Source organism: Photinus pyralis, unplaced genomic scaffold (genome assembly GCF_008802855.1).
Source record: "Photinus pyralis isolate 1611_PpyrPB1 unplaced genomic scaffold, Ppyr1.3 Ppyr1.4_LG5, whole genome shotgun sequence".
NCBI lineage: Eukaryota > Metazoa > Arthropoda > Insecta > Coleoptera > Lampyridae > Photinus > Photinus pyralis.
The window spans coordinates 21,197,394-21,326,485 of record NW_022170596.1 but is presented as its reverse complement, the minus strand read 5'-3'; the positions used below and the strand labels follow the sequence as shown (position 1 = coordinate 21,326,485).

Here is a 129,092-nt window from a genome sequence, read left to right as displayed (position 1 = left end):
CATTGCGTATTATATGGCTAAATCTATGCCCATATTGAATTTCATGCAATTCAGTTCATAACTAACGGAGATGTAAAAGCGATCGAACATTTCAAAACAAAGTTATCGTTCACACGGACAGATAGATGGACAGACAGACAAAGGAACAGACGGACAGACCAACCGGCAGGCGACAGATAGCAATGCAAAATTATAAACGATCTCTAGGATCGTTAATAAACGGCAAAAGTGTAAAATTATGGAACATGTAAAAAACGGTTTTTTGTTTTTTTTACAATAACTTTTTTTGTAAGCGGTACAGAAAAAATTCCTTCCTTGGTACAAGACTCGACACCATAACGAACCAAATAGCGAAAAAAGTAGAACAATAGCTCTTAAGATAAAGAACTAGTAGCGTCGCAAAACGAGCGGACGGACGGACGGACGGACAGCCGGACGGACGGTTAAAGTGGCCGCAATAGCGCATTTTTTTTTATTCTTGTGGAAATGCGCTAAAAACCAGTTACTATATTTGAGTCGAATTGGATTTTTGAAGACGTGTTTCATCGGAAGGGGGAACAGTTGGCACGAGAATGAGGTTAAAGATCCGCGATATTGTTGTCAACGGGCTAAAATGTGGCATTTAAAGATAGATACCAAAAATTAAAAATTAAACAAAAGGCGAGTACTTTAGCGGATCTTCCATGCATTGATCAGTATTTGCCAAAGGGCATAGGTATTTGAACTATGTTGCATCTATTGATCTATGGTTAAAATATCAAAGAAATATCTTCATAAATAAGAAAGTTGGCATTGCACAGCCTGCGATTTACCAAGCATCTGTCATTTATTCCTCTATAACTGTCAATTATTACGACATAAGACTAAACAAGTAAACAATTCGGATTTGCTTATATAGCAAACAATAAACCTCGAAAAGTCTAGGATGTATTTCATATGTCACAGAAAGAATGAGTGATTAAGTTCTAACTCCTTATCGCCGATTACTAATCCTTTATCGACCTGATGGCGCCTCAAGAATGTTCTAGAAGGATCGCTACAATATCGCGAAATAAACTGTTTTAATTAATAATCAAGACTTCAACAAATTTACTACAGTATCTAACAATTTATGTACCAGTTCTCAAGATTACAAACGTTATCAACGTTCAGTTCAGGTCTTAATTAAGATACCATAATCATGTACCCGTTCTACGGTTCTCAAAAGTAAGATTTCTCAAATTTGAATTTTTCACGTAATGGTTTTCCACATATTCTTCCTGGCCGGGTCTAATTAACAATAAATTTATAACAGTCTTAAAATGGATTAATTTATAACAGTAATTATTGGTCGCGAAAAATTGTTAAAAGTGAAGCAATGCCAGAATTCAATGTATCTACAGGGTGTCCCATTTTCGACTTGTTAGTACTATCAAAAAAAATTAACATATGCGTTATCTGCTCTTTTTTGGTCAAACTTAACAGGGTAGAATCAAAATTTGAAAATATTCGCTCGCTTAAGAGATACAGAAGAAAAAAATATTTTCTTAGTTAAAAGCGAGGTTAAAAGTGACAGAGAAATGTTTATTACAAATGTTTCATGAAAGTGAAAGTGATTGTTGAATAATCTGCGGTTTTCAAAATATACAGAGATCTAATCTAATTTTTGTACATGAAACACCCTGTATATTTCAATTTAAAAACTCAAAAATATAACACTGAAAAAATCAAAAACAATTATTAAAAAATTCAAAAATCTGAAATCTTTTTAAACCATTTGAATTTTGTTACGTCTTTTTGAATCACTTACCGTTTTATATTAAAATATACAGAGTGTTCCTTGTAAAACCAGATGCCAAATTCTTGACGAAACAGCTGCCTAGCTCAAACCAAATATTAAAAAAACTGTTTAACAATTTTACATCCTTTATGCCTAAAGCCGTTTTTCCGAAAACATATTTTTGTTTTTTAACTGGCAATTTCTTTCTTCGTTTTTTTTTTGTAATAAAACCTAGTATAAATTTTTTTAAGTTTGTAACATAGGAAAAGTAAGTCTTTCTATAATTTAACAAACATTTGTTTGAAAAAAAAGTTCGGTACCTTGCAGCGTTCCAAATTTTTTTTTTTAAATCAGGCCACTATGGGGATCTCGGAATCTGTAAGAGATAGGTAGGTAGTTTAAATTTGGCAAAGTTGCGTGTTTTGATTTCGTTTTGAAACTGAAAAAATGTCGACTACTTTCGGAGATATTCTAAAAAAAATGAAAAAAACATTTCAAAATAATGACACAATATTGTGGGCACATTTATTTTTTATTATGGAAGTCATTTTTAATTTTGTGTCATTTGATGAGCATTTTTTTTTATTTCAAAAATGTAAACATGTAACATGTAAAGTTTGCCAGGTAAAAAATCAGGAAAAATAAAATGACACAAAAAATTAAAATGCTTCTATAAGAAAAAACAAAGTTGATGATGGTTAACTGGAGACGAAACGTCTGACATGAAAAAGTAGCATCTTTTTCAGTTTCAAAACTTACCCTATAAAAGTGTTAAAAATGGACCACCCTGTACCAAGATTGGTTTCCATTGTATCTTTGCCGCTTTCGGAAAATCTAGACTAAAAATATCTGGAATGCGATTTGGAATAAATCCCAAAATATTAATTTTTTTTGTATTTTTTCATTGTATTTTTACTATTTTTGGAAAAATCTTGAAGAAGTTACATGAAGTTGGCCGTGAGTTTTCGGATTTTTCGAAAACGACAGGGGTACAAGGGAAACATTCAATTCGTTATAAATTAAATTGAACTTCCTTGGACCCGGATGCGATTTGAAATGGCTGGCTGAAATATTAAAAAAGATTTGCGATTTGTCAATATTTTTTCAAATTTGCTCTTTGTGATCTATTTCTAGTGTTTTAGTAAACCAGCATCTCCCCTTCGGATTTTTTGTCCGAAAAGGAAAGTGACCAAAAACTGTTTGATAACAGTGTAGGTTCAATTCAATTTTTAACAAAATATTTGCGTCAATTGGTTCAAAAAGACGCGACAGAACATATTTCGCTTTCAATTAACAAATAAATGAGTGTTCTCATATTTGAGGGAACTCTTAAAAATTCGCACTTCATCAACGTAACTTTTTTCCCTCGAGTCGCGCACCCCATAAATATTTATGAAAAAACGCTTAATATTTAAAGCGTCCCAGATTTAACCTGCCCGCCGGCAGCATCCTGTATCTAAATTCTAATACGGATAATTGTATAGTAGCAAAATGAGAAAAAAAAATGAAAACATCTAAAGAATGTCGTTACGGCTTAAAATAAGAGATCATCATCACAACTACGGCTATTTCTAATTTAGCGAGTGGAAAGTAGAAGTACTCGTCGTACTCCTAAATAAATTGGAAGAAACTGTGCATTATAAAGCAACGGTTTCGTATGTCTGGGCCGTTACCCTCGGCGCCCACATTTGCGTTGGAAGGGCGTTGTAACCCGTTCTCAGACGGTCACAACAGCAGCAGGGGCATTCACTGAATTTCATTTCGGGGGGGCTTTCCACCTTTACGGTTGCGATATACTCGATAAATTAGAATTGCGTTTGGCCACTTGGATAATTAGATCAAAGTGGACATCGAAAGAAAAGGCAATTTCCTGAAGTTCTCTGCAGATGCCGTCCACATCCCAGTATTAATTAGTGCTGCCAGTAACCTTATGTTCTCATCTCATCTTGATCTGGGAGTACCTAACTGATGAACAGGTTTTCGTTTTCTATTATGTCCATCCTTCCTTCTGTATTTATAACGTCAAGTTTCAGTTCGACGACCATATACGAACTGACACTTCACTCACAGCTGTGAAAAGTGGTTTATTATTTTCCCCTCGTTTAAACGTCACGAAACGTTTCAATTTTTGGTTCAATTTGAGATCGAACGTGAGCATGTTTTGGTTTAGGATTGACGGCCAGGTGTAGGAGAATTTCTGGCACTTCGTGGAATTGGAAATGTCGTTCGTTAGAGGGGATCTCACCGGTCACCTAAGCTAAATCTGCTAAACTCAAGGCTAAACTGTACAGAGATTCTTTGCAAAAAAACTTTGAATTTTTAAAATTTTTTGGACCAATATTGTATCTTTTGAATTTTTAAAATGAAATAAAAATGGAAAATTTGTCCGATACATTTTCAAAAGATGTATCCTGGGTCGTTATCGGGCCTAACCTCATTTTTCTTTAATGGAACACCTGCTATTCTAAAAAGATAGCATTTAAATTTCTTTTTCAAAAAATATCACAGTAGGCATGATATTAAAAATTCAAGTGCTTCAATAAATATTCAAAAATATTAAAATAGAATTAAAAAATTAAAAAAGGTTTATATGTTTAAAAAAATTTAAAAGACGTTTCAATTTTTTAAATCTTTTTGAACCAATTTTTTAGTGTTTTATTTTTGAAAATGAAAATAGAAAAGTTGTCCGACACGTTTTCAAAAGATGTATACTGTGTCGTTATCATGCCCAGGGGCGGACTGGCACGGGGGGGGGGTGGCAATTGCCACCTGGCCTGTACGTCATAATGGCCCGTTGGAAATTTATAAGTTATTAACACGTTTCTCTAATTGGGGTTGATGTTAGGTTGTTAAAAAATTAAAAAATTCTGTTTTACAATGAATTTATCATTTTTTGTCGTAGCATGAAAGTGATGAAATACAATGATAGGCGACGCGCCTCGTTTGGATTGTATATTTTGTTACTTTTAATTATCAGCTGCAATTTAAAAAAAAACCTGTATTGTAATTGATTTCCGAAAAAGGAGTACTTTAAAATGAAGCAAAAAATGTTTTTGTGGTGCACCGCAGAGCTACCCCCCGCCACCTTCATTACTACACTAATACTTTAATGGCCCGTAACCTATGCAATTCCACCTGGCCCGCCCCTGACTAGAAAACAATTTCGAAAGAAAATTCAAAGGGCTGTAACTTTTGAACTAGTAGCCCAATCTTGGAACTGTTTGAAATTATGGATTCTACAGGCAACATTCTATAAGAAAATTTTTTTTCCGGGTCGATCTGAGACAATTTTTATTTCGGGGTTCAAAAAAAGGCAGTGTATAACCTTCCTTTTTTACCAAAAATTGACTGCACCAAAATTTCTCGGGAAAACACTTTTTCTTATTAATTTTGGTGCGTAGAATCCAAAACAAATCGTACTTTTTCGATCGGATGTCTCAATCAAAAGTTTTAATTATCAGCTGCAATTTAAAAAAAAACTGTATTGTAATTGATTTCCGAAAAAGGAGTACTAAAATGAAGCTTTAATGGCCCGTAACCTATGCAATTCCACCTGGCCCGTAAGTACCCAGTCCGCCCCTGATCATGCCTAACCTCATTTTTCATTAATGGAACACCTTCTTTTTCTAAAAAGATAGCATATTAATTCCCTTTTCAAAAATATACCATAGTAGGATATTAAAAAAAATTCAAGTGATTCAAAAAATTCAAAAAAGATTAAAAATATTAAAATATAAAAAATAAAAAAAATAATTACAAAAAGTTTTTAAAATCTTTTTGAACCAATATTGAATCATGGCTCATTGTTAATTGGAATTTCTCAGGTCATCATAAAGGTCTCTTATCGACCTGATAATGGCGTGAACCTGCATGCCTTGCAGTGTTAATGCTCGTTTTAAATTAACATACGAAACAAAAACCTGCTAATAATGGCTTAACGGAGCTGAAATGCGAAAATATTAATTTGCCCTCGTCGCAACACCTCTGATCGGCACTTATTCTTAATGCGCTCTCATTTTGTTTTCGATAGCAAAGGCACGACGATGTAGTTAAATTGATTTTATTAGTGTTATAGCACTTAAATTAATTATTAATTCAATCGTGGGTTTACACCAAATGAAAATATGACCATATATTGAAATTTTGATCAGTCGTCGATATCATCCTTCAGACAAATACATCTTTGATTCATTGAAAAAATCCCGTTTGCTCCAATAATCCCCTTAATGATAAAATTTGAACAGGGAAACAATTAAAAATTTATAATTTACATATTTAACTCAGTTAGAAGACTTTCGATATTTAATATTGTACTGCAACATGGAGGTCAGTTTTTTATTGGTGAGGTTAAAACCCTTAAGAAATTGTGAAGAAGTTCTGAAGAATTGTGGAAGAAGAAGAACTTCAAACTTAAATAAATGTATATTTCGAAGGATTCCCCGGAGAGACAGTCAATATATCAGAATGGTCTATGAAGGAAGAGTAACGACAGACAGAGGAACAGACCAAATTTTCATAAATTACCTATTGCATTTAATAAAGCAAGGAAGTGCGTACTTCGATGTATCTATACCGTAATAGTTTTTGGCAGTGTCCACTTCCGTTTCGCGGCACGAATGCTAATTAGGCAAGTATGTACCTACGTAATTTAATTGAAATAGTGAATAGGTTACAGCAGCTGTTTTCGGAAAAGTACAAAAAGTTTTTACTTATTGCATTCTTTTTTTAAAAATCTTTTAGTAAATTCAATTCATTCTGGGGTAACCTATTAGACACAAATATTTAATAAATATGCGTCCTCCTCCTCGAAAATCGAGGAATAATTATAATTACTCATGGCTCAAACGATTCGATAACCTCTAATAACGCAATACACGCCACAATTCGATCACATTTTGTTTTTCCTTTAAATAAACAATCAATGTGTCCATTAAAGCCGCGGACTACCTACTCTACAATATTGATTAACTGCAAATAGCTGCCGTATGTGACTCACTCTAATTCCAAATATTCGCGTAGACTGTCGGAAATTTTCATTACAAGAAAAATGTGTCATTAGCAGCTGTAATACAATCAATTTGTCTGGGGAAACTTTATGAAATCGAAATACCAACACAATAAAACAATTTGGCACAAAACGATAAGGATGAGATTTTTAATTAAAAAGCAAATATGACTACCATATGATTATTCTTGTTAAATATAAATATTTAGTCATACCGTGATGCAATAAAGCTTGGAACTAAACACCGCAGATCACCAAAAAATTCATTAAGTACTTCTTCGGCATTGGGGACGTTTTCTCGACGAAATTGATGCCCGATTTCAAAAAACAAATGATCGGTCACTTTCAGATTAAGCAGTGCATAGCGAGCGATTTATAATCGGCGCCCGCTCTAGGGAAACTGGATGGGAGCTGAGAATGTTGGGAGAAATGGAGAGCAACTGGGGAAAAGATTAAGGGAACTTGAGAATAAATTGAGAGAAACTTAGGGGGAGAGATGAATGGGATACCCAAAATTCTAGATAAAACTATTGGTACCTTTCTATTTGAAGAAGAAACGAGGAACGAGGGAGATGTGAGAGAAAACGAAAAATGACCTTTGGACTGTTGCGCCGGTCTTTCCTAGCTCATACCTGGTAAAAAAATATCAAAAAACCTTTTGTGCAAATGTCAACTATAGATGGTTGCGCATCCACAGAAATTATTTTTGAATGTTCCATTTTTACGGTGTCAATAGACTTTTTTAAATGGAACACCCTGTATATTTTTAGTTGTTTCATTGTCATTTTTTAACCTCTGCATAGAAACCTATTCACTTTTTGTTTTTTTGGCAATATCAAATTTTTAATTTTTTCCGAATATTTGCCCATGAGCAACCATTTTGATAAATCGTAGGGACCTTGATTTTAAAGTTAAGAAATTTATTTAATCTGAATAAAAGGAAACACTTTGGTAATGAGAAAGTTGAAAAGTGTTCACATAACAATATTTCCAAATTTCAAAGTATCATAACTATTTTTTTTTCAAATGGAAATACCACCATTTTATTTCTCTATTCGATAGTCTTGTGTGCTCTTTAATTTTTTTAAGGGGTGTCCTGTGATTAAACCTCGTAGTTTTTAAGTTATTCAATATTTTTCACAAAAATAGTTACACATTAATTAATTACATGTTCATAAACAGAAGTAGGCCGTGAAAATAAAAAAACCAAAGAATGCCAGACAGTAAACAAGTGCCATATTTTTCTGATTTGCTGCAAGGGTAGGTACTCCTTATTTCGTAGTAAAATAAGATTATTTAAAAGAACTAGTTCATCTTTTTCGATATTGCCTTTTTAATTAATCTTATTTTACTACGATATAGGGAGTACACTTGCAGCACATAATTTATTTGTGACACTTGTTTACTTTCTCACATTCTTTTGTTTTTTATTATCACGGTCTACACAGATTTATAAACATGTAATTGATTAATGTGAGAAATAAAATAGTGGTAGTTATGACCTCGGTTATGACACTTTGAAATTTCGAAACTTTACTATTTTTTTGTGAACACTCTGTATCACTAAATCCAACTTTCTCATTGCCAAAGTGTTTCCTTTTATTCCCATTAACATTATTGATTAAAGGTTTTTTAAATTTTAAAATTAAGTGGGGCTTGCTTATGGGCAATTATACGGAACAAAATTAATTATTTGGTAACATTGACAAAAAGCTAAAAGTGAATAGGTTTCCAGACGTTAAAAAATGACATCGATACAACTAAAAATATACAGGGTGTTCCATTAAAAAAAAATCAGTAGTCTATTGACACCGTAGATGCGTAACCATCTATGGTTGACATTTGCATAAAAGGTTGTATGATATTTTTTACCAGGTATGAGCTAGGAAAGACCGACGCACTGTTGCGTGATCCTGTATAGAACACCCTGTATGTCTTACAACGACGCGACATTGGGATTGCGGTTGTCGATACGGTTCCTTTAATTAAATTAGAAAACTTGACTTAGCGATGACGCACCTACTTCGTTAAATTCCTTTGGAAGTGTCCAAAACATGCGGGCGGGCATTCCTAGTGAAAGTGGAATTAGCGATTGTCTAATTAAGGTCCATTAACCACACCATGTCGTGACTTAATGGTACCTATATGTGGCTTTTTCTAAATTAACGTTAAGCACAGGAAAGAAAGAGACGAGAAAATTAGAACCAAAATCTGCACTATACATAATGTATGTGAGATATCATTCAAAACACCGATTAAATATTAACTAACGCTACAATTTCCTGGACCAGTTTTAATTGATTAAGTTGTTTGTATATTAATGCTGAGCTGAGGGTCATATTGATTTGAATTATGACTGTTTCTAAAGCATGCAAGAGTTCACTGATCCAGGATCTTAGTTTATTCCAGAATTAGGAATACTAATAAAACATATGGGCACGCATAATATTCTGCCAGGTAGATACAGGCCGCTGTCAATATGATTTATTACTATTATGAGTATACAGGGTGAACATTTTGTCTGGAACACTGGATATATTTTCAAAACAAGATTTTTTCAAGAAACTTATAATATCCAAAACTACCAATCCTCGTTCCTTAAATTTGTGGCCAGTGGCGTACTTCTGCATGGTCAAAGGGGACATTTTTTTTAAAAAGGGAAATGTCAAAGGAATTAATTGTATCAAAAGTAATTAAAAATGCATAAGTAAATCTATAAGCTTAAAATGTACTTATAGTGGATGAACTGGACTATTCAATGGAAAGCACTATTTTTCGTGAGGTACTATTAAAGAATGAACTTTTGTAATACGACAACAAAAAAACATAATCAAACTAGTAAAATGATAAAATTAATCACATCTATTTTCGAAATTTTGAGTTTTTCCCTTAAATTTGATTATGTAATATAAGTCTTTTTATGCTGCTATATCGAAAAAATTGTGCTCCTTAATAATACATGTATTGAAAATAAGCAGATGCCATAAAAAAATGTCCCCCGTAACTACGCAGAAGTACGTCCCCCAATTTTTTTTTTACAATTTTCAATTCCATAAAAAACTTAAAAAAAATGGGTTCACCTTGTATAGTATACCTCTCATTTGACTCCATACAGTTTCGGGTTTGCGCATGCGCAGGCTTATTTTATTTATTTTTGTATGGCATTTGATACAATTGGAAGTGAATTTTGATTATTAATAAATCCCAGATTTTAAATTCATTTATTGTTTCAGGTAAGCGGATACTTCAGCTACATGGCATCAGAATGGCAAAAAAACTCGATGGTTTTTCTGAGTGAGGTTTGTGATTGTTTTTTTTTAGTTGGTATTAATTGTCTCAGGATGTAAATCTGAAAGCGTTTTGGGCATTCTGTAAAAGTATCAGGCCGAAGAACCGAGTCGTACAATGGGTTCGGATAAACACACAGTTAATTGATTGGCAATGAGAAATTTTTATTACGAAACCCCCCCCCCCTCTTTTTCAAAAATTGTACTTGGCAGCATTAAAGGCATGTGTATGCAAAATCTGAGAGCAGTTGGTTGTCGCATGTAAAGGCTATGCACGTTTTAGATTCAAAAATAGCCCCCCCCCCCCCCAATTTTGAAAGTAAAACGTACATATCTTTCATGCGACAACCAACTGGTCTCAGACTTTGCGTGCGTATGCCTTTAGTGGTGCCAAGTAAAATTTTTGAAAATGATAGGGGGGGGGGGGGGGGGGAGATCGACCATACGTTCTACCCTTCATGGTATTCTCATCAACAGTTTCACTGAAATGAATTGGTTCGTACAAACTAGAACTTTTCTGCGCTACTCCTTTTCGAGATCAGTAGATGCCCGGAGGGAAGAGGGAGGGGGTAGAAATTAATGTTATCTTCATGGTATTCCAATTAAAGGTGTCAACAAAAGAAACTATTTTCTACCCACTACCGCCCTACTTTCTTAAATAAATAAAATAAAAAATAAATAAAAAAAAGAAAGAAAACATCGATAAATATAGACGTTATCCATTTAGTAAGTTTGTTCGGTTTTAAAAAATGCGGAGTTGTTGGGCACAATTTATACTTGTTCGGATTTTATATACAGGGTGTTCATTTGAAAACTTCCCACCACCGATTTATCGAAAACCACTGATTAAAGGAAAAAACGCCGAGACACGTCAAGGGATTAGTCAAGGGGGACAACTTTTTAACCAAAAACTACTTCACCCCCTTTCACCCTCTGCCCCCCAGGGTAATTCCCTTAACAATTTTAAATGACAAGTGGTATCGAGTAATAGCTCGTTTGAAAGGTCTTTCGAAGTCCTTTATTTTGACGTTGAAACGTTGATGCGGTTATCTACAGTGTGTCCTTTTTATTATTGCTGGGGCTACGAAATAGTAAATATGAAGCATTAGTTTTGCAAGATTACACTATGGTAACTTCATTACGCATTTGCAAATATGTGGACATAAGGAAGAATTGGGGTAATGTCCTAATTTTGTTGCGGAAAACTAATGGCTGAAATACATCCAGTATTAGTAAGCAACTCGTATATGCAATTACGGAAATGATGCCGTTTTTAAGTTACAAGGGCACTATTAATTGGTAACAGACCGTTATATTCCTCCTACTGTTACCGCTAAGTTTTCTTTGAAAGTTCTTCGCAATGGCTATGTACCGTTCCTTGTTGAAGGCATCACCTTGCAAGTCATTTACGCGAAATTACTCGACGAAACCCAAAGTAATTAGATTAGATTAGAACAGTCTACATGCATGTTTAATAAATACCTCGATAAATACGTCGCCGTGTATGTAATTTTATCAGGCAATGGACTGAATCAGAGGGTTAATGTTTTAAATTCAAATGATCTTTGTGTTGTCGTTTTTTGACTTGGTAGCTTTCCTGCGATTGTAATCAATACTAGTAAAATAACCTTGTGAAGTAACCGTGCTGATAAGGACAGTTCCTTTGTTTTGGTTTTGGTATTAATAACAAGGAAATATCGTGGTCTTGCCCTTTTTTATCTTTAAACTAAGATAGAGAGCAAAATTTTTCCTTTGAGTGGCCAAACTGTTTTTAGTGTAAGATGCCGTAATTTGGAAATGGAAAACGGCACTTACGCGCCACGTGTCGTTATGCAACTTGCACGTTTATTAATCTCGCCGCGAAATAAAAGCCTGGAAAGGCACCCTTTCGCACGTTTGTGCGAAGTGGAAAATGTTGTTACGCACAAGGAGCCCTATTAGGAAATTGCCGAGAATGAGTTGGCCTATTTCGTGTAATAGTGACGGAAATCGGGCGCAAGGATTATTCCATTGCTACCTACATTCGAACTTCCCTTGAACTGTTTATTTAAATTTGAGGAACCAAACTTTTGTTGAATACATTTCATGAGCGGGAACGTTTGCAGTATCGACGTGTAGTTGTCGATCGATCGAACTGTCTTAGAGACACAAAGGGCCCATGAAGCAGTCATTAAAGTTGGCGGCAAGACACCATCGAACTTATCACCGGGGGGTGTGGAAGGACCCCCCAGTATATACAAAGATCATAGTCTTTTCGCGAATGGATTTTCCTGGCGGGTATTCCTGAGACTCCGGTGTTATATTCTTCCCCAAAACCTAATTTGCTCGCTAATTAAATTTGGTTTATTTACTGGAATGCAGTATGGAAATGTCCAAAATTACCCTCGAAATTACCCTTATAACTAAGGGTTTTGACAGACCACAAAAGCACGAATTAATAGTCTTTAATGTTTTTACCGGTTGCCGTTTTTTTAATTAACACCTTATATAAACAAATTAGGTGCACAACTTTGATTAATGAACTGGTTTTTTAACACAACTTCGCACTCCAAATATAACGCAATGTAACGTGTTGCACCTGGGACCCCAACGCTTTCGTGATTTAAAATGCACTCGGCAATAGGCTAAGAGGTATACCTAGGCTAACTTCTGAGTATCTACCTTGTAAGAAATTTCACGAGGAGCATTTTCAGATAAAAATATTTCATCTAGCCCTAAAGGTCGCGATATATTTGCAAAAAACCACAAAAAGCCACGAAAATTGATGATTTTATGAATTTCCTAGGCTAAGAGGTACATCTAGGCTAACTTCTGAGTATCTACCTTGTATGAAATTTCACGAGAAATATTTTCAGCTAAAAATATTTCATATAGACCTCATAGATCGCGAGATATCAGCCAAAAAGGGCCAAAACACGGTTTTTGGGGGGTGGTGGGGTGGCTGGAGCCTTTAGCACAGGGTCTGGGGGGTGGGATTTTTAATATGTTGTTTCTGACACCTAACTGAACATATTCCACTATTTTTTTCTTTTCCACCTCAAAATGTCCAGTTTGCCAATTTTACAGTCTCTATCGCCTAGACTATTATAATCGACAGCGTGTTTTAGTTTTGAAGAGCTTTCGTGCTGATACAATAGCGAATATAAAACAAACGCGTAAAATTTCAAACGCGCGAATTTAAGCTTGATGACCAAGGAATAACTTGCGAATTACATACTATTACGGTAAATACGAACAATAGTGGAAATTTTAAACGCAAGAAACTAAATCCTATGACCCCAAAAACTAAAAGAATGGACTTAATTGAACTTTCAAAGGTACCATTCATTATACAAGATCTAAGAGTTTGTATCGACTGTCTTTTTCGTTTTCTTGCACGATTGATGATGCTACAATCATTATCATTAGTTCACTATCAAAAATCATTAAGAAATAGTAATTTTGAATTACGTAGGCGAATGCATGTTGTGAAATGCGAAATTAAAGAACGGTGACCCTTCTGTTTTGATTATAGCGAACGAACATCGTCAGATTTCTCCATAAAATATAATGTTGTCACATCTAATGGATGTGATAAATTCCGGTAGCGGTCCGACCCACTTAATCTACGGCTTTTTAATCTAAATTGCTTGACAGTTAGACTTGTGTGGATATCGTTATGACATGTATAGTGCATTTTCGATTAGATTAGAAATTCTCGATGGTTACATTACGGGATTCGAATTAAATTGAAGTTTTGGGGAATCTTCTGCAAGTGTCAATATTGGCGCTCGCCCAATGCGATGCACTCGACCAGCTTTTGCGTGTGAAAAGTGTATGTGCATCATTCTAAAACACGTGTAGAATCTATTATTGGCAATGGTGCTATACGAGCACACGCTTCGAGCGAGCCGGGGACCTTTATATTACTATGTCCCCGTTTCAGCCCGGAAGTGGAAGAATCTGTTCTTGCATGATCTACATAAATTTGTGGGAAACGTTTTCGATGCTCTATATAAGTGTTTTGCAACGCGTTCGATTTTTCTTCATTGGCAATTTGTAAACCTTCAAAAGCTGGTATTTGGATAAACACTAGAAATGTTGTATTTAATTAGAATTCACTTTTTAATGAAAACGAGTTGTTTATATGACATGATAGGAAACGATTGGGATGCAGGTGTTGCCGTGTTGGTTGTGGTTCACGACACCAATTTACGGCTAATTAAAAAAATGCGTCGAAATCAGTAGGTATTTACCGATGCATTATTTAGGGTCCCTCACCTCTTAAAATTACGCTGGAGAGAACTTGTTTTCTAGACAAAAAGTATAATATCCCGACAGAGAAGGTTATTTTTCGCAAATATGCTCGAACAGGTGCTCCACAGATCATTTCCATACAATAAAAGGTAATAGGTACGAGGAAGATTCAAGCTGTAAGGTGCCATGTTTTCAAAGTAGGACCGTACCGTTTGTACCATAGGGAAAGCGTTGATTTTTCAAAACACTAATTAAGGTAACGTAATCTTTTTTGATTTATATAAAAAATAATGATCAGTTTTCTTTAAGAAATTGCATTAAATTTTTTTTGATTCTTAAAGGAGACGATTTTTCGTAAATGGGCCGAAAGGACTAAAATTGTATCGTGTTTAGTAAGAAGGAATTTAGATTAGTTTTCATATTTTTGCGATTTGAATGAGAATATTCCAATAATCAGTCCTAAAAGTTCTTTTAGTGCAAAGTCTCGCAAAGATTCAACAATATTTCTTGAAGATTTCTAGTCTTTAAAAGACTACAGGCTACAGGTATCTTCACCAAACATCAAGATTCATTAAAAGGGGTCTTTTTTGTACAAAGGATAGTTGGGAGATCGCTCTTGAGATTTTTAAATGCTATTAGTAGACCGTTAACACCTTCGAAAACGTAATAGGAGTTTCGAACATCCTTCAATTGTTAAATAAAATTCGTATATTAAACGCTCTTAAAAATTATTAAAAGCCTTAGGGATATTCAGGAGTATCAGGCTCGTACCTGCTGTTTAACCTTCATCTTGTAACGTAAATTTAATAAGGGAGATTTATAATTAATTAACGGTCTTAAAATGAATTGATTTATAACAATTAGAAGATTATTTATCACTCACACATGACAATTTATAACAGCGCGAACTACTTATTACTTCGGCGTTGAAATTGGAACTGTGTGAATCGCAATTCGATTTCCTTATATAGCAAATACCGGTCGATTTCGAATGTTCTCGAACAAACATGTCATATTTCCTGGAAAGATTGTGTCACATCAGCCTCCGTTCGACTAATCTGTCATGGCGCCTCGATGTCTATCGCGATTTTTGTGCAATATAGTGACTTTTTTATAGTCTTTCAAAGGCTAAACAGTCATCAACAAACCTCCAGATTCGTTAAGAGGAGTCCTTGGTCCTTGGAAGTTCAATTTAAGTATGATTTCTCACGTAAACAACCATTCCAAAGGTGACTCGACAGCAACTCATTTTTGATCGCATTGTAAAAACTCACCTAAACCAGTAGAACTTTCTTTGACACGTGTTAATTCATCTTCATGAAGTGATAAAATTAAAACATGGGTCAATTATACGAGGAGGAATTAATAGAATTTACTAGCAGCTTACGTAATTAGCAAACTTAATTACAATTACAAATAATTGACGGCGGAACGTATAGATTCACAAAGGCTAAATTTTAATTAATCATTTCGACAACGTTAAATGTAATTAAGTCGGTTTTTGGACCACGCCCCCAACGGCGGCATTTGCGCCCCCCTTAATTCGACCAGTTCGAGTTTTGTGACTTATAAACAAAAGTGATATTAAATTACGTATTCATTTCAATTATTCAATACAAATGAAAAGATATTAGCTTATTCGTAAGTTTACATTTCACCCCTTTTTTACTAACAAAGTTGCTCGTTTAAGTTGCACCTTTAAGGTCAACGACTACCTACTGAACGCTTTCTTTATCAGTTAAAGATCCATTCTCTTCATTTATTAGCGACGCGCCCTTGCTGTATCAGAGCGGTGCCGTTTATATCAGTGGCATTATTTTCATGAGCATGATAGCTCGTTGGAGAGAGAATTAAAAAATCTAACGAACGTCAGAAGTTAACATGTATTGTGTCAGAACATACTTTAGATTTGTAAATTAACCAATATTCTACTCCCGATAAAGATACAAACATTTCAACATTCAAACATTGCGATGATATTGGAAAATGATTAGGACAATAAAACGAAACGGATAATTTATGATTAATTCCGCAATGAAATCATTCACTCTGAAAAATTAGTCGGTCGCGGTCCACCTCCATGTTTGCTCGAAATGGACCATTTAGGAGTTAAAGGATTCCAATCTTGCATAATGCACAAATAAATCAAGAAACTTTGACACAAGACGTTAGTTAAGGCAGTGCGGAACTCTTATACTTTTCGTATAATTTATGTAAAAGCAAAAGGAGGACGACAATAACACCGGAGCTTAATTGAGGCGGGCTGTATCCCTAATCCCTCACAGTTTTTTTTTAAAAAGGGAAACTACGACACGAATCCCCCCTCGATCTGCACTGAATACTATTTGCGCGTATTGTGAATGCTAATTGCACATCCACGCACCTTCTTTACGAATGTAGCCATGACGCGCAAATTTACAATGTTATAATAACGTTAGGTAACCGCAGTTCTACTTTTTTATGCAAACTTTCCCCAACCTCCTTTTACTGAAAAATTTATGTTATCGATTAGCGGAGGCTTACAAAACCCTTGACATTCTGCCCATCAATGCAATGCGGCGGCATGGAATTATGTCAAGTTCATAAGGACGCAACTTTCGCCACCTTTACCTATCAATTACAGACGTAGGTAACGGATTACATCACGGCGCAGGACGCGTTACACGCAATCGTTGTAATTATAATCGGGCCACTTTAAAGCGTAGCTCGAGCTTAACCCGGCCTATTACGGAAACGCTATTTGGTTAATGTACCTTGAATAAATTTCGTTTCGTGTCTTTGGTTTTGTAAAAACTCAAACGGAGTAAATGGCAGTTGCAGAAATTCTAAAAGGCAAGCGGGTCGGCTACTGGTGAATGCTAAAACAAAATTTAAGCGCACAGCAATTTCGCTAAGCGGGAACAGCAAATGATCGGATTCGGTAGCGGTATCTACGGGAAAGCAAATGCAGGAAATCTAAACAATATCCGCCCTTATAATTAATGAAATGGAAAGTAACAAAAAGCTTACTGGAGCGGTAGAAATTTCTGTGCAAAAAAAAAGCAAAAGCTGTAGATACAGTGCGGTAAATTTAATGTAAAAGCAAAAATGAAACGGTATGAATGCTTTACTTTTTATAAAATTTGGTTATGCCATGGATGGGTCGACGCTTTTACCACCCGACACAGCGTATTCAGATAAGAACGTCCAAAAGTTACAACTTCCTTAATTAATTGTCATTTTAAACTTGGTAAGCAACAAAAACCGAAGAAAGCAGCTGAATTCTTTATTTAAATTCGATTTCTTCCGTTGCTTCGGATTCAATCCGCCTGATATTGATGCATTACGTATTTCGTTGCAGATGCACTGTTCGAATTTCGAAATAGAGGGAAGCCGTCTCGATGGGGGAGAAGTATTGGTTGCGATTGCGGCTCTGGTAACCGAAGGGCGGATTCCTGGCAAGTTGGCGGCGGCTAAAGGTGCCGGGTTTCACGAAGGACCGCACTGCGTACTCAAGAAGACATCTGATGAGCACGTGTGTAATTCCAGCGATCCCTTGGTAAGTGCGTGATTTATTAAGTTTCTCGCCCCCTTTTTAATATGTACTTATACTACTTTGATCCTAAACGAATGCGTCACCACTCGCTAGTTACACGACGCGCTTATTATAGTTTGAGTAATTTAAGATTTAATGGACGTTGACTTTTTAAGGAAGAGCACACGCACTTGATTGGATTACTTCACACATTTCAGAGTTGGTTATTTATGTAGCTGATTATTGAAATAATATTTGAATAAGTAGCGTAAATAACTTAGTACTTAGACGTACGAAAATCAATCTTACCGTGGCAAATTAACTTTATTTTATTATACTTAGAATACAATAGATAACTGTGACAAGAGTGGTAAAACCGTCGCACTCACGCGGGCTGTTAAAGCGTGATTTTCACACATACATTTACACACGATAGATTATTAACACCTAAACATTTAAAGGCCCCCTGGCATACATTCAAAATCCTCCGACATTCCATTCTGTAGATATTTGCACTGAAAGCTTTGACATCACCAATGGATATATTTCTTCCAGACGTCCCAATCGCTCTTTGTGAGTACCCACTTCCGTTCTGGAGATGTAAGGGAATATATCCGATCACGATAAGGAATCGAGGAGGGGGACTATGGTTGGTAGAAATTAACTCCTTTCGTTGAGTTTCGTTGAGTCCTTTCATTAGAGTACCATGAAGGGTCCCCCCCCCCCCCTTCTTTGATAAGGGGTCAGAAAGAAGGACGGTAGTTGGTAGAAAACGGTTCCGGAGTAGAACAAAAAATGCGCTAAAAATTGGTGTGCGGATAATTCGCTTCCTAACAATTCACTCCCAGCAAAATTCGCGCCTAGAATAATTCGCTCCCGTAGAATTCTTTAACAGATTGCCATTTCCAGAAAGCCTCCATTAACGGGCGGCTTTGCAAATGAGTCCACTAATTTCTACCTTATATTTCCAACTCCTACACAGAAATAAATCTTTGTAACGAAGCGCCCAACTTAAAACGCTTCTAGATACCGCGCGTGCAGCGTCGACTCCACAAATATACAGTGTGGCCATAACTTAGGGTATGAAACATCAAGGCTGTATATGTTCGCTTTTTGGTCACAGAACTTCATCCTTTTTGCATTCTTAGTATTAATTATTAATTTGCGCAGGCGCAAACTACGCAGTCACCTTTTTTATTAGAGAGGTGTATTTCTTATGGTTTCCGATTTCCCTATACTGTTCATTCTTATCTTGGATATACAGAGTGCGTTGAATATAACATGCACATTCTCCGTGGGATTTTGTATATTCATAGAACGTAGATTATTGTTGAAAATGTGCAGGAGATACACGTCTTGGATGTCTTATGAACATTCATACCGGCTTATAGCTCAGTGGCAGAGCGTTGGGCTATAAATCCGGAGGTCGGGTGTTCGAACCTGGTTTGAGGTGAATTTTTCATCTGTGGCAGAGATGGGAATTTCCTTAAATCAGTTTCGAGCATTCTGCCGGCTACTCCGAATTAGGTTTTCCTGCAGTTTTCCTAATTCGTAAGGTAAATACCGGAGTAGTATAGAACAACTTAAGACCTTCTGCAGGACAGAGTTGGACTGGGTCAAGCATACAGTGACCCGGTGACCCAGTTAGTTTACTGACCCGGTGACCCAGTTGACCCGGTGACCCAGTTTGACCCGGTGACCCAGCTTGACCCGGTGACCCAGCTTGACCCGGTGACCCAGCTTGACCCAGTTTGACCCGGTGACCCAGCTTGACCCGGTGACCCAGCTTGACCCAGTGACCCATCTTGACCCAGCTTTACTCAGTGACCCGTCTTGACCCGGTGGCCCAGTAATTAAATTATTGTTAGGTATCATCCAAAACAATTTCAAGTAACTTTTAATTAAAAAAAAACTTCCTCAATAATATTCGGCAACAAGCACGTAGCCCAATTTCATTCAAGAGAACTAATACCTAAAAAAATCAAATGCATTTGTTTATAGTTTGTAGTCAAGTAGTCAATAAAAGTATTTAGAGAAAAGATTTATTTCGATTAAGCTAACTAGTAGAAAAAATTAAATGTGAATGAACACCTGTAAGCAAACTGGTAAGCCCTGAAGCAAAGAAATAACATTATTCTAATACAATTCGGGACATGGAAAGTTTTTTACGGCCGTATTAAAGCAAACATCACAGAAATGGCAGTTGTCCAGCAATCGAATATTATTTTCAACAAACCAGCATTTCATTTATTTCATAATCTGTACACTTGAACCGAGGACACTGACTTAACTGCGTTATTCGATCAAACTAGGTGACTGGGTCGAATTGGGTCCCCGGGTGAAATTGGGTCACTGGGTCAAACTGGGTCAAGTTGGGTCACTGGGTCAAACTGGGTCACTGGGTCTAACTGAAAAGAGTATGACGTGATCGAGCGACCCAGTGACCCAGTTTAATTTAGTGACCCAGGTGACCCAGTGACCCAGTCCAACTCTGCTGCAGGAGCACCTCTAAAAAGTACTATGCGGGTCACTCTGTAATTGGGCGTAAGCCTGTTGAGGGCCTAGAACAAGAGAGACAATAAATAAATAAATAAATTCTTGTACATGCTTCATAAATTGGTATACTGAGAAGTGGATATACCATGAATGTTTCTATAATATGCAAATATGTTCAGAAGAATGCATATACATTCAAAATGGATGTTCCATAGAGGTTCCTCTAATGTACATTTCATCTGCACATAAACAAATTCTTTTTACTGAGTGAATTTTTCTGTTTCTTCAGCCTCTGTATCTTATGAAAATACGACAATGTTGCGTATGCTACAGGATTTACCTATTCGGCGATCATTACTTTTGTCAATGACTGTACTGTACTGGTATATTTTTCTATATGAAAGTTTTTTAACATTTTATTTCCCATAAGGCAGCATTCAGTTGTTTTTATTTCACAAAACAAATAAGCAACGAAAACAATTGAATTTTTTTATATGGCAGTATATCTTTTCATTAGGCCCATTTGATAAAGATTTTTTCTGTCTTTGTTGTCTTATTTAAGAAAATTTTTCAAAAAAAATTATTAGTTAGACATTCATTTCAAGCTTTCGCTTAGTTCACTGCCTTGCAGTTAATAATACAGATATTTTGAACACTTATCGCGATGGAAACCATATTGCTAATTTGATTTAGTCTCCAAGGTAATGACTAATGAGGTACTAACATGTTACATCATCGAAAAGAGAAAAAAAAACTATCGAATGAGCCTAATGAAAAGGTATACTGCCATTAAAAAAAATTCAATTGTTTTTCGTTACTCATCTGTTTTCTGAAATCAAAACAACTGAATGCTGCCTTATGACGGGTAATAAAATGTTAAACAACTTTCATATAGAAAAATTTTGTATACAATTGATATTTACCGATGTACCTATATACTATATTCTATACATAATGGGCACCCTGTATTTAAAGAAGGGATAAAATGCTTATGAAGTTATACAGGGTGTCCCAGGTAGAACGTACCATAGGGGAATGGCAATGTGTTTTTAGGATCCACGAGGCCTTTGAAATTAGCGTTCAACGTACTACTCCAATCAATCAATCTTTATTTGTCCGTATACCATAAATAGGTTTTGACACGTCAGTAAATATAGTAAATATTAAATTAGTACAATGCATATAAAAAGAATAATAAAAACAGTTTAAAATTTCAAATAAATAAAAGGTATACTGCATTCATTATAAGAAGGTAGTAGATGGCGCTGTGTTTGAAGATAAACACACACAGGAAAATTATAAAACGGCCCCAAATGATTGTAAAGTAGAAATATCCAGCACTGCAAACAGAAATAAATCTTGCTAATGACATTTCAACAGTTTAGTTGGCAACAGAAACTACCACCTTGCAAAATTCGCTACTCGTTTTATGTTTCAGTGTAATACTGACTCGTGTTTTAACCAATCACACTGAAAGTCAAAGTTTCCCTATGCTTTCTACCGCTACCTTCTTAAAATGAATACAGTATAGACAAACCATGTGGCTAAAACAGAATAATATAGATTATAAACAATTTAAAATTGTAGTTAAAAAGAGAGAGATAAAATATCAACAAGTAAAGGTAAAAATGACTAAAAAAATAAAATAAAAATAAATAATAAAAATACTACTACACAGGTACACAAAATTAAAGTAAACAAAACAATGAAATAAATAAATATTAAAATTATTTAATAGTTCTCCAAGGCGTATGTAAATATTCAGTTTCTTCTTTCTAGCATCAGGTAAGGGCAATAACGTACGTTGAACGCTAACTTCAAATACATATCTAAGGCCTCGTGGATGCTTCGCGAAAAAATACATTAATTCAGTTTACCTATGTGCGTTCAACCTGGGAGTTCTGGGACACACGGTATACATAAGATGCACATTTTGGATTTAAAAGGCACATCCCACATAGCAGACCTATATACATTGCATATACCATGTACATTCCACGTGGGATAATGTATATCCATAGAATGTGGAAAAGTATGTCGCAAATGTCCGATGTATGTGCATGGGATATAAGTTTTGGATGTCTTATGTATATGCATCAGACATGCTATGTGTATTGGTATACTGACAACTGGATATATCATGAATATTCCTGTAATATGCAAAAGATGTTCAATAGGATATTCTATGTATGTTGTATACATTCAGAATGGATGTTCTATAGAGATTCCTCTAACATTCGGGAAGTTTACTAGCATCCATACCGGAGCTGGGCAGTATTCGATTTTGTAAATACTTTTTAGTATTCAAATCCTTTAAAGTATTCAAATACTTTGTAATTAAATACTTTTATGGAAGCAGTATTTGTATTTGTAACTCAAATACTTTCACAAATATTTAGTCAATTTCGAAAGAAAATTCAAAGGGCTGTAACTTTTGAACTAGTAGCCCAATCTTGGAACTGTTTGAAATTATGGATTCTACAGGCCACATTCTATAAGAAAATTTTTTTTCCGGGTCATTCTGAGACAATTTTTTTTTCGGGCCTCAAAAAAGGCAGTGTACAACCTTCCTTTTTTACCAAAAATCGACTGCACCAAAATTTCTCGGGAAAACACTTTTTCTTATTAATTTTGGTGCGTAGAATCCAAAACAATTCGTACTTTTTCGATAAGACTTCTCAATCAAAAGTTATAGACTAGAAACCAATTTCGAAAGAAAATTCAAAGGGCTGTAACTTTTGAACTAGTAGCCCAATCTTGGAAGTGTTTGAAATTATTACTTTTACTCCCCTTAAATTTGTATATAACAATAGAAATATAAAAAAAGCTAACCCCATACAAAGTATAACTTGATTTTACTTTTTAAAGTAATTACTTTTCAAAGTATTCGAATACTTTTGAAAGTATTCGAATACATTCTAAAGTATTTGAATACTTTTCAATGTATCTGTATCTAGTATTTGCTTGTGCTGGACGTAAAAGTATTTAGTATTCAAATACCTTTGATTTGTGTAAAGTATTTACTATTTAGTATTCAAATACTTTTTGAAAAGTATTCTGCCCAGCTCTGGTCTATACCTTCATAAATAAATTCTTTTCACGGAGTGGAGCTTTTTGTTTATTAAGTCTCTTAGTGTACAATGGAAAATGTGCTTAAGAAATTATTATTGTTTTATTTAACACTGTAGTCTTGAGTCATTTTGATCGTGTTCTTGTTCAACACTATAATAGGGCGAGTTCATAACAAATAGGTTGCTAACATACCTGCCATTCTTGTCCTTATATTAATTCCCATCCAGTCTTTACATCTCACTAGCACATATTTGCAACTTTAGATCATGCACACACGAAATAAAAATCATTACTTTCACTGTCAAAATTAGACAAACAAACTCATTAATAACTCGCAGAATAACACTCCTGATTTTAGAAAAATGAGTTGTATTTGCAATAGCACCTTACTATCTTCATCGCCGTAATTCACAGAAAATGAGACGCTAACGTTTGTAACGTCGGTAATACAGAACACGCATGTATCAAATCCAAAACGCATATACATAACATATAATCCCATGTATATACATAGCACATCCAAATTGTATATTTATAGAATATCCATACTGAACATAACATACATATGCCTATCCTATAATGAATATACATAGTATATACATAAGATGGACAGGATATTCCCTGTACATTATGGATTTATGTATATACATAAGATATCGAATGCTATGTGGGATACATAGGATATCGAATGGTATATGAGAGGTGTTTCCAGATTATCTTGGGCGTGCTTCATGACCTTATTAAAGAGACACAAATTCCTTCTTTTTTGTCGCGATCTCGATCTCTGCATTGAAAAATTGGGTTTCAATAAACAAATGACTGAACAAGGAATTCAGCAAACGGCGAGGGCAAAACATCAAATCCCCCCCATAAAGCCATCATGAATTAAGGCTAGACCCATTGCTGATGGTGCATCCAATAAAGGCTACATTATTGATCCAACAGTACGGATGGAAACATTTATTTTCCAAATCGTGCGTCGCGATGTTATATTACAATACGATAAGTAGAACAAAATCATAAAAAAGAAACCGTGTAAATTTAACAAATTGTATTTGCGGCGGGGGGAGGGAGATTAATAATAAAGCTCGTCAAGCCCTTCAAAGGATAACGATTATGTAATGTAATTCAGGTAACTATTACATTAATGAAGGCACTTTCGTTAACCATAAACGCACCAAATCGTGATTTCCTATTTAATACACCCAATCAACACATAAAATCTAAGTACTAGTTGGTTATATAATACCTTTTGAAAATGAGAAATAGCACGTTGATTGGTTCATTTGGGAATTACCATCGATCCATCTTTTACATTGAAAGTGTGGGTAGATAGGCAATCTGATTTACCTCCCGTTCTATTTTGAATTATTATGGTTTTCGATAGAATAAAATGCCTTTATTTATGCTAAAATGCATTGTTCAAGTGAACCGTGTTTTCCAAAAACAATACAAAGGTTAAAATATTCAACTCGCTGCAGGTCGAGGAGAAAATACTATAATATGCAAAATATTACTTGTATAGGTAACCTTCAGTTTGGTTCTCATATGGCTTTCATCCAGAATTATTTTTATGTACACATTTGTACTTAGCGTGCCATTTGATTCGTGTACATAATTAATTTAATAAAAAAGAGTGCCAAATAGACTAGACTGCAGTGTTACAGTACAATGAATTTTTTTGAATTTACCTAATATGTCCCACATACCTACATTCATATTCCACTTAACTAACGCAAAATTAGAAAGTAAAAGCCGGGTGGTGGGTACCTACTATATTCATTAAACACGTTTTACTTAAGAGCTATAAATATAATGATAAGGAACGCAATTTTCATACTTGCTCAGTATTTTTGTCTGGTTATCTGGAGTGTTGTAACCTTCAATTAAAATTACTTCCAGTAGAAAAAAACAAAAACAAAATGCATATCCCAGGTTTTGAATTGGACTATTCCCGAAAATGGAAATCTACCAAGTCCTTGGGTCAAGAGAAAAAAGAATCTCGACTCTTGGACCATCACGCAAACATCTAATGTTACAAGCGAAGTGTGTAGAGTAGGTACACGTGCCAAAAAAGTAATTAATCACACATAAATCCACTTTATAAGCAATTTCATGGAACTTAAACCTAGTTAAAAATGTTGCGAAAGCCCTCGTAGGTACCTTTGTAAAGATAGTTGTGCAATAAAGTTATCGTTTACTGCGACATTGCACGGGCTGTAATTTGAAATAGATTAATCGCAAAAATGTGAAAATGTCGACATAAAATCGCTACCATTATTACATTGACATTGTAGGGTTAAATTGCTCAATTTACCTAGATTTTCCTATGCAAAAAGTGGGACAACGCAAATCAGTCTGTATAGTGTACAATTATTACAATCGCTATAAAACACGTGCAATTCACGCCTTCGTTTAAAAAAAAAACGAGTTAATTGCGGTAATACGAAACAAACCTTGAATACTTTCATTTACTGAACGGATGAAAGTATAAAGCTACTTTCTCGGTGAACATTTCACGCCGATGGTTCCCCTTCTCGAAGACAAAGTGTACAAATTGAAAATACAGGGTGATGTAACAAAACAATTGGGCCACTTATAAATTGTTGGCGTACTAGAAGTTCGCTGTTTCTACAAACCAAAACATTCCAAGTTGTTTTTTGAAACACCCTGTATAATGTGAGCAGAAGAACACTTTGCTGTATTTACATATTACATTTAAAGAACAACTTTCTACTTGCCCCAGTGCTGAAATTTCAAACCTTCAGACGGACGAATGCAATTCATTGAGGTACAAGCTGCTGTTACATGCGGAATATGTCTGTTTGGCCGTTAGAAGTCTATGTGTACCTCAGTTTTATGCTATTTTTACTATACAAATTTTTCCTTTTATGGTTTTGTTTTGAGGCGTTCGACTCGGAAGAATATACAGGGTGTTTTTTTGGGAGCTTTAGTTGTTTCTGGGAAGGTAAAATAGGTAAGTTTTTGAAAATTTGTACTTAGGAGTTACGCTGAAGGCCGAATCGATGTAAAATATTTTCAAAACGGCCGCACTTCCGGAAACACCGGAAGTAGATAGTAACTTCGTTATTTTAAATAGCAACCCCAATTTTTTATTGGGTTTTTGGATTCTACGTGAAATTTCAGTTCTTTGGATACCCATATGTCGATATCTGTCATTTATGGTTTTTAAGTTATTTGGACTTTAAGAAAAAAAATGGCGGATGCAGATGGTACCTTGATAATTGATTACTTGAAAACGGTTGTAGTCATGGCATCCTATTTTTATCAGTGCATATAGAATGAATACAGCTTTCTTTTAGTGTACTTAAAAAAAGTTAAGTTGCGTAAGACCGCCCCTATGGAGATCCAAATTTATGAAACTTCAAAGACTAAAAACTCAGTTTTTTTAAATGGAATCACCATTTTCTTAATATTGCGTTAGATAAAGGACCGAAATGGGCATATTTCGACAATACATGTTCCTATAGCTATCTTTAACAGTTTCTGACTTATTCCCATTTTATTGAATTGACACTATTTTTTTCGAATTTTCTTTTTAGTATAGTATATAACTTGATTGAGAAGTCTGATCGAAAAAGTACGAATTGATTTGGATTCTACGCACTCAAATTAATAAGAAAAAGTGTTTTCCCGAGAAATTTTGGTGTAGTCGATTTTTGGTAAAAAAGGAAGGTTATACACTGCCTTTTTTTGAGCCCCGGAAAAAATTGTCTCAGATCGACCCGGAAAAAAAATTTTCTTATAGAATGTGGCCTGTAGAATCCATAATTTCAAACAGTTCCAAGATTGGGCTACTAGTTCAAAAGTTACAGTCCTTTGAATTTTTTTTCGAAATTGGTTTCTAGTCTATAACTTTTGATTGAGAAGTCTGATCGAAAAAGTACGAATTGTTTTGGATTCTACGCACCAAAATTAATAAGAAAAAGTGTTTTCCCGAGAAATTTTGGTGCAGTCGATTTTTGGTAAAAAAGGAAGGTTATACACTGCCTTTTTTTTGCCCCGAAAAAAAATTGTCTCAGATCGACCCGGAAAAAAAATTTTCTTATAGAATGTGGCCTGTAGAATCCATAATTTCAAACAGTTCCAAGATTGGGCTACTAGTTCAAAAGTTACAGCCCTTTGAATTTTTTTCGAAATTGGTTTCTAGTCTATAACTTTTGATTGAGAAGTCTGATCGAAAAAGTACGAATTGTTTTGGATTCTACGCACCAAAATTAATAAGAAAAAGTGTTTTCCCGAGAAATTTTGGTGTAGTCGATTTTTGGTAAAAAAGGAAGGTTATACACTGCCTTTTTTTGAGGCCCCGAAAAAAAATTGTCTCAGATCGACCCGGAAAAAAATTTTCTTATAGAATGTGGCCTGTAGAATCCATAATTTCAAACAGTTCCAAGATTGGGCTACTAGCTCAAAAGTTACAGCCCTTTGAATTTTTTTTCGAAATTGGTTTCTAGTCTATAACTTTTGATTGAGAAGTCTGATCGAAAAAGTACGAATTGTTTTGGATTCTACGCCCCAAAATTAATAAGAAAATGTGTTTTCCCGAGAAATTTTGGTGCAGTCGATTTTTGGTAAAAAAGGAAGGTAATATACTGCCTTTTTTTGAGGCTCCAAGAAAAAATTGTCTCAGATCGACACGGCAAAAAATTTTCTTATAGAATGTGTCCTGTAGAATCCACAATTTCAAACAGTTCCAAGATTGGGCTACTAGTTCAAAAGTTACAGTCCAATAATCGACAAAATACGCGAGGTTTTGGATTCTACTGACCAAAATTAATGAGAAAAATGAATTAAGGCAATTGTATGTAAAGTTGGTGTATTTAATAAAATGTATATAGGGTGTTTATTCATTTTTCCTGGCATCCTCATCCATATTTCTTAGCCCAAGCTCATCACACCCACACCGGTACCGGCAATTTTTGAACTTTCAATCGAATTTAGAGGAGAAAATGGCAACCGTGAGGGGGAATGTGTTGATAGCACTGTTACTTAAGATGATCAAAGGATACCATCTCCTCAACCACTCGATAAGTAAAGTGTACCATGGATATAGCAACCCCCAGACTGTTAACTCGAGTTATCGAGAAACGACACGCCTAAGTTCTATCTAAACCTCGTCCGTTGATAAAGTGCCTCTTACGACATGCGATGTTATTCTTTCTGGTCGCGAGTAAATGTTGTACGAACCTAAACTCATTAATGTTTGCAATGATGATAAAAGTTGCTAGCGTATGTCCAGAGAGGCACATTAGCAGTTAAAGGTCGAAAAACAATACAGAGAGATATGTACCCCACCATTTTCATTTATCACAATTTTGTAATATCTAGACTTCCATTAACAAATCTATACTGTTATTATTTATTGGTCGTTAAAATAACAGTTGATGGTGATTTGGTTTTAAATTGTAAGTACCTGCATATGTGTGTCCGTTTATGTATAGTGTTTTTGGAATTATAATATTAGACCATTGCGAATCAGTAAGGTGAACTTCATAACTTTTTCCTTACATCAAAACAGTGTACCCATGTTTTACAATCACGAATTTAAAAATTGAGCAATTAACTACGTCTAAAGAAATAAAAAGGACGAGACGCGTCTGGGTTTTGCTCAGATTTGCAGTTTAGGAACAAGAAGTGGGTGGTGCATTTTTACAGGTGATTTTTTTGACTTGAGGTACCTAGCATTGTTCTTTTCCGACCCTACACGGGTAAATATGTAGGTGACAAAAGCACAAAACCATGATGTTAAGCGGTTGGCAACGGATCTACGAGTAGTTCCTGTTAACGTATTGGGTGCAAAATTCAAAAAGCTTGCACTTGTGCAACCTCTTTGAAGATTTGCAATGAATTTGCACTCTCCCTCCCACCTACGCTCACTACTAAGCAAAAGAGAACGATCATCACAATTATTTAATGCTCTTAAAGTAATGCATTTTTCAGATGGACCTGCTGCTGACTTTGTTAATTCTACTGGCGGCCCTATTTTTATACTTAGTATATTCTGTAAACGAAAAGTACAAGTATTGGGAGAGAAGGGGCGTTCCATTTATCAAACCAACGCTCTTCTTCGGTAGCTTATTATCCTTCATGTTTGACAAAGACAACTTGCGAAAGTTTTTAAGAAACGCTAGTCAAACCTTTCCAGGACCTTACTATGGATTCTACGTATTAACCCATCCGATCCTAGTGATAACAGATTTGGAGATTATAAAACGGGTTATGATCAAAGATTTTGCGGCATTTCCCAACAAACTTTTCATGTGGGACAAGCAATTGGATCCAGTTCTTGGTGACTCGCTGTTTGCCGTACGTGATGACGAATGGAGATCGCTCAGAGCCAAACTCAGTGGAATATTTTCCTCTGCGAAGCTGAAGGATATGGTCACAAGGATGCAGATGAGTGGAGAACACTTAAAAGATCACTTGGGGTTAGTAGCGAATCAGGACGTTGAAGCAATGGACGTTATCGCAAAATATTCGTCTAATATAATCGCGTCATCTGCCTTTGGTTTCAATATTGACTGTTTTAAGAAAGACCATCGTGATTTTAAGTACTACAATGAGCACATAATGTCGAAAGGTACGATAGGCGAGGTCAAAATCCTTTCGTATTTGTTTATGCACCCACTGGCTAAACTGTTCAAACTTAGTTTTCTTGATCCTATCGGCGTGGAGTACTTCCGCAATATCTTCATGAACATATTAAAAGATAAAGAAGCGAAAAGGAGCAACCGTAACGACATTCTTAGTCTTCTTCTAAATATGAAGGATAGTGGCGATACAATGGGTAAGTAATTTTACCATCCAGAATATGCTGATTGATTACCTACAGGTTACAACAGAATGGTATCTCAGAGTATAATGTTCTTTGCGGCTGCACACGAAACCACAACAGCCACGATTACCTTTACATTGCGCGAATTAGGGTTGAATAGTACCATACAGGACCGTGCAAGGCAAGAGATCGCTACGGTGTTACAGAGGCATAACGGTCAGGTCGACTACAATTCATTAATCGCCATGAAATACCTAGACATGACCATTAAAGGTACCTAAGCCAAATGATTATTGATTGCCTGTAATGCACCTTCTTCCAGAAACTTTAAGGAAGTACTCAATTGTTTCCTTTCTTCATAGAGAAGCGGCTGAAGATACCGTCATCCCAGAAACGGGACTAAAGATCGACCGTGGGACTGGTATTATTGTGTCCACCGACGGCGTCCACCATAACCCGCAGTTACACCCCAATCCCAGCATATACGATCCCGAAAGGTTTAATGATGAAAATAAACATAGTGTGGCTTCGCAAGCCTTTGTGCCCTTTGGAATTGGACCAAGGCAGTGTTTGGGTATTAAAATACTTTTTTTTTCACTCTGAGAATCATTAGTCGAGGGAGTATGCCGTTAGCTTGGATTGGGCTCGCTCGCTGTTGAGTGTGCGATCCGTGGTAGCGGAATACAATGCGCTTGGGCGACAAGCTGCACCATCCAGATTAAAAGACGCACGCTGTATACTAATGTTTGTCTTACTTTAGGTGAACGGTTCTCATTTTTTTCAATGAAGACAGCGTTGGTGCACATATTGAGAGATTTTGAAGTTGTAGTCGATTCCAAAGAGAACAAGGAGGTAGAGATTAATACGGCGTACATATCCAGACCAAAAGGTGGAATTCATTTAACTTTTAGGAAATTGGATCACTGCAGCTGTGATCCGCGATACTGAAATACATTAGCAATTAAAAATAAAAATTGTATAAGAATAGAATACTATCTATAATAGAATCTCGACACTATGGTACGTAGTCGACGTACTTCCCAAACTAGTAGGTACCTACATATTTTGGTGAGGTGAACCAGTCTTGGCTTCAATTCATAAAATATGTAAGGTAGGTTTCCACATAATTATATTAGTCTTATTGGAAAGAACTCTCTTCGTGTAATAAGATTTTATATTGATCGAGTCTTTTTAATAAATGTGACAAGCGGTAGAGAGCGCGGTTTGACATTAACATAAACTTTGCAGGCTTTCTTGAAAATTTCAAATGGAACGATATCATTATTATACGATATTAGAAATTTAAATTGCAATATACATCAAAGTTGGCTTTGAAACAAAAGAAACACAATGCCAAGCAAAAAACTACTCGGCAGAGACTTCGTCGAAAATGATGGCAGACATTTTGACCATTTACGTTTGTCATAATGATTTTTTTTTTATTATTTAATTTTGAATCGTCTGATTTAAAATCTGAATAATTTATTATTCTTATAAATTAAAAATCGGTAATTTTAATTATTGATATTATTTTAATTATCGCTTGTTACGTAGTCTTTTGTTTCAAACTTGGGTCCATATTGCAATTTAAATTTATCCTATCCTCCCCTCATATTTTATAAGTCCCAAAATGTTGCAAAATTCCTACTAGATCGCGATTCATGTATTTTTAATGATATCTGTTGGGAATATTTCACGAAAGAAGTCATTCGTCTAATTAACCATGGATCGTATGCCCTCTAGCGACAAACCTGGAAACTTGAAAGTAATTTCCAGCGATTTCTCTTGGTCCCTTTTATGAACAAAACCTTTTTTCCCAAGCTGTGCAATTAAAGGTTCCATACGAATGGTCTGTGACCCTTCTTTATTAATAGGACACCCTGTACATTTAAGTGTCTTCACTCTAATTATGTACCCAAAAATGTACTTTGGCGTATGGACAGAATAAATATATGTACACATTGATAATTTTATCGACACCCCAAAGAATGTAAAAGTTGGCATCGGGGTTGGCATCTAGAAAGCAGAAATGTGAAAAAAACTTCTAGAATTCGAAAATATTTTTTAAATACAAAAACTTTACATACAAAGGTCTTAATTTATACACACGGAATTACGTCACCTTCAGCCCTAAAACAATACACCCTTTGTTTTAAAAAGGCTATACTTAGAATCGAAGAATTGTATCTGAGCACGAAAACGTCGCCTTCAGTCGGAACTTCAATTCTGACCTCTCTTTTACCTTCTTCAAACCTGCTCTCTATTTTACCTCAAGTGGGTGTTTAGTTTAGAGATATTAATTCAGGCAAGAACCATAGTTACTTTTGAAGTATGAAAAACATGTACCTCTTTAATTTCTGCTATTGAAGAAAGTCGTTGAACCTCCACTCGTTGATGCTTTTCACAGCTCGCATATAATTCCATGAATATCTACAGTCTGGAATACTTTGGGTAGCGGTTCAGGATCCCGAGATATCTGCACTGTTTTACTCGCTTTCAGTTAGATATCTTCTGTATGGAAATCCTCTAATATTTCACGCTGACCGGTGCAAAATAAACGCGGGTTGGTTAATAAATATTTGTGTTTTGTAATTGCAAGCTGCGAATACGTGACCACCTCACGAGGCTGTCGGCCAATTAATGATTTCCCATGCACTTCATAAATGAATCACCATGGTTGCGACACGACTGAAATTAATCTTACATACAATTTCTACACGGTTAAGTCATAAAAGCCAATTCAGGTACAGTCTAAACGTAAACTTGTATATCTACTGAAACTAATAAACTTTCTGAACCAATCTTTCTCCCTCAAAATTTAAATCATATTTTATACCCATTCCCAAAGAAATTTCAGATTTTTAAATACAGACGATTCCAAGACGACCGAATTCTGAAACAGGTTGGCACATTTCCTTCATAATTCGCAAAAATTTTGCACCCATGTTTTTTGGTGATATTCTTCAAGGAAACCTCCATAACCACTAAGGTACAAACAATCATCTCGAAGATTTTTAAAATTTTCCTAAGAATGTCAAAAAATCTATGGAGAATATCCGTCCCAAATTATAAACAATTTCTGAATAATATTTAAAGAATTTTCTGTCAATCAATACAAATTCTATGATTGACAGATGTGGACGAATCTCTGCGAGATACCTTCCCTCCACCAAAGTTGGAAACAATCTGTCACAAATGACTAGTGTTTCTAAAAACTCTTACCTTTGAAGGGTTTCTGGAGAACCTAGGGAGATTCCTTATGGAATACCCGTAGAACGTAGAAACTGCAAATCCATAAAAATCACTCAAAAAGTTTTAAACTGCCCCAAAAAATATCTAAAAGTATTTCAGAAAACCTATACAATATACAAATATTTCTCCAAAGTGATAAGTTTATGAACTAAAACATCACCGGAGAATTAGGGGTAAGGATTTTGGAAGATACTTTAATATAGGACGGAATAGTAAGAAAGGAGGCATAAAAGCTTTAAACATTATAACCATATTTGCAAAACAATTGTAATAAAATTGCTTAAAGTGTATATAATTATTGAAAAACTTTTAGAGAGACTATTTTACTTCTTTTTGTCTATATTTTTTAGTGGACTAGATTCTAACAGTTGCTGCTTTAACATTTCAACTAGTCATTACGTTAAAAAATTTCTATTTCCGAACCCGAGTTCGATTCTGAGAACCTTTTGGTTTTTAGCCGAACATGAACTCCAGAAAACCAAGCTACCTAGCAGAACGTTTTGGGCTCTACAGGCAAAAATCCATAAAAAAGTTTTTTCTGATCGATTTCAAACAAGTCGTTTTTGGACTAAGTTACTATTTACGGAACATGGACAAGTTTAAGATTGACTTTACTTATTGTTTTTGGAAACAGTTTTTTTTTGTTCATAACTTTTGATGATAAAAATTCTGAATATGTTGGATTTAACCGGTCAAAATATAAAGAAATAAAGTGTTTCCGATCGATTTCGAAACAAGTCGCTTTTGGACCGGTATTATAGGAAACGTATTTCAAAGAATATCGACAAATTTTGGGTTGACCGGGAGGAAAACTTTTTTTATAGATCTTGGCCTGTAAAATCCAAAACTACCAGAACCGTCAAAAGGCTCTTTAGCTCTTTACTTTTTTCCTTTTCGCGTTTATTTTTGTCTCATGTCTTTTAATGTTTTTTGTGTAATCTTAACAATTGTGTACGTTTCGATAGCATTTATAGAAAAGTGTATTTCTAAAAATGACTCCAGAAGAATCATACCAAAATTTCTAAACCTCCTCTAAGAGCGATCTCCAAAACATCTGGAAATCTTTATAGAATCTCTGAAGAATTTGAAAAAGTATTTGGAAAGCTAATCTAAAAAATTGAAAAACATCTGGGCAAGCTCTGAACCCTGCTCTGAACATACCCTGAAGATGGTTGTAACGGATGATTATAAATTAAACGATGGTTCGCTGATTCTTCCCGCAGAAGGGTGCCCAGGGTGTATATTTGTGTCTCACAGAACTTGATTGAAGATTTTCTCACGTTTATGGATCTTATAGCAATTTCTTCGTTCTCTTTGTTGTAGGTAGTACTTTTAGAACTTACCTTCCTATACTTTTACTTTCAGCTAGTTCAGGTATAAATGGTATAAAATTAGGAAAGAATTTAGTTTATTCCGCTTTTAGTGATATCTCATTAATAGTCAAGAATTTCTAACGAAAATTTTGGAAAAACATTAGTTTAAAATTTGCACTCCAATATGTTTCGGAGGATTTATGTAAATTTCAAAATTGACTCTCTTGTTAGTCCTTGTAGAACAGCAATAATTCCAAAGAGATGATTAAAAATTGATATACATTTATTTAAAAGTAAACATTGAAATGAAGCATTTTATATAAACACACTAAAAAGAGAAAAACAACCTAATTTCTATTAATTCAAATACCCATATATCTAAATAACACCATCTTAAAAATGTAATGATTATGTCCATATAGACAAATTACAATAATTTAAATTTTATAGAAAAGTTTATGAGACGTACGAATATAAACGCGTTTAGATCAATCACTTTTAGTTCACATGCAATTATGCAAACCGTAAATTAAAAAAGATAATAGGTACCTTTATTAAACATGCACACGAGTGACGTTATCCTTGGCGCTGCTGCAGCTCGAGTTGCTACTGCCACTGGTGGTGTGGGACTTCGATGCGTACTCCTCTCACCTGCCCCAAATCCAGTTAATATAGTCCGTGATGGAAAATACTCGCAAGCTGGCGAAAACAATCGCAGGCTGGATAATAGAGAAATCGAGGGCTTTTGGCAAATAATGCTAGCCTATCTCCATTAATGCCAATGCTGAGCTGATGTACGTCTTCTCACGCAAATCTATTCATTCTTTGAAGTTCTCGCCACTACAGTTATTAAGTACACTCGCCTTTTTAATTTACCTAGCCCTTAACTATATGACCAACCGCTTTTAAATCACAAATTTGTGTCGCTAATTGTTGCGTATAAGTTGCAAACTTGATGCGCTCATCTTTGCGCGACCGCTGTGACGGAGCGAATGCGACTAGAAGTCTCAATTCCCGCTCAGTACATGGTTATTAAAAGTGCAGATTCATGCAACATGCAATGCAATATATCTATATCTTTTATTGTTATGCTGACACCACTTCACTCACAAACAGGCGATTCTAAAACCTGTTACATAATATTCGTCTATTCTATAAAATGTCTTTACATTGTACGGCTTATTAATTACACCCGAACGTCTATTAATAAAGCTGTTTTGCTAACAGCAACTCAGTGTTTGTTCAGCGTTCCTGCATAACTCTGTTCTATTCTCTGGAACCTTACAGGAATACCTTCCTTTGGATCCAACGCATGCGCAGCCCCAAAGTTTAGCTGACCTTTCGTAGCAGCATCCCTTTCAATTTTAAAGGCCCTAATGAGGTATATAAGGCAAACTTTTATGCTCATCAATGCGAATCGTCTTCCTAAAAATGCGGTTAATAAACGGAAAGTCTAAGCGGGCTACTGACCCAAACAAGCTCTAGGACCAGTACTGAATGGTAGATATACGAACGGGTCGATCGGGATTGAGGTGTCTCCATTGAATCTATCAGGATTGTATTTATAGGGATCATTAAAGAATTCCGGATTATAATGCAACCAATGGGTTGGTATGATAATGGACGTACCCCTTTCCAAAACGGCACCTGTTTCAGGAATGAAATAGTCCTCAACACATTTGCGTTGTATGAATGGAATTACTGGATACTTTCGTAGGCTTTCTACAAAATTGAGTTTAAGTACTGTAATTCTAATTTAGTATAGGTAAACTCACCGCACACGACCATATTCAGAAATTTCAAATTGTCGATTGTGTGTGATGTAACATCATCTTCTCCCACAACTGTCTCAATCTCCTCGCGTATACGATTTTGTATATCCTGATTAATGCACAGTTCGTATATCGTCAATGAAATGATGGCACTAATAGTCTCATGACCGACGCCGAGGAAAGCAATTGCTTGCGCCAACAATGCGTTGTTATCTACGGCAAGATCATTACATTGGGCCCGTTACCCAGCAAACTTTCTTTACCAAGAGAGCCACTTTGGTTTTTGATATCAATCAGTATATCCACAAGATCGTTTCTTCTAACCCCCGAAATCTCTCTATGCTTTATTGTATCAGAAAATACGTTTTGAAAGAAATCACATGCGGTCGGATCAAAAAACTGGTACTTAAATATTTTAACAAGTTGAGGGAGAAAAATATACGAAAATCCTTTGAACAGACCCACGTAAGCTTTCGGGAATATCTTATGAGCGTAGTCATTGCACATGCTCTGCTTTTCTTTAAAACAATTCGAGTTTACTCCAAACACGCATGAAAAGACCACCTCCGTGGAAAACCTGGTGGTTAAATCCTTCAAATTCAGCCGTTCGTTTAATTGACCATCGATGTACAAGCGTAACGATTTGGCACATCTCTCTGTGTAAACTTGCATTGCTTTTACCTTAGCTGGGCTGAAGATGCGAGATAATCTTGTTCTAACCGTCCTCCATTGCGCGTTTCCCAAGCTCAGCAGTGAGTTACTAAACGTGGGATCAATAGATTTGTCGTTTATGAAGATTTTGTCGGGAAACTTTTGGAAATCTCTAACGAGTATTCTTTTAATAATACCGGGGTCTTTGATTGCCAGGTATGGCTTGTGCAAAATGAAAAATCCGACGTACGGTCCTTCGCGTTCGTTGCATAGGTGGGCGACGTACTTTGCCGGCGAATATTTTCCCATGAATATTTCGACGATGTTTCCCACTATTAATTTGGGCACTATGAACGGTATATTTCTATTTTTCCAATATCTGTAGCGATGTCGGAAGTAAAAGTACACTGTGAGACATAATGTGAGAAGGAATGCGAAAGTAATCCACATTGCCAATTACTGAAAGAAAAAAAATTAGGAATCGTTTTGGGAATATAATGCCTTGTGAGTTTGCGGCGATCTTGCACCAGATTGACGGAATGTAGGTATCCATTAAATAATTGTCTTTGGAAACGCGGAAGCCAACACTGAACTGTGCAATTATTCCGCAAATAATTACTCTTTCCCTCACTACTTACCGTGAAATCAGAATACTAAGATGTCGGAGCGTCGAACAACCCTACAAAATCGCAACTAACTGATACCAAACTAGAAATTATTTATATGATGCTGCGTCATTTGATTATCTACTTGTGTGGTTAAGTAAAGAGCTATTTCAAGCACTCTAGCGGTTGGTGTCCAAAATATACAGCAAACACATTTCTTTAAGTTTTCAAAAAACTTACTTCCTAAAATGTTTTCTGTTACTTATTATATAAGTAAGACAATCGAACATAATTCGTGCCAATAAGTAAATTAAAATAGAATTACAAACACACCATGCATAACTTACAGTGTCGAGGTCAAAGGTATGACGATAACTTAATTTTTAAAGTGGTTATCAATAAGTCTCAACAGCAGCACATATAGATACTTTACTATCGTATTCGTATAAATATTCTAAGGATACAGTGTCTAGAATGATGATATTTTATGATTAGGCACAATTATGACGATTGGTAGAGTCAATCTTTTGTCTATACTTGTAAGTTGGAAATGAGAGTCAATTTAATGGTATTGTCAATGGAGGTCCCTAGACAATCTTTGTTTCTTGGTAACATAGACCACAGTTTTTATAAGACAGACTCTATACTTTCCAGCCAGGTCGCGAAGACAGGGAAAAGGGGAGAGTATAGCAATTTACACGGCGGTTATACTTACGTTATTTGGTCGCTTATCCAGACCACCGGCTGGTTACTGTCGTTAAATACATTACACAAAATTTACTCCCAGATTATGTAAGTCAAAATAGCGCTAACAGAAATTAATTCATTAAATGTTATTCAAAATTTGTGGTAAGTTAGAAAATGCATCATTCCTTAAAATGAAGGCTTTAAGTAATGAAATTAAACCTTCTTCCTCGTTTTTAGAGCCAAACTAACTTATGTTGAGATGCCTACTTCCACTCAAAGAATGCGAGAGTGTAGCGAAATTACGAAACCCCATTAAAAACGATAGAAGACATGATAGACAAGTTTATACAAATTCGAATTCCTCAAATCCAAGGTCTTCCTGTTGGAATTTTAAAATTACCAAATCACACCTTCCGAAGGTGCCGTCTCAATAAAACCGTATGAAAAAACCCTAAAAGACGCAAGATGACGCAAGGCAATTAAACCTAATAATAATGTAGTTTTAATTTTACCCCTAAGTAGAGGGTTTAAACACTACGACCACTGCAGTCCAATTAATAATTAGCTTCTAAGGTCAATAAAGTATTATACAAATACTACTGCAAATATTAACATAAATAAAATTCAAATCCAACCTCTGACATCTGGCTCGTTCTGCCTCGATTTTTCAAGATTATTTACTTATTCATATACCAATAGATGAAATTTAAATTTACTAGTGCCCTCTATCTGCACTATTATTAAAATGAATACATAACTTTACATGGAATTCTGAGTTACGACAAATACACGTTACAATATTATGGAGTCGCCAAGATCTATGGGGTTTTTAAGAGTGCCCAAAGTCTTGCGACGGGGTTTTACAGTTTTCCAAAGTTTCTATAGATTTTATAAACTTTAAAGGTATTCAAAAGCTGTCAAAAGCGTTTAGAGGCTAAGAGCATTCTATGCCCAAGAAACTTCCCTTGATCGCTCTTTACTCTTTAGGTTTGTTGGATTAAAAACCTTCAACTGTTTTCAATAAACGTGAAAAGTTTTGAATGGTGATCAAGGGGAGACTTTTTAATTCTTCAAGAGCATTATTGATCTTTCAAATTATCTGTCTGTGAGTACTGAATTGTCTTCACAGCGTTATTCGATAGTAAAAAAAAATGCGTTTTCTTTCTTTAAGGGTATTTTAATATACGAATCTTGAAGATCTAAGCTAAGTGCATTTAAAAACAGTAATATCCACGTGTGCGATTTTGAGAACCTGTAATACGTGTTAAGCCTTAAACCCTATACCTTTGAAAGTGGTTTAGAAAGTCTTGAAAAACCTTTAGGGTCTTCAAATACTGTAGGAGTTGATCCTTTTCCCTTAGGTGCATTTACCAATTTTTAATAGCACTTAAGACCATTAAGAAGCGTTTATGAGATCTTCAAGTCTTTAATGCGTTTTAGTAGTTTTCAGTGGTCGTTGAAAGTGTTACTTACTCTTTAGAGTATTTAAGAACTTGTAAGGAGCTTTAATCGTTTCGTGGGAAGTTGGGTCACGCCCGTGGCACGTTTGAGTTTTCAGATTTACGTGAAATCGAGAATTTTTGTTTGAAATATAAATCAATTGAATCGTGGTTAAGTTTAGTTCCAACGTCGACGCCGAATTGAAAAAGTGATATTCGCGCTCGTGTGTTATCCTCAAGCTTCCTTGATAAAATACCTACTTCTATACTGTCAAAAGCTTTTCTGATGTCAAATAACACAATAAAGCAATGTTTATTTGAATCAAGCGCATCGTATATGTGGCTGAAATGTTCTCAATAATTTCGTGGCTTCTTTTACTTTCCTAAGCGAGCACATTTTATGACGATGCCTTATTCTTTGCACCTTCAAATGTCGGAAAAATTCTCATATGGATTCAAGGTAATGAGTGCTCCTTTTACAACTCCACGGCTGTAAATCAAATGTAAAAGGTTTTTTGCACTTAAAGGGGTGTTGATCAGCCCCTTTTTGAATTAAGTTAACGAATGCCACGTTTTGTTGAAACTAGGATTGCTTGCAACACCTGGTGCCTTTTTAGAAGTACAACACACGAAACAAAAATAAAAGTTCTACTCAAACTTCTTAAAAAATGGAAGTACGAATTGTTAATTTTACATATAACAATAGAGAAAATGTACGATACCTCTTAACTAAATTTCCCTGAAATTGTTGATTTCCTTCCACAGAACTGGCAAGCTCCTACGAGGATAGATGACGTCTCTGGGTTTTCTTTTGGATATGAACAGCTGTTGGATTTCCGCAAGTATTTACTTTACATGCAGAATACTATACTGTCTATCGTCAAAGGCAACTTCTTGTTTCCACAAGGGTTAATAATGGCTTAACCCAACTTTCAACAACGAATCGTACAATCCATTCATTATTCGGCATCGGTTACTAACTTTTTGAATTTGGTTAAGATCTCAGAAATATATAAAGAAAATTCACACAAATTTTTATTGGTAGGTTAACACACAGATGCGTTGAGTACATCTGAAATTGTTATCACATCTAATAACAATTGCAGACAAACTTCTATTAGTATTAGATCAAGAAGTTTGTTGCAGAAGATTAATGAACGATTAATAAAAGGGCCAGAGGTAGGGAAGGGGGAGAGTGGCGTAGAATTAGATCAGACTGACATTGCACCTAATGAATTGTACTTCCTGCAATAACTTTATTAGAATAAAAGACAAACCTTGTATAAGTGTCATTTGGCAAAATTACGTAGGCTACTGCACAAATGCATTTGGACGGATTATGTACGAGAGACTTTCGTATACATTTAAGTTAAATATTAAATAACACTTTAGGCCAAATTGACGTAAATAAAGAGAGGAAAAAATAGAAAGGATGAATATTTTGAGTACAGCGAGGTACCTTAAAACTACCAAATACACAACAGCAGTAAAAAAGTTAGTATTCACATATTGACTACTTACGCTAAACTCTAAACTCCTAAAAAATATAGTTTCTTTGCGGAATGCATAATAAAAGTATCCAAAAGTAAATCGGACAGTCCATCAAACGACAGTCCTAAAAGTCCAAATAACGCAAACACTTCGACTGTCGCATGCATCTCATCAAACTCACTCGTAAATTTTCCGTTCGGCCTGGCCAATGTTATACCCCCGTGGGCACATTCCATTGAGGTTGCTGTAACGAAGCAATGGTTATTAGTGGAACGTTGCACTATCGAGAAACCTTCGTCATTGGTCCGTTTCTAAGGCCGTGACGCCGGAAAGGTGCATGGAATTTCTTCGCATCGGATCATTGTGATCTCTACGTAGAGACATGTACACGAAAAGGCTGTTTTTTAAGGCAGCTTGTACCTGTAAACATCTCAGTTATGAATAATTCCCATGATTTCCAATAGGCGCTTTTACTTTATTGGTAATGGGTAGTGAAGCGACTATGGAGGATGATTGTGATCGAGCAAATGAGTGTGAGGAGAAATTACCTCTCCGTTACAGAAGCAGTACAAGACTGATAAAAATAATCCTTGGAAAGTAGTAAGAAAGTAAGTGCTATAAGACCAGAGAGCAAATTTCCATGCGTTTTTAAATAATCGGTAGTCCACCAAAAATAATATGTTGGCTATACCCATCAGTGGTAGTAGAAATATGGCGGCACGTACAGCTTTCCTAGATAAAAAAATCGATTGTCAGTACTATTGGGGGGGGGGGGGGGACAGCGGATTCAGTTGAGCTCCAGATCCACTCTAAATACAAGAACAGCTGCCAATTTATGACAATAGAGGACAAATGAAAAATAAATAAGAGCTCAACTGACCATAAATCAATTTAGCTTACGGAACTTGGTGGTAACATCAATTACATGAGAATATTTACCTAACTTGCTGTATTTCGCTGGTATGACTTTCCCTCAGCTTAACAACGAGGACTCTTACAATGTTGAGAAGAAATAACAAGTTGACCTTTAAAAAAAAATTAAATGAGCTAAGACCAATATAATTTATCAACTCAGCATGCACTAACTGACTTTGTGAATTTCGAATCTATGCTACAATTAGCCTGACTGTTATCTTTCAAACCTGCATTTGTTGAAGAACAAATGTTAAAAGAGTAGGTAGTAGTGGTATCCGGTACTATTGTAACTACGTGCAGTCCTTGTAAGGTAAACTAATAAAACCGCAAAGTCGTGTTAGTTTGTAGTTTATAATTCTCTTTGGATCTTTTAAATTACATTAGAGTCTAATTTGTTAAACAATTGTCGTACATATTTGAAGACACCTTTGAAGTATTCAAGTTTGAATTTTCAGCAAGTTATATGCTAACGTGACAGGAATTCAGGGACAGCCAAGATAATTTTTAACGACAAATTTAATCTGTGCTTTGTTGGTGCGCAGAGTTGTCAGTTTGTGATAAATTTTCGTGTTTGCAGGAAGAATTTGTCAGGCCGCGGATGGTATCGAGCTTTATTTAATTTTTGCTGAAGACAAATATGAATGCGTAACTTTTATTTTGCACAACAACAAACCTCTTTCTTTGTTAGGTTTTTTTTAATCATTTAAATGTAAAAAAGAAATTGTTTGCTTTATCAATTGACATGTATTTTTACGCATTGTTGTGTAAACTGCAGGGGGCCTCGTTTCTCTAGGGTGAAATAATGCCGATGGCGAAGATGAGAGCGAGCCACCCTGTAGTTGAAAGTTTACGTGCTGTGAACGTAGACACAGAATTTAGGGATTTTATTTAATGGTCATTGTAATTGTTTATTTTGTAAATTGTGAACTTGTATAAGTAATTTAAGGGTTGTTATTGTATTTAAATGAGTGTATAAAATTCAAGGAACGCACAAATTTAAAACGACGGAAGAAAGAAGACTTACCGGACACAAGTGCGTATAAAAGTTGCTATCGGGTAAATTAATTACATTTTTTATTACAGGGTTCTGTAATGTATATCTTCTGTTTAATAATAAATTTGTGTAATCTCAGATTGTCTTTCAATCATGTGTCAATTTGAAGCCCAATTTAAGATTCAGGTTCAATTTCATTCGATTATTATGTCCGATTTTCCTTCTAAGTTTGTCGTACCCGAATAGAATTTCTAATCCGCTTCAAAATGTATATAGCGTTTCCGTTTGAATTTACAGAATTCTTTTGCGGCATTTTATTTTATGCTTAGTGTGTAAAGTGAACGACAGGATTTCTCTTTGTGTCGGAAAGTTAAGGCAATTGAGAATAATGGTAATTGTAAGCTAGCTAGGTATTTTGCAAACCTGACTAATCTTATACACTTACATACATGTCAACAAGGAATACTAATATTTTTTTTACATTTATTTTAATGGCACTTACCATTTTTAGTTTGTTATAGTGTAGCCTGTTAGGAAGTGCTGTTGGCTACTAATCTCATAAATAAAAATAAAATAAGTAAGCGAACAATAAGTAAGAATTTAGCAAACGTACAGACCGTGTTGGTTCGAATTATGTTAGAGTTTTAAGGGTGATAAAAACAATGCGTTCAAAAAGTTTAGGGGATTATTTGCCCGCCGGTGATGTCAAGGATAACTTTCTGTAGGCTCGAAACGCCGGACCAGAGGCGGGTTATCTATTTCGGGGGCGAGATTCTGGTAATAGTTCAATCTTTTGAAAAAGCGAATGATTGAAGAAATTGCGATAATGTTTGGGGATGACGGAAATGATTAGGAAATACTTATAAGAAATGGTTTCAGATGATTTTGATGATGTTTCAGACATATAAAACAAATAAATATGTCGAAAATGTTTTGAAAATACCGACTACTTTAGTAATCGAAATATTTAGGAAATTTGATGCTTCACAATTATTGTTTTGAAATCATCGAATGCTTTCAAAACGTTTCAAAAATGGGACAACAATTTCTGAAATATTAGAAATAAGGACTAAAAATAGATTTCTTAAAAACTGAATTAGTTTCCGTATATTGAATGAACTAAACAAACTATAAATGTCATAATAGTGAAGGTTTTGAGAAATCTGTTTGGCTAATTAAAATATAGTGTTATGTTTCGCGGATATAATTAAAGGATTGTTAATTTTTGCAATTAGTTTTGGGTTTGTGATTACACATTACAGTATTCAAATTCAGCTGATGAATGGAGTTTAAATCACTAAATGAACGTAGATTCCTTATTAAAAAAAGTGTAAAACAAATACAAAAACAAACATTAAGGAGGTTTTTTTGCTGTTTTCGTTCGTGAATTCAGGGCTATCCTACCAGTTTTAGATTTTGTAAATATTATGTAAATGTAGAAAATTGAATAACACTGGCGTTTGTAATTGATATTTAATATATTGTTAAACAAACATTAAGGAGATTTTTTTGCTGTTTTCGTTGGTGAATTCAGGGCTATCCCACCAGTTGTGGATTTTGTAAATATTATATAAATGTAAAAAATTGACTAACACTGGCGTTTGTAATTGATATTTAATACATTGTTAAATAAACAAGAAAAACGAATTAGAAACACATTTCACAGATTTTTTTTTAATATGAAATACAAGCTGGTGTAAGAGTGTAGTGTAAGAGCAGAGCTAAGAGAAGCTCTTACAGTAAATGCAGAGCTAGCCGTCGGAACAATTTTGAAAAGACAAAATCATTTCAGTTTCAATATAGGAGGGCCAAAAAAAATCGATCACAATTTTAGCTTCTATCTCTATCGGGTGGAGTGAGTTTCGGGCAATACGGTGGTAGGGAAAATTGTAACAGTTATGGAAGCATTGTCATAAGAGAAGGGGGTACAATACGAATAGGGAATTTAACCGCCGGGCGGCAAATGAAAGCTAATACCAGAAAAAACAATGAAGGTAATAGGGATTTTAGTAAAAAAAAAAACGTGACACAATTTTCCAGAATAATGAGAGTGCCAGTTTTTCTAGAGAGGAACGTGAACATAACAGATGTAATATAAATAATAATAAAAGCCGCACTATTTTGGACAATTATGTTTAATCGCACACCTAGCAATTTACTGAAATATGCAACAACAGTACAAGAAATAGGTACATGAAAAATAAACCAGGATTTTATTATTGTGGAACTACCTTTTAATGAGAATGTATGGTAGCGTTAGTTGATGTAGTGGTGGATATTTGGTTGATTTGGGGAAGTTTTGTGAAAAAAAAATCAAGAAGATATTGTTTATGGGTAATAAAGAGAAAAAAAATCTTGTAACTTTAATCCATTGAAGCGAAGAAAATAAACCAGTCGAGTGCCTGCGGCTTTTAAAGTGAAAAACGCCTTTCTGTAATTTAAATGAAATGACAGCAATTTGTAAAGCAGTGTAGTACGACTTAGGTATATGATGACAGATTTAAAGCGTACATGCCCCAACCCCCTCTCACCTCTCAACCCATTATAATTTTCTATGTAGTATAATCAGGTTGGTATAATCAGGTGGTCATTCAAATACTTAAAAAAAACGCCATTTCGAAAAAAAAATCAGTGCTTATATTTGTATAGGTACTTTAATCTTTGTATTTAAACATGTTTGCCAAATTTCATTGATATAACAAAGTTTAAACCGCCAATATTCATCTTGGATTTTAACCATGCAAAAAAAAACAATTTCCAAAAAAAATCAAGAAGCTGTAACTTTTGATCCAGGGGCGCAATCGGCAAACCGTTGAAAATTGTGGATTCTACAGGCTATAAGAAAATGTTTGTTCTCGGTCGATTTCTGACAAGTCGTTTTTTCGTTCTATAGCCTTTGCATTTTCACCGAAAATCGACTACAAAATTTCCTACATTTTTCATATATACCGTTTTTTTGGAAGACCAACCGTTCCATAGCTCCAACGCACCAAACAAAAGCATTCGCATATACAGTGCTATTCATAGAGATTTCGTATGTCTACATTTTGCATTGTAATTCTAGATTTTATTAAAAACGACAGTAAGTAGTATGTTTTTGGTTATGTTGAAGAGATAGATTAAATTCGGCCGCTATTTCACTTAAGTTTCTTATGGAATTCTCTTCCACAAAAATTACATTCAATTTCTTCACCTCCGTTAAAATTGAGGGTTGTTTACGGTGTCTTATGTGGATCGCATTTAAATAACCACTAATTTTAAAGTGATCACCACAGAAAATAAGTCTCTTACGCTCCTTAAACTATTACCTGCACTATACCAATTGACATAAACTTTTTCTTCAATCGCGAACGAAAATAAAAATACGGAAGGCAAAGCAATAATATTCCAATTAATTAATATGACAGCAAAATATTACTTTGTTTTAAGAAGTTATTTTGGTGGAATATAATTAGGTGCCCTTCAGAAGAATTTTCGTCCTTTAAAACTAGACATACATAGAAAATCCCTATGTCTACTTTTGAATGAATATCACTGTATATTAATCAAAATTTTGCGAAAATCGGCCATACCATACCACTTAACTGTTAAGTTAAAGCTTGGTTTTATTATATTAATTTAACTTATTTCATGATGTATAAAGTTAACTTCTTTTGATAACAAAAGAATTTGACAAACCCGATCAAGGTAACTGTACAATAGGACCCTGGCACTCTGATTAATAAAAATCATTCATTTTGATCAAATAAAATCAAAAAAAGTTAGCGCTTTAGGGTGCGACCGGATTTGCAAAATCATTTTTGGTTGCCTCGAAAAGTAGCTCCTACGTCAAAATCTGATTTCTCGTGAACTATTCTTCGGATTTCGATTTCGATGTACGTGTTCCCATTCGCCTACTATAGAGTTAAATTTCTTGTTATATTTCGGAAAGCTAATTTGACAGGACTAGTAAAGTAAAGGAGAATTTACCACTAGTCGATTTGTTAACTAAGAAAATTGTTGGAATTTAGAAAAAAAATTCCACAGTCCGTCGATTTGAAAGAATCATCGTGACCATTTTTGGATAGGGTTGTTTTAGACTTCCACCATCTATAAAAAAATTGAGAACGCTCTGGGAGTCACCCAGCTTGAAAGACAAAGATCGTTTTTCTAATTTGTTTATTTAATTAATCGATGAATAATGACTATGCAACCTACGGTGTTTGTATATTGTTTTGTTATCAAAATAAGTTACCAAATTCGGATTTTCATAAATATCTGATGAATTTTACTCAGTAATAACAAATTGTTAATTTTCGGGATTGATTTCTTTATATTTTTTCATAAAAAAACAATAACATTTGAAAATGAACATTTTTACATAAAATAAGTACCTACGCTTGGTTTCGCTGAGTGACGTGACAACATTCAGTTTAGACTACTTTTGTAGCTACCCGTAATTTGACAGGAGTAGTAAAGTAATGGAGAGTTTACCGCTAGTCGAGTTTCATTTGACTGCGCCTTAGTATGAATGTACAAGCTTACGCAAATATTCTGTTCAATACAGACCCCTCCTCCACCTAAAAAATATGGGGAACACATAACTGTTTTATTGGTTTATCCAAAATCGTCCTGAAACCTTCATTTTCATGCCTACTTACTGTTAGGAAATTTTAGTTTCCATGACAGAGGCAGAGCAGACTAGGTTTCCTGCCGCTTGTCACTTCACTGGCCGCACTTGTCACTGGACCGGCCGCCCCTGTGACATTGTTAAATTTCTATAATGACTCCCGTCATCACTGACAGATTGACTTTAATAAAAAGTTCTATCTAAAAATTGAAATTTTATATTAAAATGCGATTTCGGGTAAAAATTAATACAATACTCGTCAGAAATTTTATATTAAAATGCGATTTCGGGTAAAAATTAATACAATACTCGTCAGAAAAATGACATTATACTTGACTCGGAAATTCAATATTTCCTCACCAGTAATGTGTCATTTTCCAGACTTTTATGTAAATAACTATTTCTTGATTTTTTCAACTACTTTCCCTATATTATTAATTATTATTCATATAATACTGGGTCCGGGAATATGTTTTTCTTTGATGCGCTCTATCAGTAGAATGGTTAACCTTACAAAAAAAGTGATATAGGTATGAAAAATACAGAAAATTTTGTCTACTTTAATTATGTATAGAAAAAACGCTTCCTTTTTGAGGTATCGGTCAAAAACTAAGAAAAGTGCTAAAATTTGGACAAAAAGTACAAAATAAAACAAAGTTCCGGTTCAAAAATTTCTAATATGCCTACCCTATTTTTTCCTCAGTTAAAAATGTGTCAAAATTTGCTTCATAATTTATTATTTTTTGAGGAAATAATCATGCCGAATATACCGCGTAATTGAATTTTGTCGTCAAATTGTTTTGCTAAAAAGAAATATACTCATCCTAAATTGTGTTACGTGGAAAACTGACTACGTATTTCTAAACAAAACTGTTGATGAACACGTCAAAATTTAAAATCTACGCACTTGGGCTAATAATTTGTTATTCAAACATGTCGGTAAAAAACCGCATTCGCTTAAGTTTGGCTATAATATGAAAATAAACTCATTCACTTTATAGGCAACGTGCTTTCTAAAAAATCGTCAGTAACCTTTGTGCATAATTACTTCCAATAACGCGCCCCCTACACTCATAACCACAGATCAAATCAAATTAGTGGTACATTGGCAATCAAAGTAGCTTCATAAAATTTTACAGTTTCAAGCCACCTTGGCGAGGTTGGAAGGCAATCTCCAGAATACATTGGAAACTAATTTTTCTTCGTTTCAGAACTATTAGGTTCTTTACAACCAATTTAAAGCACCATTAGTTACGAAATTCGATTATTAGAGAAAACCTGCACTAGCTGTCTATATCGGGCAACATGTTTATTACATTTTTATTTATTTATACGGACGCTAGAGACCTACACATTTTAACGAACTATTTTGATAGCCATTTAAAACATCGTGTATGTACCTATTAGTATCAAACATTAAAGCACCCATTACTAGTTTTAATTACTTATTAGTATTACCTACCTACAGCAACAGTCATGTACATTTGGCAAGCGAATAGAGACATTTTTCGATATAAAATTTCCTCCAACCACGTTATTTCGGATGGAAGCTGAAACTCCGCTTTCTAAAGAAAAGTGACTTACAATTTAGACATAGCTTCATTAAAAATACTGTGCATAAAAGCGTAACTAACAATGTCATAAAACTTCGAGCTCTATTCTCATCATAACGACATGAAATTTTAATGTGTACAAATTGAGTAGAAATCCTGTGAGCAAATTGTATTCGTGAAAGTATTTCGAAAATGAAATTTTTTGGGTGGAAATGCTTTTTAAAAACAATGTGTTTACGCATGTAGGTAATAAATTTTCGAGCGCTATTCTCTTTACAAGAACATAACATTTTATGGAAAAATTGACGCTGTGATGCAAGCGTTTGATTCAAACATTTCGGAAATGAATTTGTGCAAACGCTTTCTCAAATCATGCAATTTCCGCATGTGAGCTTAGCTAAAGAAAAATGCCTTGCAATTTGCCATGACTTCACTTAGAATAAATCGAAATTCACCAATTCGTGTTGTGGGTAAGCATAATATCCCAAAAATTGCTGTTATGGATGATACAAACATTGGACCGTTATTGCCATGACAAAAACATGAAATTATATGTAAAAATCAATTAGAGATGCTGTGATCGGAGATCGAAGTTGAGGCATCTTGGAAATGATATTATTTTGGAGGGATTGGTTTCTCAAAGCTCGTGATTTGGAGATGAAAGCTTAGGTTTCTAAAGAAATTGCCCTTTAATGAAGATTATAAGTCCCGAATATAATCAAAATAAAATTCTGGTTGGGTAAGCACCTCAAATTCACAAAAGCTTTTCCCTGTGCGATTATTTTTTTATGTTTTTCAGAGTAATAAAGCTATCAGCATTTGATTACAAAAGTCGATTTCGGTTTTTTGTTGGTATAAGTACTAGCCCTCTTGGTCCCAGAGTAGGAACATTTTTTAGCGCATTTTTGAAAAAAATACGCTATTATATTCGTTATGGCTGGCTGGCCGGCTGTCCGTCTGAGATCTCAGCAACTACAATAGCTAGAGACTTCAATTTTCACTAAAAGCTTTCTGCTGTAGTATAGGCTCTAGTCTATTTTGAGTTAGATTAATTTTGAGATCGATAATTTAAGAAAATAATTTCGATATAGTTTTCGGAGGTGCTATAATTTTACCGTTAGATAACGCTACCAGTAGAAACAACTTAATTATTTACCTTTGTGATTTGTTTTACAAAATAAAGACGTATCTCAATTGTAATTAAAAATAACATTAATTATTAAACACATCAGCCAACTTTACTCGTGAAATCAATAATTTTAAACTTCAGAAATAAAATACTGCTCTGTAATACCAAAAATACGCTTTAATCATGCATATGCTGATTTACAACTAGTTTTCTATTTAATTATAACTTTAAATGATTCTGAAACCACAATTATAAACACGACAAATTCGAAATGTGCGTTCAACCCGTTTCATATTTTCTACTTGGTACCAAATAAGATAGCAATAAACGTTTAAGATTTGATCACTCGTTGATACAAAAAAGGCGTTCAAAGTTAATCGGCGGTCGTTAAGAGGCGATATATGGAATATGCGAGAGATATTCCTTCCCCTCCCGAGTGTATAAGGCGGAGGATGGTAAGCAGCGTTTGATGAAGAAGGCGTTCGAAGTTAAGCGTCGGTCGTTAATAAAGAGGCGATCTAAGGAAGATGCGAGAGATATTCTATCTATCCTTCCCCTCTCCAGTGTATAAAGCATTGAATACTAAGTAGCGATTGATACGAAAAAAGTGTTCGAAGTTAAGAGGCGGTGGTTAACAAAAAGGCGATCTATGGAGGATGCTAGAGATATTCCTTGGCCCCTCGAGTGTATAGGCGATCAATGCTAAGCAGCGGTTGATACTCAGAAGGCAGTTGAAGCTAATCGGCAGTCGATACGAGAGAGTTGGGGGGCTTATTAGCGTCACGTACCCCAAATTCCCAAATTTGTTCTATATTAACTATTTTACGTGAAATTATTAACTAGGCATTTTGAATTTCTGCTTGAGTGAAAACTTGCACTTACCCTTAGCTTCGTAAAGACATGGTAATTATTGTACCCTGGTAGAAACAATTTCAATCTACGAGGAAAATACAGCAAGCGCACTTCGCGTTAAACAAGGAACTGATTTGAACTGAACATAAATTGCATTTTTGCGGGAGGGTGACTAACGTAAATCGTTAGAGGTCAAGTTTTGTGCTAATACGCTTATGTAAATTGCCACATATACCTATTTACCGTTCAATAACTGAAGGTGAAATCAAACAGGGATTCTTTGGATTCAATTAGAATAATTTTTAGCAAAAGTACCGAATATACAGTGCGTCACGAAAGTAACGCAAAAAATTCATATCTTTTTGTCTGTTGTGTTTTTTGTTTGCTGAATTTTAATGAAATCGTTTGCAATCGCATTGTTTTGTTATGTCTATTGAAAATAAAGATCGTAACAGTCTTTGACAGGAAGATAGATCTGTCAAATATAACTCATAAATGTTCAATTATAACCAAATGGCATTTTCTATATACTAATCCACCTATTTTTGCATTTTTCTGAAAACACAACAGGAAAAAAGATACGAATCTTTTGCGTTACTTTTGAGACACACTGTATATCAAGTTTTTGTTAAACACCGCGAAAGGATTTCCTGTATCGAAAACTATACGAGCACAAAATGGCTTTGGCCGATATTCCATAGAATAGCACAAAATCATAATAACATTTTACTGCAGTTAGAAATTGAATATTTGGGTATCTACAACTTCAGGGGGGGATACAGACACAAACAACAGCAGAAAAGAGAAAAACGAAATAAAATTGGAGAACAACACCAGAGGGTGAAGATGCAGAGCGCACAAGGAAGGAGTAGTTACAACGATCTTTACCAAAATATTTATTGGAGAAAATAAAAAATATTAAAATAGTGGCCACATTTAGATGTGGAAATGAGGCGAAAGGAAAAGAGAAATTGAGACAAGAAGCAGAACGAAAATATAGAATATGTCGAGAGGAAGAAAAGAACATAGAATTGCAGAGAAGATAAAAGGACAGGGAGAAGCAGGAGGATGCCATTTTGGTGCCTAATAAGCTTTGATTGTGGATTGCTTGATAAAGAAGCTTTTCAGCTTAAAGATAAAGACAAGGAAAAGAAAGTATTCATTTTTCAATAAGAAAAAAACAAAAATATGTATATAAGTTTCAATAGTTTTAGCGTCACATCGGAGTGAAGGAAGTTAATTCGCGAAATGGTTAGCTTCCCTTTATCGTCGTGTATAATAGAAAACTTATAACACTACTGAAAATTGTGTAGGTATTTAATTTAGACGTCGAAGATAGCAAGCTTAGGTTATCCCGTCGTTTTCATTGAAACAATACTGTAGTCTGTTCTGAACTTCATTTTATTTCGTGCCCTGTGTTCCATTTTTAATAAGAATGACAGATGTCATTGGAATGCACAATGATTTGTCTCACTTTATATATATTAAAAAGACACTTGGCCTACTCATTCAAACCTATTAAAATGTCAATTTAACATCTGCTATAAAATAAATTAATTGAGTTTGTAAGCTTCGTTTTATCACCGCGACTTTTCAGTTTCTAATTTTTTTAAATTCTTAATTCACGTGCAAAGACGAAACTAATAGGATCTAACGTCTGGAATGTTCCGATTAGTTCAAAATAAGACTTGTATGAGATGCATTCAAGAAATGAAAAAAAGCCTTCAACTAAAGGAAGGTAGCATTCAATGTCAACCTTCAAAAAAGTTTATAAAATCCCATTAAAATCGTAATAAACATAAAATAAAAGCATACTTACTATAATAACGGTTAAACGTGGACCTTCCAGTATCCAGTAATATGGTAAGAAATAATACAAATACCAGCACCTGCAGCAAGAAAATACTTGCACTTTAGCCATTGTCAAAAAAATGGAAGGACAAACTTACCCCGTATTTTCCGTACATACGATCATTATTATAACCCATATAATAGTTAAAGCCAATGGAAGAGTCCATCCCAGCCAGAAGTACAGCTTCATGTACGAGTACTCTTGAAAAACTGTGACGGTTATAACATTGTGAAGATAGAGGCCTTCGATGAACATCCACATGAACATTGCGGTTTTGGCGTATTCCAATAACACATAAATTGACTCACATAGGTACGGCTGCAGTTAGAAATAAGCCTTAACTAATCTCGATAATTGAAATATAACGAAACCTACTGTATTTTCAATGACTTTATCTTCAAATGACTGATCGATGTATATCACAAGCCGTACAAAAATCTGTAATATCGTCGATAAAAATAAATTTTTGTGAATTTTTGTACGATTATTCCTTAAAACCCTAAAACCAAAGAGATTAACTCCAAAATTAGCGTACTTCTTTTACCTATAACGAAAAAATATAAATAACGAAAACGCGAGAGACAGTAGGGATACTCCCAGACCAACCATTTCTATGATTCTTGTATTGTAGCCTACCTAAAAATCGATTCTTTAAAATTATTACGAAAAAAAGCACAGATTCACCTTAGTGCATGTCTGAAAGTCTAACACTTTGCACATGTTGATTAAGTCTCTAAGTCGAGGTAAGTAGCAGTTGTCGTAGTACGTATAGCCTTTTCCTTGCAAATTGGTGATGTTGTTGTACTCCCACTGTGCATCCGCTTTACATATTCGGTACGCAAATTCTGGAAGGATAGAAACCATATTAGGAAGTAATGCATTTATATGGTTTGTAGTGTAATGTTTGAAATTTGAAAGGCGTAACAGGTAAGCATGCAAAAAGTGGAGTCTTAGATGAAACTAAATCGAATACATAAACCAAGAATCCACAATGTTTCGTTTGAGAGTTACACGTGTATATGCGTTTCTTCTGCAATTCCTTTCTCTGTAATATATATTTCGTTACCACGTGATCTATCCATTTTTATTGTCTCAGCATTTAGATTTCGCGACAAGGGCGACATTTCATTTGAAGTAATATACCGCGTGACTCGTATGGAGAATATTCTAGAGCAATATTCGCCTCCAGTCGAAAGTGCCATACTGACAGCGTTAAAAATAACAGAAATCGGTGTTTATATCAGATCACTGGTATCTTTACTGTTATGATGTTGGATCTGCATGCTTAGATTGAAGTCTGTTTGTCAAATATTCAAATGCGGAGGATCGTCTATTACACAGTCTATTAGTATTTGAATTACACAAGATGTGAGTATTTTAACTACAGCATTAGATACGTACATATATACTATTTTTTTAAGCTAAAGATCAGGAGAAGTTAAAGTAAAATTTCTGAAATGCCAAAACATAAGTTGGTGAGATTCAATTAAAATTAATTACGTTTGTATGAGGTAAACACGTATACCTGATCTAAGTCAATTTGCTTTATTTCTCGTATATCATCAAAGTTTGAATTAAATTATTCAATACATGCAAACTTTACACGTTTCCATTGATCAGTACGAAAGTTTTATCCATATTTACATGGTGCACAGTTTGAGCTAGGCTTTCATCATAAACCGTTTACGAAGACGGTGTTTGTTTTTACGGAATTTATTTATATGTACATTTAATCACATTAGTGATAAAAAATTATTAATATTTTTAATACTAGCTATTCGCACATCTACTTTCAAAAGTGATGTTTTTAAAAATTTGCGGTTAATTGTGGAAAACGAAATACTACGTCGAATTTTAACACTATAAAGTATACACAAATTCCTGGTCAAATTAATAACAAGTTAAAAAGTAATCGTAAACGATTTAAATAAAGCCCATTTCCATTTGCATTCATTTACCATTTGTAAGATGCAACTTCTGTTAAAATCGTAAAAATCCGGCCACAAATATGAAAAATAGCGTTGCACAATGCACATGTGCAATCCATTTTTGACGTGCTACTTCAATTTCAGTTTATAAGAAGAATTTCAATGCTTTTCTAAATAAGAAAGTTGGAACTGCGCATGCGCAAATCTAAATTTTGAAACTAACGTCAGATTTTCCTTTGTTCCAAGCGCCTATGCATCAAACTTCGTTTAAATTCTTCCATAAATAAAAAAAATTGGCACTGACATGCGCAAAAACAAAATTTGAAACTTGCGTTAGATTTTCCTCTATTCCAAGTGCCTATGTATCAAATTTCATTTAAATGCTTCCATAAATAAAAACCAAAACCAAATTCTGAAACTGGCGTTAGAGTTTTATTTATTCCAAGTGCCTATGTATCAAATTTCGTTTAAATTCTTTCATAAATAAAATAGTTGTATTGCGGATGGGCAAAACCAAATTTTGAAAGTGGCGTTTGATTTACCTTTATTCCAAGTGACTATGTATCAAATTTCATTTAAATACTTTTATAATTAAAAAAGTTTGCAATTCGGTTTATAAATGGTCCAGATGCGAAAAGGGCACTGTGAATTTTGAATCGATTCGACTCAACTTTTGGCATTGCGTATTATATGGCTAAAGGTATGACCATATTGAATTTCATGCAATTCAGTTCATAACTAACGGAGATGTAAAAGCGATCGGACATTTCTAAACAAAGTTATCGTCCACACGGACAGATAGATGGACAGACAGACAAAGGAACAGACGACAGACAGCAATACAAAATTATAAACGATCTCTAGGATCGTTAATAAACGACAACAGTGTAAAATTATGGAACATGTAAAAAACGGTTTTTTGGTTTTTTTACAATAACTTTTTTAGCAACAAACGCAGAAAAAATTCCTTCCTTGTGCAAGCCTCGACACCATAACGAACCAAATAGCGAACTAGTAGCGTCTCAACGAACGAGCGGACGGACGGACAGCCGGACAAAGTGGCCACAATAGCGCACTTTTTTTGTGGAAATGCGCTAAAAAGCATTGAAGAAAACTGAACGGTCCAAATAAACGGAGGCACAAAAGTATACCTAATCTGGTTCGAAAAACGGCATCCAAATCCGAAGGAATCTGAGGAATCAAAAGAATTGTAAAACTGCATTATCTGGAGCTTAAGAATGGAAGGAATCCAAAGAAATAAATAAATGTAGTCTTAAGAATCGAGGAATTATGAAACGTGTTAAAATGGAAGCCTAAAGAAACTATAAGATCTCAGATTTTGAAGAAATCCAAGAACCTGAAGAAAAAATTTGGAAAAAAAGAAAAATCGAAAGAAATTAATGATCTGACGAGTTTGAAGAACCAAATAATCCGAAGCAGGCTGGAAATATCTAAATGAGGGTAAAGAAAATATTAAACTTCTCCCATTATGTTGATTAATTAAGAAACAGTTGGGACGACTAACTCAAGTCCCCAGTTTCGGCTACTATCGACAATTCCAAAGAATTAACTAAATAAAATGTTTGATTAACACCTGACAGAATTGTTGGGCATGAAAAGAAAAATCTGACATTTAAACTCTATTTGGGTCGTACAATGGGTTCGATTAAACACGCAGTTGATTAACTGCTAAAATATTTTCTTTTGTTTCCTAGTGCCCAACTGCCTTAATTAAAGCATCTTCATTATTTCTTGTTTCTGCATTTTTACCGCAATAAAAGCAATTCGAAGTAAAATCGAATTCTTTTGCTTCCTGAGCAATTTGTTTTTGTTCACTAACTCTTCTTCCTGCCTGTTTCACAGCTGATGCGATTACGTTGGGACTGTTGATCGTTAATTTACAGGAATTATGAATAAAATCCTCATAAAGTTTTACATCTCAAATCATTTGCTGTGGCCGGTAAAACTAACGTTCTTATTGCAGATTTTGCAAGTTTATCAACAGTCCCAACGCAATTGCATCAGCTATAAAACAGGCAGGAAGAAGAGCCAGTGAACAAAAACAAATTGTTCAGGAATCACGAAGCAAAATCTTTATTAACATCCAAACCGTTGATTTATCATGTCAAAAACAGTGTATATCTTAAAACTGTTTTTCCAGTTTTTGGCGATTTTCTCGAATTTTTGCTATAGGAATTATATTTTTTTATTTTTGTTTATTAAAATATAAGTCTTCACGAAAATTTTGCTACCACGCGCACCTCTGTACGATGAAAAATAGATTTTTTATCCCCTTGAAAAAGCGGTGGTTTTTTCAGAAATCGTGAGAGACCTCGGAAACGGTTCAACTTTACGGGCCCAAAAAAGTAGTCTCCTTTTTTATCATAAAACAAGCTATGTGTACTCGAAATTTCAAACCCCTAAGACTTTTTTTCGCAAAAATAAGAATAAAAACGAAAAAAACAGTTTTTCCGGTTTTTCTAGGAAAATTGGAGGGTATGTGAAAATAGTGCAGATACAATAGTTGCTCATAACTTTTACATTGATCATTTTCGTCTAAAATTAATAGTTTTGCCACAAATTGCAAAATACCAGTTTTCACCCCTTTCAACCCCCGTGATTTCACCCGCGGAAAAATTCAGCTGTTTTAATTATTTTTCCCCAATTTCTAATCATTTCACCAGCGTAACTAATTTTGTTTTGTAAAAAAATATTATATAGCCTGGACCCTGGCCTGGACTATTCACCATTAAATGTACCTCAAAGTATCGTAATTGTCTTCCAATTTACCCTAGTCAGTTTGTAAAAAACATCAGTGCACAATGCCAACTTCAGGAGATCATCATTAGATGAATCTTGTACAAATCCCCAAACGATGTCATTTTACGTGTCTATGCGCAATTGACTATAGTACTCCACGTGTCCGAAATTTCCCTAGGGCATAAAAACTAAAATTGTGCGGAGTGACCTAAAACTTCCGCCCCCTACAACATCCATTTCCCAAAAATTTTGAAAGAGATGAGAAAAACAGTTGTTGAACAAATTAAAATTAGAATACACCTCAAAATAAAAATATCGAGATGTGAATTCCCACGTTTTTATTTTGGGAGATTCCAACATGTGTTTTTCCTTCCAGATTAACCTTTAAACACGCTTTAGGCCTTCTATTGATTGTAGTTTAAAATTGAGAAGGAGTAGGTACAGTAATTCCAAGTGTAGAAAAAAGAAAGTAGACGATCAAATGTTAAATTTACGAAATACCCACGATTCCATTTAAGGATATAATGGAAAAAATTCAATACACTTTGTAGGCTGTGTAATAAAGCACCGGACTCCATTATCTTCTGGGCTCATTCAATGCCCTGTCAAAGACGATTATCTAAAGCTGACTGAAAGCTGCCTTAATTATGCCGTAGTTAATTTCTGCAATTAAACTTCAAACGTGGCAAACTTTTATCTAAGGGGATCTATAATAAAAAGATACTCCCAGTTTGTGGTATTAAATTCCTTTTGTGAGCCAAAGCTCTCGAATACTGCCATGCAAGCAAACGTATTATTAAATCTTTTTTTCCGAACTAATATGCCTGCTATTAAGATATTTGCTTTCAAAGGCGATTCTGCAATGTTTCCACTAATTGTTTACGTTAGAGCCCCTCGCTTTTAATTAATGGGGACACGACAGGATTTATGCTATTAGCCCAAGTTGATTTTCTTGGTAAATCGTAAAAAGCACTTTCATCGTATAGCTTTTATGAGAATTATTTCCATACTTGGCGGAAGGAATCTCGATTTTTCCTTTCTAAAGCTTTGTTTGTTTGCAGCAAAAATCTATACCATGGGCTATATCTTTATTGCTCTGATATACACATTAAGGAAAATTAAAATAAAAATAATTTCATCGTGACAAGAGCTCGGATTGAAAAAGTGAAACGGCAGCAATAATTAAGGGAAATTCTACCAAAAATGATGCCGAACGTGAGATGGTGGAAGAAACAGCAGGCTGCTGATGAGTTTTCATTAGAAAATGGACATGCGGTACTATGGTTGCCTCCCTACCATTGCGTTTTCAATCCCATCGAAAATATATGGAGAATTTTTATGGCAGAGAAAATTGTTTAGATATGTGGTAAGCAATTATTGATGCAGTTACACCTGATATGTGGAAACTAAGAAAAGTCCTACTATAGCGGTCGAAATCCGCGCGGATCAAGAGCACGGTGAAGACCTTGAAGATCTTAAAAAACTCATAAAAATTCCCTTAAATCCCTTAAAGTTCTAATAGATTAATATAAAGATGTAGGCATACAAAATGAGCTGTCTTACCTGTCTTACTATACGCCCTCTGACAATCATGAAAGGTTAGAAAAATTTTATAAACATATTAAAGCATTAGAAAGCTCTATAGACGTTTTTAGTGACCTTTAGACTGTAGCCGACTTAAATGAGTACTTAAAGACCTTCTAAAATACCTACAGACCTTTTAAAACTCATAGGAGATCATTGAAGGGGCTGCTAATACTAAATTTGTATCAAACGTTCTAAAAGAGTCTTGAGGGAGCTTGTTGGAGTCGATTAAATGCTCTTAAAGATTACTAAATACTACTACAAGTAACTTAGAGGCTCGGACGTTAGAGGCATTTTTGAATGCTATTTTAGCCTTAATTAGTCTTAAAGGCCCTGACTAGCAAATGCTCAGAAAAATATTTTACAGGTGCCTACGGCTGAAATCTCACAGAAAACCCTTTGTACCTTGCAAAAATCCTTTGGAACTGTTTACGACTCTTAAAGAAAAATCTTGTGCTTCACAGATGCTCTTAAATACCAAGAAAGCCTCTAAGTAGCTAGTGTGGTGTAAAGTCTCATAAACGGCTCTTAATAATAAGGCTTTTAACTGCTGGCTTCAGGGCTTAAAAATACTCGAAAATGCTCCTCCCGATGGCTTGAAAGCTAGTGAGGTTTGTTAAAAACCCTTCAAAACTTAAACCTAAAGGTTTAAAAGGTTTTTGAAGACACTTGAATACCAATAAACATTCTTAAATGCTCTAGAAATCTTTAGGACACTTTAGAAAACTCACATGAGTTTTGAAACGACGCTATTCTCCACGTCATCCCCACTTACTAAACGGGAAAGGAAAGAACAATTACCGGAGCGGACCCCGCGTAAGGAGTCTTAAAGACTCCTCAGGATGCGGTTATTAAATACTGTCAAAGAAAGGGTTCTTTAAGGTACTAAAAGACCCCCAAAAGCTATTAGGAACTAGTGGGGAACAACTTCGGGATTCCCAAAAAAGAGAGTTAATCAATAAGCTAAAATAAAAATGTGTTAATTGTAAAATCATAATCGACAAATATCCGGAGAGATTCTTTATGGGAAATTGCTCAGTCTGTACATCTTTGGTTTAGTGGTTCAATTGAAACTGTTTTATATTTAAACGCACTCAACCTCCTTCGCATTTAAACTTTTAAAGTGAGGAATGAATTTCTAGGAATGTGTTTTATCAAATCGTATCAACATGCCCGTTGAAAACTTTTAAATGATGAAAATTATACATTGCCAGCTACAACTTCTTCCGTAACTTAGTTTACGATCTAAAACTTGTCACTACTTGTAAAGATATTTTCGGAGCGGAAATGATATACTACTTTTTCAAAAAAAAAAAAAACAGATCATCTCCAAAGTTATAGATACGGAAATTCTGTGCAATTGGTGTCTTTCGCATAATTGTAAACTTTTGTATACTAAACACGTCTAAAGACACATATCGAATTTCAATAGTGTATCGACAGTAGAAAAAGTATACTTACGTGTCGCATTGGTACCCTTCTTTTGTGGACAAAATTTCGTAACATTTGAACCAGCAGGTGTGGGGGGCCAACAAAGCTCATTGTCAAATATAGGACTACAGTACTCTGTAACAAATTAAGCAGTTTAAATCGTTTGCATGAGTCGTAGCATGGTTTCCAACTTCCTCAGGTAAATAGGATATTTTAACTGTGGGAGTCAGGATAATCCGACTCAGAGTTTTCGTGGGATATTTGCAAGGAACGCATGCAAATTTTCTTTAAATAGCGCGTTATGTAATTCATCTTAAGTAAAATATGCAAAAATGTGTTTACAGTGCAAATCTTTCCGCTCCAAATCACAAGCGATTCGCAATTTATGATTGAAATTAAATACTGACGGGAAAACATATTAAACGTATATTAAACTAATTTTTTAAATACATAATATTAAATTTGTTTCCATAGTGAATAAATAGCAATAGATATTGTTATGTAAACTACGCCATTCGAATATTTTTATTGATATCAGCATCTGAGTAATGATGGGTCTTCCTGTACAATTTCAATTTTTTTAGGTTAAATGTGGTTGTTAATTTGAATTAAAAACAAATTCGATCATATTGGAATTTGAAGTCAATGCTGATTTGTATTGGAATGATTAGATGTTTCATTTTGTTTAAATAATCGGGAAGTATTTTGATTTATTTGTGGTTCAGTTAGATTGCGTAAAGAGGGATAGGGACATCTAGAGTTTTTTTTACATGTTCGGTCTTGCGATCATTATCGCTCCGTACACGCTATTTAATTTGAATACAAACAGGTGTTCATTTAAGTGAAAGTGTTCGTGTGAATAAAATCGTTCAAAACCAGGTGAAAGCTCCATCAAAACCAGGATCACAACAAACTGTTGTGGTAATGAAAATTTCGCTTGCCTACAATCTATAAATACAGAAGTTTAACGTCCAAAAAGATTGGTCCAGAAAGCAACGATCCCCTGGAAAATTCATAGGAGATGTATCCCTCGCTAACGATGCAACCTTTCTACTTCCGAAATACTGCCTCTATAAGGCCTCCTTATAACAGCCCTCGCTGTTCCAAGCTTATTTTGTCTGAACATCGTCATCTACAGAAGGACATTTTTTATATGAGGTACTGTTATTTTATTTATGTAATATTAAAGGTTGTTTGTCTTTAATAGAAATTGTAAATAATATTTGATTGAAAATAGCAATTCTCAAGAAAAATTCGATATGTTTTCTTAAAGATACCAATCTATGGACAAATTGAAGCCGTTTGTATAGCATGGATTTTACAATTTATGAACTCATCGACAATCATTTGTGTAAAGTTTAATAAAAAGAACTATTAGCTGTATGAAAAATGTTTGTTATAGATTTTTATATTTTTAAGTTTGTCCCGAATCTTTAAATTTATTATCGAAATTCAAATCAGCACGCAAAATCTATGTACATGATAACTCGCGAACGCTCTCGAATTTTCCAATTGTGTTTTCAGTAATGGGTAGACAATGGTCAAGGGGATAACTGATTAAATTTTAGTCAATCCTCGTCAACCGGAAGTGACATATGCATTTATGTTATTACAACAATTAATTCTGCCATCTACTTCTATTTACTAGGTGGTTTTTTTTGGCAGTTCCTTTCCCAACGGATTTATGCGACAAACTGCCATTGTTAAAGGTATTTTTGGGATATAATTATTTCGGGCAAATTTCCAATTCAAAGTGTTTGTTTGTTTCACTTGTGTACCTTAATTAATCTCCACCGTCATTGGCATTCCTTGTAGTGTAGTCCTTTTAGGTTATAGAGGTTACGTAGCTTTGTTTGGACGATTAAATGCCTTGGGAATCTGTTGGTTTGGTGTGAAAGCTTTCACTATAAAGAATAGGTTGCGTTATATCCCTAGAAATTTGGTATCTTTGACTTTCATGAAATTCTGGAACCAATAATGAAAAAATCGTCAGATTTCAAGTTACTGTGACGCGCAGAACACATGTGAAAAGAACTGTAGTGTTCCTCCGCGAAGTCTTTCCGAGATCAATAGGTGAGGGGGAAGCTGGGAGTTTATTGATTGCTTTTATCTTTCATGGTATTCTAATTAAAGATCTCAATGAAAGGAACTGTTTTATACCAACCACAGTCGTGCTCTTCGACTCCTTATCAAAATCGAAGGGTTGAGGAGGGGAATTGGTTTTATCCTTCGTGGTACTCTAATGAAAGGGCTCAACGATAGTTCCTCATATCTCATGAGCGGAGTCTCAGAAGCGGGTACTCACATAGGGCGCTTGGGACGTCTGCGGCGGAAGAAGGCGATTGGAACGTCTAGACGAGACATATCTACCGTCGATGTAGAAAGTGGAGCGTGAATATCCCGAAATTGGACTGTCGGCTTGATTCTTCTTTAAATGTTTATGCGTAAAGAGATCCCTCCCTCTACCAAGATGGTAAACATCGATAAATATAGCACGCTACTACTTTACAATACAATATTGCATACGATTTTCAGGAGGGGGGGGGGGAATACTTGCTACTCAGTTCGCTTTCGGAAACCAGACTTTTAATCAGGCTCATATTCAATAGCACTGATCCCAGAACTCATAGAAATCGGTTGACGAGGGTTTGACATCGCTGTTTCTTTTCGTTCTCGAGTTAGACGAGGAACAGAAGGGCAGAGGCACAAAACCATCACATTCTTCTTTAAACAAAAATCATTTATAAGATGCAACATTTTAGATTCTCGTTTTATGTGAAAATTTCGTTTACTTCTGTAATCCAATTAACGTAGGATTCTTCAAGAATATACAGACTGTATTTAATTAGAGTAAGTGAAACAAGATGAAAGGGACAGGGACAGGAAAATTATCATGATGCAAAGTTCTTTTGCAGTGGTAAAAAAAGAGGGAAAAGCGGAGTAGGATTTTTATACTTGTAGAAGAAAGATACAGAAACAGAGTAAAGCGAGCATGCGGCTATATTTACTGTGAGGATATTCTACTTATGGCAGACATCAGAATTGGCCTTAAAATTGGGAAAGGGGCACGGAAAGAAAAAAGTGGAACTTAGACAAGTTAAAGTTTATGGGCAAGAATGAAGTGGGGAAATGGATGGATGAAGAAATAATAACTCGAATGTCGCCACAAGTCGAAGAAGATGTAGAATGTGAGTAGAATAGAATCAAGGCAGCTGAAAAGAAAGTTGGATATAAGCAAGGAATAAGGTCAAAGAACCCTTGGATAAATCAGGAAATGATACCAAAAATGAAAGAGAGAATAACGTATAAAAACAAAAGAAGATAATATCAAAGGCTAAATACGGAGCTGAGAAAAGAAACTTTTTATTTTATTTATATATTATTTTGCATCAATTACATGCAGCATCACGGTGTCATCGGATTAGCAGTGATGATGCTATTGTTCAGAAAAACAAAAAGGAAACTGAAAAGATCATTGAAAATACCTTCAAAATATTCCACAAACGTTTTGAACATTAGCTACCTATTTAGATAAAATAACGACATTGGCATACATTTGTTCATATTATCTAAATGTTGTTTAATGGACAACAAGCGCTTTTTTATCATTCATCCATTAGAAAAAAAATAAGATGAGAAGCACATTCAACTCGAATGTTCAAATGTATGCTGTCTTAAGTCTGGATTGGTGGTTAAATCCAGCTATGCAAATTTTCATTTATAAAAAAGGTCAGTACACTGAAGGTTTGTGAATAAATTACGTTCACAAAATGGTGGTCCCATTATTCTAGCGTATATACTCGGTCCTAGGTGAACCTCTACTCAGGGTTTTAAAAAAACACAAAGAAGAGGTTTACTTGCACACATCATTATAGGTAGCTAATATGAAATTGACTCACCTATTTGAGGTACGTAAGAAAAATTCTTGTAAAGGTCCACACACGCCCCTTGAGACATCATTGTGGCACAATCTGAAAGAAATAAGTCATATCATTGCAGCACCATCTCAGCAAATTACTTAAAAGTATTATAAATTAATTCGACATAGAAGGATTTCTCACGCTCACGTAATTACTAAAATAATTTTGAGAAACTAAAAATATGATTCGAGTACCCACATTTGTAGCAATCCGCACCAAGACTTCAATTCAATGTCATAGTTTATTATACTTTCGGCACACTTCACAGAGGTAAAGCTTCGGTCTCTACTCTAATAATGAGACTTATTTTTTTATTTACATTTCGTTTCATTATGTCTGTAATTGTCAACTTACACAATTGCTAAATATGAAGGCCACCCATTAATTAATTATACATGTGCGCTTGTTTGTTAATTTTTCAGTCTCAGTAGAACTCGCATCGTGTATACAAAACAAACTTCCTAGAATCTCCGAAATTGTGGGGCTATGACATAAAAATTCGTCCTCAAAAAATAAATGGAATAATTTAAATTGATTAAGTACGTATTTGAAGGCTCTCTTAAATTGTATATTTAATTAAAATTTGACATTATCAATAACTTTAAATTATAACGATAACATTGGGAATCTAGTCTAAAATTAGTAACTTTTTTACAACGCCACATAATAGATTATACAACATAATACTCTTTTAGACAGTTAAATGAGTACACCTAAAAAGGCCCCCAGAACATCTATCTATTAATACGTTCACGATCAGAAATCGGTGTTCAAGATTCTTGGGCAGGTAAGGGATGAGTAACCAAGAGTAAAGTGGTGGAAGCAGGTTCTCTCCTGTTGAGTCATTGGGTTTGATTCATTTTCAATAGGCTTATTACATTTGGCATATCGGCGAATCAGTCCAAGCGTTTGCCAGTTATCGTGTTCACAGACAGACAGACACCATCGACTGCCCTAAACATCTTGCATCGCTTTACTCTGCCGCTTAATAATCGTTGTACACTCAATCAAAATAAAGAATATTTGACATGCAGACCCTAAGGGCATTGGGCAAAAAACAGGCCTACAACGCTCGTCTTTGATACATCCGTAGGACGGATAATGTTGTGCTTCTTTCAACCAAAGTCACACGATATTTTATGGCACTTTCCTGTTTTTCAAAAAAATGTCAAAGAAACACGCTCATACCTAGATGCATATGCCTATGTTTTGACGCCTTATTTAAAATGCCATGTCTACAATTACCCTCCCAGGCCCGGACTCTACAGATGAAGATCACAGGCCCTTCCCCTCTGGAACCAACCGCAAATGGGCTTCTGAGATTTAATTAGAGTAACATGATCATCTCAAGCGAACGAACGCCGGCGAACAGAAACACAGGTCATTTTCAATTATATCACAGACTGAATGTCGACAGTATTGTTGATATTTGACCTTTCAACGATATAGAGGGTATAACATACAAAATAGTCTGGGACATGTCTGGGAGATTAGAAAAATTCACACTTTTGAGTAAAGTTATGAAAATTGGCACATATGCTCTTTGACCCTTTCAACAAAATCCAGTGCTCGGCTTGTTGGCGACCTCTTAGTCTTTCATGTGATGGTAACTGTGCAACCGATTTTTAATCTTTTTTTAATTTACTTAAGACGAGAAACAGGTGGTTAACGTATCTTTGTAATAACCCATTAAATAAGCTAACTAAGAAAAACAAGTATAAATTGTGCACAACTCTTGACAGATAAAGCGCATTTTTTTTAACCGAAATAGCTTTTATTTTGACATCAGCAATAGATATATTTCTTGCAGACGTCTCAATCGCCCTTTATGATTACCCTCTTCCGACAATCCGTTCTTGAGGTATAAGAGAATATACCCGATCACGATAAGAGGTCGAGGAGGAGGGCTATGGTTGGTAGAAATTGATTCCTTTCGTTGAGACCTTTCCTTAGAGCAGTGGTTCTCAAAATGGGTGCTGGGGTGCCGCAAGCACTTCATAAGGGTGCCGCGTAATTTTTAAACATTTACTTAATAAGCTTAAATTACATAAATTAAAAAAGGAATTAAAATAATTATAAAAAAACTAGCTGGCCCAACGGACGTTGCCCTCTTTCTTAGCTATGCATACCTATTCAATGCGAACTGGAATAAATAATATCAAAAAATTATTGCAAAAAATTCGCTGTGGCTAGCACAGGTACCACCCGCCCCAACTGCGCATGCGTGATTCTGCCCTTTTATGTCTAATAATAATAATAATAATAATATTTATTAGTATTTTAGTGCGGTTCTTGCGAAAGCACTAAAATAAACGTCAAAAGATTTACAATAAGCCAAATACGTTTTAAACTAAGGTTTTACAAATTGATAGAATTCCTCCATATTATAAAAACAATTTGACACCAATAATTCTTTTAAATTTTGTTTATAGTTCATTTTTTTCGAGGATGTATTAATAAAACGTGATAGCGAGTTAAAAATTTTAGTTGTGTTGTAACAAAAGTTCTTCTCAAAAAGTGATGTCTTGTGGGATGTTGCTTGTATTAATTTTTTATTTCTAGTGTTATAGGTATGATCAGCGGTTTTGAAAATTGATTTGTGTGCGTAAACGTATGAGCAAATTTCCAATATGTAAGTATTCACCACAGTCATGATTCTCAGCTCCTTAAAGTATTCTCTACAAGATTGTTTGTAGCCTAAGTTGCATATTATGCGTATTGCACGCTTCTGAAGCCTCAGGATTCTTTCCACGCTATGACAATAGCCCCAATTGATAATATTTAAAATCTAAAAATATGTGTAGCAAATTTGGTTTAAATCGGTTCAACCGTTTAGACGGAAAATATATTTTGACACACTTGCCCCAAAATCTCCCCATCTCTCCCCAAAATAATAACGCACTCACTTCTAGTGAGTCTGAACACCTTTAACCTTCTATAAAATGTACCAGAGGGCAGGATATTGCATAAAACAATTTCCCATGTTAAATCCCTATGTTCCTACTTACCGTGCACCACCCGTTTGACTTGTAGGATTACGAATTCTGAGACCTAAGTTGGTACCATGTTGGTAGTCTAATTAGTAGCATCTTGAACAAACTAAAATTCAACTGAAAATAGAAATTGACTCCCTTAGGGTTTCTTGTATAAGTATAACTATGTATACCACGTGTTTAGTCTATTAACACTTACCAAAAATGGATATTATGTATATCAAACTTTTAATATAAAAGGCGTGATTAGGGTGAAATAACCTCGAAACTTCTCAAAAAACTCACTGAAGTCTGGATAAACTATCCGATCAAATTGACAGCACACTATGAAATGAAGAAATTATGCCGTCGCACCATCAAACGGGCGATGTTTAAATAGTCGTTGAGTTTTCTCCAATTTTCTGTGCAATTTTCTTAGTTTTTCTTGCCGTAAGAAAAGAAAAAACTTTAAAAAAAAGATGAATGAAATCGGTAAAGTCGTTCTAAAGTTATTGCGTGACCAGAAGAAACAGGGGTTCATTTTTATATATAGAGATGAATATTCTTTTTTTTATACCTGAATCACAATCTCCGTTTTAAATACTCAAATGCGTGCGAAAAAAGGCCTTTAAAACACACGTGCTTTAAAGTTGCTAAGTAACGATACTTCAAGTATGACTTTTGAAACTGTCATCTGGGGTTGAAATAAAAAATCCTCTTAGGTCGCTTTCGGTAAATGCAGAACATTTCTTTGGCTTGTACCTACCCTTTGCTTGAAGGTTTCACACACGCGCGTAATTTAGGGTATGTTCCAAATCTGTTCCACATTTTAATCGCAGCATTGTTTGAAGTTTTGAGTTAATGATAGAAGATTTAAATACCTTTGACATTTCCTTCATATATGCCAGCATTATCGATGCATTTAAGACTTTATTCGTAAGTAACTTCCTATTCATCCATGGAAACAACTTTTCATATTATTTATAATAGACTTTACTGGATTTGAATTTTACACCTACCAACGTTTGTTTAGACTTTACAACAAGCGATTTAATGGACGATGTATTATCTTTTTCAACGGAAATCGTTTTATTGACAAAGACGATGATTTTTATAAGCAAACGTCAAGTGACATTTCCATGGCAATCGTGAAATTTCGAACACCCAGCCCACTTAATGAAACATGTATTCGAGTATAACGTCAATATGATTTCATTGTATTTCCTATTTTTAAATTATACTGCAGGTATAATAAAAAATACTATAAGATACACGTGTATAATTGGTCTTTAAAGCACTTGCAACGTTAAAGGCACTCCGCTTTGCGTCGTGCCCTTAAACTCGTTGCGCGTGCTTTAAAGACTTGATTATACACTTGTATCTTAATATACTATTTTTATTACAATTCTGTTTTTTAGTTTCTATTGTATTTATTTATGTGGTTCATAATTCATTAATAAATCGTATGCTGGTATCACATTACATCAGACTTTCTCAATCTTATAACTTATATTTGGGGTGCATATAGGGTGGTATGGGGAATCGAAACCGTCCTATTTTGGTTTTGATCCGTAACAATTTTCAAGGTTGTTGAGGGTATCAAAATTTTAAGAGTCATAACGGCTTGAAAAAATGTCAATTACAAAAAAGATGTGTCTTGATGAGGTCTACAAAAAAGGCTTGTACACTTTTTGCGTCGGGTTCAAAATAAAGGCACTAAAGGGCATTTTCTAAATGTTATATTATGGCCAAAGATAATTGCAATGACTATTAAAAGTAGTCGGAAAGTCAAGTCAGGAGTTCACCTGACAACTAGTTTTAAATGCTTTTGTGTTTAGAAATTTTTTTTGTAAAGACTCATCTTTCATCTCTTTACTAACACTGTAAAAAAGCAAAAAAACAATAATACTAGGGGTGCCGCGAATTTTGTTTAATAATTTTAGTGTGCCGCCAGATACAAAAGTTTGAGAAAAACTGCATTACAGTACCATGAAGGATAAAACTAGTTCCACTTCCCGTAGAAGTAGAGAACGGTTCCATTCGTTGAGACCTTTAATTAGAATGAAATGAGATAAAATTAATTTTTACCCCCCCCCCCCCCCCCCCCCTGAGGCCCAGTCGCTCACTGATCTCGAAAAAGGGTCACACGGGAAAGTTATAGTTTCTACAAAAAAATTTATTTCGATGAGACCTTTCTTTAGATTACCATGAAGGGTAGAACATGTGTTTACCCCCCCCCCCCATTTTTAAATTTTAACTTGGCACCACTAAAGTCATGCGTATGCAAAATCTGAGGCCAATTGGTCGACGTATGTAAAAGTTATGCACGTTTTACTTTCAAAAACAGTATCTCAAGAAATAATTCGTGGGGGGGGGGGCTTTTATACAGCGAAATTTGATGGCCGCGTGGCACACCTTCTAGGTATAAGCTACCTACTGCAAAAAATTCCAGGACTCTAGGACCATTCCCCAACAACAGCACATTTTTTGTAATTCTTAAAAATGCGTTAAAAATGCAACCTGTTTGTGAGCATGAGACGTATTTTCACCTTAAAAAAATTCACAAATTCTTCAGCATCCAGATTTCTCTAAGATATTTATTTTTTACCAGAGATGCTTAATTAGCAGTACACCTGCTGAACCAGTAGAAATCATGTTCATCTACGAAAGACGCATCACATTAACTGAGTAACCCACTGTTTTGAAAGAATTAACTGCCTTACATTGGGCCTTGCTTGGATCACAATAGTATATTAAGTATGGAGAACGGTAAGGGATTTTTACCGTTCGAAGACAATTGTTTGGAGGAGGAGCGAAGCGACGACTCCAATTATTGTCTGAGAACGGTAACCCTTAACGTTCGACGTGCTTATAACATTTTTTGCGCGATCGAAATTAAAATTATCCAACCAATATAACTATGCACTAAGAAATGAACGAGCAGAATAAATCGAAATGATCAAAGTGGTATGGTGTACATCACTAGGCAACCAGTTTAAATGTCAAAATTGAAATTAATAATTCCATAAAAATGTGCAATGTGTCTGATGTAGTTTACTAGCTTTGCACATCCTTTATGACTTTATGAGCGTCTTGCTATAGGAAACAACAGCACAAATTGTACGATTAATGTACCTAACAATAATTAAAGATTAAATGTAATGTAAGACTGTTGATTTTTAAAAAGGCGTCGGTAAGTATTTTTGCTGTTCTGTTTTTAGATCGGTAAGTAATTTTGGCGTCGTCGTAATCATAGCAACTGGTAAATTCTACGTACTGTCATGGAAACACCCATGGTAAATAGTCAGAAATGACCGATCGCGCAAAAAACATTATAGTTGCCACTTGCCACTTAATATGGTGAGAAATTTTGTGTCTATCACAGACCGCCAGTATTTTTTTTCAAAAAGCTCCTTCTTAATAAGCTCATTTACGCCTCTTATGTACGCTACATGTATGCCAAAGGAATGAGTAAAAAATCAAAAATCAATTCAATCAATCAAGAATGCGTAACAGAACGCTTGTAACGTTAAAGTTACACTAATTTCATTAATATCGTTTATATATCTAACGAGTATAATTTAAAATTTAATCCATCATCCGGCAGTCCAAATAGATAATATTCGCATTTTGTTTTATCTAAACCTTTTCGTAAATTAAAATTCAAAATTATCTCGTGCCCATACTAGTTGATATGGTAATCGTGTTTCAATTTTTCCTTTCACAATTAAATATTTATCAATAATAATAATAATATGAACGATTTTCATTCGGAGGTTCCTTCGGCTATCGAAGGGATTGCTCAAAACGTTATTGCCACCCTACTTCAAAATCAAGAACACATGATTCTCTTCAATTTAAAATTTCATAATTTATAATTCATAATGCCGGATATCCAAATGGCCTGTTCCAATGATACCTTCGTAAAAGCACAAAATTTATATGATACAACAAAGGAAAGTTTCACTTGCATAAAACTAGGGTACAAAAGTACAAGTACAAGTAAAGGCAACATCGAGTGAATCTGTAAAGCTGAAGTCACATTCTTTGCGGACATGAGGTAGCGGGAATGCCACAGTTCCTTTTCAATTAATTTTGCTGGAACAGTTGTTTATTTCAATTGTAACTTTTCTTCTCATGAAGCCATAATGAACACGATTGTTTGTTCACAAACACTTCAGCGGAAACTATACGAAGTTCTTATAGCATGTACATGCATACCAAGTTTTCTTATTTCAAAATTATTGAAAAAACGTTGAAAAAAATTCTATAAACATTGTAGTTCTTTTCTAAGAAAGAAACCCACCCTTGTCACTTGTTCTTTAGAGCTTTTTAAAAATGTCGACACCTACTACCTGTTCATTTAGAAGTGGAAGAAATGCAACATAATTGCGTTGCTTTAACAGCAGTTTTGTAAATAAGAGAAATCCACGCAAATTAATGTAGGTACGCATTTTCTTACAATAATTAGTCGCAATTCAAGACGTACACTTTAAATTATAAGCAGAAGCGTGAGGATTTATATTCAGTAATGCATCGCCTTGAACAACCACCACATACAGGATTTGGCGATTATGCGATTTTGGTATAAAATAAGGGGCGCGAAATTGATCAAAGTCCTATTTCGCTGGAAAATGAGTTGACACAAATAACAGTGGACACCAATTTCTTTATCTAAAATGTCCCTTTGTTTACAGATATTTTGAAATGGCATTTTATTTTATTTTATTAGTTATTTCTTAATTCATGTAAGAGTCATGTTGTCAAGTTGGGTAGTGCTTTCGTAATTGTAAATCTAAATTACTAAATTTAAACATTTGGAAATTATTTGGGTAGTATTTGTTTATCTTGTTTTCCTCCGGCCGTAGATAAGAAGCTTCCTTGTCGCTGCGATAGTTAATTAGTTTTGAAACATAGCCGTATAGTCCAGGGAATAGAGGGTTTTAACTTGCAAAAGGAGAAGTAGTTCCAGTTTCTTTTGCATGTCATAAACAGTCATCTAGTGGTTAAGAATCTAAGTTTTCGACCTCCCACCCCTTGTGCTTCTCCCGTACCACCCCCAAAACCCCTGAAATTTGGTTGGTTTCTTAGTTTTTCAATCATATCTTTTTAATGGTTCACTTTAGAAAAAAATATTGTTATCAGAAATTGTAGACCATAAAATTCTACACTTTGGTATACATTACTTTTTTGTGAAATGTTTATTAAAAAAGATGTAGAGCTTGAGAGTTGGTTATATTTTTAAGAACTCTGAAATTTCTATGTAGATGCTTAGTGTAAAGAATTCTTTACACTATGGTAGATGCTTTAACCAACTTTCATACTTTATCTCTATAATTAAGAATTTTATGAGAAAATGTCTTGAATTTATCGTGGTATAAATCCCTCTACCCTGCACCCTTACCAAAGGGGATGCATAATAATGAAACTTGCAACCCTTGCTAGTGAGGATATTTGAATCACTGTGAGATTGTAGCGCTTTCTAATATACTTTTGAAATTAAAAAATTATCTCACTTCAGTTCAGTTTCACCCCCTCCCCTCGCGCGGTAGGAATAGATATTTAAACGCTCTTGTGGCGATTGTGAAGTTAGTCAGAGAGTACAACGCTTATTATATATGTTTTCTATTCCTCTTTAAATATCTATTCCTACCGCGGTTGGGGGGAGGGGCGGGGGGATGAAGGATTTGAAGGATGAAGCTGAACTGAAGTGAGATAATTTTTTTGTTTCAAACGTATATTAGAAAACCCTACAATCTCACAGTGATTCAAATATCCCCACTAGCAAGGGTTGAAAGTTGAATTATTATGCATCCCCTTTGGTAAGGGTGCAGCGTAGGGGGATTTATACCACGATAAGTTCAAGATATTTTCTCATAAAACTCTTAATTATAGAGATAAAGTATAAAATTTGGTTAAAACATCTACATACAAATTTTAGAATTCTTAAAAATATAAGCAACTCTGAAGCTCTATATCGTTTTTAATAAACATTTCACAAAAAAGTAGTGTATATCAAAGTTGTGTAGAATTTTATAGTCTACAATTTCTGATAACAATATTTTTTTGTAAAATGAACCTATAAAAAGATATGATTGAAAAACTAAAAAACCAACCAAATTTCTTTGGTTTTAAGGGTGGTACGGGGGAAGCACAAGGGGTGGGAGGTCGAAAACTTGGATTCTTAACCACCAGATATTCTTTCATGACATGCAAAAAAAAATGGAACTACTTCTCGTTTTGCAGGAAACGGTCCATTTTCAGTCTCTATTTCCTGGACTAGTATTTGAGTGTATAACGGTCAGTTTTGTTGTTATCAAGGCTTTTTTGAGAGACAGTCAGTCTTGTTTAATTGTGAAGTTTACGAAGAAGTCAGTTGTAGTGCAGAAATTTGTCTAATACGCCGTTATTCAAGTGAACGTTAGGGAAGCGTGTTTGACGTTTACGAACAAGCTTCGCAGTATCCGTTACAGGGACCGCACTCACCGAGTGAGTACTATAATTGTAATTACAACAAAGTCAGTGTTGATTAAATCGAGATTCGAGTGCTATAATTAAAGTCGAGAAGTGCATTTTCAAAGAAACCTGGTGTTTTGTATTTGTGCGTAATGTATTGTAAACCGCAGTAACGAACGGAGGTTTCGGATTATTGACACTTTAAGGTGATAAAGATTTCCATTACAATTCAGGAACAATTATCGATGTGTAGACCATCAAACTTCGTGTAAGCAGGTCACAGGTAAAAGTTAGTAGAATTGAAATAAAATTTTCCCAGCCGGTAATGTAGAAACTCATCTATTGCATCGTTCGCCCACATCAATCTTGCTAAAATGGCGGGCCCAAATAAAACTGCGATGTCATTGACATACTGCGTAGATTATGAGAAATATAGCGCGAACTCTAGCAACAAGACAAAGAAGTGTGACTCACTTGTTTGTGAAGAATAATTTTTTGTTGCTCCATTTTGTCATTTATTCACATTTGTACAAAAAACACGTCTCAAGGAAATTTATTCTTTCGATTTTTATATAAATTTGCTGTTTAATGGGGACGGAATAAATGTTCATTTTCAACAAATGCATTGTTGAGTAGATTTAGTTTGAGGTTGTATTATTGTTTTATTTTCTACCATTTATTCCTTGAGGCAAAGAAATGCATCAAAAACTATCCGAAGTATCCGAATACAAGAAAGAAAAAAGCCCCATCCCCAAAGTGGCAAGTTGCAGTCGGAATTTAGAGAAAATGATAAAACTTTATAAAATAACCGCAAAGTTGAAATGAAATGAACTGTGGCTTTGAAGTTCAACAATCAAAGAAGAACTATCGAGAATTTGCCCGCCGCATTGGAAAACTCGTGAATCAATATGACGGAAACATTACGACGGATTATTATATAAGAGATCTTCCTTGCAATACTTCTTCTTAATTTGACAAATGTACTAATATTTCAGCACCTTTACCTAACTGTAAATTAGTGTAACGCATCTGCATATTCATACAAATCACTAGTCATTTTCATAATCTACCATTCCTAAATAGTACGCAATACGTGTATCATGTCAGGGGATTAAAAAGGAACATTCCCGGAGGCATTGCATTTCCTAAAAGCATTATGCTGGTTTTAATTCCGTGGTGAATTTTACATATTAACTCGTGTTGATAACCCTTTCATCTACTCCCATCGAATTGGTTTGAAAGAACTAAAATTAGGTTCACCATACGCTGAAATGACTTTCGTTGTGAAATTTTCCCAAACGTGTAATCTTATTACTATGGTTTACTCATTTAAAGCACCGCACGAAATTATTATGAGAATTTTGTAAATTTTGTCATTTGTGGTGTAACTGATCCATAATTAAAGATTTCTAGCTTATAAATGGTGTTATTACCATTTTCAGTCGCTGTAAATACCACAGACTTTAATTAACAATAGATCATTAAATGAGGGAACTTAACGCACATAATTTCAATGTCACTAAACTAAAAGTGCTATATCAATATGAAATAAACAAATATAAGATCATAGTGCCGTCGAAGAACGGCGATCCAGGAATAGCTACTGAAAAATGCTTTCCAGTGGTACCAATAAAGTCAATATTCATTACGACAATTTAACAAAAATTTAATAATTAACAAAAAATGTTGACATTGAGGGACTTCAACCTGAGCTGCTTCATGAAGCAATCTTGGTTGCTTTCTTTTTTTATTGATAACACCACCCACCACAGATCCCGTTTCTTCGTATTTAGCGACCAAATCTGGAACATAGGCATGGCTTACATTTCTACCGGGATGTCTCGCATTAAACGTTCTAGCTGTTCTCAAAGATAATCGATTTTCGGAGTCATAAATGAATACCTATTATTTCCACACGTTCAACTGTACTGTAAGTCAATAAAAAAAGAAAACAAGATTGCTTAATGAAGTAGCTCAGGTTGAAGTTCTTAATGTGCCATAAATCCCTCAATGTCAACATTTTTTGTTAATTATTAAATTTTTGTTAAATTGTCTTAATGAATATTGACTTTATTGGTACCACTGGAAAGCATTTTTCAGTAGCTTTCCAACGATGTGTCACAAATATGGGCTTGCCATTTAGGATTTATGAAGAGGGAGCACTGGGGGTTAAGGGGGGTGGGGGTTGTCACTCATAACGTCATTATGGTTCCCCCTCGATACACCCGAAACTGTTTTGCGCGATTTTCAATATCGTCTTTAGTTTGGAAAATATGACCGACTGCAAGTTTTAAATGATGGTCATTACATTTGCATTTTAAATTTCATTGTACGTGAACCAACTGTTGGAAACAGATTGCATAAAGTTAGTTGCTCTTAGTAAAAAATAAACAATTGCAAAACGAAATAAATACAAAGAAGTCGGGATAAGCAACTACTTCTTTGTTCCTTGAAATACATAATTTCCTTGGGTGCATTGGAAAACTTTTCCAACAAACCTCCGGAGATCCAAAGTCTTATTTAAATAAAGCATAAGTTTACATATTCAATGTGGAAATAGAAGGAACAAATTTTCATCTCAACCGAAGGAGGAAATATTTTTACTATAATTATGTAAAAAACATAATTAATTACTATTCCGTCTATTTACAATGTTTTATTTAATCATTACATTTTAAATAACTACATAAGTAGCACGTGTTTCAATATTTACGTTTTCTAGAAAAATATGCTGTAACCACTGCTTGCCGAAATTATTAACATTTGCACAAATAGACACATTTATGTAATCTACCTAAACAAGAAAGAAAAAGATGTAAGACATAACGAAAACTTATTTTTTCGCACGTGTAATGTTGTGTAAACTACGTCACGTAGACTATGCTTTGCCTTCACCATCAATAAGGTTGGACCACCCTGTATGTGAAATAATTTTAATTTAAAGTAAATCTGGTAGGTTTTTAGGAATAAACACAAAATGTGATCGTTTCGTTTGAATTTGTATTTCAGTATTCCCTTTTAGAAATTTGTCAGAATTTCGTTTTAATTTTATTGATTTTGTAAATTATTTAATTTAGATAACGTGTTAGGTCGTATTGGCATGTTGTTATAATTGCTTTTATATTTTGTGGAATAAAATTTTGGCAATTAATGAACAATGTGTTTAATTGAACCCATCGTGCGACCCAGATAGAGTTTTCATGTCAGATAAAATTGTCGTGCTCAACAGTTTCGTCAGGTGTTAATCAAAATGTTATTGAGTTAATTCTTTTTAATTGTCTGAAGTTGACCGAGGCCACTGATATGTTTCCGAAATTTAATCAACTTCACGTCAGTATTGGGATTTTTCATTATAATGGAAACCCAAAACGAAAGAAGAAACCACGACTATCCCTATCACTCCCGACTATGATCCAGAAACTGCATCTATCGTTAGCGTATCAAAAAGTCTCCACTAACTTATTCTTTGTTGATATAAATAAAACAACAAGAAAACAAAAAGGAAATAGATGTATACAATCGAAACTCTTTTAAATGACAGTCGAGCCCCTATAACAAAGGAAAGAAATATCTCAGTGCAAGAGATGCCAATGGTTCGAGTACACGCAAAACGACTGCATAATTGTCTTTAAATGACTGTGTGCCGTTGCATACAACATTTTTGTTTATGGCACTTGCTTTTAACCAACCGTTACATTGGGTGATCCGACAGAAAAACTGCTACTGCTACCAGGTAAACTCATCCCCACGATCGCTACACCAAGTTCATGACTGAATGAAAAAGTAGGTTTTTGAGTAGATACCAGACGCTGATGCATGCATTGTTTGCAATTGCACAATTTTAATTGCATAAATTTATATGATGTCATATTCCCTATCGTATGCTTCGTAAATCACTGAATATTTGGAAAACTGTCGTAAATTGTTACAATATACAGAGTGTTCCATTAAAAAAATGCCAACGTCATATGTGTTTAATGAAATAAACGTGAAAATAATAGTGGACGTGTTCCAGAACTAAACAACCGCAATTGTAAATAAATTTCCTGCTTACATAATAAAGGCGCACTATATAAACAAAACAATTTTAATCCAGCATTTTAGTTGTTATTCGTAAAACAAATTGCCCACGTTATCATGACTGAAACACTTGCTTATAGCAAGTAGTACGCAAATTGAACGAATTATGTATGTTAAACAACCAATTAAAAAATGTTTAAACTAATTAAATGAATGACGTGGCATAATAAGCATCTAAAGGTAGATACCAACACAAAATCACCCTTCGATCTAGTAATAATTACAATTTTCCAGGCCTGGGTATATGTAATATTAACTAGAACTGACTATCTACGCTTTCTCTTCATCGCAGGGCACCTGAATGGAAAGTTACAATTGCTATAGCATACAGGACGGAGCAATGAGTTAATAGGTCATAAACAAATACGAAAGTGATGAATAGCTGTTGATTAATGTGTTGTAATTTATTAATTATGTAGGTAGTGGTTTCCTCTTTCTAGCATGAGCGTATATGATAAGTTCGTATGGTTTGAAGTTAGCTATCGGTTAATAATAAAAATACGCACGTGTTAACAAAAACATAACGCGTATTGATTTTAAAAACGACCAGAAATTCCAAAAGTATGCAGCAACTTACAAAGCGGAAGATTGTCCGACCGAAACAATTATTGAAAGCTTTTTACCTTCAGAAATTGTTCTAAACTTTGCGTTTCTTTTAGGTTAGTTGCTACTTTTGCAAAGGAGTTTCATTGAATAAATTAGTTACTCACATTTAAGAAAATTGATTACTTTCTTCGTTTGGGAGGGGATTCCGCCGAGGATTCCGCTCTCAATTTAGAATTTTGTTCTAGTCCATTACTGCACAATATAAGACAACAGCATTCTATATCGATCAGGGATGCCCCTTTGAACATAGAAAATATAGAACTTCCACTGGTGTTCTCACAAATGTGTTTTATGCCTGATTAAGTAATGCATATCTACTAATGACGTATTTAATTATGTGCTACAATTACGTATAACCTTCTTCAATTAAAAACTTTAATGCGGTTGTGTGTACGCCTTCCCTACAATTATCAGTATCTATGATAAGATTAATTCTCGATTCCTCTCTATTAATTCGCCTACCCTTCCTGATTATAAACTTTGGCAATCTCCGGCTATAAACTGCTTGATTTTCTTATATGATATTGTCGACGCGTGAATGAGCTTCGAATTCCTAAGTGGCACCGTGAAAGCTAAGATTGTAAGTAATACTCCGGAACAGGGCTTTATTGTTCGCGCTTTGGGCACACCTCATCGGAACGATGTAAACAATTCAAGTAGATCAGCTATATTTGGGTGAACTGTTTGATCATGTTGAGGCGGATTTAACCTTTAGACTAATTAGCTGTTCAGTTAATGATTTGCAATTGACAGGTAGGTATTGAATTAATGTTGTACATAAACTGTAAAAACAAATTAAGTAAACACTATTCCATGCGACTGGGTTTCCAGGTATAAAAAATCGCAAAGTTTGTACCCAGTTAGTTCCAAGTAATCCGAATGTACTATAGTAAGTGCATGAGAAATTGGTGTATACATTTGTGTTTGTTTTAGGCACTTACACTTACTACTTTTGCAAAAGGGGATGAATGCTAGAAATGACGTTGTTAAAGAATTGTAGACAGTTTCGGATAAGACATAGCAAGATCCTAAGGTCCCAAGACGACTATAGAAGGTACTATAGGGATTCCTAAATCATTTATCAAGAAAAATGCAACTAATTTATGACAATCCTTTGCCACTTGTCGATGCATTTTATCCGCGCCAGCTGGAGCAGGTCCCCATTTTTCACTTCCTTTCCGGCAATTATTCTTCAGCACGCCGATATAAAGCAGTTACGTGTGGGGTGTTAAAATTGTTCCATGAGATGAATTGCAATCTGGTTAAGCTGAAGCTGGCGTTTGATCTGTATTTTGTGACTTCGAAGGTTCGTGTCTTCGAAGTACACGTGTCTCCATTAGGGAAGATATATTTGTGGAAAATCAAACACACGGGTGAGTAGATGAGTAGATTGCCATTGTGATCAGAGGCATTATCTATTGTGCGTTCCTTTTACGATCTGCTGCGGGGGTTGAATAGACCATTTACCATCTACCGTTCATTGCTGTAATTTCATGTATGAGAATAGCCCTCTTATTTTAAAAGGTAGGTGTGACAACGTTAAAGGGGCAGTTATACGAGTGGGTTATTTTTTTCAGTACCGGTACACTGAAGGTATCATGTGTGGGAAATCAATCCATAAAACGGGACCACCATATCTTAATAAATAAGCACTTGTATATCTGGATACATTTTTGTTGGACTGCAAGGTCACGGCGATAACCTGTAGCAAGCAGACAAAAACTAGGTCAGTGGGTCAATGGCTCGCTGAAGTTGAATGAATTTGGCGGAATCCTCCTCAAGGACACCTCTAAACGAATACGTTTGTTAGTTATTTGTAATTTCTGCCGATATAATATAATCGAGTTTTGAGCGTGTACACTGTTTTTCCTTCCGAAACAGTGTATATGCAAACTTAAGCGATATAGAAGCGGTTTACAAGTAGACCAAAGCCCTTCAGGCATTAATCAACTAATTAGAAACCAAGCCCTGCGGCCTGGGGATTTTCATTTGTTTTAGGTCGCCTGGACCGAATGTTAGAATTGATCTCAGTTTCGGTGTCAGCGTCTTGCATTACTCATGGTAAGATTTCTTCCCGTAATATGAGTTTACTTGTTGAGAATCATTTTGAAATTCAGTAATCAAATTATTCGAATTGAGGGGTTTTCATTGGACGCTTGCTGAGAGTTTTGAATCAATTTTAATCAATAACTTTGGAGATCCGGCATTATTTTTGTGTTAGTGGGGAAACTATATTCAATTTTGAAGTGATTTTACTTTGCTTGGGTTATTTTGATTGTTACTTTCCTTACATTTTCCTAGTTTTTATACAGGGAAAGTTAAGTTAATAGGTTGGGTGGTGCTCAACTTATGGTAACTTGTAGAGAATATACCAATCAACCGCTGTGAAAGTTCTCAAGCCTTTTTTTACAACCCTGGGCTCTCTGGCCGTGTATGAGTCCGGTTTGAGCCAACGCAGCTTCAGCCTAACCCACTGTTATAATTTTTTTTTAATTACCATGTATATAAAAATTTGCAATATCAAACGCTACAGCGAATACTGAAATAAAATAGACTCTTTTTCATTATTAATTTAAATTTAAACGCGCTTTTCGGTTTCGCGGGGTAAATGAGAAAAGTTGCGCATTCATTGATTCGATAGAGAAACGCGTTGAGGTACGCAATGTGGCGTTCAATTGTTAAAATGTAGTGGAAAAAGTGCTAAATATTGTTCCACGAGTGCTTTTCTATACACATCAGCAATAGATCAACGTGTAGCAATAATTATCAACACCCATCAAGCAGATTAGAAGAGATATTTACGTTGATCTACTTATGTTTCCACTGCATGTATGAAAAGGCAGCCATTTTTGCATGTAAACGGTTCGTTGTTACAACTTTGTGTTTTATCAAGCAGCTGCCTTCAAATCGAAGATGACTATGAAAATACTGCGATCGGCATTCTACTTTTCCGTAATTATTTGCAGTATTCGCTTAAATTGTCTATTGTAGTTAAAATAGATTTTTCAGTTTTGATTCGAAACTTACATTAAATCGTTTACTTTAATTTATTTTAACCTATAACGTTTGCATCATAAATAAAGCAGACAATGTATTACTTGCATTTGACAGTTTTTATTGATTTAAAGGTATAATTTAGGTAATGTATCGATTTTAATTTTGATGGAATATTCAATTTGGCGAAACTTCCACAATTTTTCTTGTCATAAATCTGCTACATTAAGTTTTGGAGTCAGTAAGTAAAATCATCGAACAGTATCGTATCGACGTGGAGGTATTTTTAACCCTACACACAGTGAAACATTACAAATGCATTTAAAACCAAAAGCATGCCGTGTTCCTGTAGAAGTCATCGGAGAAAGAACAGAGCCGAAAAAAAACTCCGAATAATTTGTTCACAAAAAGGTAACTGTGGGATCCGAGGGAATATCTCTTGAAATTTGAATAATTTTGACCTGACGTTAATCTAGTACACAATTTGATAGGTTTATGAGTGGCGAACTCCAAAATAAACTCTACACTTAATTAGCCAAACCTTCTTCAATGCAAAACGTATCTAAGGCTCTGAATACGGCAACCCACTAAAGTTGTATTTCGAGATGAATGCCGCTAAGTAATTTTAAACTTTGGCATATACCTCCACGCGGACGAAACAGTTTAATTACCATTCAAAACAATGCCGATTCGTACACCAAAAGCAAATCGTTCGGGCGTTCCAGAATAGACAAACGGCAAGCTTTTGTAATTTGGAAAGTGGACAATCAAAGATATTATGCACAATGCAACCGGATGTTAAGCGTTCTAAATTATCGTGATAGTACACACCTGAGTGCTTGTTGACTAAGCCCCTCATTTTCCGTCTACCTACCAACGAGCAATAAATGACAGTACTCGAGGCTGAAAGTCCACGGAAATGCGGAACTGGTATTACAGGTTTGTAATGTCCTGCATTTTGCAGAACCAAAATTGAAGGTTCATTTTTGGCCACAATAACAGTTGCAGTAAAATGTGCTGTTATTTATAGAACCAACGTCGAGGCTCTTTTCTGGCGTCACTGTCAACTGTAGTTAATCTTTACAACTGTCCTAATATGCAGTTCAAAATTATTTAAAAGGAATCTATGAATCAATAAATAATAAACGTAGATAAAAATAATTACAAGAGAAGCAAGCAAATAGAGATAACTAATCCCTCCAGTTAAAATTAATATACATTACATTGGCAGTTCGCAACTTAAATTCAATGACCAATAATTGATATCCGAACGGCTTAATTTTAATTAATCCGTTTCTAATTAAAGTGCAACGTCTAAATTAATTATGTCTGTCCCGGAATCACGCCCCACCGCGAAAATTTATACTATGCTTATAAAGGCTACTTGCAAATATTATATCTCTAATCCAATTAATTAATATTAATTGAAAAGAATTTACTTTGTAGTGCAGTAGGTATTCCTAAAGTACTATTACTCTTGCATCGCACAGTCTGCTAATGTACGTTGCCAATTTCTTACATGATGCTCAAAATCGATCTCTTAGATGTGATTTTCTACCCTTAAACTACTCTCTGACTGATAGAATGTGTAACACGTCCAAACGCTCGAATTTGGCAAGTTATGTTAAAGTTAACGAAACTGGAAAAACAAACAAAAACTAGAAAAAAAAATAGTACAAAGTTATGTTGGTCCTGATCTGTTGAGAATTGGAATGATGTACAGTGAATCTACAATTCTCATGTGCTGTGATTTTAAATTTATATTGCTGTGGGGAATGGCACGCGTCACCCACTAAACACATGTCCAGCTAGCTCAAAACAAATCAAAATTGTACACTTTATAATCTCTCCTGCTACAAAGAAGAATCCTAATATTGATTTAAAATTTTTAAATTTGAAAGACCTCAATCAATTTCCTAAATTCCAAAGGAAAACTTTTGATTAACACCTGAAATAAACAGAAAAAAAATCTGACATGAGAACTCTATCTGGGTCGCACAAGGGTACGGTAGAAGCTTTTAACCTAGCTTTTAACTTTTAATAAAAAGAGAACCTCAACAATAGGCCTCGTTGTGCTACACTGTTTCCTTTTTCAACTAGACAACACGTGTTAAACTTCAATGTAATCCGGGAGTTCGCTCAACTTCGAGGTTGTCATTTTATCTACTCGCCTTCCTACATACATTCTTGAAGGAGGGACATTTCTAAGTGAAAAAAAATGTTAACGTTAAGGCAAAAGGTATCATTCTTGGCTTTCTCTACTTAAAAATCGGTCCATAGGAAAACAAGTCATACTACAATCTTTAAACGACTATTACTTTGTCCTTTACACCCGCTGTACAAGACTCTCAATCTGGTAACCTCCTAAGGAAAGCGATGAGGCTTCAAGGCATACCCACAAACGTAATTACAGCTATAAATTCACTTGCAGATTTAGCAAAAAAGCATACAAGTATACTTACAAACTCTTAAAAAATCGACGTAACCGTTTACAGCAACAGAGCTGTTCTGAACCTCATTCTAAGAGAAAATTTAGAAAATAACCATCTCATAAAAAGGTTCATTAAAAGAATATCGAAAGCTAGACCTCGGAAACTTAAATATACAACCACTTGAAAACCTAAATTACTATCCTATTTTAAGTCAAATGGAATAACGAATGAACCTAATTTATTACAATCTATCGGAAAAACTAATTACACGGCTCTACAGTTCGCCTCGTGCAGTGGAGTGGGGTCGACTGCAAAATCTAATAACAAACCGTGAACAATCTTTGAGCAACATTAAAAAAGCATACTTGAGGGAAAGCTCTTTAAAATAATGCTTACTTTATTTCGTTCCAGAAATTTCACGGCATTATAACATCCTTCTTTTTCCTTAAAGATCTACACAGTTAATCATGGTCTTCGGACTGAAAGTGAAACATATTACGATCGAACTTCAAAGTTCGTTTGATCGAGTAATTATATGCGATTATTAGATCAATGTTACCAAAGTCTTCTGCATTTTTTTATTGGTATAGGATATGCGTCATTTTTCTGCTAGAATTATGCCAATATGCTATAAATAAGGTCACCCTGTAATAAAAAAACATCGATCCAAACTGGCGCTGTTGCTTTCTTGTTAGATATGTATTTTGCGATTCCATCTAGCTCTTTATGAGCTTTCATAAATCTAGTAGCGTGTAACTGACGTAAGTACATTATATTGAGTGCAACGATTTAAGGTATTTGGCTCAGCGATGATCCTTATTGTAGTATTTCGTCAATCCTTTAGGAATTCATAGTTATTTATTTCATCTGCCGACAAAGAGATGGAATGAAATGCGCTTACTGAGGTGTAGTTTATAGTAATAATGTCAATTAACCTTTTTCATCGTGTGCCTTTGTAGACGTTGATGTGTGCTTAAAACACTTGTTTTCCTTTTTGCATTGTGCGACATTTGTAGTACCTACTCCTTTGTAGGAAATAACTGATTGTAACGTACATCGTGAAATTGCAGGGGAAACGTACCTGCTACGAGTGTATTATTCTTTGAACTTTGAACAAGAGTATCCACCCTTCTATTACGAACCAGGTTAATAATGACATTTTTATTTATTTTTTTAACCAGACAGTTCGGATTTGTAGGACTTTTAAACACTAACAATCTTAGACTAAATGCCTATTAAAGGTTTCCTTGAGGACTTCTAAGGAGTCCTAAATATCTAAAATATGGTTCTTACATACCTTTGAAGGCTCTTAAAGATTATATAAATATCCTTTAAGGCCCTTAAAAGTTCTCAAAGGCTCTTAAGGACTTACCTCTCAAAGAGGAAGGGGAATCTCAACGACCAAAGAACTTTTGCAACATCCTTGGAGACTTATTAAAGCTCTTGGAGGCAGTCGAAAAACTGCTTGCGGCCCTTAAACGCAAACCTCTCAAACAATGTTAATGTGATAAGAATTTGGAAAGGTTTTATGCACTTTAAAAGCCAATTAAAAACCATTAAGGCCTCTAGAAAATTCGAGGAGTTTCTTGGATCCTCATGAGAAAGCCTTTGGAGACTCTAAAACCCTTATAAGAAAGTGTAAAATCCCTACGTTAGATGTCGCCTGCTCTCGTCTCCGTCTTTTAAAAAGTAATCCTTTCTCATTTCCGCACTTCTTTGTACTCCTCCTTGCCCCTATAAAAGCATGAATTTGTATTTCGCCAAACCACTTTTTCCCGAGACCTTGACCTGAGCTCAGTAACCGACCACAAATGCATATTCCTGTGCAGTCCAGAACCAATTATTCATTATTCCTGTATATTCCCGACCAGATTTACCTTTTCCTTTGTTTTCCGGGAAACAGTTAGCTTTCCGTTTAATTCATTATTAATTTCGCACCACGCTTGTTAAGTTTTTTTAAGTTTTGGTTCCGTTGCTCATCTTACTTGCTTGGATTGTTTGTATCGTCAATTCTGATAAGTTACATAAACCCGCGGACCCATAATACTAGCAGTGACATTTTGGGTTTGTGCGTTACAAACACAATTGTCACCGTCCTCTGTGTTGCCGAAAGATTCGCCTGACTCTTGAATCGCTTGGAATATTCCATTTAAGGGGTTAATCCTGACCGGCTCTTGACTTGACCTCTCCCAAGCTGGCTGGAGTTACTCGAAGGCAATGCCAATCTTACACCCTAAATGCCTAAATAAGACCCTTACTGTTAGTAACTGTTGGTGCCCATTAAAATATCTTCAGGATTCGGCTATCCAATGGTCTTCAAGAGTAACAAGCTCCTAAAGTCTCTTAGGGACCCTCAAAACATTCTAAGGCCTGTGGTAGACCTTAGAAGCTATCAAAAGGTTGAGGAAACCACTGAAAACCTGGTACCTAATGAAAGCTCTTAAATATTCCATTTAAGCTTCTGAAAGATTTTTAGAGTTTTTTAAACTGAAGGGTCTCAAAGGGGATTTAAGGACTAAAATGAACTCTCTAGAACAGCCCCCGATACACTTAAAGACATTTATGTATTTGAAATCATTTATGTTCTTAGAAGCTCTTGGAAACTCTTTGAGCTTGCAGGACTTCATTAGCTCCTAAATATTTTTAAAGGCACAAAAAGCACAAAAGAGATTAGCATACTATTGAAAGTTCTGTTATCTCTTAAATTTCCAAACTGGTAGTGTCTGTTCGTGATTATTCAAATGTTTTGTTGCGGATATGAGACAAATGGTTTCAATAGTATTTTTTTTATTTTTTTTATTTATTTCTTATCCCTCTCTTGTTCTGGGCCCTCAACAGGCTTGCGTCCAATTACAGAGTGACCCGCATAGTGCTTTTTAGAGGTGAAAGTAGTTCCCCAGAGATTCATCTTTGGTCCGATTTTGCTTCTGTTGTACATATATGTAGATAATATACTTATGTGGTATGATCCCATCCAATGCAGACGATATTATATTTCGTTGTGGGTAATTCTTGGGACCAAAATAGATTAAAATTTACGGCGAACTGCTCTATGCTCACCTCAAACCCTTTCTCAAGCAGATTGTAATAAACTACTCGTTCTGAATTTGAAGAAAAAATTCTAAAATTCGTACTTAAAAATGTAGATATGAAAAAAAAATGATCTGGGTAGAATTTGAATACAAAGAAAAGATCGTACGAAAAAAATTAAAAAGAAATGAAAATTTTTAGCTTTTTTACATTCATATGATTTGGTTTGTTTATTTATTTATTTATTTTTATTTTATTTGTTTCGTTGCAGAGCACTTACAATTGTCAAATTTTGACCGAAAGTGACCCTAAATTTCGAAATTTAAATGCGGTACACTCTGTATATTGTCCCATTTTTAGATTCTACACACAATATTCCACCTGATACGTTATTTCGAAAAAACATTTAAATTATATTTTTTAATTTACATGGCCATGAATGAACCAAAATCGTTGTTTATCCACTCAATAGCAGTACAAATAGCCATATTTTCTAATTTATCCAATAACAAGGATTTATACCATTTTAAATTTACAAAATAAGCTTGATCCTGTTGAGCCCTGTCTTTCAAATAACTGCAATAATTTTCTAATCGAATAAATTATCGAAGAAAACGGATCAGTTATAAAATTCTCTGTATAATCTAAATCCAAAAATCTAAAAATATACAAGGTGTGTCGTCTACAATTCAACATTTAGGATCTCTTCCGGCCGTACCGGAAGTATCGGAAAATACTAGTTCGAATATTTAAATCGTTTTTATTGATAAAAGCGCTAATATCTAAAAAATACAGGGCGTACCTTTTAAATTTCGAAATGTACGATAACTTCCGTTCAAACCGAAAGTGACGGAAAAATATCTCATCAAATCACCCACAACATTTTTATATTCATACCGCTAATTCTGCGCCCCATAAATTTACGTCCAAAAATTCGCGCACACTGTGCCCAAATGAAAAATTAAAAAAAAACTATTCCATTGCGAATCTCCTCGGGAAAATTGTTGCTGACGTTACACTTTGTAGTTCATGCAGATTTATTGTAAGCGTAGCGTCACTTTAGCATTTGTCTTCAGCAGGCACAGTTGTCTTTTGCATTCAGTTGCAAATTCAAGTTTCATGTAAGTTTGGTGCGGTAACAATGTACTTAGTTTTAATTGTAATTATTGTAAATTATATTGCCTTGCGCTGCTTCAAACTAAGGGATGGATGGCCCTTGAATTTGTTTATAGTACACTATACGTTTTATGATCATTTAATTGTCTCAGTATTGACCTTTTGTTAATTTTTTACACTCATTAAGATCGATTAGCGACTTTAATCTTTTGGTGTAATAGGTAATCTGCCTTTTTTGAATGTAACTATTTTCTCCCTCAGAGGTAAGGTCCGGCTAATTATTATGTATTTGAATAAACTTCAAAATACCGCAGATAATTCACAGTACGATTGAGCACCTTGGTGTTGTCCTAAATAAACACTTTGGGATTGGGATACTCTCATCTTTCATCTTGTGAGAAAAACTAGGAGATATGTGCAGTACTTATTTTCACCGACTCGCCAATTTTTTGTGCGAAATACCCAGCATTGTGTCTCAATGGTACACAGTCACTTTGACGCACATGTGAAAAATTCTGCGAGATGAAACATGAATTCGGTTTTTCTAATTGCAACCCACCACGTGGATGAGAATGTCCAGAGACACGGTGAAGCTGTCTTCATTGTAGTGTATTAGCTATGACATCAAACGTCCAATTTGTAGGTACATGAAAAATTTCAACGAGCTAACTACAGCCGACGTAGCCAATAAACGTCGTAGAACTAATTTCAATAAAGTCTGCTATTAATAATAAGCCATGTTACTCGCAAAGTTTTCAGGGATTTCTCTGGAAGAGTGTAAATTCTGTCGGGCTCGCTTAGCTTAGTGAGAGGAAAATCAAGTACCTTTCAATGAAAAAGTGGTCCACAGCAATAGAACTTCATCGACCCACTACAAATTGTACCCTATGAAATTCTTATAAAAGATGCTGACCCGCTGTCGTTCAGCTAGGAAATTCTAAACAAACTTCGTTAGCTGTTATCGTTTCTCTGTGCCACGTTCTCTACTGCTACCGTTAACGCGTTAATTACAATTTACATACCGAACTTTCTCTGTGTTACCGATACTTCACGTCTAGAATTAAGTTTCAATTAGGTCGCAGGTACAATGCTGACCAAGCCACGAAAGCGAGGATCAGAAAGGGGAAACTGAAATAATTAATTTGTTGTCTAATAGATTCAGTCATCCAACGTATTATTATTATTATTGGTTTCGCCGAATCTTTTTTTTTCGATTTTCTTAATCCAATTAAGTAGTGTAACGTGCCGTGAGTTACTTGATGAAAGACCCATTTTTCTCTGCAAGGTAAATTTTTCATTACAAGTGTATCTTAATAGTTAAAAGCACTCATAGCTTTTAAACAAATTTTATATCGTTTCTAATTTCTTTTGCCTATCGCATCTCTACTAAGTGAGAAACGTCAGACATTCCAACACTTCATATTTAAAATGAGCTGCCATGTTCAGTAATTATACTTCAATTACATTTTCCGCGTCGTCCATTAATCAAACTCGCGGCAAGCGAGTACAATATGAATAAAAATCCACTCTTATAACGTTTTATTGTAGACCAGAGGAAGGGTTATTAAATTTCCACTGAAAATTCCATGCGGCTACTTTTGAATGCTGAAATGAATGAGTTTTGGGAAGGAAGTAAGACTCTGGTAATATACCGGGTGTTTCATTACAAGTGAGGACAATTTAAATTTCCCGCAAATCAAAAAAATTATGAAGTTGGTACTAACTGATGATCTTTTATGTAATTGCAGTGGTGTATCATCATGCTTTCAGTAAATCGTTTACTTATTTATAATCTACAAATACTGCTTCTGTTTTACCACAAATTATAAACTAACACTAGACACAGTCACGTTTCATACATATTTTAGTGCATCAACTCTAAAAATTGTTCAAAATGGAAAAAGTAATAAACCGCAAATGGCACACAACAATTAACGGCGACACTGGTTTCTTAAATGACAGTCATGACAGAAAAAAATTACTAACGAAATTCAAACCGTCAATCTAATAATGCAAAAAATACTAAAACCTTACGCGCGAAATTCAAGCGATCATCACTTCTAATGAATCACCCGGTATAATTACCAAACATTTTAAATATCTTGCAAGGAACATTGGGGGGGGGGGGGGCTCAAAAGTAGGAAACATTGTGGATTATATTCACGTAATACAATAACATTAACAAATTTTACGCATATACGTACACGCTTCATTAAATTTCAATGAAGTTTATACAAATATCCACGGGCACCATCTTTTGGAAATAGGCTTCTGCTTAAGGGTAAACGTAAACATCATGGCAACGGATTAGTCTAACTATGGTTGTTTGGACATTAATTATTAAAATAACGTTTCTAGACAGTTTCTGCAGCCTTTCAAAACATTTAGCAGCTACTGAGGTCATTCAAGGGCTTTAAGATCATTTACGGGCTGTAAAAAGTCATTAAAGAAGTCAACAGTTTCTAATAGCGTCAAACACCCTCCATGAGGCTATCAATGTAGTATACTGTATCCTGTAAGAACAGGCAGCGGTTTTTTCTGCTGCACTGAACTTCGCCCTTGCTTGGAAGTCCTTTGATTATTTTTTTTCTACTTCCTCCAAGGCAATATTATTATTAGTGACCAGAGACTACTTTTTGATGGCGTTTATTGGCTTTTAATAAAGTATTAATAATCCAGATCGTGAAGGTCCTTTACGACCCTTTACGATCTGTAAGTATATTTTAGTGCATTTAAGTTTATTACCACTCGCACGTTAGTAAGGGAGGTATTGCATTGGGGTAAAAAGTAACCCCCAACTTTTTTGACGGAAATACACGTTTTGAAGCACCAGTAATCCGAATCAAAGAAAATCTCGATGATGTTGGTGTCCGTCTGTCTGTACTCTCATTTCTGGCTAAACGTCTGAACTGATTGGAACCAAATTTGGTACACACATTCTTAGACATAAAAGGGCAGAATCGCGCATGCACAGATACATATGCGGGTGGTATCTGTGCTAGCCACAGCAAATTTTTTTTATTTACGATCAGAATATTTGAATATTCTTAAGAGCCGTAAAATATCTTATCGTCTTTATGAAAGCTTCTCTAATTTTTACGGTAGGCACAAGCGTTTAAGTAATGTTCTGGAAATTTTAAGTGTCTTAAGAGGTCTTTAATCCTCAAATTGGTTCTTCTTTGTCTCAAAGAGTGTCTGAAAGGTGACCCATGAAGAGCCCTTAAAGAAGTTTTATGAAACACGAAGAACTCGTAAAAGTTTTTCCCGAAATCGTCATTTTCATGCCTATACTTTGTGTCAGGAAATTTTAGTTCCTATGACACTTTCCCTGGTTACTTTTCACTTTATCAGAGTCCTATTCCTGCCCCCTGTCAGGTTGGTAATGTGTAATGAACACTGTCATCACTGACACATTGATATTAATCAAAAGTTCTATATGAAAATATTATAAAAGACGATTTCGGGAAAAATTACCAGAAAACTCGTCAGTAAAATGACAATGCTTGCCTCGGAAATTAAAATACACGGTCCCAAAGGGGCCTCATACTTCAATAAGAAACGAGTGTGCAAGGAGATAAGAATCAAAACGCCACAGTGTTGCCGGTTCTAAAGACCATTCTTATGGAGCATGAGGAACGGTTTTCCTGCCACACCTTTGCATGTATAAAAAACGTGGCCGAAGCTTGGTTTACGTTGGGTTCGTTCCGGATTTTTGACTTGATGAGTAAATTAGGAAAAATTTGGTGGTGGCTTCGTTTTGGTTACATCATTCGATCAGTGTGATCGCACTTAAATAAATTTTACCACGAAAGCATTGGGGTCAATAATGTCCTGCATTTATACTTGGAGTGTTTAGTTTATAATACTGCAATACTAACTAAATCTGTCCATTGTTTATACTGGGTGATAATAATATTCCGGATTAAACGGACAGCGGTAAACAATTTAAAGACGATTAATTAGTGCTTTTACTATAAGGGTAGAATTGGCATTTCCATATTGCGGAACATTGGTAAATTATTCTAATGAGTAAACTAAATTTCCACTACTAACTTTCGAGAAACCTGAAGCCCAGTTTGTTCCTCATTTAATTTTGTCAACCGTCTTCGAGATTCACTTTCAACGAGTAATCAAATTTACCACGTGATACAAAAGGTCCAACTGTATTACATAAGGTGTTCCACCATTCAATTTTCCGAATTACTGCTACGTTTCAAAAGGAGGAAACCGAGTTGGAACGATATTTTGATCAATATATTTCAAACAAGTAAATTTACATGGGCATTTATTTAAAAGAGCTCAAACCAGAGCACCATATTTTGATTTTCAGATCATAAGGGGAACTAAAAAACTTTCTGCAAGGTAAAAGTCGTTGGAAGATTACTTATTACTTTAATTATTTCATTAAAAAAATTAATTGTTACAGTAAAATTTTTTCCAGTGCCGTAGAGAATTAAAGGTTTTTTTACCAAGTGGAGCTTTCAACCCCTATAAATGTAACTAAACCGTTACAACTTAAGCTTCAAAACGTTGCAAGAGAGTCTTCAAAGAATCTCAAGAGTTTCGAAAAGTCAATAAGAGAAACGCCCTTGATACTCGAGTTCACACTCCTAGTGACATGATCTCGCCGCTACCGATCATTGTTATTTATAAGGTTTCTATAATGTAACGGTAGCTCGAAATTTGGATTTTATTTTTTCTTAATTTTTAGGTACCTAACTCAAAAACTACTACCGAATTGAACAAAAATCAATTCCTAGGTTTTTATATGTACCCTATAGGTACAATTATAACGAATATTTGCATTAGAATTTTCAAAAAGTTCCATACCTTTTGCTTTGATTGGATATGGCGCCAAATCATGTTCAATACGCACCCACCAAGTGCAGTTATTAATATTTCATTGCGTTTAATTAACATCACGAGAATTAGTCACGAAACAGCGATTTGCCCCGAAACACGGTCACAATTCAACTGAAAACAAATAAATTCAAAGTTCCGCATTGTCACCCGAAACTAGTTTATTGTCGATCTAAATCAATTACTCACCTTGCTCATGTTAGATGGCAAACAAGTGTTTCCAATAAGTAATTTAGTAAACAAATTCTTTAGGGAAAAACATATTACCACAGCGCGGGATATGCTAGAAACTTCCCCTAACAAGGGGATTTCGACTCTTGAGATATGTGGTAGAGGGCCCTTAGGAGACACACAACGCATGACCTTTCGATAAGTTCCCCTAAAGGTTCTATTAACAGCATTTCCCTACTTTTTTGGTCTCGTGGTGATCTACTTAGAAGCACCAACAATAGAAGAATGCTAACGCTTGTCCCCAACTTCTCCAAAATTCTGATCCTTATGGAACATAGGAATTTATTTACCACCATTTAGTCCGAATCAATCTAGCCACACGTTTATTTCTGAGATACAAGGTGAAAACGAAAAGTTTGTTAATTGTTGACATCTTGATCTTGAGTTTATTCACAAAATGGTGTTGAACGTTAATGGAGATCCAAAACATTACCATTCCCCACGAAAAATTCATTTTCATGGCGAATGGTTGTGTTTTGGATCTCCATTAACGAAAAGTTTGACTTTTTGGGATCTTATCATATCTTACTAGGTACCCATGTAAGATAGAAAAAATATAAAAACTATGTTTTAGATATTTTTACGTAGAATCCAGTGGAGTGGTCAAAAAAATTTTTGGACATCCGTAACTGAAATTTGACCCAATTTTGGAATTATTTCAATGCCCCCTGTATCGTCAATGTTTTGCATTTTTTTCCTAATTACATTAAATTATTACAACCTATACTTTTTTGGCCATGAAAATCAGTAAAATCCTTATTTTCTACAGTTTTTAATTAATAGGTCATAGATTCTTACAAACATGCGAGTACTATCACTTTTTGATTATGGCTATATGCTAAAAACAAACAAAATAATTAAATAAGTACATAAACAATTAAAATTACAAACTAGATATTAATATTATAATAACTCAAATTATTAAATTTTTGTTTGTTTGTTTTTATCACATTGCCATAATCAAAAAGTGATTGTTGCTTGCATGAATCTATTAATTAAATTAATTAAAAACTGTAGAAAATAAGGATTTTAGTGATTTTCATGGCCAGGTTGTAATAATTAGTAATATCAAGTAATATTAGTATAGTATTTTTTGTTTTGCACGATAATTACTAACCTAAATGTATTGCTATTTGGTATGATTGAAAAGCATTTTTTCAGAGTTTTCCCACGACGTATCACACAGGGGGGAGGTCACTATTGGCTGGAATTGAATACGATAAGTTGCATAACCAAAACTTCGGTTTTTATTTCGTGGTTATTTTAAAAATTAACCATTTTATATCGACATTCAAACATGTTCATACTAATATACGATGTATTGAATCATTGGAATGTTTTTGTGACAAAATTTGATGTAAAATATCGTAAATTACACTAAAATTTTTTTAAGATCTTCAATGAAAATAGATGAATTTGGTATCATTAGAAAGATAAGATTACGCAGAATGAAATTTGCATAAGTAAATTATTAACAAATGTATACGTGCTCTTATAACCACGAAACAAAAATGTTAAATAAAACGTCGCCATTATTATTTTCTGCTGTTCATTTTAGTGTGGCTATTTGCACTTAGATGGCGGTAATGACCATCAGTTCCTAATCCAGTGGTTCAAAACTTTTTTGTATGATGGGTACATTTATGGTCATACCTCAAATAACGTCAATGAATGCGATGCGTGTGAAATCGATAATATTGCAATTCATTTGTTCATTTCACGTTAGATTTACCTACTTAGGTAATCTTACTACTCGCTACAATTCTTTGAAACGCTGATAAGGACTACTACAATCACCCTAAAAAAGTGTTAGTTAGGGGTCAATGTTTCAAACCATTCGCAAGATTGAGAGTTCGCAAATGCGGTTATTTTCCCGTTATTCCTGTTGCTAGAGTATCCACACGGACCTATAGGTATCCCAGATGCTAGCTCTCAATTTTGCCAATGCTTAAAAAATTGATTGCTGTATGTACATGAATAATCCCGTTGCATCAATCTATAGTCGCTGCAACCTACCAAAAAATAAAGGAATAGCAGGAATCCAGAAATGTTGGCGAACAATAGGCTTCAAAGAAAAACTGCAGCGATATACGTATTATGTCAAAGGCTTTGAATTTGAAATGTATAGATACTAATCTATATTTATTTATATTTCTAACAGTTGCTCTCATTTCCTCACTTGAGCTTCAAAGCAGCATCTGTGTTTACCACGGGTTGAACCCCCAAGTGCGAACCGGTATTTACCGCCCCCGCAGGCATTTTAACAGTTTGTCTCAGAAACTTGAGGGGTTGACAAACTCGGCCACCTGATTGCACATTTGACATTGTGAATAATTATCGGATTGTAAAGTCCAGCAAAAATATATTACTCTAAAATCGATAAGCACACTCTTATAGGGTACATAATATAAACATCAAACTTTGGTAAATTAGGTATTGAATTGTGATGTATGTAGTCAAATTTATAATAAATAATGCTTCATTTCTATTATAACGGCGATGGCATTACAAAATAACAAAATATTCGACTAGGACGGTTACCATTGTGCAACTTTGATGTTAAAATGAAAGGCAGGTTCGTTTTGGAATTCTCAGAAAAAGGGATGGGGTTGACTTCTTGTCGAGTACCTACCTACTTATAAGACAAACTCAAGAAATCTAAAAAAAGAGATAAGTGATTCATGCAACTACAACATATAATAGCATTCTTCATTCCTTTAGTTAGAAGGAGAATATTCAAATAGTGAAAATTACCAATCCCGATAAAATCGCTAGTGATTAAAATATAATCTAATAAAGCTGTCTCTTTGATATTGTAATATGTAATGCGTATCTCTAATATGAAATATTGTTGGTAATTTATATATTTAGTAAAAACGATAAACTACAAAACAATAAGCAATTCATTAAATTAAAAAATAATAGATAACCTCTTATTGAAATTTAATACGTATCGGTACCTACTACACAATAATACAAACACTATACCGATCCGAACTATATTTATTTATTTAAAACAATAATTTATTATGGTATGCGAGGTGCCTTGAGCGACGCTGGCGTCGGATAAAATCACATAAAATTTCTATTTTTGGACCAGATTCTAATTTGCATAAAACTGTGGTGAAATGCGATCGCCGTCTTTTTTTCATTCTCGAATTAGGCGAGGAACAGACGGACAAAACCTTCCCTAAAAACAGAATTTGAAAAAATGGTCTGGTCCGTGGGTGTCAGTCACATATGGAGGGGCGTAGGTGGCCACCTAATTTATTGGTAAAGAATGTTTGATATAGCATTTTAGCCTGGTCAAAGTACACAAAATATCCGTAAAATGCAGCAAAAAGTAAAAACCTTTTGGAAATTCAAATTTAGGTAGTTAAAAGGATTGTGCTTAATATGAGAAAATCTTTACCAATGTAGGTAAGCAATTTTCCGGAAGAACTTTGGTCGACAATTTTGTTATTTGTTTTTTCACTCTAATTGTTTAAATAATGAAAATACAGAAAAATGTTCAAATCAAAAATTATAGACAATGCATTTACTTACAAAATTTGTCTGAAAAGTTTTCTGATCATTAGTTTTTGAAATATACCAAATTTTCCTAAGAGTATTTTTAAACATCATAAATTTTCAAGTTTTTAATTTTAAGATAGTAAATAAACAATGACAGATAGAAACGTAGAGTTTTCATTTATTTATCATATCGAAATCAATCAGTATCATTCGTCTTCCAAGCTCAAATATAACTCAATATCATTTTCATCTTCACTGAAGTTATCCTCAAAATGTGAACCTTGAGTGTCTTGATTATCAACATTTATCGTTGTTTGATCGTCGAAGTCATCATTATCTTCATCTTCGTCACTATCTACGTTGTGTTTTTCTAAATTAGCACTGAAAATAGTTATGTTAGATTTTCTAAAAGACGTCTGATATAAATAATTGTCTATTATTTAAAAAATTTGTTATTTACAGAAGAATTGTATTAAGTTTTGAAAGTATATACTTCAAAGTATTTACAGATAAAGTTTCATTGAAATATATTAACTTTGTTAGTTCTTTCAGTGCATCACAATCTTCAAATTATTAACTTTTAAATCAAGCCTTTAATCAATTCGGCTCACGGGACGTTCGCGCCCACCCACGAATCAACTTCCGCTGAAATCAATTATATCTCGTACACTTGTCAATTTACAGAAAAACTTTACAGACAAATTTTGTCGATAAATGCATCAGCTACAAACTTTAATTGAAACTTTTTTCCGTATATTTAATATTTAAACAATTACAGTGAAAAAACGAAAACAAAATTTTTCACTCGACGATTTTTCGGAAAATTGCATACCTATCTTTGTAAAGAATTTTTCATATTAAGCACGACCCTTTTGAATACTCAAATTTGAAATTTCAAGAGGTTTTTATTTTTTGTGAAGCTATATGTGTACTTTGACCACGCTATTTAGCAATTCCGATTAACAATGTTGTCAATACAAAACTATAATCGTGGGTTTATACAATCATTAGCATTACTTAACTGTCATTAGATCATTAAGAAATAGCCAATAGAAACAAAGGTTTATTGTTCGTCGCAGCGTCGCTAACCAACGAAACCATACATACCTTTGTTTCTATTAGCTATTCCTTTTAATGATAATGATTCTATAAACCCAGTATTAGTGTGACAAATAAAATAATATAATTTAATTTACCTACTACTCGATAGATGATAATGTACAGTACTTAAATGCAGTCGATTGTTGTACCGTGTGTCCTATTTTGGTTGAGACTGCGATGTATCTCACATGTTTTTAACAATACAGACTTGGGGTTTTCGCGACCCTGTGCCACTTTTTTTGTGAAAATTGTAATGTCACAAACAGAATCAATCTAGCTACGTTTGTTTCTGAGATGCAGGGCGAAATCGAAAAGTTTAACTTCTTAGGATGTTATAATATCTTACTACCCATACAAGGTGGAAAAAAGATAAAAACTTTGTCTTTTAGATATTTTCACGTATAATCCAGTGGCATAGTAAAAAATGTGTGAATGTGTATTTTTTAAATGCAACACCGTGTATATTTTATCGTCAATTATTTCCGAATTATATTATGTATCATAACCTGTATTTTTTATATAATTATATATTATTTCATATTTTTCAAAAATTTTGAAATGACATGTTTCTATCGTCAGCCATTTCTATTGATTGGTATCGGCGACCATGAATACAACAAAAAAACCAAAATCTTCATAAATCTATGGCCTACTATTTAAAAATTATAAATTAAAAAAAAATTAAAAACTATTAATTTAGTTTCTATTTTTGGTTCATGGCTAAATTTAAACAAAAATATAGGATGTGATACATCAGTGTAACAAGAGAAAAGAATGTAAAAAATTGACGTTAAGATATACAAGGTGTTGCATTTAAAAAATACTAATCGTGGTATTCACAGTTGCACAAAAAAGTGGCAGAGGGTCTCTATATTTAAAAACAGCTGAGATACACCGCAGTCTCAACAAAAAGAGGACACGGTACACTTGCAACAATTTCTCTCCATCCTAGTTCGACTGTTTCTGAATTGTTGGACCGTCTGACCCAATTAAATAACTACCTATTGACACCTTATGTATTTATTTTATTTTTTTAAATTTTATTTTATTTATTTATTATTTAATTCCAACAGCAATAATGCCTATTACAGAAATTATCAAAGTAAAAGTACACATAATATAAAGTAGGTATATACATTTTGGTCCCAAATATAGATATTTTAAGAAATTAATGTCAATACGCAAGTGAATTTGATATAATTATAAATCTTAATAGTCGGTTATACAAAATTTCAGCAACTACATAATTAATAAGGATTGAACATAACCAAGTTTTAATATATTGGAGAAAAGGTGAAAATAAGTCAATGCTATGAGAAAACTTATTCAAAGCAGAAGACTTAGTTACTGGTGATTGAAGATTGTGTACTGGTATTTAATCGTAAGGCTTATTTTGCAATGCGTCGCGGTGTTTGTTCGCTGTTGTAATAAGTAATAACGCTATCATTCGTGCAGAGATGATATTTCTGCGCACATGTGCAAATTAAAATCTACTAGTGAAAATAGGGACATTTTACGTGATGTTCACCGAAATTCGCATACCTATACCTTTCAAATCTGGACAACTATACATGAAAGGACCGAGGACCGGTTGGGTTTTACAACCCCACTGACTCGTGAAGCATTTGTTATGAGAAATTTTTTTTCTTCTAGGTGGATAGGATATTAATTATGCTTTTAACGATACCTCATTTTTATTTTCAATAAGTACTAATTAGTGGTAACGAGCTTTTGTCGTGTATTTTTACAATATTATACCTCATAAGCGTATCATACCATGTATTTTGTTATGCAAAGGGAATAGCAGAAAAGGTGTTAATTGTCCAACAGGTGTTTTTTTTTACCTTGCACACCAAAATTAGAAAATTCATTGTAAAAAATTAAAGTATCGTTTCATTTAACGACCGACGACTATGTTTTAAACCATTGTGATCACAATTCACAAATACCCTTGCTTCTGAGAAGTAAACATGCAATTGTAATAAGGAACGAAAAGGTTTCAGGTAGGTTCTAGAGAGGATAAACTGTGTTTAGACTTCTACCGTTGAATGAAAAATCATTCAACGCTTCTACCGTTTACAATACAAAAGAATGCCGCTATTTTTAAGTTTTGGATGGCTTATAATTGTGCATATTTTTGTTCGAATTAAATGCGGATATGAAAATCGTATCTCGTTCCGACACTGTTTGACATACCTATAATAAATGAATATAAGATACAATTAAAATAATCACTTAAATGCACTTAGTTGTCCCCAAATTATCTGAATTTGGAGAATGATACTAATATTAACAAAAATAATGTTTTGTAGATATGTTAAAAATTAAACTTGGCACCTTTTGTAATGACACTACACCAATAAATAATTTCAGTGTACTACGCAATAACAAAATATCCGTACTTAATGCTTATACATATGTAAAAAAAAGTTTGGGGCTTTCTGGAGTAGTCGGTACCTTATACAGTAACAGGACATCTGTTAGAGAGTAGGTATAGGTAACAATCTTCTCTTGTGTTTAGTTTTTGAAAAACATTATAGATGGATATAAGTTGCTAGCTAATAAGTTTAGTTTACCAATCGTACTGTAGGGGGATTTAATTTCCACCCTAAAAAGTTAGGGTGGCTGGGGCGCAGTGGGTTGGAGGGGGTGCGTCGCCAACTATGTCAATGTGATCCCCCCTCCGAATTACCGAAACGGATTTTGATTTTTTTAAATATCTCGTTTATTTACTAAGACATGGGGGATGGTAAGTTTTCAAATTGCCACCCTGTACCTATGTATGTAACCCTCCTTCCTTAGTCTTTTATCTCAATGGTTTTAAGAGGCATGTTTAACTGCATCTAACGCGAAAGTGAATGACAAGTGACAAGTGACAAGTGCCTGTGACAGGTGAATGATTCTAGCAGCTAATTGGTCGGGCTTATTACGTCACAGAGCCCGCCACAATCATCTGGTTTTGAATAAACCCCTAATACCGCACATGTTCATTTTTTTTTCTAATCAGCCACTATTTTTAAATACTAAACTTTTACTGTCCAAAAAATTGTTTTATGGTTACAGGCGAGGTTACAGGTATACGCTTATTAAATTAGAACTACAGAATTCAACTATACTGTAAACCCTTATTGTGCAAAGTGCCTTGCTTTAATCATCAAACGTCCTATAATCGCATTTTTTCGACTTGTAGGGCTAGAACTAATAGACATCGATTAATCGTGTTGTAAATTTATTGTTAATTAATTGTAAATAAATAAAACGGCGTAGTTAAATTTACGTTACATTAATTTAGAACCCCGACATTCTTACAATTCGAAAATTCCCGTTTTGATTATGGCTGCGAAAAATGTTAAACCTCAAATCCAAATAAAATAGTTTTCGTTACAATTATATCCAGGTTATCATCGCACCCCCCTTAGCTTAGGCACACATCCGTACTAAACCAATTTCCGAAAAATGTATAAAAAAATTCATTTGTGCTTAATTTCCCTTCACTCTCAAACCATTACCTTAAGCGGACCACTCCTGTAAAAATGTTAAATGGCATCACGCGTCGTGTTATCATTTCAAAACTCAAGCTTATTTTAAATTGAACCAAACGAAGGAAGTTTTAATTTTACCAACCACCGATTTAAATCGAATGCCTTTTTATTTATAGAAACCACTTGATTTAAATGAAGAAATTTAAACGAAATGATTTAGATCATCTTAATAAATTTGATACGAACTGAGTAGAATAGGTGGAGACCACCTTGACGCGTTGAGAAAGATACTGAGGGCCACCTGCGAAGGGATCTTGAAAGATGTTTAGGAAGAAAATGAGTGAAAGAAGCTGGAGAAGAACGTCAAGAAAATCGAGACCTTGAGAAGACCTTAAGAAAACTTTGATGAAACTTCGGAAAAACCACCGATTTAACATTATTTACTTCATCCACCACGATAAAGACCTGAGTAACAGAGAATCTGTTGAAGGTGATAGACATGACAATCAGTTGATATACTCACTTCGGAAACATGTTCCTGAATTTCACTTACAGAACCTTAATAAATAATGCTTCCCTTCTACACTTCTACGACACCGCTCAAAAAGGGTGAAGGGGAAATAAGGAAATAAAGCTTTTTGCTAATCTGCCGTTTCTCGAAATAGAAAACCTACCCTACAGTTTAAAAGTGGGACAACAATACAAAAGCTGTTAAGCACGAGAACTGAATAATAAACAAAGGTATAAATTCTCATTAAGTACTCCATTGTCTATTTAAATTCATTTTGCGTTTGAGTAAGTTTGGCAAATATGGATAAGCTTAAATATCGTAAAACTTTCTCCGTAGTATCATCAACATCAAGCAATACCTATTCCAATTGGGGTAAGATACACATTACAGCAAAGATAAAACAATTAGAGTGAAGTTAAATAAACGAACGTCTGTCGCAACTTTTTCGAAACCAAAGTTGCAAGATAATGTTCTACGTTTAAAATGACTAAGGGTTAATTACCTTCATATAAGTTGTTTACACGGTTTGGCCAACCGCTTAAATAATGCTCTGAGTTTGAACTATCGTAGTTTGAACTTAAAGAATATTTCACCTCACTTCTATCTGTTGATTTGTAGCTCCAAAGACGTCTAGCTTCCGGGGTGTACTTTAATTAAACTTTCTGGTTGTTTTAATATTAGCTTAGCGCATGGCGAACTTGAGATATGGTCTCAATCGCCGACCAATTCGTAAAATGAGCAAAACGTTTTTGATTTGCGGTCAGAGTGAATTGAAACGATTCCATTATTACAAGTTTTAAAATAGCTCACGATAAACGTAATCGGTTGTTTCAGAAATGATTGATAATATTAAAAGGCTTAATCGAAAACAAATTGCTCAACATGGCCAGCGAGTTAATTTATAAAAAGGAGGAAATTTAAACTAGGTGTCAAAGTCCAAATAAGGTTTGCCACTTACCGCGCTTATAGTCGGAAAACTTCTTGTGGACAAAATTGAAGCGGTAGTTGCCCGAATGCGCTTTGGTAATTTACTGCATTTTCGTTAAAATGACCGCTTAAATTGTACGAAATTTATTAATCTTTATGGCGCAAACACCGACTGTGAGCCGGCATACACTAAATGCGGAAGTCGACTGAATTTCTGAGAGAACGCCGCATGAGTTTTCATCTCGTCTGTAAGGTCCTTACTTATAGTACAATTTTTCTCTTCAGTGCGTTTTTCGCAAAACCGCGCAGACATGCGCCCCTTCGTACATGCATCAGTTTCAAAACTTTACAAAACTGTTTTGCCGCTTTGTTCAGCGTGCACAAAGTTCTCTGCTCAAATTGGATAAAGTTTTATTGTTTTATTGACTATTAAAATTAGTCTGCAGGATAAATCCTGTATTATAATGAGTATTATAAATTCCCTGTGTGCATTGGAACGGTTTTGTTCTTTGATTTATGCGCACTGTACATATTTTCCAATGCATTCCTGTTTTATACAACCAGCTTGTAATGACGTCCCTTCACATAGTTTTCGCGTTGTCATTTATTCATAACCGCATTGATTTTTAGTGCTTTATCCTTCGAATAGCTAATGACATTCCTGTACAAAACAGGCATGTATCTCCAATGTTGTCGGAGCATTGTTTTATTGATAAGACACCACCCGTTCTTTCCAGTTATTCATATTCCATCTTCATCTATAAAGAAACATAAAATCAGAGTTTTATAACTTATTAAATAACGAAGCGGGGTAAAATAAATGCGCAACTAGTCGCCCTGAAGCAACAGCGATATTATACCGTGAGCCTGATCATACAATACGGTAATAAAATTACTATTACTTGGGTACGTTTATACAACAGCTCTTATTAAGAATTCAAAACCATTTTGAAATATTGTTATGTGGAAAGAAAATTAAAACTAAACTGATCTCCTTCATCCGATTTTTCATAATTATATTCTCAGATTTGTTTGTTCTATAAAATTTCCCGGCTCTCCACCACCATCAAAACTTCAACAGATTCGGGAACCTATTATATACACCGATTTTCCTTGATCAGACACCACAATCATTTATTTATTTATTAAACTTCTCAAAACAACAGAAAAGGCGCGATTCTGCTCAAAAGATTTTCAGGTCTTTCTTTTATGTCTAAAGGCCCTTGTACACGTTTGGTCTGCCATTTTGTCGCGGTCAGTTTGAATTTGTGCGAGAAATGCCCCGCACAAATTTAAACTTACCAGAATTACTATTATTTTATTTTATTATTTTATTATCCCTCTCTTTTTGGTATGTTTGCAGAAGGTCTTAAGTTGTTCTATACTAACTACTCCAGTATTTACCTTACGAACTAGGAAAACCTAATTCGGAGTAGTCGGAAGAATGCTTGAAACTGGTGGTGGTGGAAACCTCAGCCCAGGTTCGAACACCCGACCGCCGGCTTTTATAGCCCAACGCTCTACAGAAAATAAAATAATAATAAAATAAAATACAAAGTAAAACCGCCCGTCTTAAAATCCCAACACACATACTTCTAAGTTAACGAGAGGGCGCAGAAACCAATCAATACGAATACGATTGTACCAATAATTAAATTACGTCGGCTCAACAGTCAGATATCGGATGTCAAAATGCAACAAGATAATGAAGAGGTTGGCAAAATGCTTCACGTGTAAAAAATTCCTATTCAAATCCTCAATAACATAACACACCATTAGTTTTCGACCAACGTGCAAAACGAAAAGGTAAACGGAAATGGAAGTTTCAGAAAAATGCCCCGTCAACTCTGCACCAAACAGTTGCGTAGTTAAATTCAATAGTTTGAGCCATCTATCAAATTTCTCCAAAAGTTACGGGAGGTTTTCAATAAGTACTAAATCGCAAACAATAATAATGCTTCGCAATGGAGAAAAAAAAATCGTTACATGGTACCTATCGGTTCAGCAGTTTAGCCGGAAATGAGAGTCATACGGAGATCATCGAGATTTTGTTTCATTCGGATTCCTGGTGCTTCAAAACGTGTATTTCCGTCAAAACAGTGTGTGGTAAGTGGAGGTTATTTTTTACCCCAATAAAATCCCTCCCTTACTAACGGGCGGTATGAAATCTGAGAATATAATTATACAAAGAAAAAACGAAAAAAACTTATGTTACAAGTAACTATCAGCAAATTAAATTAATTTAAACTTCGATAAGGATAGACCAAACAATTGCAGATTGTGATTTTGAATTTTATGCAATTTATTATAAATAGTTATCACGAGAAATTATGTGGGCAACTGAACGACCAAATGAGTAATTAATAATATAAATAACAATGATCTCAATTAGACCCTTGTGGTACTCCTGAGGGTGCACTGAATATATTGGATATAGAGAAGTGAAAAGTAAGAAGCAAAAATTGTAGTAAAGCATTAGAGAATCCAAACGTGGACAAGGCATCATGGTTTACATTATCAAGAGCCTTAGAATTCCATAAGTCATTGAATAAAAAAGAAATTCCTACTTCTACAAAGAGATGTCCAAATGGGGAGAAGTATCTGCAGACTATTGGAGCTTGAGGAGTTCCACAAGGGTCTGTTCTAGGGGCTCTGTATTGTACACCATGCTTTTTACACAACTAACCAGAGAGGGAATTGGAGATTTAGTCAGCTGGAAGGGCCATGGGTTAAGTGATTCGCATAGAGGGCGGCGGTGTGTGTAGCTATGTAGACATTTTATAGACTAAAATAAAATGACAAATAATTTAAATTTTCACCTTTTCGGTCTAGATTATGTATGTAACCAGACTAGTTTTATAGTTCATCCCTTCCCAATTTCTAAAATTCTGAAATTTCGATTTATACCAGTTCTAGTCATATTTGAATTATCTACTTGAAATAATCAATCTAATTTTAATTTAACATTAAGCTATTTTCGAAGCTATTTTAAAATCCAAAGAGGTTTCCCTCGTAAAGTTAGCATTAGCATCCTCGTTATCGAATTAGTACTGTAAAGCATTAGAATTTCAGAAATAAATTTGTATCCACATCCTTTGAATAATATGAACAACAAATTGTGTGGTTAAATACGCTATAGATTACATATATTACTATCATATCAATTTTAAAACATACCCAAAGACGAGATTTCTCACTTCTCAGAAGTGAGAGCGATTCTGAAACTAAGAGGATACATCAAGTACCACTTTAACTGGTTTAACATTTTCATATTTGTACTTTTTTTTGGAGAAAAATGCGACCAAAACACTGCGATAAAACGTGCGCAAAGATTCAGTAACGCTCATGTCACGTTAGGGGAAAATCCACTTCAATCGCTCGCGAACGTTTTCCGATGGATAGATTAAAAGCTAAAATGACAGTTTCGAATCCTGTAAAATTTTTCCCTTGTGAAAATTAAAGTGCCCATGAACAATTTAAGTCGGTTGAATATGGAAAAAGTTTGTATTAGGACAGCGAAAGTTACTTGACCGTAGACAGTAAACACGTATAGGCAGTTCTCCTTTAGATCCAAGTTATCATTGGCTAATTTTAAAGGTACATACCATTCTACAAGAAAGGCCGTATCGAGTTTAAATTATATGAAAACCATCGTTTGCAAAGAACACTAAATGTAAGATACTATAATTTGTAATGATTTGTGTAAGATTAATGATTGGTTCTGTTTAAGAACTGACCTAAAAATATTTTATTGACAATTATCAAAAAAATTTCTTCTTAAAGGTATCGGTCTGTATATATTGGCTGATTGGAACCGCCCTGTATTATGTAAAATTATTACGTATGAAGTCATTTGGCAAGGATTTGGTTTTCTGTTCCATTCCTTAATGTTGGTAGTCTAAATGTATAGCTATGATTCTCTGACGAAAATCATACATTATGTAATAGTTTCACAGGCTCCAGGAGATATTATAAGCTCGTCTAACACCTCGCATTAATATAATAATTTTTATATAGTATAGTTAACACACGTCGTCAAGCGTTGTTCTGCCGGTAATTGTACAAAAATCGATTTCAGCTAATTGACGCTTTAGTATAACACTTCATTATTAATACTGATGTATTGTTCCATCGTGGGTTTTTTAAACCCCTTATTCATTGTTAAAATTAGATACTTTTTAGCGAATTTTACAAAAGTTAGTATATGATCGTTAAAAGTTAATTTCACTCACCGAGCATAATTAAGTTTTTTACTGTCGCAAACAATATTTTCAATTAGATACTTTTTTATGCAGGAGAAATACTTTTAAGGGTATAGATGGACGAGATTGAAAATGCGTAGCAAGGCACTCGTAAAAGGAGACAAGTACGCTTATGTATTAGAAGTGGCATTTCTTCTTGCAGATCGTAGCTTTTGAACATATTCAACAACTGAGTTATGAAATTACCCAATTCACGTTTTCATTTTAATAAAAAGTAGGTACGGCAGCCTTCCCGTAAGGCACGTGGGCTTTCAGCACTATTACTCAACGTATACCACAGAAGGCTACCCGTGTGTTATTAATTATTATATTAACTTTCATAAACGACTTTGATATGACTTGGGTTTAATTTCCCATTGGCCCTTTTTCAAATTGCTGCTGTGCAACGTGACTATGTCTCACGTTGCTAGCAACGTGAAAATTGAGATGGATTCTTCCTCAATCTACATTATTCCGAAGTTTCGTAAGCTTCTACAATGCTGTTAAAGACATGGAGTCGACATTTATTCGATTCGTTTATATAATTGTCAAATATTGAGTAACAATTACAATACAATAAAATGTGCGAAAACTTTGACGAATATGTCCTTATAAAATTGTAGCTGAAAGGAGGATATTGAAAAAGATGGCGAATAAGAAACTTACGAAGTGTTCGCGTCTTCAACATTTCGCGAGAATCGGACATCTCAATTATTCACCCTACACTACAACACAAAAGTGGACATCCTCGAGCAAGGAGTAAATAAAGTTTCATGCGATCTGAAAAACACTCCGACATGAAACTTTTATATTAAGATTTCAGCAGCTAAGGTCAACATCGGGAATGTCTTTTATGCTGACCCTTCTTGAATAAGTATCTAAAATTTGTAATGAGATGCAATTTAATACGTCAAAAGTACTGAGACGCTCCTAGTACGATTTAACTGCTCTAAAGAACTTCAGGCACTCATATACCGTGAAGCTGCGCTATTCAAGAATTCCGCTCTTATGGAAAATGTGACATTAGTGTAACTACGAAGCTTGCCGTTTATGACACGAGATTAAATTATGTAGGTCGTTACATATACGAGTATTTTGGAAAACTATGACAAACTTATTTTATTGATTTTCAAAGTACCCTCCACATTTATCCATTCGATAAATACAATCATTAGATCATTCACGACAATTACTCTTGGATGCAATGCAAAGACGGCACCAAGGAATGTGGTTAAAAACGATGAAATCTGAACATTACTTTGGACCCACCCTCGTGCAACACAAATTCCGATTTCCACGAAATTTAGTAACTGAGTGGTCGTCAACAAGAAAATATCCACTTCAAAATTAATTTTTGAGAATTAAAAAGAAACAAAGTTTGACCGGTTGAATAACAAGTGTAACCGTGTATGCGACCGCGTTATGCCAAAAATTAGCCATGCATTTTCACCCCTACACTACAGTCAAGAATAAACAAAATTACTAAAATCTGTGTGTTTTATGTCGTTTTTTTTTTTAAATTTTTTGGTTGCATTTACTGTTTATGGTGTCAACTCGCTACGGCTCTTATGCAATGTAATTCATTTTTAGTGAAATTCAAAACTAAAAACTTGGAAAAATTCGAATTTTTGTCACTCAACAAGAACTTATCGCGGTAAAAATTTAAGACTGCTTGTCTTAGATCTCGACCAGTGTTTTATTGATGGTTTCAGAAAGCGCGTTCTACTGAGTGTATATATCACAAACCCACGCAATTTTCAAAATTACTTTGCTTATAAACATGCATACATTCGCTTTCTATAAACTCAAATCGTCCTAATGGAATGGAAGTGTAGCATCTTCACAATTTCAATCAAATCGAATGTACTATTTTTATTGTGGTCATTATTTGTGTCACGGAAATCCTCTTTCTATATGATCACTTTCATTACGTTGAGAATGTTGGAGAATCATTGATCTGAAACCACGCATCCAATTATTTCAACAGGATATCATCTAAATTAAGTCATTCTTCCTCTTTCAGGATGTGCACATGCTTTGAAAATTAGATTCCCGGTGACAACGGTATAAAACCGCGGCCCTCATTCTACTTTCCGTAACTTCCATTCAGATATTTCTAAAATGCTTTGTTGAATTTCGGGTAACGTAAAATTCGTTTTCCCGTATTTCATGCTTGATTTCCGGATTTATGGAGATACCTTCTGACGTTGATATATAAATATTTACAGCCACATACGAAGGACATTACATATTTGATATTTCTTTTTTTTACAAGTAAAAATTCATTTCGATTCGTATTAAATAGACTGATTTCCAGTATTGTGCGTATTATTTCATAAATTAAATTATTTCCTTTTCAAGAATGCGCTATTGTTGCCACTTTGTCTGTCCGTCCATCTACTCGTCCGTCTGCCGGTCCGTCTATCCGTCCGTTTGTCTGTCCAATTTTTTATTTGTTAAGATACTTAAATGACTATTTGTATGTAAGCACCTCAAGTAAAAGTAAAACTAATAAGTAATAACCAACTCAAAAAAATTGTTTTGCGCAGGCGCCATCCGATTTTTTATTTTTTAAGATATTTAAATGAAATTTTGTATGTAGGACCTCGACTAAAAGTAACAGAAATGCTGATTCAAAAAATTTGTTTTACAAACTATGCTGACCTGGTAGGACAGCAGTGCTAACTTTCTTATTTGTGGACAGATTTTTTTTCAGATGATTGCAGTTACTGTGAACAGGCACATCTATTATCTCCTCCTAGTTTTTCGCTTCTACCACCTTAACACTACCATATGTAAATGATCCATTTGTAATAGAAGGAATCACAGACGAAACGACTACTTCCCCAACGGCATCCGGCATCCCTTAATGCCCTTAATGGACCTTTAGAGAGCCTAGGGGACGCACAGAGCTCTTTCATAGGTCTAAGTAATAGGAAGTGATTCTAAAATGCCCAGGAAAGAACCGTATATTAAAGACTTAGAAATCTCCAACATTACGATATAGTGGTCTGGAATCTGAGAAATATACTTGTAAGAACCGGAAAAGCGTGCAGAAAGCTCTTGCAATCTAAAACTCATTGAAGTTTATCTCAAAGACTACGCAAATAGCCGAAAAAAGTTTGTGCGTTCAAATGGTAGGAAAAAGTTTAATTGACTTTGCGCAATAATTCAACGCGTCGTTTGGATCTGCCGCAAATAAAAGAGACTTCGTGCAGCTTTCGATGTCCATAGCAAACACGGTGACGTAGACGACGTGGTTCTCCCAAAACCTCTTTAAGACTGCTTACACTAAATCATTTTTCGGTTGTCACTAGAAATCGTCCATTGCGTTATGTTTAGTGAGGCGCAATTATGTGATTTCTTAGGCTGGTAGCTTGAATTACGTTATAGTGTGTGGTGAGGCCAACTTGTAAGCATTTTGCCGTTGGTCTTAAAAAGAATCTTGCGATTAAGTACAAACATGGTACAGTAAGAGATGGTTCAACTTATTGTAGTAAACGATGTAAATGGGTTCTTTTCCAAAAATCACCTTCGTGCCACATACCTCTACTGAACACTACTACGCACGGATTCCCATTTGCGAATTATGAATTAAACGCAAAAAATTGCAAAAACACACAAAATAGCCTTTCATTACCCGAAGAAGGTTTTCAAATGACGCGAGACAAAGTAAAGCTTGAGATGGAACTTTTTCATTCAATTGATTAATGTTTTAGTAGTCCTTTGTATTCATTCCTTGCACCCTATAATTTCACGTTTTCCACCAAGCTCGTATTTACCTAATAGAGTAGGTAATAATAATACGGCTCTAACAATGGAAACACAACCTTTCATGTTTCTTTGAATTTCCAAATCATTTCTTTTACATACTTTGAAAATCTATAAGGATTAAAAATAGTCTCTAACTCAAAAAGTCCCTAGCAGTGGGGGTTAATATTCTGTGAATTAATCCAATTATTGCAATTCACTTATAATTACAAAGTAAGCGATTTATGTAATTTCAGGTCAAAAAACTATTGTTCTAAACCCAAATGCCCTTCAATTAAGAATTAGATTTTGATGTTTCAATTTATTAAACATAAACTTTATGTTCATGTATTAAATATCATACATTGATGACCACAGAATCTACAAATTGCAAGGACGACTAATTTAATTGAGAAAACAAACGTGAAGCAACACAAGTAAACTTGGCAATGTATTAAATATCTGACCAGTTTCGCTTCTTCATTAGTGTATTTCCTACATGGTTTATTATTATTACTAAATATCAAAATTACCTAGGCAACTTCCTTTTCCAAAACTACAAAAGATATACTTACCTACTAAGCAGATACTTTTTCAATAACGTTTTACCATTGAGTAATTATTAAATATTCACTCAAACGGTTTTACAGACTAAATCACAAACAGTTTGATTTAAATAAAGGAAGCTTTTATATTCGTACACTAATACTTCGATTATTGAATTGCAGGCCTTGTAAATGTTTTTTTTAGACTCACACATGGAACGTGATTAATCGCTTTAGTACGATGGATGTCTTCTAATTCTGCCGATTAAATATTATTTTAAACTGCAAACCGCGTTACTATTTTTGTATCTTTAAGTAAATTCTACACATTTTTAGCAAGACAGACAATCCAAATAGTCTGTGAAGCATTGTGCTAACTTATTTGATAAAAGGTTATCGTCAGCCAGTCTGTAATTGAAAAGAACATATTATTTGTTACCGTTGACGTGCGGAAAACCGTTAAAATCCAGATTATCTAGTTAATCTGCAAATTATTAAGTGACAGATGTTAATTCACGAATGGCGCAGCCACGAGTGAATTAACTTTCACGAGGTGGTTAGTTTCCCTTTATCGTCGTGTATAATACAAACTTTATTTTATAGAAGAAGCCATATAAATCATTGTAAAGCTTCTGACAAGCTTGGGTTCTGCCGTCGCGATCGTTTCTATAGAAACAGATTTGTCATATGTTCTGGAAATCATTTTATAACGTGTATTTGAAATAAGAATGACAGATGTCAAAGAATGCACAATCATTTGTTTCACTTTATCTATCCTTACGGTAAGAAACGGTTTAGCCTACTCATTCAAACCTTTAAAATGGCATTTTAACATGTAACCGTGAGGGTAGATAAAGTGATCACTTTAACCGCTAGGAGAGAAACAGTTGATTGTGCATTCTAGTGACATCTGTCAATTCAAATGTCACATGGAGTGCGATATAAAACGAAGTTTGGAACATATGACAATGCTGTTCCTATATGGAAACGACCGCGACGAAAAACCTAAGCTTACTATTTTTAACGTCTAAATTAAATTCAGAATTATCAGAAGCTTTACGATGGTTTATATGGCTTCTGCTATAAAATAAAGTTTTGTATTATACACGACGATAAAGGGAAAATAAAATATCCCATTATCGTCTAAATAACTATTAGGTACCCTGTAAGTTATTCTTAACATATTGTGGGGATTTATTGTATTGTTGCAGCTCTGCTTTCAAAATCTGTACTTCACATGGTATTTATTGAGACGAGGCCGAAATATAATCCAAATCAAACTACACCCAGGTAGGTTCGTTTAACCTTTAGATTTTACCCCTATATTCGTAGGGCAGATTCGCCCCTTTAGGCTTTGAATACAATATCGTTTTTTTGTGACGTGAAAAACCTTTGACATTTTATCTCTGTTGATAGGTAACAAAATGTCACTTTTTATGAAATTACTTTTTTCCCTGGGCAAAGACCGAGTACTTTTTTCTCGGATATACTCGCATATACACTTAAATAAAGATAGATACTTATTCAATTTTTGTGAGGCTACTTTCACTGCTTCTACTAACTCAGGTGAAGTCGGAGAAAATTCAGAATCGGACATTTTTAACTTTACATCATTCAATATAACTACTAAACTATCAATAAATTCGAAATGTTTAAATCAAATCACAAAACTGAATTGAAAGATATTTGAGTAAAGGTGTTCTTAGCAACGGAGTTCGTATTGTAGCGAGAAGTACAACAGCCTATCTGCAGTTTAAAACTTCAAATTTTTATAAATCAATACGACTTCAATACCTATATCGTTTTCCCCGTCACAGAAAAAAATAGTGTAGTATACACGTGAAATTTTTCCCTTGTATAATCTGTCTTTTATTTTTAGCATGATTTTTTTAAAGTCTGGTCACAAACATAATTGTAAAAGTTATAATTTTACCCCTATCTTTCAAGGATAAATTCGCCCCTTTATCCTCTGAAACTGCAAAATCTGTCTTACGTTGCAGAAGTGTTTCTTATCTTTAATAAGATTTTTTAAATGTTTTTCCCACTGTTTTAATGCAATTGAAAGTTATAATCTTACGCCTATATTTGGAGTGTAGATTCGTCTCATTAGCATTTGAATCTGCGAAATGCAAAAGTATTTTTAACTTAGTTTTCTAAAAGATTTTCCAGCTTATTACAAACGTAATTGTAGAAATTATAATTTTACCCCTATCTTTGGGGGAGTAGATTCATTCCTTTAATCTGCGAAATTTGTCTTTGCGTAAAGTTTGTGCAGCCTGTTGCTATTGTTACTAAGCTAATTACCTATATTTATCCTTGTAGTAGCTTATAAGGGGTAGTTTGATTATCTTTCTCTGTTGTATCAAAAATGAAGCAATAAGGCGCAAATTGTTGACAGTAGAGAAATTAAACTTTTTAAAAGCAGGAGTTTATCAGACCAATAAGCAAGAAATTTTGATTCGAAATTAATACATAACTGGGGACTCAAGTCACAGTCAATAAGGGTACTGGAATAAAGAACATTTCGCACGGTTTTACTTATGGAGGCGCCATCTCACATTTTAAACCAGATATTAAACGAGCTTCACAGAATGAAGTAGTAAAGATTCTGTATGTAGTTCGGATTTAAAAATCAATAAACATGGCAATCCTCAATTGGAACTATTGCTCCAATCCGCTTTTCAGTAGCTACAGTTCCCATTTGAGTTGCACGATAGTTTTCTGTTTAAATGCTTGAAGCAAAAGTGGGACTAGATACTGCATTCTGCTCTAATCACATTACATATAGCATAGATGGAGATGCTATACAAACTTTACTTTCAACATAATGGCTCGTGCCAAAATCATAGTCGGAAAGTACAAAGTGGTTTCCAACCTGTGTGATGAAAAAAACGTTTTTCACTTGTGCCTCACACAAAATTGCTGGTTTGCTCTTTCGTCACATTCCGAAATACGTCTTTCACTCCTTTCCATGAGGTTGCTAACTGAAGGAGCTTTATGAATTTGAATAGAATAAAATTGGCATTGCCCTCAAATTAATTTGATGACAAACACTTTGGTCTGCAGTCCTAATGTCAATTAGAAGTGTGATTCAGCTTTCAATTTTAACTGTTATTTAATTAACCGGAGGATAACAAACTTTTAATATGCTCTCACGGTAACTTCGGACTACGCCGATGTCTAAAAAAAGTCACCTCAATGCCAAAAGTCAGTGGTCGTTAATGCCATCCAGAAATAAATGATTATCATCTACTTTACGTTTGTGCATTCTTAAAAAAACCTTGAACTACAAACATTTAGATCTGCCGTCATTTGTTAAAAGAAAGGCCCCAGGTTTGTGACCACCATCGCTTTGATAGTTGGCAATTTAAATCGTTTAAACTAATTTTGCGATAGATCAACGAACTATAAAATTGAATGATTTCCGTGGTATTCGTTCTTAACGCAATCGTTTAAGTTTTAATGAGTATGTAATAATCACGTATTGTATGCGAGAGGCCAAAGGATTAATATTCCAATAAAACGTACATATAAATCATATGTAAAAATAGTATCAGAAAATCGGAAATTGAAATCACAGTTAAAAATATAACAAGCTCCATGGGTATACATTTTCTGTTAGGTATTTCGCAATAATTCGACGCGGTCTTGTTTATGACATTTAAAATGTGATTTCATTACTTTTTATGGGATGTAAGGACTTGGCAAACTGTCAGATAATAAAATTAAGAAATGAGTCAATTTTTTAGGAGCTGTCGCTGCATACATCTGCTCCTTTTCTGGAATATAAAGAAACAGTTGTCTCGATTAATGAATGAACTTTTTTTTTTCTTTGTAAAAACCGGTCTGGACTTACATAATTTAAATGTTATTTAAATAGGACCTTTATAGTACGGAACTTTAGACAAAAAGACTTAATGATCAGAGATATCCTTAACAAAAAAGTGCTATAAAAGAAGACAGTGTAGGCGACAAAGTCGTAAAACTGTTTTTTTGACTGTTGGATTGTGGTAAAATATGCTATACCTAGTCGCAATGTTGTAGGTATGATGTGTAAAAAGATATATAAAAGTGATTTATGTTTAAAAGTCACTATAGATCAACGATAGTAACGGTAGTTCACCTATAATTTTTTATTTGGTTTTTCGAAATGTGGCTGGGTGGGAAAGGTAAATAATGTCTGTGATCACTCAGACATGCGTTGGCAACAAATACGGATTTTCCACTCCTTGATCAACAATCAAGGCTCATATGATCTATGCCGTAGAAGTCCTTGATATTCATTAGGGCACTAATTGAAAAGTAAGTCTTTCGAACCCGTTGTTGGACCATGTAATGTAAAGTGTAAAGAATATAATGGTGGGACAACCTCCATGTACCTTTTGGAAACAGAAATTTTAAGAGTAGGTAGTAGATAGATGTTTCTGTCTTTCGATTTGATTATATCTCTCTATTTTGAAACGATTTGTTATTACTTAGGAATACAAAAATGACGAGTTCCGCCCTCCCGCCACGAAGTTCTAGAAATCTTGCTAAATCTGAGAACGTCTTCCGGCATTCGACACCAATTTTGAAAATATGCAGCTCCTATTGAACTTCTATTATGTCAGAACTAAGAACCTTGTAACGGGTGGTCGCTTTTGTTGGTAAAATTAAAAAAATTGCTGGTATAGAAAAGTCGAAACATCACCGTGTTGGCACGCAGTTGATCTCACATTCTCACAGAACTCAAAAGTTTCGTTCCAATGTTTCCACAAGAGTTATGCAGAAAGAGAACTTATTTGCGTGAAAGATGCGATCGGATGGCTGATTTGATATTCAGCCGTGAATATTACTAGGCGTTATCGTAATTAGATGCAAACGAACATTTTTTCGTTTCAGTGCACATTTGGATGACAGTGTTCGCGGTAACATAAATTATTACTACGATAGCGTTTGGGGTCCAAGGTGCAAAACATTCCGTTGCGCCAGATTTGTAGTGGCAAGTTACGTAAAAAACAAATTTATGAACCAAAGTGTTGTATCCAAGTTGTTTATATGAAGATCAAACAAAATTACGAACAAAACGGTTACCGGTAAAAAGGTTAAAGGTAATTAATCCAAGCTTCTGTTTGCTGTAAAAACCCTGTTACAAGGGCAGTTTTTTCACATTTATACATTGCGGAAAATCGGTAATTTATTACTGTGTAGAACTCAAAGTTCACCCAATTAAATCAAAGTAAGCCTGAAATACGGTTTACGGTTCGATAAGTTATTTTGATTTTTTGTATGAAAACCATTTGTGCTAATTTTTAAATTCCCGATTGGTTGTCAACGTAAATTGAATTATTGGTTCTTATTAAGTGTTAATTACGGTTTTAGTATACGAGTACCCTAGTGTTGACACTGATATCGCAATATTTATATGCTGTGCTATTCACTATCCCTCATGATTTTTGTCTGCACTTTTATCTGTTACAGATAAGGTAGGAAAGCATCCTTTTGAACCCAGGCGGCTGTTACGATCAGAGTTTGATGACATACTGGTTTTCGATTCGAATTGTAATTACTATATTTGCTTGATAGTAATTTAACAAATATAGCTGCGTTGTTTTCTGCGAAAACCTATTTTGATTAGGTATAACATATAATTTATTATACCTAATACATACCTAACGACTGAGATATGGAGACTTACATTAAGCCTATTTTGATATTACTAATTTTCCAGACTACGAGCTGACTTCTTTTTGGTAAAAATTAAGTTCAATTTGCACGTTGACATTTAAGATATAGTGTCCTATTTTGAGATCATTTACTAAATTACCCTCGATTGTAACCACGATTATTGTAGACAGCATATCCCCCAAACACAAAATATTCTCCAAATATTCAAAATTATTAATTACTGGACTCAAAAGTCTTGGTAAATTAAATGTGCAATTAAAATTCCCCAACTAACCAAAACCCTCAATCGAGAATGATCGAGTGGCAGATGAAGCAAGGATTGTCGATGGAAATTACATTACGACAAATTACAGCCGAAACATCTATATATCTAAAGAAGGTACGTGATAAATAAACGAAATGCAACATGGAGGTACTTACATCTAAAGGGTAAAACGCATATGTATAACCTTCACTAGGACCGTTTATAATGAAGTTTTGCATTTAACATATCAAACGGTTTACGTTCAATGTCAGGAGTTTTCTATCATTTCCATAGACACGGTGTTTTTTTTAAGATGAGCCATACGACAATGTAAAGGCGTTGAGTTATTTAAAAAAGGCAATTTGAAGGATCAGATTGAAAACTGTGAGTGAAATAACGCGCAAGGCCAAGATTTGAGAACAATGGGCGCAATGTAAATTTCCCTATGGCCCATTTTAAAGAACTCAACGCCTTTACATAGTCGTATGGCCCATCTTAAAAAAACACCCTGTATGAAAACGTTTTTTGGTGAAATTTTGGACATCTGGCCACAATTGTCGATCACTCTACACAAGTTGTGCAACTATTTCTTGCAAGATTTTGATGTGAAATGTATATTTAGTGAACTAGAGTCAATATTGGGAGGTCCCTTGCATTGATTTTCCGCGAACTATTTTAATGGATGTTCAAGAACTTTAGAACAACAGATGAGTTTTTCAGAACTCTAAAAAAAGATATAATAAATTAGGGGTTTCACATGTAAATCTCGATGTCCGTATCAGTTTCTCTAGTTCTCTGTAAGGCCCTCTGACTATTCTATTCTTTACACTATGACTGAACAAATGGAATAAATAAGAAATCAAAAAAACCCCATCGAAAACTATTCCTTCAAGAAGGTGTAGTAGCTTTCTAAAATGTCGAACCTTGATTTTTCTTTGTGTATTTCGTTTATAGTCAATAACATTTTGACTAGTACAAAAACATCTTTTTCTATTGGTTCCTTATTAAGTTCGGTAATAACTCAAAAACGGCAATAAAAAAAATCATTGGCAATTAGCGCTACGATGAGGTCACCATTTCAGTTTATCATTTGATTAATTAATAAAGGCGATTATTTCAGCAACAAAGTAATGTTATTTTGTAAAATAAACAATAATGATTTCCTATAATGCGTTTAGGGGAGATTATTTTCTTTGAAATTATAATGAATTAGTAACGAAAACCATGTCAAACTATTTGATTCTCTGATTTTAATGATTTTAATGAGCAAACGTAAAAACACATTCGAAGGAAGTTTATGCTGTATCTTTGAAAGGTAATAATTTTCATCGAATGCTAGTTAGCGAAAAATAATTAAAGGCAAACTAATTTAAGCGAATGCTGTATTTTGCAGTAGGTTTAATTATTCACATTTTGTTTGTACAATTCATTCTGTGTTTAACCTAAAAAAACGATACTCTTTTGTACCACATAAAGGTAGGTAATAACGCGTTACGATGAATAATTCCATAGTCTATTAATCATAGTATAATGTTCAGATAAGTGCCTTCCAAACTGCTTTAGCGACTCTTCTCCATTAATTATACTGGCAGGTTTTGAAATCTGAATCGTATTGCTGTTTGGCATAATCGTGTTAAAATTTAAATGAGAAGAGAGTGTGTCAAAATTGGCTCAAAAGCAACAAGATTTCCATTGGATGATTGTCAAGAATCTGCAATTGAAGATGATTAAAACCTCCAAAAATACGTTTGATGGTTAACACTCAAAAAACGTCCAGCACTCAAATAAATTTGCAAAAAGTACTATCGGAAATAATTAATCATCGTAGTATCTCTAACATGTCAACAACTCACTTCGATAACTTGAAGATCATGTTATTCGCCGATATTATCATCGATTATGTCACACTTTCGTTAAGATTACCTCATTTTGTATTCTAATGCTCTATATTACGACCACCCGCTTTGCATATTTATCGCATAAAAGGAGTTTTTTACGACGACTGTTGCGACACAACCTTCTTTGATTTCGATATTTATGATCGTCAATCCACTTCCGTGTGGTAAATTGTTTGTATTCGTTATTTACTTAAGTTGCAATTTTTTATGAATGAAAACCATTGGGATTGTAATTTGGGACCACTTATTATTTAACTTAATTTCAGTTTGCGGTAATTATTTTATGTATATCAAACAGCTTATCCTACGGATGGTTTCGTTTTTATTTAATTTGAATTTAGGCGATTATTAGATAAATTGCAAGTTATTGGCTTTATTTTAATTGAGACATTGTAAAATGATAAAGCTCAATGTGTTTTATTCTATAGAATTTTTAGACATTATTTTATCTACGTATAAAAGGGATCTGCATTTTAAACAAATAGGGTCTATATAAGAAAATCATAGATAACGATTTGTTTATGCGAAAAATAAGTGTTTTGCTCGACGGTTTAAACAAAGTTGAAGTGGGGGTTCTAGATATCGTTTATTATAAGGAGCGGTGGGAAGAATTAGTTGATGCTGGGAGACGTTAATTAGGTATGAGGAAATGCCTATTCGCACCTCCTACTGTTGAAATCCGTTGACCCCTCTGTGTCCCTATTTCTTACTACATGATTTATTCGATTTATCGTGCCCGTGGTTCCAGCTTTGCTTTTCTTTCTCTCCATCTTTTACCTTCCAGAACTATTTTATTAAACACAAAAACTGACATTCATACAGACACTATGATATTTTATTTCCTTATTTTAACATATTTCGAAGAAATGTATTAATTATGAAATGGCTTTTAGCCTTCAGACTAAGTGATGCAGGAATAACACAATAGTATGAATATAATGCCGAAAACCCAAAAGTTCTACAAGATTCCCTTGCCGAGATCTCGATCGATTTATAAAAAGCGCCCTACCATCCAACAGTTGATGAAACAATAAACCCTTTTTTGAGGATCAAAACCACGGGTGCCACTCAAATATAAGCGAGAACTTCTTCGAGCAGTTCAGTTGTTCTAAAAGGGACAAAATAATTTCGTTTTGAGAAGGTTCGTAAGGGCGGCTTGGCCTTTGCAATTTTCAGGTGCCCTTTTGGCAACCTCGATGAGGGTCATCCCGATCTGTAGCACAGCATTTGAAAAGGCTGATCATCATGTTCCAAAAGCGCAATTTTCTAGATTAAAGGAGTTGAAGTTGCTATAGAAATGTTCAAGTTTACTGTTTTTTTTTACTGGAGATGTACAGTATTGGGAAAGGGGTCGAATTTTACCAACGTTTCTTAATTTCATTATTTTGCAGGGTCAATATCCTTGGCCCACTAAAGGGCCTCCCAAAAATTGAGCTGTAAGCTTTGTAAGTTTTCAACGCGATTGATGTAATAAAATAATTTCCTCTCAAATCACAATACGTTCATATCCTATTCAAGATTCTCCTAATATCCTTTTTACTCCTCTGAAGTTACTTTCCTGAAGTTCCTTCTTCTCAGGTTCTTGTCAAATTTTCTTCAATGTTCTCTCTAGGTTTATGTCAATTTCCCCCATAATGTCGAACAGTATAAGTACACTTCACCTGTAGCGGTCGTAAACTTTTCTTAGCCAATTTCGTTGATGAAACCACAAAAATTACATTCTGGGTGGTTGTAGCTCACGAATGAAGTTGGTTTAAAGCTGAATTGTATGGTTTTATGACGTTTGCCATTAGTTAGAGTATAGACATTATGTCTTGGGCTACTACACAAAAAGACTAGTTAATTACAATGTTATTGATTGCACATCGAAACGGCATAATAATGTGGGATGTCCGAGAAACCAATTGATTCGACTGCCTCTCATTTATTTTATGCAAGCGCCAGGTGGTCTTAACACTCAAAAGACATGCCATCCATAAATTTTAATGGTTATTGTGTTATTATTTCATTTTTTCTCGTTTTTACTTCAGAAGTACCTGCCTGCATTATGTGTGCATTTCCCATTGCATAAAATCTGAGGATGGTTTTGTCAGAATTATCTACTAATTAAAAACTGTCTGCCAAAGCAATTCGTTGTTTATTAGAGAATTATTTTCAGCACAATTTTTTTCGTGCCTCTAAAATACGCTTGTATATGATAGGAAGGATACCGTTATTTTGTGAAGCAGCAACGATGAAATACAATAAACACATTCTGAAACGTGCGTACACGTTTTCCGGTTGACAGATGGCGATTATCAATTTTTTACGAAAAATTCGTATCCGCACGCGATTTTCGAGTACATAAATAAATTCTCCCATAAGAAAATTAGGTTATTTTTTTGCAGCTGATCATAATTTAACGCAGATATAATTTTTGACAAGGCTATTAAACGTAATATTCACCAGCTTAACAACCAGTTACTAAGCTCTTACAAAAAGTTGATAATAAATTTTAATATTGTTTGGTTTATAGTCGTTGTTAAAAAAAAGTTTAATACTTTCAAGCGGTCGTCATACTAATTGACTCATTCCCATTTTAAAAAACCCTTGAACTTTTATTACAACTTGAATTGTACTAAAAATTTGTGGTCACTACATCTATCCCCGTCATATTAAAATTAATTAGATCTAATGCATCTTTGACCCCATATCCTACTTCCTACTCGCTCTAATTTCGATTTGAGACTACATTGAGAATGCAATTCAAGTGGCCACTTGTTCAACGAAATTTCAACCCACTTCGTTAAAGTCATGAACACAGCATGGCCAACATTATGATTCATTGTGTCATACCTACATTTACCCCATAAGGCGCCGTCAAACCAGCAAAATAATTTTGATTCCAACGCACTGGGGATTGGGGTTGGATATATTTGCATAACACTGATGGGGTATCGAACGTTAAATTTCATGTACCTTGACTTACACAGAACGATTGGAAATGTATTATTGTTTCACTTTATTCTAACACTTTCGTTAGTGTACCATTTTCGGTCTTCTTATGTCGGTTACCTTACATCGTTACATCTATACGGCGATTGTCGCTAACAAGATTGAAGGTTTGAACGTAATTCTAAGTAAAAAAACTTTGAATCCAAGGAAAGATGCTGTATTGTATCTTGTATCATTTAGGTTTTCCTACAAACATTTCGATTACGCACGTCTTCAATGCGAAAACTTGTACATATACCTCCTTTCTCCTGTGTAAATTTAAGTGGACCTTGTATATCAATTCTTGTAACAGTTTTATTTTCTAAAGTATATATAAATATTATTGGTTGAGTATCACTGTAATTTTTTATTGAGGTGAGGACCATTGCTATCGCAGCTGGTTTAGTTTAGTTTACCATTTTCTATGCGCACGCTTTACGCACTTCATTTTCTTTCCCTTGAGACTTCACTTGACACAATTAGTAACGTTTAACAACCGTATCCATTTGGCAAAAATTCATTGACGGTTTTACTGAAAAATTTATTTCTATTAACCGAATATGGTGCGATCTCGAATTAGTTTTGGATCAGGATACACTTTCCTCTCATGTTTGAGGCTATAATGATTGGATTCATAGTGAATGCATACGATATTCTCTTTATCGAAGTTTGATCAAATTTAATTTCCAATCGTTGCCGTGATAGCATTCAGTGTTCTAAGTAATCCTCTTCTTATTCAGAGGGCATTTAAACGGGTCATTCATGTTAAGGTTTCTTTTATTGGAATAAAGTTTGTAATTAGTGGGTAATTCCTCTTCCAGGAACTATACCAACGTTAATTGTATAGTTTCAATAAACCTATTGTTGCAGAATTGATTTGATTTCGGTCGCGTTATATATGTATGCGCGTTTTCTCCTTAAGGGGTAGGGATCCATTCCCTGTTAACGTAGTTCTTGTTTCTTTTTGGATTTAGTGTGAAGGTGTCGGAACAGAGCTCTCTTTCTAGCTAAAAGTTAAGTACTTGACGCCTATCTTATCGCTATCGTTTTCTCTACCTAATTACGAAGATTTAGTTAACACTAATCAGGAGATTTCAACGGAATGTCCATGCGAAAGTGCGACAAAAAGATCTAATACGATTACCGCCACCCCAGAAGGATAGCCGGAACAGGCGCCCACACCGATAGACATCACCAAAATAAAACGGACGGTGGCCATACTGCAGAAAACCATCAACCATCTAGTGGAAGCCCTGCAGACCCTAAAAACCACCACCATACCCAGTCTGATTATTCCAAGACATCAGCTGTCGTTCCACCATCGGCACGAACTACCACATGTCGCCATATCCATCCCAGAAATAAGAAATAAGGATGTCTACATTGGAAAACGTCCATCTGGCACCCCGAAGCAAACCCCGTCAAACGCCGTAGCCAAGAAATAAAGAAGGAATTCCCGTCTCTCAGCGAACAAGGAAGAAGGGCACTCCACTGGGGTTAAAAATTAATTTTATCTCTCATTGTATTCTAATTAAAGGTATCAAAGAAAGGAACCGTTTTCTACCAACTACTGCCCTTGTTTCTGTTCTTTTATCAAAGTACGGGACGGAGGGGCAGGGGGGAGTGGAACTAGTTTTATCCTTCATGGTACTCTAATGAAAGGTCTCAACGAAAGGAATTAATTTCTACCAACCATAGCCTTCCTCTTCGTCCTCTTATCGTCATCGGGTATATTCCCTTATACCTCAAGAACGGATTGTCGGAAGAGGGTAATCACAAAGGGCGATTGAAACGTCTGCAAGAAATATATCCATTGGTGATGTCACAGCTATTTCGGTTTAAACAATGCGCTTTATATGCACAAGAATTATGCACAATTTATACTTGTTATATACGTATCTCGGAAAGTGCAAGTGTCTGTTTTCGGGCGATACCACCACAATGAACGGACTTCGTCTAAATCCAACCTGTTACGTATGAACTATGGCTTATTCTTTTTAAAACGCCAACCTCGACCTGAGCGTACATTTTCGCTTCCATACTAATTAAGGAGTTTTTATTTTAATAAAGTTTAGATTTTGTTTAGTATAGTAAGGCTACAGAATAAAACTCACCGCCTTTTTCAAATGAAAATCTGCATTCAAAGGTTAAAAAGTTTAGTAGAAGTGTTTTTATAATTTCGTTTTTGTGCACATTCTAATTAACGTACTGAAATGTGATTAGTGATGACTATACGTGGCCCTATTCTCATTAAAATAGATTGGAGGATTCTTATTCTTCGAAGTTCATACAATTTTCTTTTATCATTAACTATACCCGACATGTTCAAATTGAGGTCGGCACTCTGTTTCGATTTTTCTTACTGTTGCAGTATTAAGAGTGAAATTTTTACGGTAAAAATCGTCCATTATTTACGATACATGATTTTAATACAGAACAAGTATACCTACTCAGTATACATAATTAAAAATTACGTTGCAACTCCTGCGGTCAGATTCTATTTACTGTGATCCTTGTTTCGGTGCAGTTTCTTTCATTTTTGCATTGCGGTTTAGAAATTCATTGACAGACTGGATGGTAATTGATAGGAATTTTTAGGTTTCAGGTGCCTTATAGTCGGCTTGATTCCTGTATAAGCTAGAGTGGCCATAGAACCTTCTGATGCACACTTTTTTTAGGCGATCTCAAAAAATGGGGTATATATTCGTCTTAAAAGCAGGGTAAAGAATTTCGTTTTACAAAGTTTTAGTAAGAAGAATCCCGCTCTGCCACCAGATTTTTACTCGCCAAATCTCATAATATACGAAACGGGCCCACCGCAACCGAATCGTTCACTCCATTTTTTATACACGCAAAGGTATAACAGAAAATACTCCTCTCATTCACGATCGCGGCGGTTTTTATAACCGGCAACACTGTAACGTTCTGCTTGAACATGCGCTCCATTCTATTGAATATTCGTTCCATTCTCTTTCGCTATGAAGCGGCACACGTATAAAATTTCCTATACTGCCAAATTTGTAAATCTAACAGAAAAGCCTCTCAAGCGACCACCTGTTATAAGGTGCTACAGATTGTTCTTGGAGATTCTGAAGGTTCTTAAAAACAACATTTTAAGAATTGTGACAATTAGCTATGAATTCTCACGATTCTGAAAGTACATTCCGAAGGGAAATAAGGTGTTGGTTAATTAAGAATCAAATCAAAAATTGTACGGAGGTAAATCATTTTTGCAATTTAAAAAACAGTCGCGGACGATTTTTCGTTAATTTTAAACCTATAGGTCAAATATATTCAATCTTAGAAAAATGTCTTAAGGATGTCCGCGTCTGCGCATTCTAAATCGAAGTATTGTTTGCGTAGAAACTATCATCCATTTGTGGTTTACAGTTTTCCGCTCGTTTGCATTTTTTTTTAAACTTGAAAGTTAGGTCAATATCTCTATATCATTGATAACCGAGATTACAGTTTTTTAGTCGCCTTTTACGCCACGCAGTGCCTTCTGCGGTAGGGCTATTCTTTCCCGACCCTACACGGGAAACTCTGAACGCTTTCCGGTTGCAAAATTAATAGTGAGTTTGAGGTTTTTTTGGATCATCTTAGACTCCCGCATGACCTACGAAGGGAACATTGAGCGACTAAGCAAGAAGGTCACTGCATGTCTATGGGAATGTAGAAGGGCTTTTGGTTCTGCATGGGGCTTGAACCCTCGACTAGTATATAGCCTTTATATTGTAGTAATTAGGCCAACAATAGTGTTCGCTGCGGTGACGTACAGGAAGTAACTAGGTAAGGTACAGAGATTCGTTTGTCTGGGAGTCAGTGGAGCCATGAAAACCACTTTGGCAATGGAGGCACTTCTGACGAACTGGCTCTCGAAGGCAGTGGTGAAATCTTCAACGGGCTCGGGCCTACCTTAGGAATTACTCCCTCCGCTGTCAGGCACAGGGTTAAAGGCTGGGTGACCAATCAATTCCAAGCTCAGTGACAACAAGCAACCGGACTCAGACAGTTCAGTTCAGGGCCGTTTCAGATCCGGGTCTTGTGAGCTACTAAAATTGAATAGAAGCGAGATGAGGAAGATTATGGAAGCCTCACGGGGCACTGGGCACTGGATGGTCAATTATCACCTGCACAGCATTGGGCTTGTAGCTCAGTGGTAGAGTATTGGGCTGCATGGCCTGAGGTCGGTGTTCGAACCTGGACTGAGGTAAAACATTTTCATCTGTAACAAAGATGACAAAATATCGAAGTAGGATAGAACAACTTAAGACCTTCTGCAGGGGCAGAAATAAGGAAATGTTTTGAAAATTGTATCATTTCTAATACGTTAATAAGCTTTTTTAAACAATTCGAAAAAACGCCGACTCATGGCGATTTTGCCTCTTTTTAATCTCTAGTAAAAATAGAACAGGTTTCAATCCAAATAATAGTATGGCCGTAATACAGAGATATATGAATTTTTATAACTAAGCTTCTGTTCGTGTATTCTACACTCCCTCCATAGGAAATTAACTAAAGAATAATGAAGAAGAGGAGATAAAGCAGTATAATAATCCCACAATTAATTAAACTACAACCTCGCATTGATCTCCACGACGATCTTCGATAAATCGCACGAAATCGGTGAGATTTTTAAATTAAACATGGTAATTAGTTAAATTAAATTTAATTAAGTACGTATAGAAAAACTACACATACAATTAAATTAAGTAGAAATCACTTCCAACTCAAAGCTGACGGAACGGGACGGACGGACTCGAGCGCCACCAAGGGATGCAGACTTGCTCCTGGACAAGGTTTCGGAAGGGCTGCGAAGCGAATGCCATGGATAACACGTCGGAGAAAATAAAAAACGGCTTATGTAACAAGAAGCATAGACGCTTCGTAAAAGCTCTCTTAGACGAAGGATATGCGCTGTTACGATGCTAGAAATACAAAATTCTTTTGGTGGCCAAAATATTGTTAAGTTATATTCGCTACGAGCAACTACAAGTATTAATAAATAACGGAATGCATAAGTTTAAGAAAATGATTTACAACCAGTACTTAAATGGGTGCTCAAACGTATTCTGGAACATTTAAATACTCGAGTCGCTCTCTATTATCACAAAATACACTAATGCATTCCAGCTAAAGTTCTTTCAAAGGCGTATACTTTTTTCTACAAGCGTAGAATCGATCACCAGCTATTCAAAATGTTCCGCAAGTATAGCAAATATGAAAATATTCTGCGGGCATGAGCACTCAAAAGTTTTTCGGGCGCTTTTGTAGTAAACACGATGGCCGTGTATCAAATTTGAAATAAACTACTGCAATCCAAAGATTCCGTGCACATCGAAACGTCTAAAGATTCTCAAGAACGGAAGGATTTGAATTCTAGCATCGAAAATTAGCAAACCACGCGGAATCAAAGATTTTTCTTAAAATGCCTGAGGGCATAAACATTGTTGATAGTGCCTTCACTTATTCATGCATTTTTTAATGAGAAACTGAGCAATATAGTTCGGTATGTCAAATTAAACTGCTTTTTTAACGCGGATTTGTTAATAACTAATAAGATGGCAAAGGTGACGTGAGATGTTTCCTCCATTAGTAAAATTGATTGTGTTCATATTAAAATTAGATATTAGAGAATATTTATGAGAAAATTTTTAGATTTTAAGATCTGCATAAAGTTCTTCGAAACTTGGCAACTGGATTAATATTATAACGAATCTCCCAACTTTTAATATTTGCGAAATTTTAGTTTAGATATTGTCAAATGAATCTGGCATTTGAATTTTAGTTCAGAAGCTTGTAATTTTCATAATGGAAAGTTACACAAACAGTTTACTGTGCAGGTAGTGCATACAGAAAACTGTCTTCGATATCAATAAAACAATTAAAAAAATCATTATTCTGCTACGTTCGTGTAAAACAATTTTTAATGGTATGTAGTACTTTGCCGTCAGTTACACTAGTTACAGTCAAGATATATGAACCACATAAAAAACTAGACCAGCCCTCCCTTGAAAGGCTCCCTCCAAGAAAAATTGAATACTGAATCGCTTTTCGGACGCTAAGGGTACCGCTCACTAGAGCGAAGCGCGGCAATCGGCAGCGCAACGAAGCGGCCTTTTTCTGCTTATTCGCATAAATCTGACAATGGTGAAAACTGATTTACAAGCTATAAAGTGGAATACACCAAAAGAGAAAGTTTGAATACCTGGGAACTGAAAAATGTGTCCCGAAGCTTTGGATTTGGTACTAAAGGATTGGGAAACAAAAAATGTATTCCGAAGGCCAGCAACGGATAACCTATAACCGAAAACTGGATAAATTGTAAACCGAGTATCGGAACCAGAAACTAGATATCGGAAAATTAGATAGACCATCAAAAAAATGAAGATTTGGATCTGGCAATTGGATTCAGAACTACAACTTGATACAGGAAAATTGGAGAGTAGACTATGAAAGCCTTAAATGGTAATCTGAAACGGCAAATGGGACGCGAAGATTTTGATCAATAGATGCTGGACGATGAGATCCGTGACCTAGAGGCCGCAAGCTGTAAACCAT

General features: G+C 34.8%; 3 protein-coding genes across 14 annotated transcripts; 1 reads left to right on the top strand and 2 right to left on the bottom strand.

Moving 5' to 3' along the window:
* Nucleotides 1-28,727: 28,727 nt before the first annotated feature.
* On the top strand, nt 28,728-31,380 carry LOC116172433 (cytochrome P450 6k1-like). Of its 3 annotated transcripts, XM_031489649.1 has the most exons (6): nt 28,728-28,795; nt 29,331-30,177; nt 30,223-30,438; nt 30,488-30,739; nt 30,926-31,017; nt 31,077-31,380. In XM_031489649.1, exons 2-6 carry the CDS (start codon nt 29,331-29,333, stop codon nt 31,098-31,100), a joined length of 1,431 nt encoding a protein of 476 aa, XP_031345509.1. In that variant the 5' UTR covers nt 28,728-28,795; the 3' UTR covers nt 31,101-31,380. The 3 variants fall into 3 exon arrangements, with proteins under 3 accessions (XP_031345509.1, XP_031345507.1, XP_031345508.1); XM_031489647.1 differs by having other exon boundaries at nt 30,926-31,380; XM_031489648.1 differs by lacking the exon at nt 28,728-28,795 and adding an exon at nt 28,802-29,045 and having other exon boundaries at nt 30,926-31,380.
* A 4,477-nt stretch (nt 31,381-35,857) lies between these two features.
* On the bottom strand, nt 35,858-38,101 carry LOC116172156 (cytochrome P450 6k1-like). 3 transcript variants are annotated; one of them, XM_031489306.1, is made up of 6 exons: nt 37,792-38,101; nt 36,766-37,612; nt 36,506-36,715; nt 36,360-36,452; nt 36,201-36,277; nt 36,006-36,155 (listed from the first exon to the last, which is right to left on the bottom strand). In XM_031489306.1, the coding sequence occupies exons 2-6, from the start codon at nt 37,601-37,603 to the stop codon at nt 36,138-36,140; spliced, it is 1,236 nt and encodes a 411-aa protein (XP_031345166.1). In that variant the 5' UTR covers nt 37,604-37,612; nt 37,792-38,101; the 3' UTR covers nt 36,006-36,137. The 3 variants fall into 3 exon arrangements, with proteins under 3 accessions (XP_031345165.1, XP_031345163.1, XP_031345166.1); XM_031489305.1 differs by lacking the exon at nt 36,201-36,277 and having other exon boundaries at nt 35,858-36,155; XM_031489303.1 differs by having other exon boundaries at nt 35,858-36,155; nt 36,201-36,452; nt 37,792-38,099.
* Nucleotides 38,102-41,108: 3,007 nt separating this feature from the next.
* LOC116172490 (PDF receptor) lies at nt 41,109-111,798 on the bottom strand. Of its 8 annotated transcripts, XR_004145669.1 has the most exons (13): nt 65,101-65,222; nt 64,882-64,953; nt 61,013-61,117; nt 53,964-54,124; nt 53,824-53,915; nt 53,655-53,778; nt 53,377-53,597; nt 53,247-53,316; nt 42,315-42,400; nt 41,924-42,107; nt 41,668-41,795; nt 41,557-41,619; nt 41,109-41,499 (listed from the first exon to the last, which is right to left on the bottom strand). XR_004145669.1 is itself a non-coding variant. In XM_031489717.1 (12 exons), the coding sequence occupies exons 2-11, from the start codon at nt 64,940-64,942 to the stop codon at nt 41,673-41,675; spliced, it is 1,227 nt and encodes a 408-aa protein (XP_031345577.1). In that variant the 5' UTR covers nt 64,943-64,953; nt 111,780-111,798; the 3' UTR covers nt 41,109-41,619; nt 41,668-41,672. The 8 variants fall into 8 exon arrangements, 7 of the variants coding, with proteins under 7 accessions (XP_031345577.1, XP_031345574.1, XP_031345575.1 ...); XM_031489717.1 differs by lacking the exon at nt 65,101-65,222 and adding an exon at nt 111,780-111,798 and having other exon boundaries at nt 41,109-41,619; XM_031489714.1 differs by lacking the exon at nt 65,101-65,222 and adding an exon at nt 103,245-103,418 and having other exon boundaries at nt 41,109-41,619.
* Nucleotides 111,799-129,092: the final 17,294 nt, after the last annotated feature.

Coding starts and splice junctions, on each gene's coding strand:
- LOC116172490 (XM_031489717.1), bottom strand. CDS start 64,942: ATGATGTCTCAAGGGGCGTGTGTGGACCTTTACAAGAATTTTTCTTAC. Junction 53,598..53,654: donor ATAAAGTCATTGAAAATACA/GTAGGTTTCGTT, acceptor TTCTAACTGCAG/CCGTACCTATGTGAGTCAAT. Junction 42,108..42,314: donor AGCGAAATACAGCAAGTTAG/GTAAATATTCTC, acceptor TTTTTTATCTAG/GAAAGCTGTACGTGCCGCCA.
- LOC116172433 (XM_031489647.1), top strand. CDS start 29,331: ATGGACCTGCTGCTGACTTTGTTAATTCTACTGGCGGCCCTATTTTTA. Junction 30,439..30,487: donor CCTAGACATGACCATTAAAG/GTACCTAAGCCA, acceptor ACCTTCTTCCAG/AAACTTTAAGGAAGTACTCA. Junction 30,740..30,925: donor TGGACCAAGGCAGTGTTTGG/GTATTAAAATAC, acceptor GTCTTACTTTAG/GTGAACGGTTCTCATTTTTT.
- LOC116172156 (XM_031489303.1), bottom strand. CDS start 37,603: ATGTGGATTACTTTCGCATTCCTTCTCACATTATGTCTCACAGTGTAC. Junction 36,716..36,765: donor AAACCAAAGTGGCTCTCTTG/GTAAAGAAAGTT, acceptor ATCTTGCCGTAG/ATAACAACGCATTGTTGGCG. Junction 36,453..36,505: donor TCTGAATATGGTCGTGTGCG/GTGAGTTTACCT, acceptor TCAATTTTGTAG/AAAGCCTACGAAAGTATCCA.